The 144,179-nt window shown below is 37.5% G+C and overlaps 1 protein-coding gene across 2 annotated transcripts; it reads right to left on the reverse strand.

The window, feature by feature from the left end:
* Window positions 1–25,311: 25,311 nt before the first annotated feature.
* On the reverse strand, window positions 25,312–90,009 carry RB1CC1 (RB1 inducible coiled-coil 1). Of its 2 annotated transcripts, none has more exons than XM_053468434.1 (23): window positions 89,890–90,009; window positions 82,810–82,939; window positions 79,518–79,644; window positions 79,097–79,267; window positions 77,951–78,153; window positions 76,888–77,293; window positions 64,974–65,144; window positions 57,182–57,366; window positions 55,415–55,601; window positions 55,236–55,317; window positions 54,490–54,551; window positions 54,163–54,266; window positions 51,588–51,714; window positions 47,967–49,870; window positions 42,466–42,631; window positions 41,812–41,920; window positions 40,865–41,111; window positions 39,871–39,919; window positions 39,442–39,489; window positions 34,403–34,461; window positions 31,951–32,078; window positions 27,088–27,158; window positions 25,312–26,363 (listed from the first exon to the last, which is right to left on the reverse strand). In XM_053468434.1, exons 2-23 carry the CDS (start codon window positions 82,878–82,880, stop codon window positions 26,286–26,288), a joined length of 4,755 nt encoding a protein of 1,584 aa, XP_053324409.1. In that variant the 5' UTR covers window positions 82,881–82,939; window positions 89,890–90,009; the 3' UTR covers window positions 25,312–26,285. The 2 variants fall into 2 exon arrangements, with proteins under 2 accessions (XP_053324409.1, XP_053324408.1); XM_053468433.1 differs by having other exon boundaries at window positions 31,942–32,078.
* Window positions 90,010–144,179: the final 54,170 nt, after the last annotated feature.

The following is a 144,179-nucleotide window of genomic DNA, read 5'->3' on the forward strand; positions in this document are numbered from 1 at the left end:
CCCAAATATTGAGTTTAATAGAGCACACATGGCATGGCGATGCTTGCACATAAATAACAAAAAAAGTTTAAGAATATTCCCTATATTACATACATGCTGGAAATTAGCTCTTCCATAGATATAATCGTATTGCATTGCATCTGCACTACTTTCAGGTCTGTGGATTTAAACAACAGTAAAACAGACCATACCTTGTATGTCACTTTTAATTCAGAATTGCAAGCTGAAGTGTACAAAGCCCTCCACTTCATCTGTTTCCATGTATTTAAGTTGCTTAACTGTTTTATTGTTTAGCTTTCAGTCATGTGACTTGGACTTATGACTTCATCTTTGGGTTTTTCTACACATGTCATTTGTTACCATTTATATAACTTGGTTTCTGCATGTGAATTTTATTTTGGTGTATTTTTGAAATTCATGTAGGAAAATGTCAGTGGTCATAGATTGGTATTCTCAAATACCTACAGGCTTCTTGCCCTATTCCCTCAAATGTCAAAAATATTTGGTTCCAGTATCAATCAAGTAAATCTAAACAATGGAAAATAAAATCACACCAGGACCAGAGGTGTAAAAATAGAAAATTAAATTTAAAAAGAGAAGGATTAATGAAGGTAAAATTAAAAAAAAAAAAGTTAACAGATAATAGGTGTATAACAAAACACTTGGCATAAAAATATAAAAAGTGAACCTGATACCCATAGACCCCATTCTTCCTCCTAAATCCCTATCCAATTCCCAGAGAGATGGAGGGGGTTACAACTAAAATCATTGAGAATATAAGCCTGACTCTGCCCCCACCCCCTGCCAACTGGGGTGAGGGGGGTTTTAAAACCATTTGGAGAAGTATGGTATGCCTCTTACTCTACTGTAGGGTACAATGGCTTGGATAATGATTATAGTAAAAAAAAAAATAGTAATAATTCTTAGAAGCCCTAACTGCCCCCAACCTTTAGCGCCCAAGGAGAATGTAAGACTTCCATCCATGTATTAGGACCACTGGGGATTGAACCAGCAACTCTACTTTTTGTAGGTGCTATACCCAATTACTAGAGCAGTAGCTGGCTTTGGGGCTGCTGGTCTTTGCCTCCCTATTGACATTGACTTCCGCTTGTTATTTTGGATTTGACCCTTGGCATGGACTTTGACTCTGAACTAGCTTTGACCCTTTTTTGATTTTGATCACCTGGATTTTGACCTGTTTGACGTGTACTTTGACATCTCTTCATCCCCATGCTCCAGACCCCACCTGCAGTCTGCACTCTCTCCAGATGCCACCTACAGTCTGCACTCGCTGCAGACCCCACCTGCACTGCAGACCCCTTGGTGTCCCAAAGCCAGTGTCTACAGATGGTGCCAAAGAGAAAGCCAAAGTCTAAGGCAGACAGCCGTCTGCCACTGGACATAGCAACACCCATCTGTCTTGAGCACAGTCCCAAGGCCTATTCTGCACATAGACCCCCACCTGACCTGGCACCCGGGAACCTGACACCATACACACTTTGGAGAGTAAAAATTGTTGCTCAGGAGCATGTATAAATACTCTGGTCAACCAGTAGCCTCAAATGTTTGAAGGAAGTATTGTATACTCCTAGGACTTGAATGTGCACCATGTAAGTTTATGAACCCCGTGGGGCTCATTCAAGTCAAAGATGACTTATACTTCATTATATTAGATAAATATATGTGCTTTACCCAGTATTATTTCATTTTTGTATAAATTGTGAGGATTAATGGCTTCATAGATTATCCCTGGATGGACCATCAAAAGGTAAGGGGCAGGAGGACGTAAATGGGTTTGCATGGTAAGGGGGAGGCATTTTCTACATTTGCCTATTGGCGGTAGAGTTAAGCTAAATTGAGCCAAAATGTTGAAAGACATTAAGGCGTCGCATGTAATATTAGACCATATTTCCTTCTGTGTGAGCTATAGCACATATAATCTTCTGGATTTATCAAAATCCTTCAACGTTATCAAAAAAGTTTGTAGTTGTGCCAGAATGGTTTTATGAAAAAAAATAAAATTGTTGAGATTGCTCTAAGGTGGATTAATCTACTTAACATGCAAAACAAGAAGGTTAATTATTAACAAATGGAAGTCTTCTTTGATACCATCCTGGTATTTATCCATTTTTGTTTTTCCAATATCACAAAATCAGGTTTTTAGAACATTTTATAGGCTGGAGCCACATTCAGTCTCTGGGGCCGGTTATAAAATAAAACACTTTATCAAATAATACCGGGTCATGATATCAGAAACAGCACACAGACACGCTCCGTGACCCGGCTAAGCTGCACAGGAAGCTTCAATAAAGATCTCCACAACATTTTCACATAACAGAATACTTTGTATAAATTGCCCTCAGACAAACCGACCCAGAGTTTCACGAAAAATGTCTGCCTCTGCCCGGGGACAGGAGGTCCGGGGCAACTCCAGTTAACCTGGCCCTGTCACAGTTGCCCTGTCACACTAGCCACATTAATAACTTTAATTTGGTGGTTTCTATAACCTGTAGCATTGAGTGACTGTCTGTTTCTCCACCCCTTCCCTGTTCCATATGTATACATAAAGAACAAAAATACATAATGTTTTTAAATGACAAAAAAAGTACACTTTAGTTTGAAGGGGTGGTGTTAGAAGCATGACGATGGGAATGTTTTTAAAACTACTTTTTATGCTTTGTTGTAATCTAATGATGGTTGTTTACGAGTTTGTAAGAAGTATATTGTAATTTACTTAAATGATTTTATGCATTAACATGTTCTATGTTTGTTATATATCATAGTAAACTTTAGGGCTTTAGAACTCTGACACACTAATACCAACTAAACATTATTAACAGGGACTGTCTCTCCAAAAGAGAAACACTTGAGAGGTATGTATAAATGACCTTAACATTTGTCCTATTTTAACCCTCTGGCGACAATTGATGTCACGTCACGAAAAAAACAGTTAATGACAATTGATGTGCCTGGCAACACCAAACACTCACCCCAGGACACTCTGGAGAACAACCGCCACTGTGAGAGATTTTGCCACTCGCAAGATAGTCCTTTAAAAAAATAAACAAGTTTCCAAGAGGGTCTCTCCTGACCCTCATAGGAGCTCTGTGGCAGGATGACCACATGTCAAATTTACAATTTGAAAAATGCACACAAATGTGGCCTTTTAGCCCCCAAACAACCCAACAAACCCATGTATGTGTGGTATCACTGTAGTCTGTACAGTACATTGTACTGTACTGAAGATGTTGCTGAACACATATTGGGGTATTGTTTGACAGTGACATACAAAGAACTGTAAATTCATACCTACACTGTACCTACATTGTACAATAAGTACAATATGTGTGGGAAAAATACACACAAAAAATACTACTGCAAATTTCAACAAAGGCTGGTGGTAAAATGTGTGGATGGAAAGAGTTAAAATACCAGCTTTTGAAATGCCATGGGGTGTCTAGTTTTCAAGAATATGTTGTTTTATTAGGCATATTGAATTGGCCAGGCTAAAAGAAGTACCAAATAGGGCATGGGCACAGGATCACCAAATGTCAAAGTTCAACATTGAAAATGCACATGCTCCAAATGTGGCCCTTTTGACCCAAAATAGCCAGGTAAACCCATGAATGGGTGGTATCACTGTACTCAGGAGATGTTGCTGAACACATATTGAAGTGTTTGGCAGTGTCATATACCAGAAGCTGCAAATTCACATCTGAAGTAAAATGTGTATGGAACAAAAAAACGCAAAAAAAAATTACTACCACAAAGCTTGACAAAGACTAGGATACTACGATTTGAAATACCCTGGCGTGTCTAGTCTTCAAAAATAAATGATTTGATAGGGTAAATTGCATTGGCCGGCTTCAAAGATGTCCCAAATAGCAAATGGTTTTGAAATAGCAATGCTATTTGTATTTATTGCCCTGTAATGTGCAGAAAAAAACTAAAAACATAAAAAGATTGGGTATTTCTAAATTATTTTTTTTATAGTATTGATATGATACAATCAAAATAATGACAAGCTAAAGCAATTGACAAAATACAATCTAAAAAAAAGCCCTTTTTGTTGTCCTGAAAAAAACAATATATAACTTGTGTGGGTTCAGTAAACAGGAAAGAACAAGAGTACAGCTAAACATGAGCACTACAGAAATGTTAAAACAGCCATTGTCACGAAGGGTACAAAAAAATAAAATCAGCCATTGTCATTAAGGGGTTAATGATCAACAAAAAGGTTGTGCAAATACTCTGCAAAGACCATTCAATTTGTAAGACTGCAAAAAAGCTGGCTTCAAGAATGTTCGACTACTTGGTCTGACCCTTACAGAAACACAGTAGCCAGAAGTATTACATTTTTACTAAAAGAAAGAAAATATGAACCATGTTATCATATGATAATCACATGTCATGTAAACCACATGTTATTGTAATAGTTTAGTTCACTAAAACATTATATGGAACTTTCAAGCAGTTCAACTTAGATAGGTATCATTTAAAAATATTACAATTATATATCTTAAATATTTTTTAAAAAAACTATTATACATCCACATTTAGAAACACTTTCTTGAAGTGTTGTAAAATAATCATTAACCCTCTGCTAAAGCCAGTCGAGCCACCTGCTGCCATTTGAGTGCATATTTTTAACTTGGCATGTGGAGGGAACATACTTTAATGACAGAGGTTTCTCTCCCAGTGCTCCATATCCGACCATGAAATATATGCTTGAGAGGACTGGTGAATAAAGAGACAAAGATGGGGGATACCAATGAAAAATAAAGCTAAGGCGAGGGACAGAATAAAGCTGGAGAGAATGGTAAGGAGGACAAGGCAAATGCCATCTAGCTGAGGGATAAACAGTCATAGTTTGATATGCCATAGGTCAGCTGACCATTTTTTACATATACCAAGACAGGGCACTCTGGTCAATTACCATTGTCATTTGTCAGAGGAAGCTACATATAAATGCTTAAGTTAACATGTTTCTAGTATCTATGCCATTTTATTTAGCATGGCATAAAACAGACAGGTAGAAGCTCATAAAAAAATTCAGACAAGTTGCAAGAACCACCAATCATTCTGTATTTAGAGATTACCCAATCACATTCCAGTGGGGTACTGATCAAACCCCCTATTGGTGCTTTAGGATGACAGGATTAAAAAAACTAGAGGTTTGAGGTTTGTCAAAGACTCCAGAATCCCTGACCCTAGTTTGAAGGGTACATACACCATGCTAGAAGATGTTCATGTTACATAATGAATTACACTTTCAATGTTCATAAAAGGCAAGGACATACATGGTAAATCCTGGAAAGGTATGGTTTCCAAGCATTTTATATTATTCATATAAATGCGACTGTACAGAAACATTTTTATCATTTGATATTTAGAACATGATTTTTATAATTTATGGTTTTAATTACCGTATAAAATGTCTACAAGATGGTGGTTCCATTTAATCCAAATACACACAAAAGAAGAGGGCTGCATCAGTCTTGAAGCAGAAAGTTGATACCAGGACCAAAATAAAACAAAAATGGTGCTCCACTACAATAAATAAAATACAAAATTGTAGTGCGACTATTTCAAAATAGTGCTGACGTGATTTAGTTCTAAAGAACATTCTTAAAAAAAATGGACAGCACTACCATTAGTGTATACTAGCTAAGGCTGACTGAGTAGCAGGTCCAAGTAGGTTACGAGAGCATTGGTTGCAGAAGTAGGTCCTTGTGGGGTGGCTGTAGGTACTACCCTCTGTCAGGCCTAGGACGGCATCCAACCTTAAGTACAAAGGTATCTTTTCAGTAACATACTGTAGCTCTACTGCTATGTTTATATGATGAGTGGAATAAAAATGTCACAAACCTTGAAGCAAGAATCCTTTATAAAAGCAAGGCAATTCTAGTTGGTAATAGATGCTTAAACACACCTATATAGTAGCTCTATAGAGATAAAAAAAATAAAACAAAATCACGTCTGGAGGGCTGCATTTGAAATCGACTTGACTTTTGGTAACGTTTTTAATACATATACTGTAAATCCACCTTGGTTCACATTTTTTTTAAAAAAAGATTAGAGTAAATTCCTTCCATTTGGAAACGGTTACTATTTAATGACTTGACATTTCACAGGATCGTTGTATGTTTCTGATTAAGAAAATATTTCACTGCTAAATGATAAGAGCTGTTAACCCATATATGTTATAATAAAGGTAATTTGGGCATGCTTTCTATGTAAAACTATTAATAAATGGTCAAATATCCATGATCTCATTTGTACAATTACTTGCTCCATATCTTATTGTATATAAACGTATTAATAAATTGAACAGTGAGTCATAGGCGTGTTGCACTAAGATGAAACAAGTCACCAAGAAGTGCCAACTCTAGCAAATGTTAATGTATACTTTATTTGTAAAATTAACTATTTCAATACCCCAACATGACAACTTGTATAGCTTCACAATTATTATTTAAGGGGAAAACATTACAAATTGCTTACACCTGAATGAGGGGTTACATGTATATTTCCTAGTATATGACACACTGCATAACATTTTTAAAACTAATTTTGCCATGCAAAATGCAGTTTATTAAATTTTGCAAGTATGTGTACCCCTTGGTAATCATCAAGTTGGATTGTGTAATCAGGAAAATGATTTTTTTTTTAAAAAAAAAAAAAGTGTCCCTCTTTCACATTTTGAAATGTTGGAAGGTATGTATATGTGTGTATATACATACAAACTCATAAATATACATCCCGCCTGCCCCCGCTTACCTCCCTTTGCTCCTGCAGCTTCCTCTCCAGCTGCTCACACACTGTGATGTCACGTGACGTCACGTGACCCCAATACACTCCTGTTGCCCGGTGCTGGTTCAAAATAGTTTACAAAGGACCACACCGATTCAGGTCAGAAGGGCCCTTTCTAAACAATTTTGAAAAGGCAGGGAAAGACAGGAAGAAGGAGTCGCAGGGGTCACAGCAGTTTCACCAGTGATTTATACCTGGTTTCTAGATTACATGATTTTTGGCAAATCTATGTTATTAAATACGTACATTTTAATGTGGAATACCAAAAGGTGTGTACATTTAAAGTGAATATGAATTTAAACTTTCTAACAATCTTCTGAAACAAAAATATCTTTGATTACAATTATACATATTTAGCTATAATCTCAGCACATATTTGAACTTCATTTATCATGTGAGTATAGTATGTCAGGAATTTTTTTTGCAGAGCCTTCTTAAATACACCATGACAACGATTCCTCTGGAATTCTAAGAAGCTATTTTGATCTCTTTGAAATAAACGTATAGAGAAATTAACATGAAAAGCACATTATATAAGGCAGAGATGACACGCTTACTTGGGAGAAAATGTCAGATTGCGTTTGCAGACACCTACTGAGGACAGGATATTTTTCCAGATGAAAATAAAATGCATACAACGTACAGTATTATACACAACAGGGAGTAACTAGAAACCACAGTGCCTTGTGTGAAAATTGCCCTCCAATTTTACCAAGCAACATTTCCCACAATGCCACCTTTGCCCTAAACTGCTTGTGAGCGCCACCTATGCCCAAAACAACTTGAGAGTTCCTTTGCCCCAAACAGCTGTGCCACCATTGCCCTCAAATAGCTTTACTGTGCCATCATTGACCCCAAACAACTTGTCTATGCCTTTTTTGCCCTCCCTTTCAAAATACACTGTGGCACACACATAACACACTTACTCATACTCACTAACACACAAGTACACATTAATTCTAACGCATACTTCATCTCACCCCACATACACATCCATGCTCACACACAATTATACATCCATGCTTGCACACACGATTACAGATTTATGTTCAAACACACAATTACACATCCATGTTCACACACACAATTACACAGATGCTCACATAAGCACACATACAAACAAACATACATACCCCCTCCTTCTTGCTCCCGCCCCCTTTACCCTTCACTCAGGGGCGTAACTAGAAGCCTCAGGGCCCCGGTGCGAGAATCTGTTAAGGGCCCCCCAACCCAATCTACCCTCCTCTCACACCATCTATCCCCTCTCCCCCCCTTCTCAGGCTATCTACCCTATCCCTACCCCCTTCTATCTACATTTTTTTGTTTGTTTTTATTTCCTTTTATTCGCCAACCTGACCCCCCCAGTTATGCACATCTGCCCCAGGCTTGCCACTCTGCCCCCTGATATGCCTTTTAACCCCCTATATGCCTCTCTGCCTCCAGAAATGCCTTATACCCCTATCCGCCACTTTGGTTAAAAGGCATATAATGGGACAGAGTGGCATATAAGGGGGTATAAGGCATTTCTGGAAGCAGAGTGGCATATAGGGGGACACACTTACATACACACACGTGCCGATTTTTTTGTTTTTAACAAATACAAAAAAATATTATACAGTTTGTACAAAAAATACATTAGTTTACTGACCTTCTACTTCTCTTCACTTCCGTCCTCTGGTAGCTGCACACTGTTCTCTTCTCTATCCTGACAGGAGTGCGAGGGGGCGGAGCTTTCACCCTTCACGCTGCGGCCATCAGACTGCTGGGAATGTAATCTAAACAGCCGATGCGTGCTGATGCCGCCGGCCGGAGCTACTTTAACACTTTTTTTATGTAATATGGCAGCCTGGGGGGCAATTGTCCCCCTGCCCAGCCCGCCCCTGGCGCCGGAGGCGGCTTCCAATCCTGCTCCGCCGGCCGAATCTGCGGGCCCACCGGGAAATTTCCCGGTATCCCGGTGGGCCAGTCCGGCCCTGCTTGAGCCCCCTTGAGTGGCAAAACTCCAGGGCCCGGTCGCAGTCGCCACTGCTTTCACTGCTCCTGCAGCTTTCTGTACGGCTTTAAGCACACTGTCTCCCCATGCCGGTTCAAAATAGTTTAGAAAGGGCCCTTTCAACCTCTATAAAATTTTGAACTGGTAAGAGGAGACAGGAACAAGGATTTGCCCAGGGTCCTCCAAGACACGGGACCCCTGTAGTTACTCCATCGATACACAACATGCATACACTCTTGTAACTCACAGACGTATACTAACCCAAGCATTTCAAGGGCTCACAAACAGAACTTTCTGAGGCTGACCAGAGAAGGAGGTATAAAGAGCTGGATGCAGCCCTTGGGCCACATGTTTGACAACACTTATTTAAGGCAAAAATAAACTTAATCTTTCTGCTTCATTTGACATGGTTGACCACACCATTCTACATTTTCTTGGCATCTGTGCTCTGACTCACTCATGGTTTCTGTCCTCCTCTTTCCAACTTTCATGGCGTTCCATGTCATCATGAAAAATTGGCTGCAAAACCTATCATGTTGACATGGAACATCATAAAGAAAGTATCAGTCCGGGTTGCTGGGGACTTGCATGAATGGATGCCTCGTCTCTGATGTCATGCATGGGATCAGACATTATTGAACAGCCAGCCACTCCCCCACCTGCAAATAAAGTAAATAATATTTAGACACAAAAAATATACAAATAAAAAAATGCACTGCTCCCACATATTTTTTATATTTTTTGAGAAATGCCAGCCTTTTGCTTTCCTTGTGCACCCGGTTTTGTGGATTTCAACTCGCATCACCCTCAAACAAGCTGATGGTAAGGGTGATGGGAGTTTTGGCCCACAAAAACGAGTGCACAAGAAAAGCAAAAGACTGGCACACTTGTGAAAATATATGTTTTGTTATCTGTTATCTTTGTTATTTAAATAAAAATGCTTTTTTCTGCACGTTATGGAGCAATTGCCTAGTTGCCCCCCCCCCGGATACACCCATGACAGACCCCAAGGCCGGCAAAACCCCAGCTGCTGAGATGATGTGGTGGTTTCCTCCTACAACATTGTCTATTTTCTGTGGAAGTACAGACTTTTTTAACCAATTCTGTTTGAGGAGTGCTAGATCTAGTGGTTGCATGAGGATTGTCTGTTTGCATTTGCCCATGTTGATAGCATGTGAACAGCACCTTTCATAGCGCTTATCTCTTCCTCTAAACCGAGTGGTGAAAAGAATCTGGGTAGATACCACATGATTGGGCACAGGGCACAGGGGACAGGTAGAAAGCTGACCATCTCGTGTCCATACACATGCAAATACACATACATTCAGTAAGTGTGGCCACGGCTCGCGGTCACTATAGGGAGGAGTGGGCAAAGGGGTAGGGGCTTGTGGGGGTGGAGCCAGGGGACGGCAAAATTATGTTTTGCCTAGGGTGGCAAAAATCCATGCACCAGCCCTGGGTGTGGGTGAGGTGGTACATAGAAGGGAGTTGAAGGTGGAAAAAATGCATGTTTGTTTACCAAGAGAGAGTGTAGAGTTGTAGGAGCGTAGCCTAAATTTCTACTGAATAAAGTCTTCACTACATTTTGAATACCAATGTTGCTTTCTGCATTCTAAAGAAAGTCGGTGTTCTTAGTATGCCAATGTTGCAGGACAAGACAGGGTTAACATTGAAGGTAGGAATGAATTGTGCAGCATGGCTGGTCTTCACTGATGTGGGGACTGAAGATATGAAGGATTTCATCCCTGAAGCTGCTTAATGCGTCTGGCTTCAAGCAGTGCAGGGTTTCCAGCTGCAGAAAGCCACTGATGAGGGAGGGGTGCCACAACATACAATGTATGCGGCTGGCTGTAGAGATACACTTTGCCAGCTACAATTGCAGGAAGAAGTATGTTAACTCTCTGGAAATACCTGGATTTCTGCAAAAAAACTGTCATTAAATTTGATATGATTTTAAGCTATAGACACATAGTTTCAGCTGCTTCAAATTGTCTTTATTGAACATGCTGTGTAAACAGTCATAGTGCAGGGTGAACACTTGGATTTAACCTCAACAAAACCTTCCTGTAGATCAGATGCACACAACATGTACATTTTTGAAACATTCCTCTTTACGAAACAGTTTTGGTTCAGAAATAGTACTGGGATGTCTGGCGTGAATTGTTCTCTTGAGGTTATGCCACAACATCTCTATTGGGATGTGGTCAGGTAGTGACTGGGCCACTGCCAACTCCTTATTTTCTTCTGTTGAAACCATATTGTTGTTGAATTGTTCTGGTAGTTTGGGTTGCTGTCCTGTTTCATCATCCAAGTTCTGTTGAGCTTTAATTGGTAAACAAAAGGGCTTGTCTTTTATTCATTTTTGTAGGAGGCCTGCTTTTTTGCGAAAATAGTAACAGTGCTGAAATGTTTCCATTGATAAACAATTTTCTAATGAACATCAATGTTTTTAGATATACTTTTGTAAATCTCAGTGTTGTGCTTTGTGCAAGTCACTATTTGTTTTAGAGATCGCTTTAGAGAAAAAAATGTTTTTATAGGGCAGGACAGCTCTCACCAAAACTGCCAATTTCTTCTCATTGATTGAACTTTTGTAAAAGTCATTATGCTAGGGTTTCTCATTTTCCACCCTTCACTGTGAAAGTTTACTTGGTGTGTTCAACAAACAAAATAAAAATGTATAATTTTTGGTGTGTTAGTAATAGTTGAAGCAGACTGTGTGCCCATTGTTGTGACTTGAGTTGAAGATGCAATGAAATGTAATGATCAATATACACTATATGGACAAAAGTACTGAGACATACCTCTTAATTTTTTAATTCAGGTTTTAATCAGACCCATTATAACAGGTGTGTAAAAGCAAGCACCTAGCCATGCAGTCTGCATTTGCAAACATTTGTGAAAAAAATGGATTGTTCTGAAGAGCTCTGTGATTGGATGCCACCTTTGCAATAAGTCAGTTTGTGAAATTTCATCAATTTTCAGCAACTCACACCCGAAGCAGAAGACCACACACAGTCCTAGAGCAGGGTCACGAGTACTGAGGCACATAGTGCCTAAAGGTTTCCAACGCAATGATTCCATAGCCAAAGAGTTTCAAACTTCCACTGGCAATAAAATCAGCACAAAAACTGTTTGGAGGGAGCTTCATGGAATGGGTTTCCATGACCGAGCAGCTGCATGCAAACTTCACATCATTAAGTGGTGTAAAGCATGCCGCCACTGGACTCTGGAGCAGTGGAAGCATGTTCTGTGGATTGATGAATCATGTTTCTCTGTTTGGCAGTGTGACAGGCAGATGCCAGGAGAATGTTACCTGTTTGACTCTATTGTGCCAACTGTAAAGTTTGGTGGAGGAGGGATAATTGTATGGGGCTGTTTTTCAGGGTTAGGCTAGGCCCCTTACATCCGATGAAGGAAAATCTTAATGCTTCAGCATACCAAGACATTTTGGACAATGCTTTGCTTCCAACTTTGTGGGAACAGTTTTGAATGGGTCCTTTTCTATTCCAGCATCACTGTGCCCCAGTGCACAAAGCAAGACATGGTTGGATGAGTTTGGTCTGGAAGAACTTGACTCACTCACCCAGAGGGCTTACCTCAACCCCATCATACACCTTTGAGATGAACTGGAACAGAGATTGCAAGCCAAGAATTCTCGTCCACCATGGTGCTTTATTTTTTAGTACTTTTGCAGCTAAATGTAGCATTGAAAAACAGATCTGTTAGATTTTTTTTTTTTAACTAGAGAGAGAGACAGAGAGTAAAACTAGAGAGTAAAATCAATGTTTTGTATAATTGGAAGATTTCCTTTTAAGAGGAAACCTGGAAACCCTGCTATAGTACCTTTTGAGTGTCTCAAGCAGGAACACATGTGAAACCTATCTGTTAAAATACAGTAGTACATACTGTAAGGATGCATAAGTAAACATCCATGCTGACACACACACATGTACACATCCATGCTTGCATATATATATATAAACACATATAAATACATCCCACCTCACCGTTGCTGCAGCTTACTGTCCGGCTGCTCAAACACTGTGCGAGCAGCCTCTGTTTCACTGTGGTCACGTGACCTTGATATGCTCCTGTATGTCCGTGCAGGTTCAAAATAGTTTAGAAAGGGCCATTCTGACGTAAATTTTGAACAGGTACTAGGATACGGGAAGAAGGGTTCACAGGGGTCGCACCAGGCCGCCTAGAGGCGACCCCTGAAGTTACGCCAGTGTTATTGGCTATTATCAAGAGAACCATTCGATTTCGCACTGGAATCTTCCCTTTCTCACCCCAAGGAAGATAAATCAGCACTGGAGTTGATCGTGGCCACCACTGCAGCTGGTTCATTCTCTGGGTTCTTCATATATTTTATTCTCACAATCGCTGATTAACTAGATAAATCAGTTTTGCTGTTTATTTTGGAAGATGTGATTTCCCAGCAGTTCCCATGAACAAATGGTATATTTACAATCACATTATGCCTTGTAAATTAAGCTTTTCATGGAAGCACAATATTTTGAATATTTGTTTGACTCTGCTTCCAATGTGCATACTATGCTAGCACAACACTAATTGATTTGACAGTTTTGACAATATTTCTTTGTAAGATTTTAAATTATGTTTTAAAATAGTATTGTTTTTAAATATCAGAAGAAACTAGATATGGGGGTTGACTAGGGTCATTGAACTGAAAACAGAGTACAAAGAGTCTTCATTTCATGATTTTGCTCAAGAACTTGCGCATGCTTTGCATGAACAAAAGCAGCATTCTTTTATTTGCTTTTAGCTACTAATTTATCGTAACGCCATATATACTTATTAGCATTTTAGGAGAGTATTAATCCTAGAGTTTGTGGGAAATCTGGTTCACTTCACCTCTCCCCAATTTGCATTTGTATAATAGAGAGACAGTCTCCATGAGCTGAGCTCATGCTCCATCATATCTGGATAAGAGAGCCCAATGATGTTCAAGTAAACTCCTAATACATTATACAAGCAAGTTGCTTCTCTATTATACTATATAGTGAAAAGACAAAGAATTGAAATTATTAATATATGGAAAATAATAGGCAACTAGTGATCCGCACATGTTGAACAAATAATAGGGTGCAATGATATCACTAAAGTGTAATTTGCAACAACCATTATTAAAACAATGCAGTAAGAAATTCAATGACCTGACTAAACTCTATACAGCCATACGTGGGAACTTCTGGCCTCCGTCTAACATGAGCCTACCCTTGAGGGACATGGCCAGGACTGCCTACTGACGTCAGCGTGAAGTTCTGTGATTAATATACTTTAATTAACGATAACCCCCTCAAGACCAGTGGCATACCAGGTACGTCATGGTTATAAAATGCCATGCACAATCGTGGGAATAGCAGGGTTGCTGCTGCTGTCTGCCCAGACTGTTTCTTCAGTTAACATAGGAGTGTGGAAACCAGCCCCAACCTTCCCCTGTTGCCCGATTGCTCTCAGGGAGCATTAACCCCTTCAATGCCGAGATTGTGTCTATAATACAAATAAAGAGCACTGACCTGAAAGTCAAACGTGCTTCCAGGTCAAATGCTGTCAGTTAAGGTACTGCTGCAGTTCAAACACCTGCACAACCAATCAAGAGTGGACTGAGGATGATCATAACAATTTTTTTTCTGCCATTCAGGGACACAGTATGAAGCAGATGAGATGACACACATAGGTGTATATATATATATATATATATATATATATATATACATATACATACACTGATTCACCGTCACATACACATAAAATACATTGTATATATGTATCTCGCATACACCCTGATTCACATATACTATTATATAGTAATTAAGAAGCCTTGGGAGCCATGTTGATTTCAGATTTAATAATATACATACACTCATTAGACATGAGTAGATATAGAATGTTAACCCCTCTAATACCAGGCATGAGTACATTCAGAGTATTAACTCCTCTATTACCAGACATTACACACAGTCACACAAACAGACAAACACAGTGACAAACACAGTCACATAAACAGACAAACATGGTCACACAAACACTGTGACAGACTGACAAACACAGTCACACACGTAGAGTCAAACACACATACATGGTGCTGGCTGCAGCTTACTCTGAATTGGTGTGAAAGAGGGACTCAGCCTATCAGGAGAGGCTTCTGAACTCTCAGGCAATCAGGGTATTGTCCCGGATTGAGGCTGCCCGGCTGAGGCTGACTTAAAGTCCCATTGCGGGACTGTCCTGGGCAATCCAAGAAATGTGGTCACCCCACTGGATGACCCCTGCCCTAGAGAGAGAGAGAGAGGGGCCACACACAAATTATAAGTAAAAAAAATATATATATATATATTATTTTAACACATTATTACTTGTTATCTTGTTACCGTTTAACTCACATATGTCGTATCTACGTGCTCAAATTATTAAATAAAAAGTGTTAAAATATCCTTAATAGTCTGATGTAAATCTGATGGATTGTAATTTGCATTGGCATTTTTGATGGATGTAACCTTTTGTTGTATATTGCTCAAATGGGATTTGACGTCCCCTGTCAAAAATGTATGAATGCCCTTAGTAAAATACTTTGGGATATCAACTTTCAAAAAATCTACTGTATATACTTTTATATTTGGCATGAGAAAAATCCTGTAGTAGGATTGAAACATTGCCTTAGTTCAGGGGCGTCCAACTTGCGGCCCTCCAGCTGCTGCAGGACTACATCTCCCATAATGCTCTTTCAACTAAGGGGCTGGCTGAGGAGGATGGGAAATGTAGTCCTGCAGCAGCTGGAGGGCCACAGGTTGGATGCCCCTGCCTTAGTTGATGAAATAAATAAGCCACTATAACCGAGTCCAGAGTTTAATCATTATTTGTTTCGCATTGTGGTTGGATTAGGTGGACTCTACCTTTTTCTGATACTTTATTATGTTACCTGCTTACCTTTAGGTCCCTCTCTTCTGTTGTCACGGACAGAACAGTGCCTCAAACGCTATATCCTGCCTTGGGATTTTTACATTTTTCCAAGTGCATTATTTTACATTTAGCGATATTAAACTGCCACTGCAACATTCTTATCCATTCTTTTAATTTACCATTTGGATTGTTCCATCAGGAATGCCTACCCTGTTGCAGACTTTTGTATCGCCTACAAAAATTATCCCTCACCATCTTGCCTTCATCCCATCTGCCCTTGATGTATTTGAACCTTTTTCTAGGCTTTTATCGGTTATGGCTATGTGGACAGAATGTACAAGCAGTACTAGGAGTCTCCATTGTACATCAGGATATGTAAAGGGAACATAACATATAAATAAGAAAAGTATCACTCAGCTCATGACAACGTTCCTTAATTCTCAAAAAATATGTTAGAGGAAATGACATGGAAAGTCTAGAAAACATGGAGTCTGTAAGCATCATTGGCTAACTTAAGTGTATCATCTTTACAAAATTTGCACTAGCTCTCTGGTAAGGAGAGTGTGACTAAAGCTGATACTTCTTCACCGAGTTTAAGATGATTTCTGTTACATGTGCTATCAGTGGACTATTATTCTTTGTCAGATTATTGAGTTATGTAAAATTTTACATTTTCTACTCACTGCTCTTACTCTAACACATAAATGTTTTGTTAATACCGGTATATGTCCCCCATCTCATGTAATTCACATATTTTAACAACCTGCATCTCTCATAATGCCTCAGCAGAGACTAATGTGGATTTATTATAACGGATATGTTTTATATACGCTCAGCAATAATAACATTTTGTGAGGTTTACATTATATATGTAGTATCATGGGTGGCAGACAACAATGATAAAGTGAAGGAATAAATATGTTGTCAAAGACATAACGTACCTGTAGCCTTTTAAGATCAATTAAATCTTACATTGTTGCCTGATCTCAAGATCTATGTCTGACACTGAAATATATCATACTATATATACTTCACTGCATTGTTCAAAATGCTGTCTTGCGTGTACACTCATCACACTTACCATATGTTAACTGTTTTAGGTTCTGCATTACAGTAATATTAAATAGATACAGCATGTCTACTGTTATAGCAAAGTAAAAACTAAATGTTATAGCAAAATCGATACTTTCATGCCTATAGCCTGTAAGCTACCATTACCCTATTCCATTAAACTAATAATTAAGTGGAATTTCATTTTAGGACTATAGCCAATCTGTAGCTAAATTGAGAGCTGTTTGTTTGTTGTAACTATATTCTGTCATCAAAGATGCCTTTGTGTTATAAAATTGTTTAATTGATGGTATCCATAAATATCTAAGGTTTTAGTCTAAACTGGTTTGAATAAAAAGAAGAAAAAAAAGAAAACGTTAAATAACTTGTTAGAGTGATTCATTTGAACTAAAGGCCAGATCCAGCCAACTGTGTGTCTTGAGGGCTTCAGAATTTTTATTTTTATTTTTAAAATAATATGCAAAGTTGTGTTGCTAAAAGCATTTAAGAAAAATACTTATTAAACCGTTAAAACTCTGCCAGAATAGCGGCTGAATGTGAGAATCCTGTTTTAGAACAAACATTCAACATAATGGTAACAACATAACATAAGGCAATTTCAGGTCATAACAAAGAAGAACATTGTTCACTTAATCATATTAAGTCTTAAGTCTTAATCATATACATTCATGCCACCCCTATACATTTTCATACATAGTTAAGTATATCTCATGTATCTTTCTTAAACCTACAACATTTTAATTTTAAACATGACGTGCCCTGATAAGGTAGTCTAACAAGAAAGGTGGAACATCATATTTCTATTCAAGGTTTGGGAATTCTGAGCCATCAAACAAATATGTAAACCAAATTTTCTTTCAGTGACTTCATAGAGTCCTTACAGAACTTGTAATAGCTTTGTTTGACAGAATTTCCATTTTAAATATACAAAGGTTATAAAATGAATGTATGACAAGTGATCTAAAAAAGTTACTGTAGTGTGTTCATTCTAAAAGGATGAGTATAATCCTAGCAGTCTGGCATATTCTGTAACACATTTGTTATGGAAATTCTAAGCACTTGACTCCCCTTACTTTAAAATGCCATTTAAATAATACCACCCAGATATTGTGAAACATTTCATTCCATGTTTTTACAGTAGCAAAATTCAATGGTGTTTTTTAAGTTTAGAATTAAAATGAAATTATTTATCAAGAGCAGTGATTCTCAAACAAATTAGGCACGGAGTCTACTTTTGCTACAAGCTGTGGACATCATAATCACAATATAAAATGCATTTATGTATTTTTTGTTGGAGCTTAATATCACAGATGCACTACACTGTCCCTCTTGGATATGAACCTGTGACCTGGTAAGAATTATCTTGCATTCATACAGACGCATGGGGAGTTCTTTCCTTGAGTTTTCCCCTTCCTCATGTCCTCTAATTACACTATTATGGTCCATACCTGCTTCCAAACTTTTTTGTCTTAGGCAATAATGAAGGCCTATTAAACCCGAAGCATTCTCAGGCTCTTTATTTCTCAGTTCACAGTCCACTCAATGGGGTTTACACTAAAATGAGAATTGGCAGGATAGTTATTGGCACCTGCTCCCTGGTGCTCTGACGGTCATTTATGCATCTGTAACCATCATTAAGTCCTTCTGTTGCCAAATGGAAAGGTTTAAGCACAAGGGAAAAGTCGTAGGATTGAATAACCCCCTTAAATGGTGGAAGTGATCTGTCCAACTGCGTTGGGCCTCATACAAGACTACCTGTCTTCATCTTGGTCATTCTTTGCAAACCCTTCACACTGCTGTTGTGTCATCTCCACAAGATCTAGCGTATTTCCAGAACAACCTCCTTTTCTATTAGATTCCAGCTTCACCTCAGAACTATACTACACTAGAGAATCCTTCATACAAAACAACACCTTTTTTTCCAGTTAGTTATACAACAGATTAGATAAAGCAGGTAATGAGCAACACAAAAAGCAGAAACTGGGATATTTGGTATGCCAGGCAATGAACAATGCTGTAAGTCTCTGGAAAGCCAAAAGACAAGATGATTTCAAATTGCAGAAAATAAATTAAGGTCAATTGAATGTAATTATGTTTTTGAATTATTGCTGCCATTGCCACACTGCATCATAAGAAAATGTAATTTATTTAATCCTTAAATGTTCACCATTATCACTTTCGGTAGTTAAGGCATTGTTCTCAAACTGCATTTTCTAATGATGTTCCATAACTTACGCTGCAATGTCTGCCTCAGTTAGTTAATAATTGCCACTGGTGTTTGATCCTATATTCTATGTATTTATATATAAAGTTGTGTAAAAAAAAAGGAAAGCCTGTTTGGTTTCTCTCTGTCCCTTAGCAGGTCTAAAACTTGGGTAAACACAACCTCAGATGAACAACAACCATGTCATGATTTATTCAACACAATTAAAGGCAACACTGAGAAGTAATGTGTGAAAAACTAAGTACACCTTATGATTCAACAGTTGGTATAACCACCTTTAGCAGCAATAACTTGAAGTAATCGTTTTTTGTATGACCTTATCAGTCTCTCACATCGTTATGGAGGAATTTTGGCCCACTCTTCTTTACAATGTTACGTCAGTTCATTGATCTTTGGGGGCATTTATTTATGCACAGCTCTCTTAAGGTCCCGCCACTGCATTTCAATCGGGTTGAGGTCTGGACTTTGAAAACACCTTGACTGGACAATTGCAACTTTTCATTGCAACAATTTCAGCCAAGCTTTAGATGTCGGACAAATGGCCTCACATTTGACTCCAGAATACTTTGGTATACAAAGAAGTTCATTGTAGACTCAATGACTACAAGTCTCCCAGGTCCTGTAGCTGCAAACCAAGCCCAGATTATCATAGTTGTTATGAAGTGTTTGTGCTAATATGCTGTGTTTGGTTTTCGCCAAACGTGGCCCTGTGTGTTATGAGCATACATCTCTCCTTTGGTCTCGTCTGTCCAAAGGAAATTGTGCCAGAAGTCTTGTGGTTTGTTCAGATGCAACTTTGCAAACCTAAGACGTGCTGTTCTTTTTAGAGAGAAGACGCTTTCTCCTGGCAACCCTTCCAAACAAACCATGGTTGTTCAGTCTTTTTTTGTAACTCTACTGTCATGAACTTTAACATTTAACATGTTAACTGAGGCCTTTAGAGTCTGACATGTAACTCTAGGTGTTTTTTGCAATTTCTCTGAGCATTGCACGGTTTGGCCTTGGGGTGAATTTACTGGGATGTCCACTCCTGGGAATATTGGCATCTGTCTTGGAAGTTGCCAGTCAATCTTTCTCATTGTAGAATGATGGACTTTAAATTGTTTGGAAATGGATTTATAACCCTTCCCAGATTGATGGGCAGCAACAATTGCTTCTCTAAAATCATTGCTGGTGTAGATTCTCCTTGGTATTGTGTTAACAGACATACCTGAATGCTCCAGACCAGCAAACTGCTAACACCTCGCATTTCATAGAAGTGCTCACACTTGCTGATGATCAATTAATCAAGGACATTTGATTAGCAGCACGTCTGCTATTTAGCATCTTAATTCATACGGAAGCAGTAAGGGTATACTCAGTTTTTCACACATGGCTTTATGTTTGTTGAATAAATCATGACACCCTGTAATATGTCATATGTTGTTCATCTGAAGTTGTATTTACCATTTTTTGTAGACCTGCTAAGAAACATATGATTGTTATTATGTCATGATATGTAAAACCATAGAATTCCAAGAGGGTGTGCTTTTTTTTCCACATAAGTATATATACTGTATTTAGTCATGAAGAAGAGCTCAACGACTTTAAATGTGCCACTGTCATAGGATGCCATCTTTAGCATGGTTTATTACATTTCTGACCTGCCAGATGTGCCCTAGTCAACTGTAATTGACATTATTGTAAAGTGGAACCATCTAGGAGTTACTCACTGTAACTCGCTGTGGGATCACTCATTACAGAGTTACAAACTGCACACAAGCCATAGATCAATAGATACAATGCCAAGCACACCACCATTGCATTCTGCAGCAGGGGGAACGTGTTCTCTTGAGTGATAAATCATGCTTCAATATCTGGAAGTCTGATGGACAAATCTGGAGATGACTACCTATTGGAATGCATAGAGCCTACTGTAAAGTTTAGTTGGGGGGGGTATAATGGTGTAGGGTGGCTTTTCAGTTCCAGTGAAGGGTAATGTTAATGTTACAGTACATAAAGACACTTTAGACAATTGTATGCTTCCAACTTCCAACAGTTTGTGGAGGCACTTTCCTGGTTTAGCATGACTGCCAACCCCCCTCCCCCCCGGGGCAAAGCCATAAATACATGGTTTGTGATGTTTAATCCCTTAACCTAATTGAACACCTTTGGGGTGAATGAACGCTGGTCACAAGCCAGGCCTCATCCAACATTAGTGCCTGATCATACAAATGCTGTTTTGGCTGAATAGGCACACATTCCTAGAGACAAACTAAAAAATATTGTGGTGGTTGATATAGCTGCAAAGGAGGGTTTGCATACCCATATTAATGCCCTTGGGTTTGGAATGGGATGTCTAACATACTCATATAAATATGATGACCAACTTATACAAGTTAATTTCAAGTGTTCATATGCTTTTGGACATATTTTATATGTTTCACATGTAGTCCTGTAGCTGGAGAACAATTTTCTTATTCTACAATAATTCCCCTTATGTATATGTTTGTCATGAGGCATGTACATTACAATTTCCAAGAACTTATTTTCGGCAGAAAAAGGGTAGAAGATTTGAAAGTGATGACAAGAGGTTCAATTGTATTCAAATTGGGGTCAGGGATACAAAGGAAGAAGAACAAATCATGACAGCACCTTTTTTTTGGTGGAGTAGAAATGAAGACATAGGAAATTTAACATTAAATATGCACTTTTTTATATGTGATCCTCTTTTCCGTGCATATCACAACCGTATTCTCGTAAATAGAGCAGCAGAAAATTAGGCGATTACCCTTCTGATTTAAGAAAGTTTAAAAACACATTTTTTTTATTTAGGAAGCCAGTGGCAATTACAAATTTTCTTCACTGAAGAAGCTCTATTCAATACAGCTGTCTACACTCCACAGCCTAAGTTTGGGACTTTGGCATTCAGACGCGTTCAGTCCCATACAGGAAGCCGATCCAGTATAACAAAATTCAGCACATACATTGTGCAAAAAGTTTCTTCTTTTTGGAACAAATGTTCCCTCTCTCCCATTACTACCCTTCACATACCAATAGTAGCTTGTACTCTGCGAGCTGGGACCCCCTGAGGAAGCCTGATGGTGAAAGGCGTCAGGGTTCCTGTTGCGCACAAGGGCTCCACCCATTTGGTGTATTTGGTTATATACATTATATTTTAACACTGTCTTATATCTGTATTATTATATTAAATCACCCTTTTATTGCATCTACCTGCCTCTTTTGTATTATATTGTACTATAGCAGTATCATCATCTTTTCCTTTTAAGCGCTTTCACCAATAGTACTCCAGTGGTAAAGACAAAGCTGACATTATTCCATGGTATTACAAAAAAGCAAAAACAGAGCCTTCTACTAATGAAGAACAAACATGAGTTTTATGTTATTGAGAAATGCCAACATGCACAGGGACAAAGGATATAAAGATATTAAATGTTTTTCAATAATTTGATGAACACATAAAATTAATCCAATTCAGACATCATACGTTTCTTGAATTCATATGGAAGATACTTTTAGATTCATCGATACGTACAAAATCACTGAAACGAGGCCAGACCCTGCATACAAAGCAGATGAAAATGAAGAAAAATGCTTAGGATTTTCTGAAATTTGCGGGCCCCTTCACTCACACGCTGTCATTCTTGTTCACTCTCCCTAATGCTCTCTAAGTGTTTGCCTACTTTCTCTGCCTATGGTGAACTTCCTGATTGGAGGATGAGGGGGAGAGCATGTCAGCAGAAAATCCGCCATTTTAGCAGAAGTTTGCACTAGGTTATGTCCGCTGAGATGCAGACAAAGGTATAGCAGAGAAGATGAAAGAGAGAAAAGGGAAAATAAAGAACAGTAAGATGCAGGAAGTGGAAGGTAAGGAAACACTTGGAGTGAACCAGAATGAGCATGTAAAGAGTGTGAGTGAATGAGAGTAACTGTGGGCACCAGGCAACAAATTTAGTGTCCAAAAACAAATGATCCAAAAATGAACCGAAAAAATTGATGAATCGCTATTTATATTTTTCTTATTAATTATAACAATGATAGAAGGGGCCAGTTAATCAATTTGCACACTCATCTCAAGTACACATTTACATACCTATATAAATTGTAAAGTGCATATAATTATTACAATTTTAGATATAAAAGAGAATAATAAAGAATAATCTACGAACATACAAATTTTGGAAGAAATAGCACACGCACCAGTACTAATGCTAGATTCTGTTGGCTGTACATAATTCCGAAGATTTCAAATAGCTGGAGGACACTTTATTTTTAAGTGGTGTGTTTAGATTCTAGGCTTTATAAAAAGTCTCTACGTGTTGTTATGACCTACTGATGGTAGTTTTAAAGAATATTGTATCTTACTTATTCTTTATAATCCCCACCAAACATACTAGGTTGCTAGAAAAGAGGGACATCAGGAGAGGAAAGGGGGATTTAGTACCAAACGAAGGACTGGCCCACATGAAGAGGGACACTTGGGAGATATGAGTCCAGTTAGATCTGTTACACTTAAAAGTCCACTAAAAGGAGTTACAAGTTAAATAGAGATAGCATATTGTGACATCACTTACACTACAGAAGAATAATAATGCATATGTACTTAAGGCGGAAGACCAGACATGCCGGAATTTAGAAATATGAATAAAGATGGGATGTTACGATGCATACCAGAGTAAGTCTATGCATTGTCACAAATTTTCAGACATCTGCTGGGTGTATATCCCACCTAGATTGCGTTAACTTGATTGGGCGTACATAAAGCCTACTGCTGTTAAGGTAAAATGTTTAATCTAACCTCCCTTTATGGTTTAGTGAATAAACATCATAGTCAAGTAAGGTTGCAGAAACACCAGTGCTCTGTTAATGGATTTCTACAAATATACAAGCTTGGACGTCATTTAGTCTGTTTTATGTGGTTATTGTCTTTGGTCATATTGAACAAAATTGTAATAACATACAGTTGATACATAATTTGTTTTTCCTGCTTTACACGGAGCTTCATTGTTTTATTTTGAGACATACTCTTCTAATTTCATTCATCTGGTCAAATGTTGTTTATGCAATTAAAACATGTGCCATATACTCCCAGGCATATTCAACATTGAGATTGTATCATATTTTAGCTGGAAAAGTGGTCAGGACTATATATATGTGTACCCAAATAATTCAATTTTGAAGTTTATGATCATTTAAGATATACATTTTATTTATCGCAACAACACTTTGAGGTCTATTCACTACAGTTGAGATTTTGCACGAGAGTTTTGTTCCTTGACTTCACTACACCTTACGAAAGGCCAACCCCGGTGAGCTTTTGCTGCAGGAAGAGCTTCTTTGGCCCAGTATAATATATATTTAAATTAGTTACATGATGCATTATATGGGACCAGTTCAAACTGATCATATAATGAATAATCAAGTTAGGCCCATCAAACCATCATCAACTCCATAGTCAACACAAGCTAAATGGACTGTATTGATGTATATTATTACATTGACAGCCATTATATATTCTTTTGTTCTTAAAAAATGACATTTGTATACACGATTGATTCACATGTTTTACTTGATGAGTCACATCACAACTTATTAATTACTCATTGAAAGTAAAATGTAGATATATGTAGATGTAGATGATTCAAATCTCATTTATTTCCCAAATATTTGCATTAGGCCTACTATTTTTATTAAAGTTAAACTAAAATTTGGAGGCATTACAACTTTTGCACGCCAAACTCAATGACAATATCAGAGACATTACCTCCTTCATTTTCAGTTTTGCTAATTGGACCTGGAATGGTTCAACTAGTGTAGATTTGCTGCTGATATCACAATTGCAAATCTGTAGTGTACTGTCGAATTAAACAATTCGATAAAATAACTGCCTTTGAGTAACAAGACCAATATTTTGCTTTGACCTACCATTTATTATTTCACAAGGAGGAAGATGTCCAAGCTTGATAAATATTCAAACCAGGACTGAAAATGAACAAAAACTACAATATGCTAGTCTTGTGTGCTACTTAGGATATACTGCATTTAATGTATGACTAGTAATTATTCGCTATCTATTTTAGCAGCTATTTCTGGTTGCCCAGGTTACATTTGAAATATATTATATACAGCATATATATGCCAATTAAAATGTGACATGTGCAAACCCAAGATAGATTTGAGGGGTAGAGCTAGCCCCACACAACCTATACAGGGTGGAAATGGAAGTGGCCATGGCCAAATACCATTCGATTGTTTGTTGAAAGAAAAGGGAGAGATGCATGTATGATGTATAAAGTAAAATATGGACAATAAATTTGTTTTATTATATCTACAGATTACATGTATTTTTTCTTTAAAACACAGATTTTCCAACATTTACAGGTTTAAATCTTTATTGTTTTAAAATTCTACATGTCTTTTGCAATACAATAATTTGTTACTTAAATACGGTTATTGTACAATGCATTTTTTTTTGTTTTTTTGGATGAAACTCAACCATAAAATACAAGTTCATCAGTATGATTTGTATAACATAATAAAAGACCATTACATGTAGTCTGGTGCTCTATACATTCTTCCCTTCAGAATGTCCTAAATAAATCATTCAAAAGTGCATTGGAAATTTGCATTAAACAGCCAGTCAAATGAAATATATATTTTCCATTTTTGTAGTTTTTATTTTATTTTATACATCAAACAAGCCTTTTTAAATTAATGAGACAAGTTCCAATAGATATCTTAGTTCTTCAGTCTGGCAAACTCATATTTAAGAAATTATGGTTATCAGCATGCCATGAACACTCCCCTTCAAATAGTTGTCAAATTTATACATATTATAAAGGATGTGTTGAAGAGTGCAAGTACTTTTTAATGTTTCACAAAGAGACTAATGCTGGTAATAATGGCAGCTAACATTTAACATCTAAATACAAGCTAATTTATATTTAACAGGCATTATGCATGACAAAAAACCTAAAGCATTATGCACATCATATGTCTTTTGGAAAATGAACTCATCTTGTTCCACGTGTTAGAAGTTGGGGTTTTAAAAAAACAAAACGGGGCAGATATGCAGAATCCTTTGATTAAATTTACAGTCCTAAGACATAACCTTTAAAAAAAAGTAAATGTACAAGACCAGTGAGAACAGCTAATCAAGACGTGGTATAAAAAGATGTCCTGTTTTTCTTGAGCTATGAACAGGTATTGAAGAACAGGCCAAAAAATACATATGTCACAGGGTAAAATGAGGGCAAATTATACTTTTTTATTCCATGGCACTGCTTTCACTCGGTAGAACTTTGTACCCAGAGGAACTTTAAATCTGTTTTGTGCCTAAAGGAAAAGAATAAATTAACTTTAATTAGAAAGAGTTTCACAGCTACATAAATTAGAATCTAATAAGTAAACAAGTCTAAAAAATAATCTAGATACATACAATTATATAATTTTTTTATGCACTTAAATATACTGGTAATGATAAAAAGAGGTATTAATTAAAAATCTCATTTAACAGTTAAATAACCATTCAAGGAGAGAATTTTTGTGGGTACAGAAAATAAGAAGAATTTATATTTTCTAACCAACACCTTGTAAGACCATTAATTTTCAAAATATATTTCAAGGGACAGTTTAATCTATCTGGTGTCCCCATTAAGTACTGGGATTACATTAATATGATCTACTGTTTTATGTAGCACCATCATACATTGTAATATGGATTCTATAACACAAGGGGAAAAAAAGGAGCCTAACCTGACCTAGAGGTTGCAGCCCTGGTACCGCAGCTGCCCTCCACCTGCATGGTGTAGCTATACATGCCACTAATTGGCTGGTTCCAGCAGCCAATTAGTGTCAAGAAAGCATGCCTATTAAAATCAATGGCAGTGTTGTCACACACAATGGTCTGAGCAGACCTCGGCAAGCAGCATCTGCCATTGTCACGAAGGGGTTAAAGAATTTACTTTGTGCATGGCATACTCATCCCAAAAGGCAAAAACATGTTAAAGGGTAGGGGTTATATTGCTGAAGAGGACTGCATCATTATTTCATTATATACCTTTTTAGCTTGACAATATTCCTTTTCCATCACCTTTCCAAGGACCCACGGTCTTCTAGTTGTGCCAGAAGCTGCAGTTGCAACAAAAGAAACAAACGTTTAGAGTTGTGTGACTCCCTTTGACATTGCAAACACTTTTATTCTTTTTTCCCTTTTACAGGCTTTCTCCCCATTTAAGATTTCTAGTTAACAACTTAACAGATATTTTTTAATTCCCTAAACTATTGTAAAGAAGCACATTCCAAATCAATCTTTGATAATCAAGCGTTAAAAGTTATCCTTGTAACAGTAAATCATTACCTTATCAATTTTAATATATTTCACAGTAATCCTTATCTAATCTTTAACTATACAAACAACGTTAGGAAATACTAATCACATGCTGATCAATACATAGCCAAGGCTGGTAAATTACCAATATAGACCTAAATGAATACTTACGTTTAACATATGTCAGTTTTACATGCTTAATATGTTCCCTTCTGAAACGTGTGGTTCTGAAACTAGGGGGTGGGGGGGTTAAGCTTTCCAGTGTCATTCTATTGTGAAAGGTCAATGCTTGTGGGCTTCTACAAGAAGTACCGAGGTAGACAATATGATTTAACTATGCATTATGCAAGGCCAGCTTTAAAGGAGACACTCAATAGGGTTGGCCTTTTATAATTCACAGTAAAGTCAGGTAGTTGAAATGTTCAACTCTCCTTTATAGTTCCATTGGGGATAATGGGGATAAAGGAATTTCAATCTTTTTACTGGAAAAATGCAAATATAAATACACTCACTGGCCACTTTATTAGGTACTCCTTTCTAGTATCAAATTGGACCCCATTTTGCCTTCAGAACTGCCTTAATTTTTGTGACATACTTTCTACAAGGTGCTGGAAACATTCCTCAGAGATTTTGGTCCATATGGACATGATGGCATCACCCAGTGGCTGCAGATTTGTCAGCTGCACATCAATGATACAAATCTCCCATTCCAGCACATCCCAAAGGTGTTCTATTGGATTGAGATCAGGTGACTGTGGAGGCCAGTGGAGTACAGTGAACTCATGTACAAGAAACTAGTTTGAGATGATGTGAGCTTTGTGACATGGTGCATTATCCTGCTGGAAGTAGCCATCAGAAGAGGGGTACACTGTGGTCATAAAGGGATGGACATGGTCAGCAACAGTACTCAGTTACGCTGTCATGTTTAAATGATGCTCAATTGGTATTAAGGGGCCCAAAGTGTGCAAAGAAAATGTCCCCCACACCATTACACCACCACCAGCCTGAACCCTTGATACAAGGAAGGATAGAGTCATGCTTTCATATTGTTTATGCCAAACTCTTACTCTGCCATCTGAATGTCACAGCTGGAATCGAGACTCAACAGACCAGGCAATGTTCTTCCAGTCTTCCATTGTCCAATTCTGGTGAGCCTGTGAAAATTGTAGCCTCAGTTTCCTGTTCTTAGCTGACAGGAGCAGCACCCGGTGTGGTCTTCTACTGCTGTAGCCCATCTGCTTCAAGGTTCGACGTGTTGTGCGTTCAGAGATGATATTCTGCATACCTTAGTTGTAACAAGTGGTTATTTGAGTTACTGTTGCCTGTCATGTCGAACAAGTCTGCAAGTTCTCCTCTGACCTTTGACAACAAGACATTTTCGTCCACACAACTGCCGCTCACTGGATATTTCTTCCCCATTCTGATGCTTGGTTTGAACTTCAGCAAGTTGTCTTTACCATGTTTACATGCTTAAATGCATTGGGTTGCTGCCATGTGATTTGCTGGTTAGCTATTTGTGTTAACAAGCAATTGAACAGATGTACCTAATAAAGTGGCCAGTGAGTGTATATGTATAGTGATGTACAAAACGAAGATTGTGAACAAAATGCTGTAAAGTAAAAATGCTTTCAAAAATAGACATGTTAACAGCGTCCACTCCAGCATTTTGAAGTGTTTCTGTGGGAATCGTATGCCCATTCATCCAGTAGAGCATCTGTACAGTTTCCTATTTATTCCAAAGCTGTTTGATGGGGTTGAGGTCAGGGCCCTGTGCAGGCCAGTCAAGTTCTTGCAGAACAAACTTATCCAACCATGTCTTATGGACCTTGCTTTGTGCACTGGGTCACAATCATGCTGTAATAGAAAAGGGCCTTCTCCAAACTATTCCCAAGAAGTTGGAAGCGTAGTATTCGTATGTTGAAGCATTAAGATTTCCCTTCACTGGAAGTAAATGGATCAAACACTCAACCGTCTGTAACTTTACAGTCTTCCGCTCCCAGCCAGACCCAGCTAAGCCAAGCTCTGGAAACCTCCCCCAGACAACATACAAAGGTCCAGTCAGGTATTGCCTCAATTGGCTCAAGGATAGTCTTCTTCTGGGCCTCTGCTTGCCCTGGGAGCACAATAGAACTTCCTCTTTCCAGGCTCCAGGGGGGTTGAACAGACACATAATTTTATTTATATATATATATATATATATATATATATATATATATATATATATATATATATATATATATATATATATATACATACATACATACACATACACACACACACACACACACACACACATATATCATGCAAATTCAATTATAAATAAAACTTTTTTTATTAAAAACACAGCTCGTCTATGAAAAAGTTACAAACTGCTTTTTTAATAATCTTAAGTACCACGTTATTTTTTAATATACACTGTTAGCAGCATGAAATTGTTTTACAACTAACTAGTACAGCTTTGAAATAGATTCTATGTTGTTGCACCTATTTTCACAGTAGTTGCATTTGACAACATAGACCCAACTAACACATATCTCTATCCATAAAGTCCTATTATAGGGCAAATAAGGACATACAGTTGATTAAGTTTTACCTACAGGGCATTTACATTTTATCTGCTTGTATATCTTAAACCCCCTAAGATGCTGTATGTAAAATATCATAGGTGGTAACCCAGAAACTACGAGTTTGTATGACTCATAATCACCAAAAGTCAGAGAATTATGAGCATTAGCAATTGACCACACTAATTTTAAGCCAGCAGCATTTTTGTCTTGTGAAATGATACATCAATTTCAACTGAAAGTATTCTGTACAGTTCCAGTTTATTAACAAAAACAGATGAAGAAAATGGGTAGTGCAATTTACAACATGAAGAGATGTGAGCGTGAGAACAAGACTCCTCTTTCTTCACTGGTTTTCATTACCCATTACAAACTATATTCTGTATCTTTATGTAAGAAGAGAGGATCATTAGGTATATAACATACTGAGAATTGCAGGGTAAAACCCTAAATTCCAGACTGTTACCTTGTAAAAGTGCTCATCCATATGCCAGATCAATTACTTAAATTATTAGTTTGTGGAATTCCTACAAATTACTTTAGCGCTTTTTAGTTCAGTGTATATCATGTTGCAAGACATCTGCTGTTACACAATACGACTTTACTGGACTAAAAAATCTCGGAGTTTTCTATTATGATTGTTATGTAAAGTAATCATTTTAGCTAAAATAATGAATTCAATGATTTCTGTCCATGAAACAATGAAGCATGTTTTGATGATGTTTTGATGTTTTCACATAAAAAAACAGACAAATCCCCTACAGGAATATTCAAAATAATTTACTTCTGTAATTGCACAAAACGGAAATAAGTTCAAACAAAATATTGCTAAATTATTTAGTTGTGTATTATATTGTGTATGTATACACACAGTATATGCACACAGATCAGCCATTATGACCACTTGCCTAATATTGAGTAGGTCCCCCTGTTGCCACCCAAACAGTCCTGACCTGTCAAGACCTCTGAAGTTGTGCTGTGTTCCGAGACAGCACAGAGACGTTAGCACCAGATCCTTTAAGTTGTGAAGTGGGACCTCCATGGATAAATCACACTGCCACTGGACCCTGGAGCAGTGGAACTGCATTATCTGGAGTGATCAATCTCAGTTTAATATCTGGAAGTCTAACTCTGGGTTTGGCAGATTTCAGGAGGATGTAATCTTTTGGAATGCATAGAACCTACTGTAAAGTTTGGTGGAGGATAGACAATGGTCTAGGTTGTTTTTCAGGGTTTGGGCTAGGCCCCTTAGCTCTAATTAATAATAGAGCATACAAACGCACTATAGACAATCGTATGCTTAAATTCTGGGGCACCAGTTTGGAGAACGCCTGCACAAAGCAAGGTCCATAACGATATGATTTAACAAGTATGGTGTGGAGGAACTCACGTGGCCCGGCCTTAACGCAAAGTTTAGGTACTTTGACGTAGTGCCAGGCTAAGCAATATAAAGCTATATCGTATAACGGAATGCACAATACTTATGGCTTAGGTGTTTTTTTCAATGGTATTTACTGGGTATGCGCTGATTGCTTGCTTTGTTTTGTGAACATATCGGTCATTATTATTTAAGTAGAAACCCAGGAATAAATATATATTTATGTATATACCTTTTATGCTCTTTAGGCTTTGCTCCCCTTCTGTATAATTTTGTGTGTGCACATTTGCAGGTTCTGACAAAACCTTAGGGTTTAGGACCTTACCTTGTCTCACTAATGATGAACATAGCCATATAAAATTAAATAGAACTTAATTTCAGTGGCAGGCTAAGCAATATATGGCCAAATAGTGTGATGAAATCCCCAGTATTTTTGCATTAGATGGGTGGTTTTTGACAGTATTCACTGGGTATGTGCCAATTTCTTGCTCTGTGTTATGTAGATAGTATTGCCACCAGTTATATTGGTCTGTTGGACTTGCTGTAACTATTTTCTTTTTGACCATTGTAAATTTTGTTTAAGGCAGTAAAAAAACTCAGCCCACACAAAGGTAACACATTTGTTTTATGGCCGACACTTACCACACTCACCTGGTTTAAGATCCAGTGCAGAAAGTGACTCTGAATGCAGAAAATACAATGTTGGGCTGACTGTAAATAACACATAATTGTCATGGCGTTCATCCAAGATAATAAGAACCAAATCGCCAACCTGGAAGCTGAAAGGCAATGCATATATTCAAATCTTAAGACTGGCATCATAACTAAATGTATGTTCATATTTTCAAAAGCATTTAATATTGGTGCATTTCTTCTCTATAAAAAAAGTTTGTATTAAATTTAGCCCCTTTTTTGAAGGGGTGCAAGAGAGAAGATAGCGTAAATTGTACAGAAACCATACCAGATGTTACTTAATAGTCTCTATCAATCATACAATTGGAAGATAAAATGTAGATAAAATGGTAACATGTGTTAAACAGCCATGTTATAAGGTTCTTTTTTGAAGAAAAAATGGGCATAAAGAAAATAAATTGCTTGCACAGTAACAAAAAACTTTTTTTATTCTAATCTGGTAGAAAAAAGAAATTCCTTTAAATTTGGAAATACTATGGAATTTAATACAGTTAATACAGTTTGCTAAATTTCTCTTCTGCGTATAAATGATTTCATACTATTTCAAATCTAGACAACCTCAGATTTAAGACTCAACAATCTAAACCAGGTACACATATTTTATTGGTGTGTGATGGTTTCCGATACACAAGTAATGTATTATTCTAATAAAAACTTCAGGTCTTGTATGCAGTTTAATGGTTTATTTAGAATGTGCCACTGACGCAAAACTGTACACATTTGTTTTTAAAGCTCCATCGGCATGTTGTTACACAACATGCACTGGCACATTTCACTGCGTTAATCTATGAGCTAAAATTACTGTAGCAGAGCTATCAATTGACTATACATCTGTGTTTTATGCATTATGACATAGTTTAATGTTGGTAAAATCTTTAACCCATTTTTACAAAACTATGTAAAATTAAATTTATTTATTTTTTTAATGGAAAGAGAACTCTGATTATACCTCAATAGTTACTAGTATGAGTCTTTTAGGGTCAGGCTTTAACATTGATTTGTACAGATTTTTGTCTATTTGAAGTGTAAACATTTTGGGGTTTTGTTTGGGGTCCAGCAATAAACCATAGCCAAGGTCCGAATTTAGGACTAAACCAGGCATTAATCATGTGGTTGGGTGCGCAAGTAATTTTCTGGACTTAATCTCTTACTATGCTACACAATGCAGCTTTTTTTGCCTTAAAATAACAAACATATACTTTAATATATACTATACTGTCTGCATTCCACTATAAGTCTCTGCATTTCAATTAATTCACCTTGTAAAGAGTGCATACATGGACATTTTTATTTCTTTTGGCAATGGACTCTGGTCCCAGTACTGGAGCAGTATTAGGAAAAAAATACTAAGCACTACAAACTTGCTATGAAACACGGAAAAATGTTGAAAACTGGGTTTTCGAAATGCCCAGCATCTGCTTTGTTCAGAGTAATCGTATTCACCATTATCCAACCTGGCCATCGCGTATTTAGGGAGGGTGCCTTCATCTGGGCAATGTCTAGATGACCTGGGTAAACTACTGAATAATAAAGTACATGGTTCTAACAAAAATAATTAGTATTCTGTCTCATTGCTAATTTCTTATCAAAGCTCCTTCGTCTTAATGGTTGCTTTGTTGCAGAACCATGTAAGGTGCAACATAAACGCCTTTAACTTGTGGGTAATCTTCTTCAGGCATACAAACAATTTTGAATGCACATAAAGAACATTTTTTACATCAATTACATATTTTGCATCCTAAAGAGTCAAATGATTGATTATCAAAAAGGATTATAGAGTTTTATGACTGATACTTAATCAATTTTAATACCATCCTGAAATGCATTTGAAACTTTTTGGTTTAGTGACTACAAGTAAAAAATCTGATTTGAAAGGATTTAGTAGTAATGAAGAGAGTATATGCTACCATAAAGCAGACTGCCGGAAGACCTTGTGGTAAATACTTTTTGCTACTAAGTAGTCACTGCACGATCAAACAGTCTCATGACCAAGCGATCAGTCACAAAGGAGTTCAGGGCAAGGCTTCAGACATTAGAATACGTCATAAACAACTGCTATGTATAAAGATGCTAGAGGTGGTCTTTTACGTGGTGCATCAGAATACAAGATATCTTTATTTTTTAAAAATGCTTTAAACATTTACTAGCATCATCAAATATTGACTTCCTCTAAGGGAAGAGCCCCAGGGAAACTCTAGTGGGAAAAAACAGCTTTTATACCTCACATGCTTGCGATGTCATACCACAAAAAAACATTCCTGCTATGCTTGCATGCTTAATAGGCAGACCAAGAGGTTCATAGCGAGTCTGCAAGTGACAACCCCAAACTATGTATGGGTCCCTAGGTGCTGGCCTAGCCGTCTGGTAAAGGTCCTGTCAAATATGCACATGATTTTAAAGGAAAACTTACTCTCGGATTGCTATTTTTTCCGAATTTCGTGGAGAAACTGAAGACATACTTTGAGACATCTGAAACAAGAAACAAAAGTTTTCAGGATATTGTTATATATTGTTATACCGTATTTGCTCGAATATATTGGCATCTGCTTCATAAGGGTTTTTTTGCCTTCCTCTTGATCAACACAGTAGGGACACAATAGGTATATAGGTTGAACTTGATGGACTTTGGTCTTTTTTCAACCTTATGAACTATGTTACTATAAGACAAGGTTTTTTTCAGAGCAAATGCTCTCGTCTTATATTCGAAGTTGTCTTATAATCCAACTTCAAATAAAGGTCTAACTATAAGACTAAGATCTAGATCCCCTGCAGGGGACCTGGATCCTCCTCTTTGGCAGCTGGTAGACGTCTGTGTGATGTGTGACATGACCTCTGTTGCTCCATCACAGAAGCCCCAGCGGAAGTGCTGGATAGCAGCGGAGGTTGTCTCCACGCATCGCACATATGTTCAACGGCTGTCAGAGAGGAGGAATCCCCGCAGAGCTGCAAGGGACCTGGCAGATAACCTCCGCTTCTGCCCGGCACTTCTGCTGGGGCTTTTATGGCGGAGCACCGACATCACATGACCTTTCCAGTGCTCAGTCATAGAGGCCCTAGAGTAAGTGCTAGGCAGAAGTGGAGGTTATCTACGCAGGGGGGGGGGATGGTGTCAAGTCTGGGAATTCTTTGGTAAGTCTGGGGGGGCAGAGTGGCAAATAGGGGGCTATAGGACATTTCTGAGGGGCAGATGCATATCAGGGATGCAGAGTGGTACATATAGGGGGTATAAGGCTTATCTGGGAGGAGTGGCAAGTAAAAGGAGCTAAAAACAAAAAATGCATTTTTCTCAATCATAGTTTTTATTAAACATGAAAAAAGTTTTCATGTGAAAAATAATATACTAGTTAAACCGTTTTTCTATAAATAGTCATATATATTCAGGCCTCTTTTTCCTAAATTAATATTCAAATTTTGAGGGGTTGTCTTATAATCGAGCAAATACGGTATATTTTATGTTCACTTGCAACATTTACATTTTAGTGTCACACAGGTTATTCCTTGCAGAAGGTTTTTCTTGAAAGCATAAAAAAAAACTTGTGTTGACTATCTTAAATGATTACCTAGTAAAATGAAATTCTTAATACTGACACATTTTAACCAAACACACTTTAAGAACATAATACCTATTTGACATATGTGTAACATGTCTTACTGGCCATCATATCCCTTTTCTATCAAGATAAAAATGAATCATATGATTTGGCTAAAGTGTTATAGAAATATCCAATCTTAATGCCTAAACAGGCATACTGCTTCAGTCACTTAGCCCTATATATCTCAAATTTATATACAAGCTGATGGTTTAATGGTTGCAAAAACCCTTGAGTTTCTCCAGTGTTAGAGATTATGGATCTGGCATGTCAAAGGAAATGAATCATTTGCAGTCGTGTAGTTATGTTTAAGCTGGAATCAATGGAACCACAGGTTAGTATGTATAACAATTGTTGACTTGCTACCCAGCTGAGCATTATACACCAGCTATTTTTTAAGTACCCTAAGATTACTCAAAGATGTTTGGAAACTGTATGGCCAGCTATCAAAGACTGACTGCTGGTCACATAGCCGAAGACAACTAATCTGTCATGTTTTCAGAAAGTTCTGAGGTTAAGGCACACAGAACACATTTTTTCTACCCACTTGTCCTTGGTCTTATGAGAAGGATTCATAATCTTATTCAGATTAATACACCTTTTGCATCCAGTAATTTCCTTTGAGAGAAGCTGCAGCTTCCCACCCCTCTGTGCCCTCAAGTTTTGTGCCAATGATTGGGGTGTGGAAATATGCAATGGTCTTCTGATAAGAGATGGTATCACTCACAGGTTACCATGTGTATGTATAGATTTTTTAGAAGCGAACTGAATCATTTTTTTTTTTTATTATTTCTATAGTGCCATCATATTCCGCAGGGCTGTACAATGGGTAGACATAACATAACAATTTGACTTAAAGAAGCGAGAGGCAAGGAGGACTCTGCTAAAAACAGTTTACAAACTAAAAGTTGTTCAAGAGTTGTACAATCTAAAAGCTCTGTTTTGGAGAGATTGAGTTTTAGGAATCGTGCAGATATCCAATTAAAAACATACACAAGGAGGTTAGTGAAACAACGCGGTTAGTGACACAATGAGGTTAGTGAAACAAGCTTCCAGTCACTAGAATGGTTGAAGTATCTTTAGACAAACAATTTCTTGGACCATTCTTTCCCTTATATCGCTGTGACTCCCGAGTCCTAGTCACTAGTCATATACTCTTACATCTCTCCCTTGGACTCCCTTGTCCTAACCTCTAAAGATTAAAAGGAAAAAAAGACTGATGAAAATTGATGTCTCTAAAGCACAGTAAATGCAAAAAAGTATTATTAAAAGTATTTTTACAGTGCTGCAAAATTCTAAATTTTCAAAAAGAAAACTGAAACAACCTCTTCATTTCCATTCCCACCCAGCTATCATACAGTCCTGGTTCTTTTCAAGACATGCACCATATGATGGTTGTTACTGTCTTGAGCAATAAACTGTTCTGTCACTATTTTCTTGTTTATGTAATGTGAAATGGACATCTGCTCCCAAGGTGTCATCGCAGATAAACGGAACTAAACTTTTTGAAAGAAATATAACACCATACCACCCTTTACAGATCATATATAGACAAGAACAGACACGGTAATTTTAAATATTTTAAAATATGTTTTGAAAAAATATGAAATCCCAAAACCATTTTAAGACAAACTAAAATGTTAGCTCCTCACGGAGCTTTTTTAAGGATCAGTTTACAGATCATGGGACTTCCAAATAGTATTATTTAAGAAAGAATACATAAAAAAAAGCTTGTAGATCATCGTGCAGAATCTGTCAGAAGCAGATGTGCATATTGCTTTTGAAGGAAATTCAAGCGGGACTTATATAGGGTGGGGAAAGTTGAAGTATCTCGAGACCACTATTTGTTTAAAAACCACAGCATCATAAGATGTTGAAATGATTGTTCAGTAACATGACTAAATCAAAACAAACAATTTCTATGTAAGTAGTTGTGCTATCCACTAAATACATGGGTATCCTTTTATTTTAATTGCAATATATCACGCCTCTCAAATAACTCTTATTTTTGTTGATCTTGTTTATTGCCATCAAGATCTTAAGAATGTGTGATTTAACATAATAAAAAGTCATTATGTTTGTCCACCTATAAAAATGAGTGTTTAATAGAGAACATTTGCTACGAGGAAAGTTAAAGACCAGAAAGAAAACCAGCAGATTTTACAACTTAACAGGGCTCTAAAAGTCTCTCTTATTTCTTAAGGCTATAAACTCAGCAGTGGGTTTGACCTTTCTATGGTAATTTCACAGACTGTTTGCATCTTGACAGTAACCTTGTGCCGTGTGTAGCAAAGCAGTTCTTTGTAAAGTACATGCTACACAGGGCCAGTTGAGCTTTTTCCGCAAGATAATCGAACCTTGGTCAGCCTTGCATCACAACTAAGTTTACTGCACAAGATTAGTTATGTCTGTCACTTACATACATTTTTATTTTGTTCTCATTTTGGTATCAAATGATATGTGCAAACCTTGGAATTGCACTGCTTGCAAGGGGTCTATGGGTTACTACTATCTTTCTGTGTGCAGGGGGAGCGTTCTATAGCCATACCCACTCCCTGCCTAATTTCACTGCTATGCAATACTGTCTGGGGCTACCGCAACTACATGGTTGGCTAGGTGATTTCTATAAACTTTACAAATGTCTTCTGCATTTTCATCTGTTGCCCAGATCACTATGTGTTGTCTTAAGCACTTCTTCTCTGCATATTTAGAACACTGAACATGTTAAAATGATGGAATACCTTTTGCATTTTCATCCATCTTTTGGCACACTACCAATGGTACATAATTTAACCAAACTATCTTGCTGCATGTTTAAATAATGTACCCCATTTTAGGAAAGAGTGGAACACCAGAAGACGACCTTCATTTTGCCATAAGGTATGCTAGCAATAGAGATGCAATTTGGAAAGGTATAATATTTCTAGTAGACTTGGGTGCCGGCCAACTCTTCGTCTTTGGGGGGGAATCTTTGTATTCCATGAATATTCACCCGTTTCTGTGTTCGGTTTGGGCGAATATTCATGTACGTTTTTTTCCCCACTGGTCTCCCCGCTCCGATAGATTCACTTGTACGGACCTTTAACATCTGATGGCGAAACTCCGCCTCTCCCTCCTCCAGGAGTTAAAGGTCCATGCAAGCAACTCTATTGGTTGCGGGCAGGGAGCTCCTCTGGCATCAATCAATGAAGGCACTCCCTGCCTGCGAGTCGCTCATACAGACCTTTAACCCACAGTGGCGAAAATCCGCCTTGGGAGACCATTGGTCTCCCTGATCCAAGAGTTAATGGTCCGTATGAGCAACCAATAGAGTTTAAAAGTTGATGCCAGAGGAGGCCCCTGCAGGGGACCAATAGAGTCGCTTGCAGGGACCTTTAACTCTGTGTGCGATCCTACGGATTCCCGCTCCCATTAACCCCTGCTATGCTGCGTAGACAAGGTAGGCTAGAAAGGGAAGGAACCAGGAAGATTACTTAGGAGATACTAACGAAGACAAAGCTTTGCCGCCGCCATGTTCGTTTCTTATGAATGCACAAGTCTAATTTCTAGTACACATTATAGCTAACAGGACTGGTTTGTGGTTTTAAAATATTAATTTTATTTATAATGGTGCCAGACTGTATCTTTGAGTTTCTGGTGACATGAAATACATAGATTCATCATGTTGGTCTCACTGGCAGCTAAATAAAGATGAAGCAAATCTAAATGTGTGTGACATTTCTAATTGTGGGACTACTCATCTAAAAGTTATTTTGGCTGTTTGACAGATTTTATAATTTCAGAGGTTTTTTTATGTATGCATTACATGCTACATATCAAAGCTATATGATTATATTTCCAGCTTATTTTTCTTTCTTACCAGTCTCTGATTTAATCGTTTATTCTCTTCTTCCTTCAGTTGTAAAGTCTGAAACATAAAATATTTTTAATTTAGTCATATATTCTTTAATATTTACACATTTATTACAGGCTTATTTGCAGTGGGATCAGAAAATAAACCAGTAACTTTGATAGACAAACTGGCAAGGACTGCAAATTAAGGACCTATGTCTGTAGGTGTGACCCACCTACAGACATAGCCTAGGAACATCAGTGATTAAAAGGGCAGTAATACCCTGAATTTTGTCTCCAAGCAAGGTAAATGCCTTTTATTCACCCAAAGAGTAACATTAACTCACAAACGCTGCTCTCTATTTTTTCCAATGTCTGCTGTTTACGGACTGCCAGTGTTTTTTGTTGGGTTCAGGACTCAACACAAATGAGCTTGCTTAAAAAATAAAATACTCACTCTTTCAAGCAATATTATCTTCTGTTTTTCTTCTGATAGCATACCATCACTAAAATAGAAATAGTCAATATTTTCTTTTCTCACAAATCAGGTAAACAGCTTAAAACTAAATTATCACAGATATATATCTAATCAATATTTATTAATGAAAATATAAACTAAAGACTAAAGTAACTGTCTTTGTTTATAGTTTTTATATTGTCTGTGGGATAAAAAATAAAATAATCTGTGTGCTTTGAGAGACCATAAAGCTTTTTATGCACATCATGTGGCTTTAATTTAATCATCAACATAATAAGCACATGGATAAAAAACAGACATGTTGCATTAAATATATTTCTTCCACTGCACCATACTAAATAAGATCTTCATGTAGAAATGTTTGTTCTAGACTGTAATTTACATTTAAGTACTAGACTTTCAAAAAATAATACATGTAGTCATAGGAGACTTTAGCACTGGAGATATTTTTTTGGGTCTGTTTATTACAGTATGTAAATACAAACTACTTATATGATCTTATTGACAACTACTTTAGGGAATATGCTTATAATATGATGTGGATATTGTAATATTCTGTGTACTACATTCGTTATCTCATCATGTAGGGTACGGATAAGGGAGATTTAATTGTTCCCTCAATGAGATGGTATGGTGAAGGCTGTATGCAGTTAACTGCCCTCAGTATGTGTGTGCACCTATAAATAAGTGTATTTACACAAAACACGGGGGGTATATAATGTTTTATGACTCCTTGATGTATGAAATATTTTAGTTTAGTTTTTTTGCTTTTCATTTATCTGCTGTGTCATGTTCGGTGGTCGCTGTGGCATGCAATTTTCATCATGCACCATCATACTGACTGATGACATAGTAGCTGAAGACAAAGTGTTAACATCCCCAGAATACACTCAGTGTAAACACTGAAACACATTAACGTTTATAAAGCATTACAATTTAAAGTATCAGGCCCGTAACGACTGCTTGTACTTACTGAACAGCCATCATACTGGTTTCCAAATTAGTTTCAAGTCTGTCCTCGTCTACCACAGTACCATCATATACAGGTCTATCCAACTCAGAAGGGAGGTCAGGTGCAGAGGAGTCACAGAGTTCAGAAGCTGCAGCTACGTGAGTGGAACACACCACATTACTGTTGCGTAGCCTGGCAACTTCTTCTTCAAGCTTTTTCTTCTCTTCCAGTAAACAGGCTCTGTCTTCAGAGAGTGTTTCGATTAAATCTAGATATAAAAATTTAAAGCAGAAGCTTCGTTTATAAACAGGAAACAGACGCTGTTATAACCAGAGGATGCATCTCCTCACACATATGTTTGACACTTTGGTTGTTGAAGAAAATGCTGTCACAACTGATATAAAATAGGCATATACTGTTATTATGCCTATGAAATAACTATCAATTAATTTGTTTTAACCCTGCCAGCTGTCTAGATAGATATTCTCTATGGGTGCAATATTGACTCTTGACTTTTTTTTTAGTTAATCTTGGAGTGACCTCCGTATCTAAAAATAATCGATGAGGCATAGAGCCATCTAATGAGTTAATTGCGAGAGCATTCCGGCTTTATGTAAGTGTAGCATGTCCTCTATTCTTGGATTATAACATGGCTAACATGGAAGTTAAAACATGGCTTTACTAAGCCACTAATGTATACATTTATAGCCATACACTTTGTACTTTGTATTTGTTTAGTATGAATAAAATTTCCTGGAACGTGTGCAAATGCTAATCGCTCTTATGAGACATTTTTTTTTTAAACAGAGAATTATTTCACACAAATTTACCAAGAAAACACAAGACCAATCTGGGCACATGGGTTGATGTATTTGTGATTGTTTGGCTTAACCAATAATCTTATCACTGTATAAAAGAGGAGATGATGTGCAATTCTCTACATCATTGCTAAACAAAAGGACTCTCACCTTTATCTCTTTCCTGCTGTTGTGTAACAACCTTTAATTTCTCATTCAGCTCACTAATAATTGTTTCCTTCTTCACTCTTTCCCTTGTCAAAACTGTATTAAAATTAGTCTGTAAAAAAATAAAAGACAGATATGCAGGGCAGGGTTGTTTGATGGTAAAATTGTGTTGCAAACTCCCAAAACTAGACAACTGTTAACATTTTAGTATTTTGTGTAGGCATACTAAGTAAGAAAGACAAACTTTATTAGTACTGTAGTATAAAATAGCATTGGTCCTTAAAAGGTTAAACGATTAAGATGACATTTTTCCTAAGGGTATTAGAATGCAAAATAAAATGATAAAAAATGGGCTACAATGAAAAACACAAACTAAATAAGTGGGAATCAGATCTTATACATTCATTTAATCTATGTTCTTTAGACTGAAAATACATATTTTTACAGTACACATCACGCATGAGTATGGTAGACATCTTGCTAACACTAGTAGGGAGGTGACGTGCTAGGCCCAAGTACCTAAACAGCAGAAATGTCTCACGTAATGGCATTGTGCATATCACAAAGTCATACAATGAGGTGCACACACACCAAATAATAAAGAAAAACGGCAAAACGCTTTTATAATGTGTTGCACACAAGGCAATCATACATTACCTGTTGTTCTGCAATTAGTGATATCCTGAGGTTTTCAATCTCTTCACTCTTTCTTCTTTTATGCTCTTCGAGTTGCTCAGCGAGCATTAGTTTCTCTTTCTGAAGCTTTTCCTGAAGTTCACAGACCAAACTCTGTGTACTTTCTGATGCTGTATGCCCAATATGACTTATAAGGAGGAAATAAACACAAATGTTAGTACAGATCCCAATCATATATTTAACCTAAAAACAAATAACAAGTAAGTAAAAATATACCTTGAGAAATAACCATAGGTTAACATTTATAGCTGTTCTATACATTGACTTTTATGGCGGCAATAAGATATAGAATATTTGACTACTTCACCACTATTTAAGGCTTATTTGCACTGTTGAAAGTTTGAATTCCATTAAATTTTAATTGTGTGTGCTACTGAATTACAATTAATTTCAGATAAAAAAAAGTAGTTCATAAAAGTAATCTCTCTTCGTTTGTATCTATACCTGTGCAACTGCCTTTCATGGAAAGATATGTGTATAGCCTTATACACTGGCGAATTTCTATTACATTACATGATGGTAACTGGTGATAATAAATAAAAAAAACACACAGTAGTAACAGAAAATGTTTATGATAGGCCACCTAAGAACCAACCTCTCATAACACCATGTAAGCGAATGTTTGGCCGACTATTATCTTGGATTCTACATAACTTACAGCCAAAAAATAACACCTGTAAAAGCTGTTAAAAAATATCTAAACTTCAACTGAACACAATACTAGAACAGTGTAAAAAAAAAAAAAAAAAAAAAAAATACACTCTTGGTACAATGACACGTATATTACATGTTATAATACCCCTTACTTGTTCCTGTTCTTGGTAGCTTAGAATAATTCAGAATGACTAGATGAGCTTTCTTTAAACAGAGGACAGGTACAGAAAATGTATAGTGTGCCACAGTAAAACTGCTTCCATATATGATGCTTTTTGGTTTTGTCTGTAGCGCAAGGTTTTTGAAAGTTAACAAAATAAATTGGTTATTTGTTGGGGGGGTAATGTTACGTTATTTGGATGTAATAAGGAATGAGGGGTGATTTAGAGGTATTAGTTTTGGGCACAATAACAAACTCAAGAAAAAGCTTTGAAAAATAATACAATTTAATATAAATGTTTAAAAATATTTTTGTGCCAAGTAGCATTTGCCAATATGTTGCATAACGGAGACTAGAATTACACCACACATGCAATCCAGTAAAACAAATGGTTGCATGGGAACAAATATTTCCTTATAATTGCCAAGATTTCTGAAAATTCAGACGAGCATTTGCTAAGTCAGGGCAATGCAAATTTATGTTGAAGTTTTTATCCTCCCAGTTGCTTGATTTGGATACATATTGTTATATTGTCATATAAACAAGCAAAATTATGGCAGAACATGAAGCAAAGTTGCCAGAAAAACTCCCTTCCCTGGCATATGAAATGCTCTTGGCCTTGAAGGGGTCAGTAAGTGAATGTCAAGCAGTTTAATTTATGTCTGGGTTTGGATGTTAAAATAGTTGAACAGATAAGGCAATGAAAGGAGACAGAAGGTTGTAGTTTGCGGTGTAGGTTCAAAATATGTTATTGTTACTAGTGGGGTACCTTAGGGATCAGTATTTGGACCCAGTACTTTTTAATATTCTTATTAGAAATATTACAAAAGTTGCGCCTTTGCAGATGATAAAAACGCCAGCAACACGGGAGACATTCTTGGAAGAACCTACCAAATCACAAATTATTTAGAAGTAAATTAAAATAATAGTCAAGTGTGTGGCAGCTGCATTTGAATGTTGCACTTGAGACTAAAAGTCTAAAGTTCTGGAGACCATCTCCAAAAGGATATTGACATACCGTATTGGAGTTAAGACAAGAACTACTAAAGCAAGACTCGTCAAATCCCTGGCACCTAGGAGGTATGCTTGGTATTGGTATATCAGGCCTACTCAGGCTCCCCTGCTTACCTATAGGTGGGTGTTGAGGCAGGTATTGTGGGCGAGCGGCACCCACATTATGTGATCTTGAAGACAGATTGCACACAGTACAAACAGTTTTGAGGAAGTAAGAGAGAAAAGGGTAGGGGGTATGTATGTGGTGCTGTAGTGTTAGACTTAATGTGTATGTATATAGGCATGCCCCCCAACTGTCCAGGTTTACGTGGGACAGTCACGATATTGGGTCTCTGTCCTGCTGTCCCGCCTATCCCTTCCTGTCCCGCTTTGCAGGGCCAGGGAATGGGCGAGGCGAGAGCGATACTCACCTCAGGTGCAGCTGCGGGGGGGCATGTATGTGTGTGTAAGGGCAGTGTACGCGTATATGTGTGTGTGTAAGCGCAGTGAACGTGTATGTATATATGTGTGTGTAAGGACAGTGTGTGTGTGTGTGTGTGTGTAAGGGCAGTGTATGTGTATACATGTGTTTATGGGCAGGTGTGTGTGTAAGGGCAGTGTATGTGTGTGTGTGTAAAGGCAGTGTATGTGTATATGTATGTTTATGAGCAGGTGTGTGTAAGAGTCCTGGCAGGGAGGTTAACATTAGCCTTTTTTCATTTAAAAAATCTCTGCTGCGGTGGACTACTCTTCCAATGATGCTCAGCCAGCATTATGGTGGACACCTGGCTGGCTGAGAATCATGGGAATTTTTGTTCACAGCTAGTATCTGCAGCTTTGCTGTTGCTGCACTTCCCATGATGCTCAGCCAGCATCATGGAAGAAGTATGTCTGGCTGAGCCTCATGGGAATTCAATTCAATGTGTTGGTTATTTTTAATATGCATGACTGCTGACAAAAAACAAAGTGTGTTTTAAGTGGCGATGCAAGTGCGACATTGTAAAGTGCAATTGCTTGTTAAGGTGAGTTCCGCAAGATTTTACATTTTGAAATGTTGGGAGGTATGTATATAGGCAGTGTGTGTGTGTGTCTGTTGAATAGAGTGCGGTGTTAATGTGTATGAGCGTATGGATTAGTATTAACATATATTTGCCAAATATTTAATCCATTGATTAATACTAGGGAAGCACTGACATATAGGTGGCCGAAATATATCAGCAGAAAAGGGCATTATAATGCCGATATAAAAAAACGGCTGAAAATAATCGTCCGCAGGGTCTGAGTTGCTTACCTGTGTGTTGGCTGCCTTCTTCCACTGGGGGCTTGGCCAGAGAGGTTGTTGGAGAGGAGTGTGATTGTTAACAGCACACTAGATTCCAGCATGTATCTGGACAGTAGTGTGATTGCTGCTAACAATCATATGTAATATTGTTATTGAAATCACACTCCTATCATGCCCAGGTTCCACCATGTACTGGTTGCCTGGGCATGATAGCAGTGTGATTGCTGTTAACAATCATATATTAATATTGTTATTTCATTTCTTTGTCCCATTTTGGTGTGTTACTTACTTTTATTAAAAGTGTGGCTGGTTTTTTTTTTTTGTTTGTTTTTTTTTTTTTTAAGGAGGGAGGGTCATTTTCGGTTTCGGCCGAGTGAATCCTGAATTTTCGGTTTCAGTCCAGAATTTTCATTTCGGTTCATCCCTAATTAATCATTTATTTAACCTTTTTTGTATTACTTACATATATTTTGTGAGATCTTTACAATGAACCATCTTTAAAATTGGAGATTTTTTGGTTTAATTATGAAATATATACAGCCCCAGGGAGGTGTTTATTGTGGTTTTATGCACAGATCTTGTTAAATTATATGTATGGGTCCCTGAGGTAGAGCACTTGGAGAGCCAATGCTTCAACTCCATTAATGTAGCAGACTGGATGCCCAAGCTGGGTTTGCAGTATCCAGTCCAGGACTTTGATGAAGCCTACATCAGGCACAGGTGCTAGCATTAAAACCCCCAGGCATCTGACAATCACAGAGACCTTGGTGGGGACAGGATGAGAAATGACCTTGTGTGGCAAGTGTGGCATTACCTGCCTGGTTTCCAGACCCTGGCTTGGGTGGGTCTGGCAGGGAGATATAGTTAGTGGGTGTTTAGATTGGTCACTCAGGACCGGAAATTATAGCCAGAAAGGGATTCAAAGGGAGCTAGGCATTATTTTGTGTTAGGGATATTTTGTGTTTTGCACCAGTCAATAAATCAGTTTGCTGAGCCTTATTGTCCTAGAGGACTGTGCTTAATTTCACCAAAAGTGACATTTATGGCCCTCATGCTACAGGGTTTGTCACAATAAACAATCGTGTGAAAAAGAAAGTACTCCCTCCTTGAATTCTATGGTTTTGCATATCAGTACATAATAATGTGTGGCTTTTTTAAATAAATCAGGCCATGCAATAATGTGTGTGTTCATCTGAGGTGGTATTGGCCTAATTGTTAGACCAGCTATGGAAAAGATGCTTGTTGTTATGCCCGGATACGTGAAACCATAGAATTCAAAGAGGGTGTACTTTCTTTTTCACAGGTCTGTGTATATATATATATATGTTTTTTGTTCTGTCTCTACGTCTCTTATGATTAACAAGGTAAAGACTGATATGAAAAATGGAGAAAAAATATTTTTCTATTAGCTTCGAATTGATAGAGCCGTATTAACTGTGAATTTAACTTTATTTTAAGGAACATTGAAAATTAGGAGAATAACGTCATATAGTCATCATTGTAACTTTATAGAAGAATAATTTTCTGGAAGGACAATAATATTCAGAGATCTGTACCAGTATTCCATGACTTCCACAATTATTGCCACAACATGTATATTCTAGAAAATACGCTTAAAGCTTGCAGAATATTAATATTGAATTATAAAACATTACAATGACTTCAGCCTTCTTGAGAAACATGTAGAATATATTTTATATTGCATCATTCTTTTAATAGGATCCAGCTCATTGGCATAAAAACTTCAAAGATTTATGACCAGTCATGAAAATATTGGACTCCACTGCATCGTAGATACAGTAAATAGTCTCACGATGTTAACACTGCCGGGACATAATAATGTTAATTAGTTAACAATTAAGATAACATAAACTAAGTGAAAAGAGCACAATGTTAATGGAGAATTTCAAACTAAAAAAAAAGCACGTTGCTTGTTTTGATGCATATGGCAAAAAATATCTGTTATTTGTTAAGTGTCTGACAGATACCAGTTCAGTCTCTAATAGAAATATCTGAATACATAATCTAGCCAAAAAGATGGCTAATTGTTATAAAAATATAGAGAAAACATTTGTTATCTTGGCAACAATATCAAGGCAACATACCTCAGCTTTGTTCCTAAAGTATGCAGACAGTTTCATGTCAGATCCAAAATAATGAAGTGTTTAAGGTTAAAATAGGATGGGAATAATTTCATATTAGATCATTACTGTTTACTGTTCACTTTTACCCACACGCTTAGTTTTTATTTTAGTCTTACAAAATGTAACTTTTCATTGCAGGCAAATAAAAATAATTAATGTATAATTATAATTAATTAAATACATATTAACACATATTTGTAATCATACCACAGCCGGTCTGTATCCCTACCTCTGGTTTAACTGTTGCTCAAGATGTTGCACCTTTTCTAATAAGTCTTTTTCAACAGTTTGTCTTTGAACCTCAACATCCTTAAGAGCAAGATGAACAGCTTCTTCTCTTTCACATGCAAATGTTTGCAAAAGCAACTCCTTTTCTTGCTTTTGGGCAGACAAAATTTGTTCTTGCTCTTCTTCAAGCTGTTGGATATGCTTGTCATATTTAGTCTTCTGTTCATTTAAAGACAGTTCATGTTGCTCTGTTTGTTCCTCCAGAGTTTTCAAAGTATTGTCTAATTTGCTTCTTAAGTCAATTAACTCTTCACTTAGTCGGTACTCTGCTGCTACTGCCTGCTGATGTGCTGAAGTCAACTTATCCAAGTCAGCTCTCAGCAAATTGGTCTCTGCTTCATGCCTATACAAAAGTTCTGAAATACATTGGTTTTTCTCACTTGATAATAGAGTTCTAAGATCTGCTAGCCCCACTTCATTCTCTTCATTACGAACTTGTATTAAGTTATTTAACCTAGCGATCTCCATTTTTAAGACTTCAGTTTGCTCATCAACTTTGTATTTCAAATCATCCTGTTGCTGAGCCTTGCTTTGTTCCAATAACAGTTTAACTTCATCTATTTCTGCCTCTTTTAGCGCTAGTTCAACCTCCAGTTTACACTTTACATCAGAAAGATCAGAAACTTTAAGATTTAATTCTTGCCGTTGTCGCTCTTGCTCTTGAGCTGCAGCTGTACACGATTCTTGCAACTGTTTATTATCTAGAATGAGTTTTTCTAAACAACACTTATGGTCACTTTTTACTTTTTCAAGCTCCTGTGTATGCCTTAGTTTTAAATGATCTTCTAGTTCTTTTAAGTGTGTTTTCTCTAAATTCTGAAACTCTTCCTTAAGAATTCTGAGTTTCTCCTGGTTCTCAGCGTGAAGTTTTTTGAAATCTTCTAGTGCTGCTTCCCGTGATTGTTTCAGCTTTTGAATTTCACAAATTTGTTCCCTCGTGGCATTTTCTAATGTTATCATTTTCTGATCCTTTTCATCCTGTAAACATAAAATTTCTTCATTTTTATTTCTGATCAAAGCAAATTCATTATCTTTATTTTGCAGATCCTCATTAAGTCCTGCAAGGTCATGCTTCAACTTGGCTAGTTGTTGCTCTTTGTCATCAAATTCTTCTTTTGACAACTGAAGTCTTTTCTCATATGTTCTTTCTACTAATTGCAACTCTTCTAAATGTGCCTCCTTTAATGAGGCTTCAATGGAAGCTCTAACATGCTCAGATATATTCAGAATCTCAACAGAAACTGACTTAATAGCATTAGTAAAGTCATTTTTTTCCCTCTGTACAAGCATTTTTAAATGGCAAAGATCTTCCTTAAACTTCTTTAAATTGCCTTGGGATTCACGTGTAGCAGTTTTACATTTTTCTACAAAGGATTTTATTGTTGCACTTTCAACGCAGTCCTCTTTCACCTTATTTCTTGTATCTTGCATACGTCTGCTGTCGATTGCATTTATAACCGACGAGTATAAAGACTCCACCATCATTTCAGGACTTTGTGTATCACTGATGTTGGGCGACACAGGGTTTTCCTCAATAACAAATTCATTAACTGCAGATAAAAAATCTGATTCTGGACTATCTCCCAAGGAGTCTAAGTCTAAAGAACCCTGTTTAAGTGATTGTTCGATATTAGGATGGGGGATAGTCTCAAAATCAAAGGTATGAGCATCGATGCTGTCTGGAGACAATTCTTCTAAAGGCCCTGGAATGCCATCAGGAGGACAGATGGGACCATGAAGATTGAGGGATGAAAGAGTTTTGGTTGAGGTAGTAGTTGTAACTTCTGTTGTAGTTTCAATCCTTGGTGTAGTTACAGATTGTGGAGACAGCTGACCATTTGATGTCTACAAAAAGAAAATGAAATACAGAAATATGTTACCATAAGATTTTCCCACCAACTATGTAAATAGCATGCTCTAAGCCAACTGAAAGTTTCAGTCTCTGTACAACCCTATAAGTAACACTTTATTCAGTATATACCCCCCTTCTCATATACTTTCTGCAATATAAATAAAATCTTCCGCTAAATCTTGTTCTGCTAAAATTAACTTAATTCCATAGTAATTTGACAATGATGGAATTTGGACAAAAAGGCAACCACTTAACGCATTTCCTGCCTCAGACTATTTCACTGTACCCATAGCTGACAAGACTTTCTTTCCTTTGTTCAGATATCTAATTCCTCCCCAGCCTTCTTAACATACTGTTCCTTTTTCAGTTGTAGCTACTTTATTCCCAATACAGCCTTAACCTCGTGACAGATACCAATATTTGCATGGTTTACAGATATTTGTCTAAGTTGGGAATAAGATATACACATATACATGTTACCATGGAACATGATTTTGATAGAAATATAGATAATTTTCAATGTAATTTTTAATATACCGTATTTGCTCGATTATAAGACGAGGTTTTTTCCAGAGCAAATGCTCTGAAAAATACCCCTCGTCTTATAATCAGGGTCGTCTTATAATCAGACCTCAAATAGGTCTGATTATGAGACTAAGATCCAGATCCCCCGCAGCGATGCAGAGGACCTGGATCCTCCAGTGTTAACCCCCCCCCCAACTTACCGGTGCTTCTGAGTCCCCGGTGCTTAGTCCGGGCTGCGTGTAGAGCTCTACGCGATATAATCGCGTAGAGCTCTACACGATACAATCGCGTAGAGCTCTACACGCTGCCCGGACTAAGCACTGGGGACTCAGAAGCACCGGTAAGCTGGAGGAGGGGGGCATAACACAGGAGGATACAGGGGACCTGCATCCTCCTGTGTTATGCCCCCTCCAACTTACCGGTGCTTCTGAGTCCCCGGTGCTTAGTCCGGGCAGCGTGTAGAGCTCTACACGATTCGCCTGGAGCTCTACATGCTGTCCGGACTAAGCACCTGGGGCTCAGATGCAGGGGACCTGGACCCTCCCCCAAACTCAGAAGCACCGGTAAGTTTGGAGGAGGGAGGGGGAGTGTTAAATGGGGGGGGTGTAAGGCATTTCTGGAGGCAGAGTGCTCTGTGAAATGCCTTTTAACCCCTTTAATGCCACTCTGCCTCCTGAAATGCCTTAAACCTCCCTATATGCCACTCTTCCCCATAATATGCCTTTTAACCCTCTAAGTGCCAGAGTGGCATATAGGGTTCAAAGGCATATCATGGGGCACAGTGGCATATAGGGTTAAAAGGCATATCATGGGGCACTGTGGCATTTAGAGGGTTAAAAGGCATATCATGGGGCACAGTGGCATATAGGGGGTATAAGGCACTTCTGGGGCAGATGTGCATAACTGGGGGGCAGGTTGAAAAATAGAAGGAAATCAAAGAAAACCAAAATATTTTTCTCAAGCATACCTTTCATTAAAAAAAGTGTTTAAATGAATTAACATTTACTGGTAAAACTTTTTTCCTATAGGGTCGTCTTATATTCAGGCTTTTTCTTTTTTTCCTAAATTAATATTAAGATTTGGGGGGTCGTCTTATAATCAGGGTCGTCTTATAATCGAGCAAATACGGTACTAGAGTACATTTTTTTAATTTATAAAGATCCCAGGTAATCAATAAAACCATACCTTTTGTTCATTTAAAAGATCTGTAATGGTCTGTGACATTTCATCCAAACTTTGTGCTGCTTTTACTAGGTTGTGAAGAGCACGTACATGTTGATGCAGAGGCTCAAAATCACAAAGTAATGGAACCCTTAAGAAAATATTTAAGAATAAATGAATGTAAAGAAATAACTTGAATACTGATTGTATAATTTGTATATGGCGTGCAGATGGAAACAGGCTAACAAGTACAGTTTTTCCATGCAAATCAACGCAATTGGTTTGACCGACACAAGGTTCAAAATATTAAACTCTGGTATGCAAGATAACTTATGTAAAAGCAGATGTATAATTTATCTTTTTTTCTATTGTTATTAATCACATGTAATTACCTGTAGAAAATGGTATAATATATACATACAAAAATGTAGTGATTAAATGCACACATTTTGTTTTAGATCACTCCCAGATGATTTTTCTTGATGAAACTATTAAAGCTGAAATAGGGATTGCGGACACGCAAACTGTAAATCTTTTTTTCAGAAACGATATGAGAATAAACTTGTTTTGCACAATATTTCAAATGCCAGACGTCAAATGTGATGTTTTTGAATGTAACCCTAATTTAATAAGATTTATTTCTATCCAGGTCAGCACCTGCTTGGTCGGATGACTCACCTATACAGAGCCATGCATTGTCAATAAGGATATAAAGATGAAAAATGTATTTGAAAAGGAGCATTGAAACTGGAATTAACAGATCACAGAAATGCTTCATTTCTGTTATGTTTTCAGAATGTTTAAAAAAAAAAAAACTAAGATGGACAGAAATGGTTCAGGTGTGACGTTATCATCAATATCAGGACCAAGGAACAATCAAAGGCTTGCCATTGTTGTGCTAGGTGAGAACGGTTGTAAATAACCTATGTCATCATACTCATCGTACTTGTAGCATAATATAGTCCCGTCCAGCACAATATTTAATAGTGGAAGCTAATATTGCTGTTACGTGTATAATGTTGCATTTGATGGCAATTGAAATTGAACACAAACTTCAGATTTGTATTTCTTTGTATGCAACCATTGTGAAGCTAAATTTGCTTAGATCTGAATTGACTGCATTTTAAAACGTCCTTTTGTAACATATTTTACACACAGATTATATATTTTTTTCATTTACAGCTGTGGATCTGGCCTCTACTATATTTTAAAAACATGGCACACTCCAAAGATGATGAGCCTGCTATTGCAATTTATAAGGATAAAACAGAACAAATTCTGGGGATACAGCTTTAAAAATACTCTGTAAAAAGAATAAAAACCACAAATGGTGCAATAATGTTTAAAAGATTTAAAACAGCCCCCACTAGTTGTGCCACACTCACAAGATTGTAGTAGGAACTGCGCCTTTAAGATAGCCTGTATCTTAGGAATCCTGAAGATTTACTGGAACTTTTTAAAACCACCTCAAAGTTTTAAAAACCGGTCATCTGCTGGATACAAACGGATGATAGGCAGGCAGGGTATCTTCCAAAAGCTCTTTATTTAAAATAGCCCATTAAAAATGTCTAAGTCCAACGCGTTTCGTCATATGTTGACTTCATCAGGGACTAGTTATAATACTTAGTTTCTTAAAACATTAAGAATTTTTAATGGGCTATTTAAAATGAGCTTTTGGAAGATACCCTGCCTGCCTATCATCCGTTTGTATCCAGCAGATGACCGTTTTTTAAAACTTTGAGGTGGTTTTAAAAAGTTCCAGTAAATCTTCAGGATTCCTAAGATACAGGCTATCTTAAAGGCGCAGTTCCTACTACAATCTTGTGAGTGTGGCACAACTAGTGGGGGCTGTTTTAAACCTTTTAAACATTATTGCACCATTTGTGGTTTTTATTCTTTTTACAGAGTATTTTTAAAGCTGTATCCCCAGAATTTGTTCTGTTTTATCCATATACCTGTTATAAGGGGCTTTTTGAAGGAAGAGTCCTTGGGGAAGCTACCACATATGTGTTCCGAGGAATGAATAGAGGGTTAAAAAGCTAAGTACCCTGTTTTTATATTTTTTCATTCTTGTAGAACACAGTTACAACTGTATTGCAATTTATAAATAAGGTTTAGCAATAAGTTCTACCCTTAGCAAACTACATATTCCTTGAGGTGTTTTAAGGGCCATGCTGGGGATCAATGGTGATCAATAGTATGGAAAATGACTGGTACGGAAAATGCATTACTAGACTCTCATATGTGGACTAGATTTTAAATAGGTAGTTTTATCATACAATCATTACTAGGAAATTTAAATATAAAAATAGATTAAAATTACATAATACACATCACTTTGACAATGCATGTCATGGACGGCTAATCCTCAGTTTACGTGAGCTACCATGCAAATAAACATAAGCTCTTTGGATCGGAAATGCAATAGATAACTAATATAACTAATGTCCCATATGCCTTACACTTAATTATAAGTATTAATTGAAACATTTCATCTCATAGTAAATATTTCTTTAAAGATGCAAAATAAGGCCTATATAGGTCTATTTATTGCAGCAGTTCTGCGTTCATGATTTATTGCTTTGAAAATAAACGTTACCTGAGGAAAAGTTGTACTTCTGGAGGGCAGAGAGACTGCAAAAACTGAAGGTCATTTAAAGAGATATCAGGAAGCTCACTGTCAAATCTCCTTGGCTTTCTTGTCTATGTAAAATCAAACAAAAAAAGGAATATGTAGGTAGTATAAAATACTAAAAAAACCCCAAAAAACATTAACTAGTGCTTTTAACTCTTAAATGAAATGTGTGCGTAGAATTTTAGACATTCTAGCACCTCTAATATGTTATAGACAAAAATAAAAAGCGTATGTTTGGGTAAGTGGGGGACAATTATTTTTCATACAAATATCAGTAAAAATTAAACATACACAAAATGACGAAGGCCAAGACTCAAGTCCTCTGAAAAGGCGATTTCGTAAATATGATTTACCTGTAAAAAAAATACATTTAAATAAAAATATATTACAATAAAACCAATATCACTTTACAATTCAGTATGAGAGAGAAAAAGAGATGTTTTAACTACTGAGTGTCTTAGATGTTCTAATGCAGGGATCTCTAAATGTACATACAAGAGCTACTTAAAATCATGAGTGCTACTACAAAAAAATTACAGTTTCAGGGACTGATTATACAATTTTTTTTGTTTTTTTTGACATTTTTTTTAAGTTAGTTGATTCAAGGTACAGATACACACTATGGTCACTACTCAACAGTAGTCAGAAAACTGACCCTGTTCCGGTGACACGTGTCCTGTGATTACACGTTAAAGAAAATACACTACGCGCTCCAAATTAAAGATCTACCTGATTTATTAAAGAACACGCATGATAGACAAATTTTGCCCTTGTCCCTTTCTTAAAGCATCCATAATTGTTCTAGAACCGTTGCAGAAAACAGGATAAAAAAAACTATGTCATTTTAATGGCATATATGTTAAACTGAATTTTAAAATTTTAAGTAGTGTATGCTTTTTGGGATGACAATTGTCCTTTAAGATTTTCATGCGATAAAGGATAAGTACCTACATCATACATTAGGGCATCAATTCCTTTTATTCTTAAGTACATTTTTGTTAGGGTGTTGGGAAGCAGTAACATGGGATAATACTTACGAAACAATTTCCCAAAATAATCCCTTTTTGCCTTCTCGGTTTCGTATAAAGACTTTCCATCTTTCACTAATGCATTTGCCCACTGTGGTAGGGAAAGATAAAACACAATGGTTTTCTAACATAATCATATATAACATGGTCACTTAAATTGAGAATAACCACTGTGCCAACACCCTTACCTCTCTGTAGTGTTTTATAAACATCTTTCGTCTCACCACTTCAACTACTGCCAGGCAGTACATTTGAGGAACTGTACTAAGTGCCTCAACTATCTTGACTCGTTCCATAAGTTCTGTTAAAACCCTGAACAAAGCCTGTAGTTTTTCTCCATCTTGATCAGCATGAAGCATTACGAAGCAGCACCATCTGCAACGCAACATGACAAAATTAATGAATCTAAGCATTAGGAAATATGTAGTTTGCAGTCTGGATTGATTGATAAAATTTGGACAGCAAACAGTTTGCAAATATTTTCTAAAGTTTATTTAGCCATATTGGTGATGTATACACTACTTATTTAGACGTAAACTAACCAAATTAAATATTTAGCGAGGGTGAAATATTTTACCAAAGCTCTCAATCCACATGTATACACAAACGTAACCTTTAATATGATGTTGTACAAAGCTGTAGTATCAGGTTCCATTAAGATACATAATAGATAAATGCTATTTAAAAACTGAAAGAATGCCAACTTTGTTTAGTGCTAAAGATGTTTCTTGCCAGTTGAAACTCATTGACACCAAGGACTGACACCAATAAGGATGTACTGTGTATAGAATTGAGCCGGTTTTGTATAAGGCATCGTTAAACTCCTGCTTAAGTTAACTTCTATGTGCGAATCCAGGTCAGCCATCGGGGGGGGGGGTATGGGAGGCACCAAAGAAATATTAACACTAACCCATCCACTGGGTGCAGTATTTCTTGGGTGCCTCCCTGTAACTAAAACTAATACAAACTAACACGCAAACACTGAAGACTGACTACACATACTCCCTTGACATCAAAGTGTGCATAAAGGAGGATCATAAGACGGGGTGGTAGCTGGTGCATTGGTGGAGCAATTGTACAAACAATGGGATTGACATGGGTGCCCAGGCTTTCTGTCCTTTTCACATTCCCTAATAATCCTCAAACATTTTAAGTTGTTAATAGTAAATCTGCAGGAAATGTGGCTGTGTCTGTCTTTTTTCTTCCCTTGGCTGTGTCCAAGACTAAAACATTGTTTTCTTAGCACCATTCTTTGTTTTGAACCATTTTGTAACAGTTATAGCCACAAAACTCTCTCTAGTTCTCTAACGATGTCTGACATGCCTTTGTAGTGGTGTTGCTATTTAGTGAAAATCAAAGTCATCATTCGGATGGAATTATTTTGAAGATTCTCTGCAGAACTCAGAAATGAGTCCCATTTTCGCCCTCACTCTATATTTGACAAATCCATCGCATTTTTCTCAGGACCTTGCACCTTTTTGATCTTTGTAAGCTACACATTTTTGCTGTCATAGGAGATTACACATGTTTAAATGCTTTAAGCAAATTAAAGGTCTTGTGTGCCCATATTAGAAATCATCACTACTGCAGTTCTACCTTAGACTACACACAAACTAAGCAAGAACAGTTCTCAGCAGTGTGAAAAAAGTCCTCTCAACAGCGCTTGCAAGATTTATTGGTTTGTCTTTGTCTGTCCATTCTAGTTTTGTCGTACGATTTGAATGTACGTAAACAAGTGCTGAGTAAAATATTGGTGGTATATAAATAAAAGATAATAAAAGTCTATAATAATCAAAGACTACCCATTTAACTTTTGAAGTGAGTTTTAAGATTACTACATGAAAATGTTTTCGCCCCTCCTCTTCTGACATTAAACGCAGACAGGTTAATATTCATAATGTGTGAAAAGTATATATTCTGTAGAGCTAGTGTAGGTAAATAAGATATATACTTACTTTAATCGAACTTGTAAATTATTGGCGAGCTCCTGTTTGGCAGTGGTACATTTTTGTTTAATATCCAACAGTTTCCTATGGTTTGTTAACATGATCATCAGTTGATTTGCATGACTCAAACATAAATCGGGTAACACAGAGGGGTCCTTCAAGTTTTCAGCTCGCTTCTGATTGGCTAAAAATCCCTGTAAAAGAGTACATTCCTGAAGTCTCCTTGTATTTAGAAAGCAGCTGTCACATAATAGCTAGCTATGCTCTGAACATTGTTCAGCAGTACTCAAAGACATATAAATAGCATAAAGAGAGAGATAAGGAGAATGTCATGAAGAAGTGTTATATAGAAAAGCGGTGCTCGTGCTTTCGAAATGCACCCAAACACAAACATAATTGTTTTGTCACCAAAAGGCTCTGGAGCTTACCCTGATCACATGGGTATAGGAGAAACGGATATCAACTAAATATCGAGGATTGACTTGCCTCGAACCGTGTATATGTTTAATCATACTATCAAGTTACAGATATGAGCAGCAGATTTTATGTGCGACTTTTGTTTAAATCACATACTGATAGGAGTCTCATTATTAATTTCATTATCGATTAGCTGAATCGATTTTATCGAATATAAGATGTTTTTTTCCCAGAGCAAATGCTCTGAAAAATACCCCTCGTTTCAGATTGACTATAACACTAAGATCCAGATCCCCCGCAGCTCCACCATAGAAGCCCCGGCAGAAGTACTGGCCAACAGCAATGGAGGGTGTCTATGCGCAACTTTCGCCGGCGATCCTCCTCTCTGTCAGCCGGTGGGCGTCTGCATGGTGCGCGCAGACAACCTCTGCTACTGCCGGCACTTCCACTGGGGCTTCTATGATGGAGCACCGGCATCACATCACCTTCCAGTGCTCAGTCACAGAAGCTCCAGCGAAAGTGCCGGCCAGCAGCAGAGGTTGTCTTGCGTGCCCCCACTAGATACCAAGGAGTCTGGAGCACGGGGGGTAAGTCGGGGGGGGGAGGGGCATATCAGGGGCACAGTGGCATATATGGGGTTATAAGGCATATCAGGGGCACAGAGGCATATAGAGGGTTATAAGGCATATAAGGGGGTATAAGGCATATCAGGGGGCAGAGTGGCATATAGGGAGTTATAAAACATATCAGGGGGGCAAGAGTGGCATATCTTGGGTATAAGGCATATCAGAAGGCACGGTGGCATAAGGCATATCAGAGGGCACTGTGGCATATAGGCGGTATAAGGCATATCTTGGGGGGTAGAGGGGCATATAGGGCATATCTAGGGAGGGCGGAGTGGCATATCAGGGGGTATAAGGCATATATGGGAGGTAGTGTGGCAAGCCTGGGCTCAGATGTGCATAACTAGGGGGCAGGTTGGGAAATAAAAACAAGAAATGCGTTTTTCTCAACAAAAAAAAATAGTCTGCAGTTCGTTAATTAAATTATTTTAAATAAACAAAAAAATTACATTATTTTTTATCCGATTAATCGAAAAAATAAACTGCCAACTAATCGATTATGAAAATAATCGTTAGTTGCAGCCCTACAATAGTTTAAAAAAGAACTGATGACAATACACATATATTAGTGGTATGCATAACAGACAACTAAACAGATACAAGCAGCAACATGTTTATTGCACATACTTTTGCCAAAAACAAGCATTAGGTGGACAAATTTAGGACAACCCTATTAAAAACTGTAAGTTTAGAATATCCACTATGGGGTTGATTCACTAAAAGGAAAGTTCACAGGAGAGTTGTGCTTTCAACTTGACCACCATATATAATGAAGAGCTAACCCCAGTGAGCTTCTGCTGCATATGAAGCTTGGTTGGCACCACCTAACATACAGATGAATCAGTGAGATTTCTTCCGTTTCTGTACTCATTACGCAGGGCAAGCTTAATCCTTCTTCCTCTAGAAACCACAACTCTCTTACAAACTCCCCTGCTTATCTTTAGCTAAACACAAGGTAGTTATACGCCATCAGCAGGGTCTCTCCCAGGCAGAAATTCCAAGTCACACATGGGTTTCCATATGTGCTGTCTCAGCTCTTTTTAAGAAACACTAAGAGGTGGTTGACCAAAAGAAACTTGCAGCACACGATAGACACTTCATGCTTATTTTCCTTTGCAGTTGGAAGATGTCCAGCATTGACATTAGTGTAAAACAGTGGGACCCTAATTCACTCATCTACTGTACGGCGAAGTCTGGTCAGAAGTGGCCAAGAGACTTAACTATTCAGGAAAGCATAGGGATCAGGGTGCAAAAAAACAGCAGCGGGTGCTCTGGGCTGAAATATTTGGCTGTAGCAGAAGGTAGTTTGTTTGCCAAAGAGCTGGAGAGCGGTACAAGAATGAGTGTTTGCAGGCAACAGTGACACATGGTGGAAGTCCCTTGCGTGTTTGAGGCTGCATTTCTGCAAATGTAGTTGGGCATTTGGGCATAATTAATCCTGACAAGCACGGGCAGATAGTTATCTATTGTGGAATATCATCAAGGGGGCATCTGATAGACCCCAAATTTATTCTGCAAAGACTCCTGCAAGTGATAGTATGGACCCAGAAGAAAGGGGAGAGAGGGAAGAAGAAAAAGAGAAGGGAGTGGAAAGGAGGGATTATTACAATCCACTCATTTTTTCAAAGAATACTAAATGTGCAATGCATTCTGTGAATCTCAATTGAGTACCACTGCACATTTAGGTGACTATCACAATTTGTAAATTAAATGTTGCATCCTCTAGGTGACATGATAAACCACAAAAAAGGGAATTTTGGTTGAGTGATGCTTGCAGGCCAATAATCTGAGACTTTACGTTCTCAGTCTGGCACGTTTCATCCAGACAACAGGCTTATTTTAAGGACTGGTGCACATTATATATGCACCTGTATAATTGTGAATATAATATAGTGGCAGGCAGCAATGTAGCTCACAAAGCCTTATTCAGTAATACCACCATAGAATAAACATTACTAACCTTACAAACTATTCCTAGTTTATATGTATGACATTTAAGCCTAAAAGTTGTGACAGACTCAAATGTTTACATATATCAAGCATTTACTGTAAAAATGATCGTATTACTTCATCGTTGAAGGGAACATAATTAAAATATTTTCCACCTGTGATCTATCACCCAAGTTAATCCCAGATACCATGTACTAGCATTTCATTGTAAAAATGAGGTAGCTACGGCATGTTTTCATCCCTTGCCATATACAGTATCTCTGTTCCTACTCAGATAAAACAATAGATACAAGTTCTACATTATAATTCCAATGATTTTAGTAATCTTCCCCTATTTTATTCGGGGATTTTATGAAATCTACCACATTAATTATGTATTACACAGGACTAACAAACGTCTCGTAGGGGATGGTCCTTCACAATGCATAGTGAGGGAGCCGAATCTCCAACACCCATGCATACTCATCTATATGTTTCTGATTCAGTGACTAAACCAAATTGCAAGAGTAGTTCAGACATGCAGTGTATTTTGGTTACCAACTACCAGCCTGAGTGACCCTGCTCAGTTTAGTTCAAATTGAACTGAAAGCACATTACATGTCTCAATACAAAGATACATGTGTCAATCAGAACCATGCCACGAGAACAGGAATTGCCAAACAGAATAGAGAGCAGCTGCACAAGCCTTGTTCACCGATATAAGCCTCTGAATGAGATGTTAAAAGCCATTAATATGATTTCCAACTATTCAGAAAGACAGCAAGTGATAACACAGGGCCAGTTTCAATGCATTGCTTCAAAGAGGTATCCAACAAGGCAAACAGCTACTTTGGTTACTTCATATAGTGGTAGATGAGTAGTACAGTATTCCAGCAGAAGTGGTAGAGGTTAAAATAGGGAGAACATTTACATATGCATAAGATTATCCTAAAAACAGGATAAGAAGAGACTGAGAAGGTATTTCTTGCATATGAGACTGGTTTTGTAATGTACTATGTAATGTGAACCTTTAGGGTTAAGAATCTAGAGGTAGATACGGTATATTGTTTTCGTTCTCAAAGATTATGGGTTTCGTAATGGGAACATTAGGTGTTAGGTGACTTTTCTTGCAACATCTGGAACCCTATGAGTAAGTTATACCTTTTGCCTGGGGAAGCTATTGATTGTAGTATCTGTTCAGTTTTGGTACAAAGTTACATGATGGGGGAACTTTGTTTTTATAAATAGATGATGCTATTTCTTGATAAACGTCTGTCTTGCTTTCTGACTGAAATGTTGATAGTTCATCAACAATGGTTGTTTAATGAAAAAAAACATGCATAGCCCTTAGTTTCAGCATAATGAATAGATATAGCTCAAACAAGTGAAAAGGGAAAGAAACCAAAGACACTCCCAAATGGCAAAAAATAAACCTTCATCAGAGATTTTTCCCTTTTTGGCCGAAACATTTGGTAGACCCTTGTTCTCTTTCCCTAATCATAATATATATATATATATATATATATATATATATGTCTTTTTGGTAATATTTTGGCATGGTTTACACTTCAACAGGTAATGTTGTCCATTCCTTTGTGATTACATGCGTCTCTATATACTAAAATATAAAAAAATAATAATAAAAAAAGTCTACATAAATTTGCAATTATCCAATACGTGACACGCTATTTTATAGAAATGTGCGCTCCGGCCACTTTTTTGTTTGGTTGTTTGTTTACATATACACATATTGTGGATATAGGAACACAGCTGTGTGATTATGAGACATATGATTATGTACGCATTTATGGAAAGTGTTGTTTGCCCACTTGCGTTCATTATTTTATCACAGCTGATGGTGGTCCTGCTCAAACAAGCTTACAATCTAGTCCTATACTCTGAAATTAAGGTAATAATAGTTTTTTAAAAATGCTGCTTTTTACAGCACTGAAACACTTTACCATAAAACAAAAGCATGCTGATCGCGTGACAGTACAAATCTAAGGCTGTAGTTGAATGTGTGTGAAAAACTACTGCATTTAGCTTACAGAGAAACAAAATGATGAGATTCAAAGCATGTCTATTTTCAAATCTTATGCATATTTCATGGAACAGGAATACCCTAATAAAGAACAGCATACTTTTTTGTAATTTGTAATATGCCTTAGAAGCATTTACTATGCTCATCTGTTTCCATTATGAGACGGCAGGAGCAAAGAAAGAATAAACAAAGGTAAAACATTTAACGTCAATGAAAATAAAAAATGATTTCCAGTCCCAGGTTATGTGGATAACTGTGTGTTATATACAGAGCAATACTTTTAGAAATCAATGTGACTCATACATCATCATTTGACGTCAGTGCAAAAGACTTCGTGGATCATGAAATATTCTTCCTTCCTTACCACTGAACTACTAACTTCTTCGTTTATCTGGTATTCTGGCTTGTCTAGACAAACCATGCATTCTACTACAATATAAGATCGATATTTTACTGCATAATGTAGGTATGCATATTGAATATCCCCCTCTACAATTCCAGTGTTGTTATGACCTAGTATAAGCATTTAAATTAGTCACTTAGACTTCATATGGAAAATAAGGCAAGTCTCTTTGGTCAAGAAAACAACGCTTCAATACAAAAAAAAAACAAAAAAAAAAGTATACAACTAGAATATAATGTTTTAAGATAAGAATACTACCAAAAAAACCTTAAAAAGCTAAACCGGCTTTATGGGAGATGAAGAACGACTATGATAGAGATAAATTAATTGGAGAAACCAGGCGAACAATTTTCCATGAATCGATCAATAGTTGTTTTTTGTCCCATTTACGGTTTTAGAATCACAATAACAGAACACTTGAACAGTCAATGAGTATTCCAAGAAACATGCTTTTGTAATATGTTTTGAATATAAAATATGTAGCAAAACAATGTCATAAAAAGACTCCTGTGACAACATGAAGCTGCATGCTGAGCGTCCTTATTCTTCAGGGGTCATGATGAAGGGGCCTAAGTTTAAATTTATGCTAAGTTTGTATTATAGTTATAATTACCGTATATTCCGGCGTATAAGACGACTGGGCGTATAAGACGACCTCCAACTTTTCCAGTTCAAATATAGAGTTTGGACCATACTCGCCGTATAAGACTACCCCTCTACCCAGCGTACAACAACCAGCCAATCACGGCAAGCAATGTACCTTACCGGTGATTGGCTGGTTGTTATACAGACATATACATACATACATACACTGCCCTTACACACACACACACATATATATATATATATATATATATATATCTACACATACTAACATACACCTGTCAATACATACACATTTATACACTGCACTCACCACACACCCCTGCCTTTACACACACACACACACACGTATATACATATATATACATATATATATACATACATACACACACACACATGTATATATATATACACACACACACGTGTGTGTGTGTATATATATATATATATATATATATAATATATACACACACACACACATGTATATACCGTATATATACACACATGTATGTATATGTATATATATATGTATATGTATATATATATGTATATGTATATGTATATATATATATATATATATATATATATATATACACATATATATATATATATATATATACACATATATATATACACACCAGCTTACAAACACACTGACCATCTCACACCAACATACATGCACTGCACTCACACCCCTTTCTCCCCATCTCTTACCTTTCTCATCTTCTATCTTCTTTCGTCCATCCAGTCGTGGGAGCGCGAGGTCTGTCATGTCAGACCTCTGTTTACTGCTCCCTCATCACTACGCGCCGGCAATTGATGCCGTTGCCGGGACATGACGTCATCACCGTCAGTAGTGATTAGGGAGCAGGGAAGCCGAGGTCTGAAGTGCCAGACCTCGAGCTCCCTAATCTTGGTTTAGTTAGAGGGAGGTCGTGATCTCCCCAACCAGCCCTGCTGATCAGAGCTAGTTGGGGAGATCACGATCTTGCACCTACCTCGGCGCGGCCCTGAAGACCGGCCCAGGGGAGGCGGCTTCGCCACTCGCCCCTCCCCTAGAGATTTGTGGCTTTGTGGGACTCTCCGGCTGGGTAAGTATTCGGTACTCGGTTAGTACCCGGCGTATAAGACGACCCCCGACTTTTAAGAAGATTTTCTGGGGTTAAAAAGTCGTCTTATACGCCGGAATATACGGTATATATTTATTATATTTTGCTGTTGGTTTTAGATAGAAATATTGACTCAACTGACTTTATTAAAAGCAATATATAGTTTATTTGGGTACAATAAAAAAAGCGAAACTTCTGGATTAACAAGCATGCCAAAGATGCCAGAAAATCCCATTCCTGGTCTCCGGAGGATGTGGGAGACAAATATACTTGTCTTTTAAGCGGTTACTATACATATATTTGCCAATTTACATCGTTAGTACTAATCACACAATAATACACGGATGACAGTGGGTCTGTTCAAATATTCTTTTTTTTTAATTCAATGAAATCAGCATTTTAAAAGTAATGACAGTACATGCAGAATTTATTGATTAAGCCCTTCAGCTTGGTTTATTTGTAAACCGTGTAACAAAGTAACCCTACAGAGTACCTTAAGATGTCATATGCTTCGCACTTTAGGCAAAGGGAAACACAACTATATAATACCCACATTATTAAGATACAATGCAAGACAAGCGCACTGAAAGGGAATAAATTCAAAACAGCATTATCCTAAGAAATGACATAGTAACAATGAAACCGCACTTCCACAAAACATAAAGAATACACTTACCTGAGCAAGTTCTTTTTGTTCATTAACCAACCTACTGCAGCTAGCGATCATTTGATCCAGTGCATAAAGCCTGTCTTCAAGCCCTTTGATGGCTTTCATATTCTGATTATCCAGTTTGGCAACAGTTTGACGGCTTTCTGCCAAAAATTGCTGAATTATTCGTGGGTCAAGCTGGAAATTACAAAGAAAGAGATAAACATTATATACCATATATGCTCGGTTATAGTTCCCCCGTGGGAAGTGCTGACAGGGGAGGCTGTCTGAGCGTATCAGAGAGTAGGATGCAGGTCCCCTGCACCGCTGCGGGGGATCTGTATCCTAACCCTGCTGCCTGCCCGGCGCCCGGAACTGCATGTCCCGGGCGTCGGGCGATACGAATTGCGCATTCCTACGCTAGACCCTGAATATAGGCCGCACCCCCACTTTAAAGCATTAAAGTGGGGGGAAAAAGCGCGGCTTATATTCGAGCAAATAGGGTATAATGTATGGACAATATAACAAAGCAACTCCACATAAACATTTTCTTTCATTGTGTGTAAGCTCGATGACAGATTGCTCTCAATATTAAACATATATGCTCCAAATTCAAGACAAATACATTTTTTAAATAGCACTCTACAGAAGTTACAGGAATACATCCAAGGAACTTTCTTATGTATGGGGGACTTTAATTGTGTAACTGATCTAGAATGGGATAAATCGAGCAAAAATCAAAATAGAGTACCCTATCCAGAGCTTTTTGAGATACACTGGGAAAGTACGGACTATATGATGTATGGAGAACCATAAGACCTTTAGCTAAAGATTTCATGTTTTATTCACACAGACATCAATCATTCTTTAGGAAATATATTTTGACAAAAGCTGAATTCATGAAAGAGAGTAACAAAATTAAAATAGGAAACATGGCATGGTCTGATCATGACCCAGTATATCTCGAAGTTAATAGAAAGTATAATAAAGGAGAGTTGACTTGGAACTTAGGGAGACACTCCTGACAAGTAAAGGAAATGTTGAAGAATTATCCCGGATTTTATGTCAGACAGCAGGCTCCTGTTATGCTTTATACTTTCTTTACTACTCAAAGCAGCAAAAAGGTTAACAAACAGGTTAGGTAGAGAAGAAAAAATGACAACCAAACATGACAGGTACAATATGCGGGAGAATAATAATAATAATATGAATACACAGGTATAAGAAAGGTGTAATCAATTAGTCCCTCCTCTTTCTTTGCTGCTCCTTCAGAGAGTTAAGTATCTTGTCACCGTGCTCCTCAATATTACTCTTATTTTGCACATATATGATATATATATTTAATATATTTTATTTAAATTGTGTACTTAATTCATGGTTTATCCCCCTTATTCAATTCATACACCGTTTACACTGTTTACAGGAGGTAACTCCCTCCTCTGTTAGCCCTTCTGGCGACTTGCAGGGACCCCCCTTTTTCATATTTCCCCTTGCTCGTTATTCACACCATGCCGCTTCCACCCTTTGCAGTCGTTTTTGTTTTCACTCCCTCTCCTCTCCCCGGTCTGATCCTGCATTGTTTTAACACTGTGGTTAGACCACCATCTATTCTACCTTGCCCTGCATTCATATCTCTTGGTCTCTCTCTCCTTGCGGTGGCCATTTTTGCTTCTCCTTCCTAGGCTCCTCTGCATCACGTGACGTATGAGCCCTCCCCGCGAGATTACCTCAGTTGGTGCCCAGCTGACTCGCATTCCCGCCCACTCCCTCAGAGCTGCCAAGTTCTTCAGCTAAGTAACATACGTTGTTGCAGTTTGCTCAATCCTGTGAAACAATTTACACACAGTGTTTATTTACCTTAAATATTATCTACACTAATTTTACCATGGCTAACAAAGAGCTAAGAAATCTGTTTCTGAGGCTGTTAATACCATCACAGGTACTGTTATTTCTGAAGGCCCTTTCTCTAATACTGCTAACCAGTCTCTGAATACTACTGTGTCCAATGCCTTTATTACGTCTATGACTTCCATGCAAGATGTATTTTCTAAGTCCATGGAGTCAGCCCTCTCCATAGCCAGAGAGAGGCACAGAGAGCCTATTACCCCTGAGGTCTTTTGGTCAGCTGAGGAATCTTCCCGTGAGTTGGCCTAAGGGATTTCTAAATCGAAAAAGGCATCCCATAAGAGGAAACATCCTCATCCAGACAGAAATCTCAGATCTGATCAACAAAAATGGCATCATCCCAGTTCCCCACAACTCTATGGGTTTCCTCAGCAATCTTTTTCTTGTGAAAAAGAAAGATGGAGGTTACCAACCAGTCATAAATCTAAACAACTATGTCCACTATCAACATTTCAAAATGGAGGAAATACATTTCCTTCGGGACCTCTTGCTAAAAGACAATTGGATGATAAAAATAGACTTAAAAGACACCTATTTAACAGTCCCCATTCATTCGGACCATCAGAAATTCCTTTGGAAAGGCCAAAAATGGCAACTCACATGCCTTCCATTTGGCCTTTCTTCAGCACCTTGGTGCTTCACAAAGATTCTAAAACCTGTAATCGCACTCCTCAGGAGTCGGGGAGGCTTATCATCTACTTAGACGACATTCTAGTAATATCACAAAACCTCAATGCCATACATGTCCACATGACCTGGACTTTATCCATTCTGACAAATCTAGGTTTTATTATCAACGAACAGAAATGTATCCTCCTCCCTTCGCAATAAATAGAATTCTTAGGTTTTGTTATCAATTCCACGGAAGCTACTCTCATCCTTCCTTCAAAGAAATTAAAAATCATTCGCAACGAAATCAATTCTGTTCTCAACAGACAACTTATCTTTATTAGATCACTAGCACGCATAGTAGGCCTCTTATCCGCTTCTGTACAAGCCATATTCCCGAGCTCTTCAACATCTCAAGGCGAAACATTTGAGAGAAAGGCTAGGGTATTAAGACGAAATCCCCCTCAACTCAGATGCCAGAGAAGAACTTCTTTGGTGGCTTCATCAAGTACAATCCTAGAACGGGAGAGCGATTTTCGGATCCTTTCTCGACATCGTTATAGAATCAGACGCCAGCCTCCTTCTTGCTGAACTTCTTCAACTGGAGGGAAATGGTCTCTATGGAGTCCAACATGCATATCAACTATCTGGAATTGTTGGCAGGCTCCTTCACTCTGAAGAGTTTTGTCAAACACAAGACCAACTGCTGTGTCCTACTCAGGATGTAACAGCAGTTCAATACATCAACAAATTGGGAGGCACAAGATCAAAACCTTTAGCAGATTTAGCCGAACAATTTTGGCATTTCTGTCTAGACAACAATATTTCTCTGAAGGCAGAATACCTCCCTGGCTTATCCAATACTATCGCAGACTGGAATTCCCAATTCCTTGTCGATTACAGCGATTAGCAACTCCATCATCCAACATTCCAATAGATCATCTACCCGGAGGCTCTTGGAACAGATGCTTTCCTCCAGACATGTCTCCCAGGGACCAACTATGCATTCCCTCCATTCATGATGATATCCCAAGTTCTCCTCCAAGTCTCGGTTCAGAAACATCCCCTAGTTCTGATAACCCCATGGTGGCCAGCCCAACCATGGTTTCCACAACTCCAGAGCAGGATTGTAGACTTCCCGAGGATCCTCCCAAACTTCCAATCGATCCTATCCGACCCGCTAGGGCAGGGCTCGACAAATACCAGGCCATGGCGACAGAGAATTTTGTCCTGGCGCCTAGGTTTTGTCAGCCTCTTACATCCAGAAGAAATTGTGGATGTAAGAGGCTGAGTCACCACACGGGGGCGCTGCTGCTGCTGTCTGCCCAGGAGACTAGGCAGACAGCACAGCCACTCCGAGCCCGCCCCCGAGCCTGAGATCACTCCCACGGAGTGAGCATGTAGGCTGAAAACACGGTTGCTGCAAAACCAGCAATCGCGTTTTCAGCTGCCACAGGCAGCTTCAGGGAAGGGGACCCTGACACAACACCCCCCAGCTGCCTGATCGCTCCATGAGAGCGACAGTGCAGCGTTAACCCCTTCAATGTCGCGATCGCGGCATTTAGGGGTTAATTCCCGTTTTGTACGGGGCTCTGCTGCTGGTGGTCTGCCTGGAAGCCCAGGCAGACCAGCAACAGCAAAAACGAGCCCCCACAAGCCCTTTGATGATTCCTGTAGGCATGGAAGCCTACAGCAGTCATCAGAGAGACTCCCCCCTGCAATGGCTGGTCTATAGACCAGCAATTTAAGTCCCAGCTGCCAGAGGCACCGTCAGGGGAGAGGGTTCTTTGGTCTCCCCATGAGTGTGGAGAGCAGCCCCAACACCCCCCTGCTGCCTGAGAGCGACAGTGCAGCGTTAACCCCTTCAATGCCACAATTGTGTATGACACATTCGTGGCATTGCAGGGGTTAACATTTGTCCCCACAAGCTTGTGGGGAATAAATATCAGTCAATGCTGTGCTCCAATGGAACATCAGCATTGAAAGGGTTAAAAAAAAATTAAATAAAAAAAACAGCACTGACCTGAAAGTCCAGGGTGCTTCCAGGTCAAATGCTGTGAGTTTAGTAAGTGGGCTAAAAAATCCTGGCTCCTAACTTTTTTACCTGGCGCCTAGATTCACAACAAATTTGTCAAGCCCTGCGCTAGGGAACCCTCACCCTCTCATCCTATCCAACCAACTGACCCTTGTCATCTGGTTGATTTCAGGACATTTGAATCTAATCCAGAATTTTCGATCTCAACTCAAAGATTATTATCCGAGGCATGGGCTCCAGGTACCAGATCTAATTACAGATCAGCCTGGAAACTTTGGATTCATTGGTGCTTACAAAAGGATTTGGATCCCGTTCAAGCATCTATCTCCCACATACTAAATTTCCTTTCCCTCAAATTTGATGCAGGTAGAGCTTACCGTACCATCAACTTTTATCGTTCGGCTATCTCAGCGAACCACATTCCCATTGTCCACCTCCAAGTAGGCAAACATCCTCTCATATGCAAATTACTCAGGCGTATCAGACTTACCAGACCCCCTCTACCTAAATACACTGACACGTGGGACGTAAATTTGGTTTTTCAACTATTATCCAATTGGAATGATAACCCTGACTTATCCCTGAAAATGCTGTCTTGTAAACTATGCTACTGTGTCTTATTTCTTTTAAAAGAGTATCTGATGTGAAATCTCTAGATTTATCATTTATATCTTTTTCTCCAGATGAAGTTTCAGTTAACATTGTTAAACGTACCAAGACTAACCTTAGAACTATTTTCTATCCAAATTTCCCAGACCGTCCCAAATTATGTGTAGTTCGTTGTTTACAAACTTATGAACATAAGACGCTTCCATTTAGATCTCCTATATCCACTCAATTACTTATTTCATACTGTAAACCTCACCTTCCAGTATCCTCCGCCAACTTAGCCAGGTGGGTGAGGCATGTCATGTCCTCTGTAGGCATTGACATCTCCATATTTGGTGCACACTCTTCTAGATGCGCTATGTCTACCAAGGCTTTTCAGGCAGGAGGCTCTCTATTAGATGTTATTATAGCTGCCGATTGGTCATCGGAATTTACATTTAAATCCTTTTATTTAGACCCACTTCTCATGTTTCTAGGACCGTATTATGATTAGTACTTATGCTTTAAACTAGCATAATAGGAGCCTCCTGTCCGAGATAAAATTACAGATTGTCCTAGCCTAGGCGTCAGGATTTTATTAAAGACAGGAGGCGACTATTATCCCTCCCTTAACCCACCCTTTGCTCTCTCTTTCAGCCTAATCATTTATTCCGTTACACTGTTATGATTTCATCGTTCCTCTTCACGAATTCATAGTTCCAGTTCTTCGTTTCAGAATTTCTATGGTTATTTCCAGCACGAAAGAGGAGGGACTAATTGATTACACCTGTCTATTCATATTATTGGTTCTCAGCATATTGTACCTGTCATGTTTGGTTGTCATTTTTTATTCTCTACCTAACCTGTTTGTTAACCCTTTTGCTGCTGTGAGTAGTGAAGAAAGTATAAAGCATAACAGTCGCCTCCTGTCTTTAATAAAATCTTTATTTCCTGACACCTAGGCTAGGGAAATCTGTAAATACAACACAATTTTTTCAAGAAAATTTAACAGATGATATTAGTTTGGGAAGCGTATGGGGAGCATATAAATGTGTTCTGAGGGGTTATCTAATTAAGAAAGAGGCTCAAAATAGAAAAAAGGGAAGGAAGAAGATGGCTGATTTATATATTTCTTTGAGCAATTTAAAAAGAAAATGTGTTGACTCCCCAGACACCACCTCTGTTTCTAAAATGATCCAAATTAAAAAATAATTTGTAGAACAATCTGTTAGCAAGGCAAACAATATTATAATGAAGATGTGGGTAATAGGGCAGATAAAATGCTCACTAATCAATAAAAAAAAATGAAATTTAAAATCAAGAATAAATATAAAATAACAGATGGATCAAATCAATGTTATAGTCCAATAGAGATAGGAAAGGCGTTTGAAGTTTGAAGAGTTCTATTCTAAATTATATAACATTCCAGGACAATTTCACCATAGAGACCAGATTAAAAAATATTTATTAGAATCTAAACTTCCAAAAGTTTAAAGGATCTAGCTAATCAGTTCGACACCCCCATTTAATGAGAACGAAGCTATTAAGGCATTGCAAACAAATAAGGCTCCTGGAACAGACGGATTTACAGCAATATTCTATAAAAAAAAATAACGATGAAACAACTCTCATCACATCTAACTAACTCTTTTAACGAATGCTTGGGCAACTTTATTTCCAATCCCAAAACCGGGAAAGAATAATACAAAGGTATCTAATTTTAGACCTCCTTAATAAATATAGACATGAAGACCTATTCAGCTATACTAGCCGATAAATTAAAGCCTGCCTGTCCATTTTTAATTCACATGGACCAAACTGGTCAACCAATACAATTCCTTCATTATTCTTAGCCTTAGACACCGAAAAGGCTTTTGACAGAGTAGGATGGATCTTTCTTGAGGAAGTCCTACGTTGTTATGGTTTTGGTGATAATTTCACTGGCTCTGTGATGACCTTATATACTAAACCTAATGGTAGAGTAATAGGTCAAGGGATAAATTCTAATTGATTCAGGATAACTAACGGCAGGGGTGTCCTTTTAGATATTAAGGGAATTCGGATTGGTGATTTAAAAAGCAAGATCAGCCTATACGCCGATGATGTTTTGCTGTCCCTTTATGCCACAGAAAATTCCTTGGTTTCATTGATGGACAAAATTTTAAGTTATAGTAAATTCTCGAATTATAAATTAAAAAGACACAAGCCGCGATATTATTTATCCCGGATTCCGTGAAACATAAACTGGTGGAGAGCTATGACTTTACCTGGGAGACTAGCAAGATTGATTATCTAGGGATTGTCATCCCATTTAAGATTTCTCAAATTATTGAAATTAATTATTCAGGATTACGGCACGATAGGAGTAGACAAATCAGGGAATGGAAGGAGTTTTTTGTCTCGTGGTTAGGAAGAACGAATATTGTAAGAGCCTATAGCGTTCTTAAATGTAAACTGGATTAAATTATTCCAAAAAAATATTGAGAAATTCATATGGGCAGATAAAAAACCTTCGCCATAAATTTTATATGCCCACAAAGATAAGGGTGGGCTAAATGTGCTGTATTTGGGAAGATACATTCAAGCTAGTACATTATCCCATATGATGAAGATGCAATATAAACAAGCACGTATTGGCACGTCAAATCTAGAATGTATGTTATGGTTGCATTAAGATACATTGGATGCCTTAAAAAGTGAGATGACTATCTCTATTAAAAGTAGCCTGGACTTTTGGCTAGTATTTAAGAAACGTATAGGAATGAAAGATAAAATTCTAATACCATCACCCTTAGAAACACTATAGAAGAATATTCCCCAGTCGTGCCTTGAAATTGTAAGATAAAGGACATCTCGATTTCTGAAAAAATAAAATCCTTCACCCAACTCTCTAAAGCAGTGGTCCCCAACCTTTTTGGCAGCAGGAACCGGTTTTGTGGAAGACAAGTTTTTCACGGACCGCAGGCAGGGGGGTTTTGGGTTTTATTCAAGTGCATTACATTTATTGTGCAGTTTAATTCTATTATTATTAAATTTAATAGGTGCAGCCTATGATTGGGTGTGGCCTATATTCGAGCCAATATGGTATATATATATATAAATATATAATTTAAAAGTATCTTATAAATCAATAAGTGAAACAAGTATTTGTTCCACTTCAAAAAACATTACGGTTTAACAAATTATCTGCTTCTTGATTTAAATGCATGGTTTGCACAATCAAAAAATAACTCTGTTTTTAACAGGTATAGCTTTATCCCTATTATGTTATATGATATTACAAGAAATCAAACTGTATATGTCCATTAACAGAAATCCATTCAATAACATACGGTCCTTTTCTATTCAGCACTGTGAAAATAACTTTCTCCTGTTTTTTTCTGTGTTTGCTTTATCTGTCTTCTGGTGCAAAGACAGGCTTAACTTTTTTGGCATTGACAAAACTCATCAAGTGACAAATGAAATATAAATATATACACCACCATGTGCTACTTACTAAAAATGATACAAGTCATTAAAATGTTCTCAAATTCCAGCACAATCTGGCTTTGATCTACTTAACCCATGATTAAACCATTATGCCAGTCAAAATTTGCATTTGCTAAGGGTAAGTTGTTTACTTACAGTGGAAGACACACAAATTACAAAGTGTCTTTTTTCAGTCAAATAATGTAACATGAATACTTTTATGAATAAGACGTAACTATTTATGTACATGATGTATACGTCAACTGCCTAACATGTAAAAAATACAACACAGTCAAGTTCATCTTACCATGTTCTAATAAAGTCATGCAATTTATGGTTTTTCATTTTCTCCTGCCACAATGATCCATAGATAAAACCAAATGACACAATTTACTTATAAACCAACTTAATTTTTATAGGACCATTCATACAAGCTTTTATATGTCATTATTTAAAAAGATTTAATTAAAAATGCATATTGTTTATTTTAAAGAACCCACTAAAAAGGCATTTTGGCCCCTGAGTTCTCGTAATTATTCCTCCAATGCCCAGACAGTTAGTGTAGATGATATTAAGCTCACTGTTGTTTTGAAAATATGTGCCCATTGTTGCTCTGTAAAAGGTACAGTAAAGAAGGAAAACTATTATGACATATTTTTTTATAGTTACCGTATTTTCCGGCGTATAAGACGACTGGGCATATAAGAGGACCCCTAACTTTTCCAGTTAAAATATAGAGTTTGGGCTATACTCGCTGTATAAGACTACCCCTCTACCCAGTATACAACAACCAGCCATTCACGGCAAGTGATGTACCTTACCGGTCATTGGCTCGTTGTTGTATACAAAGCCTGCTTGGATTGGGTGGGTCAGCTCTCCCTAACATATGCCTGTCCACACACACACATGTATAGACATACACTGCCCTCACACAACCCTCCCTTTACACACATATACACGTACACACCAGCTTACAAACACACATATACACATACACTGCCTTTACACACACCTGTCCATACACAGACATATACACACACACACACATACACTGCCCTTACACACACACACACACACACACATCTACACATACTAACATACGCATGTCCATACATACACATTTATACACTGCCCTCACGACACACCCCTGCCTTATATATACACACACACACACACACACACACACACACAAATACCTACACTGCTCTTACACACTGACCATACACATATATACACATACACTGCACTTACACCCCTTTCTCCCCATCTCTTACCTGTCTCATCTTCTATCTTCCATCCAGTTGTGGGAGCGTGAGGTCTGTCATTTCAGACCTCTGCTTTACTGCTCCCTCATCACTACGCACCGGCAATTGATGCCGAGCGCCGGGATAGCGATTAGGGAGCACGGAAGCCGAGGTCTGAAGACCTCGCAGTCCCTAATGTTGGGCTAGTTAGAGGGAGGTCGTGATCTCCCCAACCAGCCCTTCTCATCGGGCACCCGCAGATTAGGGCTAGTTGGGGAGATCACGATCTTGCACCTACCTCGGCGCGGCCCTGAAGACCGGCCCAGGGGAGGCGGCTTCTCCGCTCGCCCCTCCCCTAGAGATACGTGGCTTCATGGGGAATCGTGATTCTCCGGCTCGGTAAGTACCCGGCGTATAAGACGACCCCCGACTTTTGAAAAGATTTTCATGGGTTAAAAAGTCGTCTTATACGCCGGAAAATACGGTATATATATGGGTCCATCATATCAAGCAATGTACGTCAATTAAAGATGTTTTTCGGTTTGTGTTGTTTCTGTGCACGAGTAACCAGATGAGGGCCACTCATTTGGCAGATCCAGTCTTTTAGCCCCATGAAGACCAAGGGTGTTACCTACCCAACAGTGCAGGGCTTAGACAATGAAGTAGGGCCTTCTTTTGAGACCACAGAAAAAAAATGTAGTAATTTGTGGAGCTAATATGCAAAAAAAAATCTATGCTAAAACAAATGGATGTTCAGAAACATCTGCTCATTATAATACCCAACATGAGATCTGTCGCTGTGGACCCAGCAATGCTACTTCAAAAAACAACAAACGTATTAATATTTGCTAAGGTGATCCTGACAACTTTTTTTGTGAATGCTAATGGGTTTATGTGCTGCCATGGGATTGATACTTGTGGCCATGTGCTGCACAAGCGTAAAAGTGTAGCATGAGGCCACATATTCAGGTGGCGGGCCACATATATGTAATTTATTGGCCGTTGGCCTTAAGGTGTCAAATCCAATTTAAATACCAAGTCTGGCTCCGTGAACTACATAACAGAAATTTGACCAACAATCAACGTAACACTGGCAGACTAGATGGGTCAAATGGTTCTTATATGACATCAAAGCCTATGTTTTAACCAAAAACACAACAGTAATGTTCGTCATCACAGCTGTATGACGCATAAGTACCACTTTCCATAGGATTCAAAAAGAGAAAGTATACTTCGGTTTAAAGTATGTTCTCAGTTTGGGGAAGGAAAATAAATAAAAAATAATATTATATGGATATTGTCTGTCAATGCTAAACTCAAAATATAACAAGATACAAAGATGTTTAAAAACTGACTAGACAACCAAGGATTACTCACTAAAATTGGAAAACTCAAGAGCACCCAAATATTTTGGCAATTGGTAATGCTTCAGAATCCTATAATGGTTTATTAAAATTGAAAAATTGCTTCTTTTTTAAAGTAAAGGTCAACAAGAATAATCATTATCATTAGTTCAGAATACATTGGAAAATTATTAGGAATAAATAAACCTATGTAGGTACCATTGCCATATACTTGGTCAAACTACACATCCTGAAAACTCTTTCATATATAATAAGTTTATTATGTATGGCTCCTATACAATCCCTTCCTTTTTAAAAAGGGATAATAATTTTTTTTTTTGTAACAAAAAAATATTGATAGAATATATATATGTGGGTGCTTGAACACTGAAAACTTGTAACGTGGTCTACACTATGGCATCTGAATAGCTGTTCAGTGTTAGCTGGAGAAAAGCTTTTCGATTTCCTAAATTAATTGTTTATATTTTTCTAATGCTAGTTTTATAGTAATTCACTGATCTAATTGGCTGATTACATCAGAAAGTGTATTGTTATTTCTATGTCCATACAATATTTTTCAAAACTTATCTTGAGAAGCTCAATATGAGAAATTGTATCATTTGTAATATCATAATCCTATCTGTACTGAAGTTTATTGTTGGACTACCATTAAAATGCTATATAAAATATAAGATACTAATTTACACACTCTGCAAACATCAAATTGTGGATTATTAAAATTTACTTACTCTGCTCATTGAATCAAAACATTTTCTAACCAACGACTCCACGTCATTTGGACGATCCTGTACATTAATCCAGTCCAACAAAGAAACGTTGAAGGAAGGGGGATCTTTTGAACAATCCCGATCCACATATTCCCTTTCCTGTGTGGGAGAATCAATGTTTTGTTCATTATCATTGTCCTCTACTTTCTGGGTTGGATGTTCTGTAGACTTAGAAAGTAAGGCAACCATGTCCATATTTTTCAGTTTAGTTTCATCATCACGCTGTATCATTTCTCCTTCATTTCCTGGTTCATCAGAATCTCCTTCCGTTGACGATATTAGCCTACCTAAACAGATCCTGTAGCTCTGTCGAGTCAGGCACTCTAGCAGCGGAATCTTGGCCATGATAGAGACAGCTGTCCCTAAACTTCAAAGTAAAGGAATCACAAAATATAGTTAGAGATATGTACGTCTTATCAGTTTTCGCAAATTTGGCACACAATTGGCATTTTAATATGGTATAAATGTTCTTTTTATGCGTTAAAAAATGATGATTATTCTAGAAATCACATTTCATGCTTGCATTTTTAAAATATAATTCATGTTGAGTAATCCATTATCAGATTTGTGCAGTTAATGGATGTGCTAATTTTATCAATGTGCCTAATAAACAAGTATTTTTATTTTTTTTGTCTAGTTTTCTTCATAGGGAAGGTCCCCCAGCTAGAGAAGAATGCCTATTAAAATACTTAATCAATTAAAAATAGGTATGTATATAAATTACTTTACATCTTATTTCTTTAGTAAAATCATGTGGTATGTGTGCTAATGTTAAAAACCCAGTTCCATGCCATGTTGTTATTTAATTGAAATATGATCTGCATACCAGATGTACACCCCAATAAAATCTTATTATTAGGCAAATACACAACATGATTCTATACAACAGAGGCACTGGTGAAATGACTCATATTTTGTATGAAGTTTAATTAACTCCCTAAAATGAAGTTTAAAAGTTATGAAATAAGTGCATGGGTGCCAAATATTCTTGTTTTGGCATAATCAGTGTGTTACACAAACTTACTTGGTTAGCTTGAGTTTTATGTCATCTATTGACTGTAGATATTTTGAATATGCATTCTCAAACTTTAAAAGAAGCTTTTGGTATGAATGCGTACAGTCTTCTAAGTTGGCCATAATAGCAGCCCAGCCTTGGTGCTGTAGGTGCTCATCATGCACCAGGCCTTCACAAAAGGAACACAGCTTCTTGGCAATCTCATACATTTCCTGTACAAAAGCATAACAGTACAAGTCACCATGCAAGACAAGTAGGAAAAGTCACAACATTTTGCCATGGCCTTCTCAATTGTGTCATGTGCAGAAGGGAAGATCCACGGTACACATTACTACTATCCTACTACAACAGCATATCCAGGAAGAATGGCTATAGAAGAAACAGTAAGTACAGTAATAATCTAACAAATGCAGGTATATGGAAAAGCAAAAGAAATATCTATTCTAATATTTTTTTAGTTTCACCTAAAATATTTGTGTTTTCTCTATAGTAGAATGTCTGTGCACATCAGAACTACTTTTACTCAACACTGAACTGCTCACCTCCTCTGGCAACACATTACTTTACAGATATAAAAGTTTAAAATGTGCAGAAATAATAACAACAAATATAAAAGATTACCATTAAGATTCTATATTAGTACTAATGTACCCAGCTTAAAAAATGCAGAGAAAAGGCTGATGTGTATTGCTACCATTGTTAAAGGAATCATTTACTTCCCTCGTGGCCCTTTTAAAAAATAATGCATATCAAAGTACTCTTTAGTGAAACACATCTCCTACACGGAAAGGCGCAAATGCATATGGGATATTCTTTAGAATACCTACATGCATTTGCAAAGGAGACACACACATCTACAATATGCATTAACGTGCATATGATGGCTGGAGCATCCCTTTAAATAACTGCATGAAGAATGAACACAGACTAGATGAATGCTTCCAAAAACACACAGGATGCTTTCCAATAATGAGATAAATTGCTCTATACTGACTTTTAATATTGTGTTTGTGGAAAAACACCAGCACATTGAGCAACAGACAAATCAGAATGTTTTTTCACAAAACAAGCCTGTGCTACCAAACAGTTGTGGATCTCCCACTGTGGATCTCAAAGCAAAAGGTCTATATTGTACAGAACTTCATGATATCCCACCACAGCAAGCTGCGTTCTTGAGGCCACTGTGTGAAATACAGCAGGCATCATAAGAGATTCCTCCACTTTCAACTCCATTTCATTTTCTGCTGTAAATGTTGTCCTAGGTATGATTGGAGGGCGCTCACAAAGGATCATCTCTTTATTAAAAAGGAAAATTGGATTGGTGTCCTATTGAAGAGAGAAAAATACACATTCATGAAGTAGAAAAGTTAGCACATTAACACGCAACCACAGAGTGACTCTGCTGTTTCAACATCATGGAATTCAAGTACAACTCATCATCTTTTTATTGTGTAACAAATAATCCGATAAAAGGCATATTTTACAGGATGTGATGACTGCCGTATTCCTAAAATTAAAGACGTGATGCATATCCTGACCTTGCCACCTAACCAAATACTAAGACAAGGATACTCACGGTACCAGCACTGTAACTACAGACCCTTCTGTCGGGTGCCATACATTCTCCTCCATTAACAACAAGGATTTGGTGGTGAACAGCAATCTTATATTTTGTCTGAATAGCATGTTTAAGATCAGTCACACTAGGTGAAAAAAAGAAATAGAAAAATAAAATATTCAGAATGCACACACTTAATAACATATTCAAAACTCCAGATACCCACACACATTCATATAAAAATCCATATTAAACAGTAATATAAGAAAATATGTAATATTTAAAATACTTAACCAAATCATAATCCTATTATTAAGCATACTTCAGCGATTACAAAAACAAGCAAAATTAACATTAATATTTGCTCCTCATCAAGGGATAAAATCTCAAAGTACCCATTTACGAATGTGACATTTACAAGGAAATCTCTGAGAAAATCATGTGCCCTTGAGATTTACCCTATAAAAATGACATAACGGACACCCACAAAATACTACCAAGTCCACAAGCATGATTATATAGCTTTTAAACTGTGCCTGAGCAATGCTCAAGAACAGAAAGGACAAATACGTCCAATATAACAACTAAGCTTTATCAAGAGCACATGACTACTGAAAACAAGCAAACGAGAAGAATTACAGAACTACTGTTATTTGCACAATAAACCTGCACGTTAGCGAGGACCTTGAATGTCTGCTAAAATAGCACTGACTAAAATTGGCTATGTTATAATAGTCTTCGGAAATATAAATAGGGCTAGAAGTGAATTTCGTTAACACCTTTAATGGTTCCACCAATCTGGGCGATGCTGTAATGCAATAGCAAATGCTGCAAAGCCCATTTCCACTGAAATCATAATTTAAATATACACAGCAAAATCAGCCTTCACCAGTTTATTATTATTATTATTGTTTTATTTATATAGCACCAACAATCTACGCAGCACTTAATGCAATACATATATCCAAGGGGTATGACAAGACGAGAATTGACAGACTAAGACAAACCGATACATTAGGTGGAGAGAGCCCTGCTCACACGCTTACAATCTTGAGGGAATGGTGTGACAAACATAGGGCACAGAGAAAGGGTGAGAGGTAGTGTGGTGGTTTTGTCAATGACAAGGAGTGAGCTTTGAGATGTTTCTTGAGTGTTGGGACGGTGAATGCTGAAGGTTCGGTGGAAGTAGGTTCCAGAGATATGAGGCAGCCGAGTGAAATCTTGTAGATGGGAAAAGGAAGAGGTGATAAGTGAGGAGGAGAGCCTTAGCCCATGGGAAGAACGTAAGGATAGAGTAGGAGAGTATTTGCTTATGAGGGCAGAAATGTATGGAGGAGCAGTTTTATGGAGGGCCTTATATGTTAGTCGCTCAGTGGAGACTGCAGTCTCTCAATCAGCCCATGGGGAAAGTTTTAATACGGTTACTAAATTCAGTGTACATCAGCTCTGTTCTAAAAAGTAATTCACATGGCTATGGGAGGATACATCAAGACAACAACAAGATGGAGACTCTCAAATACAGCACAATGGAAAATTCATAAAGGTAATTATTAACGGATATGTAAGTGTATTAAAAGATGAGAAATGTATTCTATAGAGATAGAAAGAAATCATAAAATTAATATCATTGGGTATTTATGAGTTAATTTTTCAATAATTGTTTAATAGCAGAGATCTGACAAACGTGTGTGTAAGTTTCCATGATAGGGATCAGGTCAAGGCGCCCACAAGTTAATACAAGTTACACAGTAAGTTTCAGTAAGCTTTGCTTAGGGGATTTTTTTTTTCTTTTCTTATAAAAAACTTTTTTTTTTATTACCATCACCACATAGCCTTAACAAATGCATTCCAATATTTTTTAAAAAAAATATTTGTAATCAACAGGAATGTTGTTTACAGAAACACCAGGGTGTGCATGTGAGATGAGCGGCTGTACAACTAAAAATATAACAGAAATTCCTCCTTTAGGCTACACCCCTTACCAACAACAGGAGGACTGTCCCAGAGAATGTGGAAACACTATATTCTGTTGCTATGTAATCACGTTTATAAAAAAAAAAAAAAGAACAAAATTACCAGAATATCCCACACAATTTTGAAAATAAAGAGTAAGTAATCAGCTTACTTACATATATTTCATTATTTATTTTTTAAAATGAACATGCCACTACTAATGGGATAGTAAAGTCAGCCCTCCATTCACTAGCATATGGCAAAATTGTCTATGTTTATTCTAATCTGCACCGGGCAAGGGTCTTAGCCATGTCCCATATTCCCAGGATGTATTAGTAAAATAGATACATGTTAGTCTGTTGCTGATGGCTTTCCTCTCTCTTTAAAGGTATTTTATTCTAAATATGCTACTGTTCACAAGTTTCAGATCACTTCTTGTTTGTGAAAGAAAAGCAAATATTAATGTTGTAGATGGCTGTAATAGCTGGAAATGGCTGATTTTTAATGGAATATCTTCATAGGCCTACAAAGGCTATTTATCAGCAACCATCACAACCAATGGCACGTCGTGCTCGCTAATCCCAGTTTTTCATTTTAAAAGCCTAATCGCTCGTTAAGAAACCCTTTTGCTATTATGTTAGTACAACTAGAAATGTCCTTGTTTTCCAAGAAAACAGCTAAGTGGTCCCAAATTTTTGCATGATATTGTAATTATATATGATATTTTAATGCACATGATAGCTGAGAGGTTCCTTTAAATTATTATGGAATGCTACAGAATTACCATGTGCCCCTTTCCCAATCCCTGCTATTTCCCATGCAGGAGATTGTGAGAAAAGCCACACAGAGGCCAGGAATCATATTGAAAGAGATTTGGTGGTTAGGAGTAAACTACTGAACCGTGTCAAGAGTTCAGAATAACACTGAGCTGTATGGGAGGGTAGAAAGAAGGAGACCATTCCTCAAAAAGTAACATCTAACAGAATGTTTGGCATTGGTCAGTTTTGTGGTCAAGAGAAGACTGAGAATGGAGAATGGATGGAGCAAAATACTGGAAAATAATGCAAGAAAACCTGCTTTAATCCACTAAGAAAGGGAAGCACAAATGAACACCAACATTAAAGTAGCTCAAGAACAAAACGGCGAATTGCTTAGAGTGGCCCAGTCAAATTCCTGATCTTCAATTGTGGAGAAGGGTAGCTATTCCAAATATTAATATGTGGGGGTTAAACACTAATGCAACCAACTTATTTTATTTTCTTTCTTTTCTACTAGTTGATCATCTTCTTCATTATATTAGCCTTAGTATAATGATGGAGGCTATAACCAGGATTTCATATATTAATATATTACTTACGTCTGAACTGCAAGCTCTGTGTCGAACGTAAGGGTGGTTCCAGTGTTCACCAGGAAAACATACAACTTCATGATGACAGCCTTAGGTTTCTGTGGTTCTTGTTTTAGACTTTGGTGTGCTCATTTAGACACTGTGAAGAAAGATTAAACATGTAAATGAACAGGCCTTGGAGAAAAAAATTTACATATTTAATAAGAATAGCAATAGCAAGTACACTGTAAAAAAAAACAAACAAAAGCAGTTGAGTGTACTGAGAATAAACATGCCAATTTGGAGCTTATTTACCCACAGATCATGAACAATTGAGACTAATCTATATGTAAGGGGATCTAAACAGTAATATAACCTGCAAAGGCCCTACCAATACTTTAGAGTTTAAGCAAGTTTTAGTCTACATAAGTGCTAATCTTGGGGGTAATTTGTGTCACAACCACTGGAACTGCAAGAGAGAGTTTGATGCTAAATCAAAATCAGGTTTTGCAAATTATTCTAAGGAGGAAAATCCATGGGAAATTCGCACTGCCCAAGTTACGATGAGGTTTCCTCAAACTATACAACTCTTTTAAAGCTTTTACATGAAATCCATTGGTCCTTGATGGAATAAGAAAAAATACTTTTCGGTTTATTAGTTAACTTTTGGAGCTAGGAGTGGTCACTTTTCTTGACAGGTTTCACCAGTGAGAATGGTCAAGATGGTGAAGTTAAAAGTATAAATAAAATGACCACACGATCAACAATGTACTCCTCTGTACAGTACAATTTCCAAATATAGCGAACGCTTTGCTAAGAAAGCAGAAGCACTGAAGAGTTACCCGATTAGGCTGTGAACCAAGACTAAGCCTTTAAAAGTATAAAAACAGAGTTATTACTTGCTAATTTCCAGATCGCCCCACTAAATCTATTAGGACATGCTTCACCAATTAAATATGAATAGTGGCTTAAAATGATCTGTGACAGAGATACTTCAAAAGATTTAACTACATTCTCAAAAAGCATGCCAGGTCAGATTCAATTGCAAACAGAGTAGTTTAAGTGAGAAAGAAATGGACATATATTGTTGCATTTGTACAGCATGAACCAAGTGCTAACATTAAATATTTTCCCATGAAATCATGCCTTTCACACAAGCCCCAAGATAATTGGTTTGCCGAACAGGGTAAAATGTAAAATTTTAGCTCTGTACTCAGAATTTAAATGTAACATGCAACAGGATGAATCATAAAACCACCAGAAAATGAATTTCATGTCCGCAAACACTTTTACAGTCATAAAAACACAGTATTATTGCTGGTCTCAATACAGAAAATTCTCAGTCCTGACTCTATAAACAGTTTTTATATTAAAACAAAAATGCTGCAAGCTAAAACACATTTGTTATTAATTTTTTTTCTGCTTTGGTACTAAAAAAAAAATGTGTGGTCTTGGCATATTGCTATACCCTAAACTACCGCACACATAAGCCTTCCTAAGCTGTGATATCTGTGCCACACTTGGTAATTAAGATCATGCTTCACTTTTGATCTGCCTACTCAGAAAATCCTTCGTCCCATTTTAGACAATTTCCCTATGCCTGATGAATTGACGAATAGCATCGCTTTTCTACTATTGTTTATTTCTTCTGGAATACTGCATTTCACAACCCATCTCTGTCCGACATCTGCTTTCCTCAAAAAGGAACATAAAGTATTACCAGATACAAGAAGATTATGCATTTGCATGCATACTAAAGAATACTAACATGCATTTACAAACTCTTTGAATATCTGTTGTAGGGATTGGCAACTTGTCACTTTTGAGTTGTAAAGAATGCCATTATCCTCTGTTGCATCAGCCATCAAGGGAGTCAAATTTTCCCCAATAACTAGAAAGGCGAGAGATGACATTCTGCTTGTGGTGAAGAGCCGTTATGAAATTTCACCAATTTTTGTATAACTAGTATCATATTTTTTTTTTTTTATTATTTTTTTAATACTGTGTTGTTTTTGCTCTTAAAGAGTTATTACTTAAACATAATATTATTATAGAAATCTGGTTATCTCAGCCAAGCCTTTTAAACTAATGCACTGGTTCCTTATCATTGTGGAGAATAATAGAATAGCTCAGTCTTAATCACCCAAGGGGACACGGAGTAAGTCTATGAATGAAAGCACTCCATTACCTAAACAAGGTTTGAGCAGGGAAGGTCACCCAAAACATCACATACAAAGCTTACTTACAGATCTGCAGATAAAGAAGGTTTACTAGAACAAAAGCAAATAAACCAACTTGTTATCAATGCTATAGAACATTATGTATAGAATAAAAAACATTTTTCCAGTGTATAAGCATAAACTAAAACCTCAAGGAAAACAAATCCCGGTATATTAAACTAACGGATAAATTCTCTGTTCAGTCTTTATATAATCACACCACACTTAAATAGAAACCAAAGAGTTTCATCATACAGAGATAACACAGTTTTCTTTATTGCTATAGACTGCTCAAACTAAAGTAGCTACCAATAGCAAGATTAAGGGCATCCCCATTCCACCAATTTAAAAAGTATCAATTTAGACAAGAAGCTAATTTCATTAAAGGATATAAAATAGCTTATATTTCTTAAACTGTCCCATGTCATACAACAATGGCAGTGGGCACTCTGCAAAACATTAAAACATATTGAGTATATGTTGTACCAACCAACACGCTAACAACTGTCTGATTGATTTTTTTTTTAAATCCTACTTTAATGTTTTGGCTGATATTTGTACATCACCGACATACACACAAAAGATATACAAATGCTTTCTGCGCTGCCATATAGTTCAATAATTGTGCGAGAGAACAAAGAACATCATGGGCACGGACAAAGCCCACTCGGAAACAAGTGGGTGTAAATCGCATCTACACATTGGGTAGCAATTTCATAGGCAGAAAGTACAGTGTAACAAACAATATACACTACCTACAGCAATCCAGATCATGCACAAGTCCACTGTGACATACAAATCAAAGAAATAATCAAACTATACCTATATACAGCTTCTACTAAAGATGTTAAAAGTAAAAACAGACTTCCAGGAAACAGTACATATTTCTTCATTACACATCAACATACCCAACAGATTTGAGGTTAGTATCTATGGAGAAGATTACAGGCCGTTATTAAGAGACACATGATTACATGAGAAAATGAAGAAGAATTTATGACTCGGTTACTTATTAGTATGTTAGAATACCAGAATACTGAAAGAAAAACAGCTAAGGATTTTTGAACTGAAATGAAAAAAGGGGGCAGAATTTTCATTTTCTAACTCCAGCAAGTAAGCCGTGCTTTCTAAAGTCGCCATACAGTATGGTGCATTTTAGCTCATACAAAATGGACTCTAACATGTACTAAAAAAAATAAACATAATTTTGGGGACTAGATTGTTCTTTTCTTTTATCAGAGGACAGGTAAGCCATATCAGGAATATATATATTGTTCTTTCTTTCTAGAAGTGCACTTTACAGACAGCTTACCACAGGGCTTGACAAATCCCAGATGCCAGGTCACCATGGCGACTGAGAATTTTGTCCTGGCGCCTAGGTCAGGGTCGTCCAATGTGCGGCCGCGCCAGACTGGCCCTGCTCACGGTGCAGCACTGTGTGTGCAAGCCAGCCGCCTAATAAAATTAAAGCGGCCGCGTGCACACACGGCAGTCTTACCACCTCACCTTGCGGCCGCACCATGTGAAAGTTGGACTGACGGCCCACGGACCGTCCCACCGGGTGGGCTGGCAGACCAACGTTCACGTAGTGCGGCTGTGAGGTAAGGTGGTAATTTTTTTAGGCGGCCAGCTTGCAAACACCGTGCTGCTGAGTGGCGGAGCTGTTGAGTGAGGCTCTTCGTCCCGCCCCTTTCAAGAGGTGTCGCTCAAGGGGGCGGGGCTTACAGAAGAGTTCCTCGTGATGGGGGAGAGGATTGTCATGTCCGAGGAGAGCGGGGGAAAAAAGAAAAGCGAGAATGTGTTTAAAAAAAATAGAGGTTCGAGAAAAGCGGACCTATATTTAAGGGAGAAGGGGGAATTCCATTGGACATCATTAAAACTTAAATAATACAAAAAGGGGATAGCTGGGTTTTAAAATTACAAAATCGATATAAACAAGGGTGTGTGTGGTGGGCCTAATTCACATGGCAGTGGGGGCATCACATTTACCACTATAAAAGGGGTGGGTGCCTCAATACACAAAGGAGCAGGGTTGGCTGGGGGCAACACATAAATTAATGCACATGGGTGTGGTGGCATAAATGCACAAAGGGGGCAATATACAAGGTTGTGGGGTGGAACACATTAATCAATACTAAAGTGGGCCTGGCTGGGGCATTAATACACAAGGGGCAAAAATATAAAAGGGGGTTAATGACAAAGCAGTGACAAATACAATGACAATGACAAATACAAGGCATGTTCATGGCCGCAAAAAGCCAAGTGAAAAACTATATAGAACATTTGGTGTGTCACATAAGAATATATTAAATTATCTGCATAACTTAAATGCCCATGATGTTTGGGTCTAGTCTTTTTTATGTGTAAATTTAAGATGTGTTATTTTTGTTGTTGAAAATAAAACCTTGTTAGTTTAAAAAGAATCCTGGCTCCTAACTTTTTTAGCTGGCTCCTAGATTCAAAACAAATTTGTCAAGCCCTGGCTTACCAGATCATTAAGAGAGCCGACATTTCACTTTTTCACTCTGAAAGCTTTTTGATTACTATTGCAACAAGTTAGCACTGCTTGCTTTTTGCGCCACATGACAACTACGTGGCCCAGCTAACAATTATGAATTATGCTAATTGGGGGGGGGGCAATTAAATGTTCTAAGAAGATTGTTTCCAATCAAGCATTTAGTTACAAAGCCAGCAAAGTAGATGGTTCACATTTCTATCTCTTTTTCCGTGTGATTACTTTATATTTTTGTAAGTGTGGCAAGGAGCATGGCAGCCGCTCTAGAAGCTGTAGCCATCTGGTTCAATTCTACAATATTTCCTTCAGACATGATCACAAATTAAGTTAATGTGATCCAGAGTTACAAAGTAGTAGACTGGAATATATTTTTTTCTTACAGGGGAAGGCTTTCACAACCATCTTAGTCTAATGGTTGATTCCACCAACTTTAGGAGACAATTTAACTATACATAATGACAATAAGTGAGCAATGTTTAGTCACAAGTGACTCCTGATAACTTAAAAAAAAAAAAAAAGAGCTCACATTTTTATTCCGTATGTGAAATGTTTATATTGTCTACAGAATACTTAGAAATGTGCGTTAGGTTTTTGTTACTTGAAGCAAAAGAGCATGGGTGTTTCACGGTTCCTGATTTTCCCAGTGTAATTTAGACGCGGTACATCCAATGTTTCATACAAGGCTAAACTGTGGAGGCTCACATCCACAGATATTTCTGATTGGAAACTATTAAAATTCAAAGAAGGGGAATGCTTATAGACAAATCACAGGGATATCATGTGTGGTGTCTACACTGAAGATTGTAATTACAGGGTGATTGAAATCATAAGAGATTTAAAATATTGGCCAGGAAACGATTTGTTAATTTATGGACTGACACCCAGGTAAACTTCCAACTACAAGACATGCTGTAATCATATTTGCTATTCTTTACACCTACGTGAACGTAAGATTTGGTGACACGTGTGGCATGAATTATCGGATTGGAATTTTGATGAATTATGATGCAGGCCTGTGATTAAGTATTATTGTGTGGAAGATGTCTGAATGTACTAAATATATGAACATGTTTATCTATGTAGAGTTGAGTGTACTGGAACACAAAATTTGCATATATTTATTGTCCAAGATTTGGAAAATATTTGGAGTTTAATGGCGTATGCTCTACAGCACAATAATTTTAGTATTTATTAATGTATCCCGACCCATTTCTGTTATAAGAAAAGGGCATAAGGTTACCCTAAATAATGAAATTAAATATATTCTATTGATCTGAAGACCGCTGTATCTCTGTAGTTGTTTCCTTGGCCTTGGGAAGACACACAGGTAGACCACCTCTGTTGATTTTATTTCTCACTTACAGAAATCAATCGAAGATTTCAGGGATATTTTAATAAAAATTTGTTAACTGCAAGTAGCCCAGTAGACCTTTCTATAACCCCACCTTCCATTATGTCATCTTAAAACACAGCTTTTAGTAAACTACATGGCTGATCATCAGGACATCTACGGTATGACTTCAAACACAGTATCCGTCTCCTATTGGCTTTCAATACAGTAACGCTGACACATAAGACAGCTAAACCAACAAGATACTTCCAAGAGGCCAGACGTTACAGCAGACCATTCTTCTACGAACAAACATATCATAATATCATAAAAATTAAAAAAGAAAACTACACATTTTGTAACTATATATAATTGCTAGGAAATATAGAAATAATGTTTGATCGTTACGGAAGTTTTATTTTACACGCAGCCACAAAGCACATTGTCATCTTGAAGAAACGTATGCTTAGGTGGCTTTTTTTAGTAATACTTTATATCTTTTATCATAACACTATCATAAGCGGAGAACATGAGATTAAAACAAATAAACTACTCAAGAAACATTACAATTCTACAATTATGTGTGTGTGTGTATATATATATATATTATAATTCTACAACAAGTATATCACATGTTTTTAGCAATGCTGCGAATGTACTATCAGGATACACAGTGAGGGTAATTAAGCTAATATGGCCCTAATTTACTAACAAATGATTTAATTCTATGAATATAGGTATAGTATATTGCCTGTGGTGATAAGGTTATGCCACTATAGGTTTGGACAGGCCTGGGGTGTTGGTCTGAGACATATGTTATAGGTTGGGGTATTTCACTAACCGAAGGGCAGGTGGCTACCGTATGCCTGCGTACCACGTTAAACTGTTGCCTGCTTCACTGTGATGCTAAATGCAGTAGCTGTCAAAGGGGCCCATAGGCTAGGGGAGGAGTGGACAGCCAGGGAGCTTGAAAGCCCAACAATCCGCTGCATCCGGTCGGGTAAATGTGTCCCCCTTCCCTCTATCCCACCAAGGTCCCGTCATACCCGGTCAGTGTCTGGCTGACAGTCAGGAAGATCCCCTTGTTATTGTTGTTGTTGACGACTCAGCATCGCACAGGCAGCTTATTTCCGGCGGCGGCTTTAGCATCGCGAGAACGAGAGGAAATCTCGCGGTGTTCAGGACATTGGAGCGACACGGAAACGGGTGATAAGGGAGGGTAAAGGAAACAGTAGACGGAGCGGCGTCATTGGCTTGGCACGTGACGGCTGCTTACTTACCTCGCTCTGTTGACATATGGTGTGCCGGACACCGCCACAGTGCTGCAGCGTAGACAGGGCTGGGCGACTGCGGTTATGCCGCTGTTCCTGGGTGACAACTCCCATCAGTATAGTTGCAGCTCAAGGTCAGCTGGTGACTGGCCACTATACGTTACACGTTCTTTATTGTTATTTTATGGTGCGCTTGTTGTGGTCACTTAAAAATCTATTCATAACGGTGGCAACGATTTAAGCAAATGATAGTGGAAAGCTATTCTTTGTTCTGTCAGTGCCGCTGCATAATAACATATGGTAGGCTGTGCATGCCCAGAGACCTAGGCATCCTGAATGTTGTGTGAGAAAACAAACTGAGGTTTATTCACTAAAGAAGGTCTAGTACTGGCAATTTCTCAAGACAACAAGAAGGTTTGAGCCGGCCCTGTAAAATGCATTATTTAATATGTAAGGGGCATACCTGGGAACTTCACTCCTTTAGGTAAAGTATTATGTTAGAGGTCTGGGATTTTTGTGTATGGGGGAGTGTATCTCCAGATATACAGTGGCCTCCACTTATATTGGCACCATTGGTAAATATGAGCAAAGAATGCTGCTTAAAATGTTAAATATGTGTGGCACAATTACTACTATTATTATTACTTAGTTAAAAGATTGTGCTACATCCCTTTCCCAAGATAACAATTCTGGTCTTCTCCTATAATGCCTGATGGGGTTGGAGAATACATTGCAAGGGATCTGGGATGATTCGTCCGTAAAAAAAATCTATCCAGATGCTTCAAATTTCAAGGTCGACACTGGTGGACTTCTTCTTCAGTGGACCTAGGGGTTTCAAGTCAGGGGACTGGGATGACCATGGTAGGACCTTGATTTCATGGTCAGTAAACTTTTTTGTGTTGATTTTGATGTATGTTTTGGATCGTTCTGCTAGAAGATCCAACCACGGCCCATATTACGCTTTCTGGAAGTCTGTCAGGTGTTTGTGTAACATCTGTTGAAATATGATAGAGTCCAAGATGACATGTATCGTAACAAAATGTCCAGGTCCTCTGGCAGAAAAACAGCCCCAAAACATTGAACAAACACCATATTTCACCATGAGCATGAGGTACTTTTCCATATGGCTCCCTATCTGTGTGCGCCAGACCCACCTCTGGTGTCTATTGCCAACAAGCTCTATTTTGTTTTCATCTGACTATAGAACCCAATCCTATTTGAAGTTCCAGTAGTGTCTAGCAAACCGAAAACTGAGTTTGTTTTTGGAGAGTAGATGCTTTTTTCTGGAAACCCTTCCAAACAACTTGTGGTGATGTAGGTGACGTCGGATTGCAGTTTTGGAGACACAACTAATTTTTGCAATTCTCCAGCTGTAAGATTTTTTGGCCACTCGAACTATTGTCCTCTTCCAGTTGACTGGACCTTTTTAGTAATGAAATTCTCAAACGGGGTAGTGGTTGCACGTCAACAATAAAAAATAGAAAAAAGAAAAGCAGCGCAATGGTGTAGTATGTTTGTACTCCAGGTATATATAAAAATAAGATAAAAATGTGGTACTCACAATTTTTTGTAGCTATCCTAGCTCCAAAATGCATGTATGGGCAATACAATCCTTGCCTAAGGATGAAATAGCAGCAATGGTATGGTACTCAGGTGTTGGTTAAAATCGTGGTTAAGAGCAATTTAAAGGTTGCCCTTTCCTATGATCCCCACCAAGGATATTGGAGCAGCAATTGTGCTCCTTGATAATAAAAGAAAATGATTCCAGCAGCAATGTAAAAAGGTTATTTATTTATACTTTACAGAATAAAAAGTATAAAATAATATAAAATAGCACATTACGTGTTTCACCTTTACAAAGGCTTTTTCACCCCAAGGTATTTTAAATCATTCCATGCACTATTTCTACCTCTACCATTTGTCAAACTATTTGTGGTAGTAATTTATTTAGTGTTTTTTTTTCATACAAATTGTACATCAGGTGTGAATTTATAGCTCCTGGTACATGTTATTTTAACACTACATCCCAATATGTGTTCAGCAACATCTCCCGAGTACAGCGTTACCACCCATGAATGGGTTTGGTAGGTAAAATGCCACATTTGGGAAGTGTGCATTTTCAACTTGGGACTTTAACATCAGGTCCTAGTGCACCATGTCCTATTTGGGACATCTTTGAAGCCAGTCAGTTTAATTAAAATTTACCCCATTAAATCATATCGTTTTGATAACTAGACACCCTAGGATATTTCAAATTGAGTATTTTAATCATTTCCATGCACTAATTTTACCACCAGCCTTTGTCAAAATTTTTATTTTTTGTGTGTCATGTTTCACACACATTGTACTTCAGGTATGAATTTATTGCTGTGTTATATGTTAATTATAGCCTCTTAACCTCTTAAGGACCGGCCCTTTTGACACATGCTTTTTTAATGCTTATACACTGTTTGTGTTTACCTGTAATTTTCTTCTTTCTCAGTCGTGTACCCGCACAAATTATATATTATTTTATTATAATGTTTTGGGGTTTTTTTGCAAGTTATAGGGCAATAAGTACAAGTAGCATACTGTATTGCCATTTCCTAATCTGGTGATCCTTGCTCCGATTTCCTACTTGGAACATCTTTGAAGCCTGCTGTTTTAATTTCCCCCTATCAAACCATATATTTGACACCCCAGGTAATTTCAAAAGCTGGTATTTTAAACATTTCTATGCACTAATTCTACCACTAGCATTTCTCAAATTTTGTGTTAGCCCCCTTTTTGTTTTTTTCATACACATTGTACTTCAGGTGTGAATTTACAGCTCTTGGTATATGTTACTTCTAAAGAACACCCTATTATGTGTTAAGCAACATCTCCAGAGTACAGTGCCATGCATAGGTTTGTCAGGTTCTTTGGGTGCTAAAAAGCCACATTTGGGAGGTGTGATTTTTTTTAATTTGGAATTTTGACATTTGGTCATCCTGCACGTATGGCATTATGACCATATATTTTTGAAAACTAGATACTCCAGAGCAGGCCCGGACTGGGACAAAAAATAGGCCCGGGCATTTAAGCCTGAGCAGCCCATATTTATTTATTTATTTATTTATTGTTACAGCCCACCCTTCATGTACCACCTTTGCATTTAATCATTCAGACAAATCATTAACACATTCATTAATGCAGTCTCACAAATCAAGCAATTCATCCTCACATAAATTCATTGTCATACGCATTCACACAACTCCTCCACACATTTATTCATTCATTCTCATTCGCATTCACACTACCCCCTCTCTTCATCTTATCTGCCCCTTCTCACTATGTAACCCCCTTCCCCACTTCTCAATATGTACCGCCTCTATCTATCCCCTCCCCCTTTCTCACTATCTAACCCCCCTCTGCCCCTTTTCACTGCACCCCCCTCCCTCACCCTACTTACCTTGTTGCCGGAGCAAGCAGCAACTGCGACCGCGCCTGTGCCAGGGCAGGATTGACTTAGGGGCTGATGGAGCTGCAGCTCCAGGCCCCCACCTTGAAATAGGCCCAGTCAGGACTGGACTGACTGGTCCTACATGGCCGCATTAACGCAGAGCCCCTTAAGCCCGCCGCAACTACCCCCTCCTAACTATCTACCCTCTCACTCTTTGAAGTTCACTTACCTTTCAGGAGTCCTGCGGTGGGGGTGCAAGGCCTCTGCTTCCCAGCTCTGCCACTGTATGGAACAGTATAGAGTGATGGGAGTTATGATGTACTTTTAGAGCATAATTATATAATGAAAAATACATTGGAAATGGTACAGCATAACACCCATCACTCTCACACACTTACCAATCCACACGCATACCAATCCACACGCATACACCAATCCACAAACACATACCAATCCACACACATACCAATCCACAAACACATACCAATCCACACACATATACCAATCCACACGTATACACCAATCCACACATATACACCAATCCACACACATATACCAATCCACACACATATACCAATCCACACACATATACCAATCCACACACATATACCAATCCACACACATATACCAATCCACACGTATACACCAATCCACACGTATACACCAATCCACACACACATACCAATCCACACGTATACACCAATCCACACACACATACCAATCCACACGTATACACCAATCCACACACACATACCAATCCACACACACATACCAATCCACACACATACACCAATCCACACACATACACCAATCCACACACATACACACCAATCCACACGTATATACCAATCCACACATATATACCAATCCACACACATATACCAATCCACACACATGTACCAATCCACACACATACACCAATCCACACACATACACCAATCCACACACATACACCAATCCACACGTATACACCAATCCACACACATACACCAATCCACACGTATACACCAATCCACACGTATACACCAATCCACACACATACAACAATCCACACACATACACCAATCCACACATATATACCAATCCACACATATATACCAATCCACACATATATACTGATCCACACACATATACCAATCCACTCTCACTTAATGCTTTCCTACCTTTCCTTTCTTCTTTCAGCTTCTTTTCCTCTTCTTCAGTTCTTCTGTCTTCTCTGTCTTCTTCCGGGTCAGAGGGCACGGACAGCGGTGGGCGCGGCTTCAGTGTTGTGCGCCGGGACCTGAAAACAAACCCCGGCGTACAACAGCTGTTGCCGCGCGGATCACAAGGGAGCGGTATCGGAGGTCTTTAACAGACCTCCGGCTCCCTTGAGTGATTTTAAGCCGGATTGAACCCGGCTTAAAATCACTCAAGGGAACCGGAGGTCTGTTAAAGACCTCCGATACCGTTCCCTTGCGAGCCTGCTCCTCCAGCGGCGGACATTACTGTGCCCCTGGAGTGTGGCGCCCTGTGCGCTCGCACACCCCAAAGGTCGGCCCTGCCCTAAGGGGCCGGGAAGCCCCCACCAGGGCCGTCCTTACGGGTCTGCGGCCGCACAGGGTTTAAATTAAAACATCGGGGTTTTTTTTTTCCAACTTTATTTAAAAGCCTCCATGTTAAATAAAGTAGAAAAAAAAACCCCGATGTTTTAATTTAAGCCCTGTGCGGCCGCAGACCCGTAAGGCCGGCCTTGGTGGGGACTTCCCGGCCCCTTAGAGTGGCGGACCCGGTCGCAGTTGGTAGGGTAGGGGCCTGGAGCTGCAGCTCCATCAGCCCCTATGTCAATGCGGCCCTGCCGTGGACCGGCCCACCGGGCAAATGCCCGGTGTGCCCGATGGCCGGTCCGGGCCTGCTCCAGAGTATTTCAAATGGTGGTATTTTAACACTTTACATGCTAGGATTTTTGAGAACATACAGTGCCAGTGTAGTTACTCATAGTGTGTTGCTCATAAAACAGGGCTTGACAAATGTTTTTAAATCTAGGAGCCAGCTAAAAAAGTTAGGAGCCAGGACTTTTTTATGCCCTACACTCACACTTTGCCCCAGTACTGCATACTTTTAATTCCCATTAATTAACTCTGTCCCCAGTTTCCATAGGCATCTTTGTCACTAAATAGCTTCCCATAGTCCCATGCTTAGTGACAAAGGTGCCTATGGGACACTGGGGTCAGAGTTTGCCTTTGCCCCCAGTCTCCCATAGGCATCTTTTTCACTAAACATGAGATTATGGGAAGCTATTTAGTGACAAAGATGTCTATGGGAAACTGGGGACATAGTTTGCCTTTGCCCCCAGTCTCCCATAGGCATCTTTGTCCCAGCCTCCCACTGCCAAGCATGCCCCCAGATACTTCCACTTACCTGACCCCGATGTGCACTCTGTTGGATTCATTCCTGCTGCTGCTGCCGGCGGCTCCACCCATCCTCCTCACTGAACGGGGCTGGCACCGCCCACAAAGCTCATTGAGTAGCGCTGGTGCCGCCCGCGAAAGTTATTGAGCGGCGCCGGCTGACTCACTTCTATTTTGAATCGACAGGGGTGGCGTTTTAAGAAGCCGTCCCTGTGGATCTGAAATAGAATTGAGTCAGCTGGTCAGCGCGACTCAGTGACCTTATAGGTTTGGCTCACAAACACCTAGGCGCCAGGACAAAATTATCAGTCGCCATGGCGACCTGGCGTCTGGGATTTGTCGAGCCCTGTCATAAAAAATCTTTTTTTTCTGGAAACGGAGTTGGGGATTTGGTCAGAATGAATGGTCTTCTTAATACTGAGACATACAGGCGGATACTTATCCATCATGTTATACCATCAGGAAGGCATTTGATTGACCCAAAATTTATTTTACAGCATGACAACAACCCCAAATACAGCCAAAGACATTAAGAACTATCTTCAGCATAAAGGAGGACAAGGAGTCCTGAAAGTGATGGTATACCCCACAGAGCCCTGACCTCAATATTATTAGTCTGTCTGGGATTACATTAACCGAAGCAACCAAGGCTGCCTAAATCCACAGAACACTGGCTAGGTTGTTCCAAACATCTTGAAGACCTATCTTCTTAGTTCCTTAAAAAAATGTGTGAATATAACCTAGAAGAATGTATGTTTTTTGAAGGCAAAGGGTGATCACATCAAGCATTGATGTAATTTAGATGTTTCTTCTATTCACACACTTTGCATTTTGTGAATTGATAAAAATTACCGTATTTGCTTGATTTTTTTCGCGAGGTTTTTTCCTGATGCAAATGCTCTGAAAAATACCCCTCGTCTTATAATCGGGGTCGTCTTATAATCAGACCTCAACTAGGTCTGACTATGAGACTAAGATCCGGATCCCCCGCAGCGATGCAGGAGACCTGGATCCTCCTGTCTCCTCCCCCACTTATCGGTACTTCTGAGTCCCCGGTGCTTGGTCCGGGCAGCGTGTAGAGCTCTACGTGATTCACATACACAACTTCCGCTGCAGCCGGGAGGAGGTGCGTTTAGCAGCGGGGGGCAGACCTTCCCCGCCTGTCAGAGATCAGAGTTTCCCGTGATCTCTGACAGCCGGGGAAGGTCTGCGCAGGGCTCAGAAGCTCCGGTAAGTTTGGAGGAGGGAGTGTTAAATGGGGGGCATAAGGCATTTCTGGAGGCAGAGTGCTCTGTGAAATGCCTTTTAACCCCCTTAATGCCACTCTGCCTCCAGAAATACCTTTTAACCCTCTATACGCCACTCTACCTCCTGAAATGCCTTATACCTCCCTATATGCCACTCTGCCCCATAATATGCCTTTTAACCCCCTAAATGCCAGAGTGGCATATAGGGGTATAAGGCAATTCTGGAGGCAGAGTGGCACATAGGGGGTCAAAAGGCATATCACAGGGCACAGTGGCATTTAGAGGGTTAAAAGGCATATCATGGGGCACAGTGGCATATAGGGGGTATAAGGCATTTCTGGGGCAGAGTGGCAAGCCAGGGGGCAGATATGCATAACTGGGGGGCAGGTTGAAAAAAAAGGAAATAAAAACAAAATATTTTCTCAAAATTGTTCACATAGTTTACATGAATTAGCATTTACTGGTAAAACTTTTTTCCTATAGGGTCGTCTTATATTCAGGTTTTTTGGGGGGTCGTCTTATAATCGAGCAAATACGGTAACTGCTAGCATCTATTTTTTAAAGCATTCTTACAGAATTTTTTCACAGCTTTGTGTATGTACTATATATATATATATATATATATATATATATATATATATATATATATATATATATATATAATCTATAATTTCCAGTAAATATGCTGTAAAAGTTAGGTAAAACTAAATTCCAAAGAACTCAATGGAATTTTGCAAGTGTGCTCTATTAATGCAAGTTAGATTAATAGAAGAGAATGTTTGCTTCTCATCCTGGTCAAAAAGAATGCCACTTTATTGAGCAACACAGGGGTAGACTTGGGAATAAAAAAAAGTCCCTAGTATTTTAAGGGTACTGGGTGCTAAATAACATTTCTGCACACTACACTGCGTGCATCACATGTATCTAACCAGTGGCCACATACTAAAGGACCCAAACAGATATAAAGGTATGTCTACAGCTTCATTAGCCACCTTGTAATTGCCAGGTTTGCCAGATGTCTAGTCCAGGTCTGAACACTCTTCTTTATTTCCCAAGAGACCAATTATTGGCCATAACCAGGCAGCAGCAGCATGTGTACTTCTGCCTGTGAATCAGAAGAGCCATTGTACACCCAATCCAGTCTTTTCTAGGTGATGAATATGCTACCATGCCAGATCATTTTGAGGCTCAGCTGCTCTCCAGGGTGTTTCACACAGACATACATGGAGACAGCAGGGACTTCACAATTTCAGAAAAAGGGACAGACATGGCAATATATTTTTTGGCATTACAGTTTTTAAAGGGGTTTTTAACTCAAATTGATATTATACAAAATAGCTCACTAAGTGATCAGGCACATGTGAAACAGTTACCAGACCTTTCTGCAAAGTATTGCTACTTAAGTCCTGCATTTTAGAGGAAGCATGTAATGATGGTTGCAGAAATACACAGGATAAATAAACATTAAGATATTTGAGACAGGAGATGAACTCTTGCTTCTTGGCATATTCAGTTAATTAGATTTCAAATCGCAATCACTGGCCGGAGAATTCTAAGAAGACATTAATGCCGATCTCTTGTCTGCTACAAAACAAACTTATGCAGATGATCATATACAAGCCCCATAACATTTATGTATGCATTTTTGTTGTATTCTATGTGTGATCGTCTCTAAGGAAAAGTTTTACCATCTCTTTAGTTTGAATTGTAGATATGTTTTTATGTAATGAACTTTAAAGAAGAATGCAGCATGAGATATATATATATATATATATATATATATATATTAGTCATTTATTTTGTTTCACAATTTTCTGTTGCTAAATGCTATACAGGTGACATATGATTCTATTATTCCTCTAATCTGAAGGATCAACACTTACCTCCTATTTGGGCTTATCAGGCTTTATTAGACTCGTCACATGTGGGCATTACACATCTTGACACAAAGCATTCAGCTTGGATCAGATGTGATTTAATGAAATCCTTTGGTCAATGAGAGTCAGGTATACAAAATGAGAAACCTCAATCAGGCAGTGACTGGTGCAATAACATGTAATGCATCAAAAACAGAATATAAGATGAAAAACAATAAATTATATGGTTTTACAAACTCCACGTTCAATACTACATGGACAGCTGCAGTAACCTGTTTCAGAAACGCATTACAAATTTGTTTTAAAAATTGTGGTGTGCAGTTTGTTTTGGAGCAAAACTTGGAAGCTCAAGGTATGTGGCATTCCATTGCTACTGTAATAGGGTATAAAATATAGTAAAAGTATACCAACTGAAACTACATACTATGTTAGTGTCATCTGACAGCAACACTGAAACAATAAGTAGTCATTTCCCACTTTAATTGTTATTAGTACCTGAAAAAGAAATCTGAGCATCTCTTTTCCATTTAAAAAAAAGTTTTTAAAAAATACGGTTAAGAAAAGTTTCACCATATTTAAACATGATGCATGTAACATTTATCAATATAAAAAACTTTCCTTTCCTTAGTGATGCCAACTAAAATCTGAATAGAAGCTAGTCAGCAGCGAAGTGGTTAAGATTGTACCAGTGCTCCCAGTGCACATTCCTGTCTACCTAGTAAAAATCAGTTAAAGGAAAACCAAGAAGAGCTTCATCAGAGAGCACAAAATCCTAAAAAAAAAGTGTAATCATCTCGGTTTATTAACTTAGCAATATCTCTACCTTAGTTAGGTGGGGCCCCTACTTAGCCTACATGATGTTGAACTTCCACATTTCATAAGCATATCTGGGAACACTTCAGGTTTGGCCCGTTGAACTTTAATAGAAGCAACGCTTTGATACCCGATTCCCTTGGGTCACAGGAGTGGAGTCTTGTCTTGCCCCACTCCCCGCCGATTTCTCCTCTTTTGGCTATGTCAGCGGGAACACCCACTGACGGCGGGAACACCCATCGACGTCAGTGGCCAGTCCTGGCTGCGTACCACAAGAGTAGGCTACAAATTCACAGGTATGTTCATAATGTTTGGAACTTTATAATAATCTTTCTATGAAAAGACACCTTATACCAGAGCAGTGGACATATGTCATTCTATCAATATTAATTTATTTAAACAGTAAAACAAAGTCACTCCGCAAACCATTTAAAACAAGTTTAGCCAAATAAAACTGCACAAGGCTGGAGCACACTGTGGGTACAAGATGGATTTAAGATGGCTGACACGCACTGGAGGCAGGGCCGGATTAAGAGCAAGGATTTTGCTAAGGATTTTGGTGGCCATTTTATGAAAACAAATAAAATAGACAATCTTAACTCCTTCGGCATCCATGTGTACTGGATAAAGATGATGACAGTGCTCGGCAGATAATACAAGATAGAATCTTATGTGATGGGATTGGGAGTAATCAATACACTAAAAAAGTCATCATACACAGGGCGCCTGAAGCCACAATTTAGTGCCACTGATCCATTTTAATAAAATATGCAGATTGACACAGAGTGAATAACACAAAACCTTTACTTTTCCTCTCACTGATTTCTGGACCTAGAAAGTTTTGTCCTCTGAAGTGACTACAAATTCAGGAGGGTATTTTATCTCCGGATAAGTAAAATTAAATAGTTCAATTTATTCCTTCAGAAAGTAAAGTGCCAGGAAACAGATGACCGAAAACATATCGGGACAGGCTCTGCCACACCAACACCCAAACACACACCAGGACAGGCTCTGCAACACCGAAACCCAAACACACACACCAGGACAGGCACTGCCACACACCGACACACACCAAGACAGGCTCTGCCACACCGACACCCAAACACACACACACCAGGACAGGCTCTGCCACACCGACACCCGAACACACACACCAGGACAGGCTCTGCTACAACGACACCCTAACACACACACACCAGGACAGGCTCTGCCATACTGATACCCAAACACACACACACCAGGACAGGCTCTGCCACGCTGACACACACACCAGGACAGGCTAAGCCACTACAAAGTATTAAATAATGTATTTTCTACACTGCTTTGCATTAACCCCCCTTTTATATTTTTGCCCCTTGTGTATTAATGCCCCAGTCAGGCCCTCCTTTAGTATTGATTAATGTGTTCCGCCCCACAACCTTGTATATTGCCCCCTTTGTGCATTTATGCCACCACACCCATGTGCATTGATTTATGTGTTGCCCCCAGCTAACCCTCCTCCCTTGTAAATTGATGCCCCCACCACTTTTAAAGTGGTTAAAGTGATGCCCCCCAGCCAGGCCCCCCTTTATTATTAATTTATGTGATGCCCAACCACTCTCTTGTCTATTGATGCCCCCACTGCCATGTGCTTTTTTTCCCTGCTCTCTTCCGACGTGACGATACTCTCCCTGTCACAAGGAACTCTTCTGTGAGCCCGCCTCTTGAGCGTCACATCTTGAAAGGGCGGGGCGAAGAGCCTCACTGAGGCACTGCCACTGAGCAGCACAGTGTGTGTGCAAGATGGCTGCCTAATAACATTACCGCTTTAAATTTATTAGGCATGCTGCACTGTGAGCAGGGCAAGTCCGGCCCTGCTCACCCGGGCCACACCTTCAAATCCGGCAGGACACACGTTGGACGCCCCTGCCTTATACCAAAGAAAATTAGAGAGGAACAAATGTGTGGGTTTAAATTAATATTGCATTTCCTGAAATTATGTTGCCCTGGGGTAGACATCAATATTGCTAATGGTGGACATTTACTGGGGTCTGTGGTAGACAATTTAATGATGTTATATGGACCTTCACAAACTTTACCACAGACACTGGAGTCCATGGGCAGACCCAGTTTCAAAAATTTTGAAAATTGCCACATATCAGCACAAAAATACCTGATACAAACAATGCATTTTAAGTAATAGCCATCATTACACAGCAATGAACCTTTTTTATGTATTTGTTCACCACAATTTTATGTATATATATATATATATATATATATATATATATATATATATATATATATATATATATATATATATATATATATATATATATACATAAAATTGTGGTGAACAAATACATAAAAAAGGTATATATATATAGTTTGTTCTCTGTATTTTTATATTTATCATTTAACAGTGTAATTGCTTCTACATCTGTGTAATTATGTGGTTGGGTTTTAATTAGATACCTCTGCAAAATAATTTCAAATTTTCAGGAAATGTATGATTACTTAGAGAGCACATTTATAATTCTTCCATAACTCTTTAAATTCATTATGTACTTACATCGTTATTGGTGTTGTTTAATTGGGTTCCTATAGGGATATTATGAAATATAACTATGACTAGGCCTTAAAATTGGAAGACATTTATTTCACCCGTGTAGCCCCAATTTTAATATTCTAATGGAGAAAAAGTAAGTTCTAACTAGTTTAAAAAAACAATGAATTTAAAAAAGTAGTGTGGCTCACATTTTAATTATCTTAACACAATGGACAATATAAATGATCAAGTTTAGGCACTGATGACTTTTTTAAATATTAGGCTTAATGGAATTGTATTTGGTAGCCTAGCTTGAGGGTACAGGGCAATGTTCCCTCTAATTTTTCTTGGGTGGTGTGCGCAGAAAATTTCTGTTGTGCAAAATTTTTCCCAGAGCTAAAATTTTGTGTGCACAATATGCTTCTCCAGTCCATATAAAGCGAATAAATAATATATAATATATACAAATACATAAAGGAAGCACTCACCTGAACTAGCATTAATTATAAGGGGGTGCTGCTGAAGACCAAAGTCATACACAATTTCTAAATCAGCGCCCACACACCAAATAGGTTATAAACTCTCATGATTGTACTTAAAGCTACTTAAAAACACCTTTCTAAGATGACAAAATTGGAGTTTTAGTCACATTATATGGCCATATTATGCTAAGCCCACCACTACGCCAAAGTACTCCAATGTAGGTATATATATATATGTGTGTTTGTGTGTATATATATATATAAATTATTTTTTTATTGGGAAAAACTGCATAGCTTCTGTCGTTATGCTGTACCCCTGTCAATGGTTGCCTAACACCTATCACTAAATACTAAGGCACACATTGACTGGGATACAGCATAACACCTATCAATATATACTTAGGCACACACTGACTGGTGTAGAGCATATAACACCTATCACTATATACTAAGGCACACATTGACTGGGGTACAGCATAACACCTATCACCTATATACTGAGGCAGATATTGACGGTGTTGCAGCATAACTGCTATCATTATATACTGAGGCAAATATTGACAGTGGTGCAGCATTACTGTTATTATATACTAAGGCACACATTGACTGGGGTACAGCATAACACCTATCACTATATACTGAGGCACGCACTGACGGTAGTACAGCATAACACCTATCACTATAGGTAGGCCTACAGCTTCAGTGTCTGGCTTAGTATATAGGGAATATGAAATGAAAATTCTGGACCGAAAATTCAGCATTCACTTGACCGAAACGGAAAATGACCCCCCCCCTTTAAAAAAAAAAAAAACCTACTTTATTAAAAATAACACACCAAAATTAGAAAAAAACCCCAACAACAATATTATATAATTGCTAACAGCAATCACACTCCTATCATGCCCAGGCAGCCAGTACATGCTGGAACCTGGGCATCATATTAATGTGATTACAGCCTCCCTATGCAATGCTACCCCCCCCACTTACACATCCATGCTATCATACACACACTCATTCACATTCAGCATAAACTACAGCATAACACCCATCACTCTCACACACTTAATAATCCACTCTCACTTAATGTTTTCCTACCTTTCCTCTGTTAGTTACTTTTCCTCCTCCTCTTCGTTCTTCCTCTTGCCTCTTCTTCTTCTGTGTCCTGTCCTTCCGGTGCAGTAAAGACGGTGAGCGTGGCTTCAGTGCGTTGCGCCGGGATATGATCTCAAATCCCGCCGCGCGCATCGCAAGGGAACCGGAATCGGAGGTCTGCATTAACAGACCTCCCGCTCCCTTGATTGGACATTACTGTCCGTCTCTGGAGGAGTGCCAGTGTCACCCTGGACGGACTGCCCACCCCCCAGCTCCCCGTTAGGTACTGTGCGCACAATTTTAGGACGTGTGCGCTCTCTCGAAAAGTTATGTACGCGCGCACAAGTGCACAGCTTAGAGGGAACACTGGGTACAGGGTTACAAAGCTCTATTTGTTCCACAGTATACCACAATAGTACTAGCCCATTAGCACCCCCATAATTATGCGTACAAAACATAAATTCTGAGTTAGGCATCTACCCTTTTCTATCTAAAATATATTAATAGCTGATATACAAATATATATATATATATATATATATATATAAATTTTTCCCTAGATGTAAATTTGGTGCATAATAATGAAAAAATACAAAAGGAATTTTATAGAAAATTCAGCAGACTGATCTAAAGTAATGCAATGCTTTTTCATCTTTTTGAATTGTGTCTTATGTCTTTAAAACTACAATTGAATGTCCAAGCAGTCCTAGAAATAAAATCTTTAGTCATGAAATCCGCTCCTATTGAATTTCTTAGGGAATACTTAATTGTCATATGACATCTGGACTAATTTTTCAGTTCGATTTTGGCCCATTCATTTTTGGGCAACGTATTACGTTTCCTGCCCATTCCATTCAGGTGAAAATTGAGGGGCATTTTTAATTCAGTGCCCACATTCGCTTTCATTTATTCTCATTCACTCTCTCACACTCTCCAAATGTTTCCCTACCTTCTGCTTCCACTTCCCTAATTGGAGGATCGGGAGAGAGGATGTCACCTAAAGTGGCGTCATCTCGCTCTAAGGTGAGCTTTGGCTAAAATCATGTTGTTTTCTGTTCAGGATCGGGGGAGAGGACATCACCATAAGTGCCACCATTTTGCAGGAAGTCCATGCCATGTTATGTCCCTGAAGATGTGGACGAAGGTAGAAGATAAAGAATAAGAACAGGCGGAAGTGGAAGCAGAAGGGACCAGCAGAGAAGGTAGGGAAACATTTAGCACCCCTGACTGCGCTGGTGGGAGCCTGAATCAGCACATACCTAGCTAATACTACTAAAAATATTAACCTCAAGTGTAAATATTGGGGATTCCATCACAGTATATGCCTTGGGAAGTCTGTCAGTCCTATCTACTCCTACCATGGCTGTACTGCTTATCATGGAGTTGAATGGACATGGTCAGCAACAATACTCAGGTAGGCTGTCATGTTTAAACAATGCTAGGCAGGATGGATCCCTGCTTTCGTGTGGTTAACACCAAAGTCTGACCCCGTCATCTGAATGTTGCAGCTGGAATCGAGACTCATCAGACCAGGCCACGTTATTCCAGTCTTCCATTGGCCAATTTTGCTGAGCCTGTGCAAATTGTAGCCTCAGTTTCCTGTTCTTTGCTGACAGGAGTGGCACCTGGTGTGGTCTTCTGCTGCTGTAGCCCATCTGCTTCATGGTTCGATGTCTTCACAGATGGTATTCTGCATACCTTGGTTGTAATGACTAGTTATTAGAGTAAGTGTTACCTTTCTGTCATCTCAAACCAGTCTGCCCATTCTCCTCTGACATCAACAAGGCATTTTCGTCCACACAACTGCCACTCACTTTTCCGGACCATTCTCTGTAAACCCTAGAGATGGTTGTGCATGAAAATCCAAGTAGATCAGCAGTTTCTGAAATACTCAGACCAGCCCGTCTGGCACCAACAACCATGCCACATTCAAAGTCACTTAAATCCCCTTTCTTCCCCATTCTGATGCTAGGTTTGAATTTCAGCAAGCTGTCTTGACCATGTCCACATGCTTAAATGCATTTAGTTGCTGCCATGTGATTGGCTGATTAGATATTTGTGTTAAGCAATTGAACAGGTGTACCTAATAAAGTGGCCAGTGGGTGTGTACATGTAGTTTAATACCTTATCATTTAATTTACATGCCTGTGCGCAAGCCAGGATATTCAAATGTGTTTGTTTGCGGCCTTGAAGGACTGGAGTTGTGAACCTCTGCTAAAATATCATGGTGTATATTTGCTAATAAACATGCAAAATCTTTAAATCAAAGAAGCCCAGGTTGTATGTATGCATGTGCTTCCCATTAAGTGCCAATGAAGTAAGCAGTGTTTAGGTATATACAGAGTGCATGAATATATTATTCCAAAGCAAGTTTATTTAAAAAGTATGTACGCATAAAGGACGCATGAGCAAAAAGCAAATCCGTCCCTGACATTTTAGCATTCTCAATGTCCCTTTTACCTGAGTTAGGGATAAGCTAGAGGCTTAAGCTATTTTTGCTGGAGGCAAGTGTTTAACCTATTAACAGATTGTGGACCAGGAGGCCACCCAGTAGTGTGTAATTTGGGGATTTCACTGTGTCCGTTCCATTGTGTCTTGGTTCAGTTGAAAATAATCATCTAATACTGTATATTAAAACTACAGTTTAAAAAAATAATTCTTGAATTTAAAGACCAACAGTGTAAATACTGACACTGCGAGGCAACATGTGAAATCCCCTTGTACAAAGGAGAGAAAAATGTCCATGTTATCATAAAATATGTGACTGTTTATATGCATGCTTTATAAAATATATTTGTCTGTATAAACAAAATATAGTTTATGAATTATGAAAAGTATTCACAAACTATGCGACAGAAATTGCCAGATTCTGCTCAAATGTTTTGACATAAACTTGTTGTACTCTGCCATCTAGTGGAAAGTTGTACAATACTATACTGTACATATTTTGTTTAGAATTTAGCATTTAATTTGTAAGTAGTTTATTATTCCATATTCCTTCTCAGGGCTGTGCAATAGGCAAACACAACGTAAAAGTAGCCTAAAAGATTTAGAGTTATGGTTAAGTAGTAAAACTTAAATAAACTTTCATCTGTCTGCTTTATTTATATGCAAATGATTTAGCTAAACAGACAGGAATGGAAAGTGGATCTCTTAAATATCGTCATTCCTTGCTAACAACTTAATTAGGTATTATATTTCAAATTTGCCCTGCTATTTTACAAACAAATTGATGATCTATAAAGGTACTTTGAAAGGTAGTAGAAGTTAATAAAGAAAGAGAATTTAGTCAGGCATAGGATAGGCATAAGGCTTTGCGTGCATAACCAAGGACCAAATAAGGTTTGAGATTTTTATAGTAGGAAAAACGAACAGGCTGACCAAATAGGACAAAGTACTTTTTAAAGCAAAATGACATGACTAAAGAAACACAGAGGAGACACTAGGGGGGCTACTGGGGCTGAAGCCCTGAATCTCAACTTTATAACACCCAGAATAAATACTCTGGGGCTAAAACATACATAAGCCCCAGAGTCTTCATTTGGGCCTATTGGTCAGCTTGAGAGGTCATAGGCCAAAAATGTATGCCGAGTACTGAGTTATGATTGTGTACACCGCTGCTCAGCACCAGTGGCATATGTGGGGGGCAGCCTACAATTGTTCCCCAGGCCAGTCCAAAAGTGTTCACAGAGGGTCGGACCAGCCCTTTGTGAATAATTTTGGACTGGCCCATTGAGACAGGTGGTCATGTGGCCCTGTGGCTAAAGTGAGATGTGTGAGCGTGTATGTGTGTGAGCATAGGGGTTTATGTGTAAGGGTGTGCGTGAGTATAGATATGTAAATGTTTTAAGTGTGAGTATACATGTGTAAGGGTATGTGAGCATGGATGTGTAAGGGTGGGTGAGCATGGATGTGTAAGGGTGTGTTAGCATGGATGTGTAGGTGTAAGTGCATTTTAGTATGTGAGCATGTGTGTTGGCATGAGTGTGTAAGTCTGCAAATGTGAGAGCGTGTATAAAAATGTGTTCCACTGCATATACAAGTTACCAGGGGAGAGGCAAAGGAAAAAAGGATGCCAACTATAATAATGAAGGAGGAAGAAAGGAAATAAAATATGAGATGGAAGAGAGATTGAGATGAAGATGAGAGAGATGAGGAGAAAGGAGAGAGCTGGGGGAAAGAGGAGAGATAAGTAGGAGGGATAATGAGAAGGGGAGAGATAATGAGAAGTGGGAAAGAAAGGGAAAAAAGATAATGTGAAATCAGAGCAGCCATAAAAGAAAATAGAACAGATAAATTAAAAGGTGATATATAAAGAGAAAGGGTGAGTCAGAAAGAGAAAGATGAAAAAGAGAGATAAAGAGAAGGGAGAGAAAAAGAGCATAAGAGAGAAAGAAAAAGGTGGGAACATAAGAGCACAAATAGAGATAACACGAAACTGGATGCAGTCTGGGCAAATCCTGTGGGTGCTGGAAAAAATATATGTGTGTGTGTAGAGTGTGCAGCGACCGCTCTCAAAGCGGACTCCACTGCTTTCAAATCTGTAAGTTCTAGCTCTGGATCTTTTGGAGACCTAGTAACACCCTTGCTCAAATGGTTTTATGGATGAGTCTTTTGTTTCCCTGAAATTGGTTATGGCCAGCTATAATGCTGCTTAGTCTTAATGCCTACCCTAATTTTCTGTTGGGAGTGCAGTGAAATGTTAGGCACTTGTTACAACCAGTATATGGAATTTCTTAATGTGTTCATATTGTCTCTGTTCAGCATCACTTAAAAGATCTTTCGTAGCTATTCTATAGCTACTTAGGTTAAATTAAACAGTACCATTCTGTGGTGGGATATATATGTATATATTAAATAAAAGAAATTATGTATCTCATATTATAACACGTTTATTGACATCATTGGTCCTGATATATAGTTGTAATGCTTTCAAAACTACTGAGTTTTTTTGGAAAAACACCTAGATGTGCCTAAACAAATCCAGTATGAGGCACAGTCCCAATTTTATGGGTGCCAAAGAGGCTAAAAGGAAAGAGATTTAACATTTTTAATTATGTGAATACCTTTTTGGGCATACTTCCTCCATTTTGAAGCTCACTTTTTATTATTATCTCAGAGGATTTAACCTGTTTTCTCAGAAAATACTAAGAAATACTGTTCAAGAAATGGTTAAAAAAAAAGCTTGTAGCAGGAGAGGTTAAATGCAATTTTCTTTGTTTATATGCACATATGTTGGATGTATTGTTTTCTCCATAAATAAGAGGATGTATAGTGTACTTTTGTATTATAATGCTCATATGGTACTGGTATCCAAATACTCAGGTCTTATTACTGATATTTTTATTAACGGTATGGAAGATGTGAAGTGTAAAAACGTGCAACGTAGCTCTGAATGTCCCTGATAACATTGTGCGCTCTATAAGAAAAAATGTATGGATGCTTTTCCCTATTTACTGCATAATATAACATTTTTATTTTTATATATATTTTTTATTGCAGTCCATATTGCACAACTAAATAAAAAAAAAATGTAATGTTTACAAAGAGTTTTTGGGGTGAAAAATGTTACTTTCATTTTCTTTAATATTATGCTGTTAGCACATGGAACCAGGTTGGTTTGGCACATTAAGTATATTTCTTTCTTTCAATAAATAAATGTAAAAAAAAAAAAAAACAACCAAAAATCTAAAGCAGTTATTTTTTTAACAAAACAAACATAAACGTGATATTTTTAAAATAATGGCTCAGGTTACCCATAGTAGTTTGGAGACGTGGCAAAATCTTTTTTCCTTATGAATAGAAACGTTGACATAAGGGAAGAGCATATAGAATTAAATTGGTCCAATATGTGAGAACATATATTTTCCTAGATTAAGGGGAGTTCGAGCAAAGGTATGCTTGTTCCAAAAAAAGAAAAAAAAACATAATTATACATCTGTGTACATTTGAAGCATTTTTCTATTTTAATATGGTCACGTAACTATATATTTTATAGTCATACATTATGTAGGCAACACAACTTTACCTGTGTATGTAATTGAATGTTACAAAATTGTATCTGATATGTTTCTATTTAGTTGTATTTCCCATGTATCTTAAAGTTGATGATTGTTGTTTACTGATGTTGTTTACTACATCTTTTCGTGTAACTCTATATTGCTAAATTATTTACAAAATATATAATTATCAAACATAAATAAAACAAAAGCTTTGATTTGCAGATGGCCATAACCAAACACATATTTACTGAATTTGCATCCCCCAAAATGGTACTGCTAATATATAATTGTAGTTCATATCTTTGCTAGTAATCAATCAGGTGGCAAACTGCCTCATGGTATAAAGTACAGACATGGCTGAATTTGTAAACACATCGATCTTAATGTAAGCTAAACCAGAGCTAATTACAGTAGTTTATTTTTTATGACACTTTTACATGTATTTGGGTAAAAAGATCCACACCAGAGTCAGCTGTGTAAGCAAAAATATTTCCATGAGTATAATATTTATTAGTTGTGTCTGTAGGTCATAATCTTTGCATTGACCTAAAAAGGTACTGTAGTGTACAAGACTTTTGAGGTAATGTCCACAAATATCTAATGTTTTAACCTGATGACAATTTACACTGTTAGAAAATAAATACAGGTTTTATATTATATGATATATATACATATAAATGCTCATGTATGTTGTTTGAGTTCCATAGTTACATATATAGTTACATAGTAAATAAGGTTGAAAAAAAGAGACCATCAAGTTCAACCCTTCTACCTAACCTTCCTATTCTTGATCCAAAAGAAGGCAAAAAAAACCCCAATTAAGCTACTTCGAATTCTGCCATCAGGGGAAAAAATTCCTTCTTGACTCCAAGAGGCAATCGGATTTCTCCTTGGATCAAGAAGCTCTAAAATATTAATGTTCTATTTATAGCCCCGTATGACATGCCTTTCTAAAAAATACCCAGACCCCTTTTGAAGGCATCTAGTGCATCTAGTGTCTCTTTTCCATTTATCACAGATATGTTTTTATATTTGCAATATACTTCTGTTTTTACATGGGGTTTGTTTTAGACTTGAAAAACAAAATTAGGTCTCCCTCTCTTTTATTCTCTTTTTCTCTCCCAAAAACTGGAAAATGAGTCCAGGGCCCCTCTCATTTTTGGAGATTCATTGGAATGCACAAATTAGGCAACATATTTTTGCAGGATACTGTTTCTCCAAAAGAATGTTTTTTGATTGAATCCAGTTGTTCATCGAAATCCTTTTGTCTTGAACAATTTCTTCCAAGCCTAACCATCTGTAATTATGGATATTATTCAACCAAAATTTTTAGAATTTTGAAAAAACTATTACAATCTGTTGGTTTAAAAATAGGATTTGGAATGAATCTTGTTATAATGGTGAAACAGTGTTACATCTAAAAAAAACATTTTGCTTCCTATCCACATTTGGTACAGATTTCAAACTAAATGTATAGATATTAATAGGTTCCAAAAATTTTAAATAACCCAGTCTCAGATCCACCACAAATAACCAATACATTATCTATATATCTATGCCAGAGAACCAAGTCTGCCCAAGGGGCTCCTAAAAACACTTAGAATAAGAAGACAAAAATTTTAGCATACCATGAGGTAAATTTAAGTCTCCATAATGGTCCCACATAACTGCAAATGATAATTTTCTTAAAAACCATAAAATATGCATATCATATATTATATTATTTAAATAAATATTAACAAAATTTGGATTCTTCGATATATATTCTGATCACTCTGTAACACCTTAAAACATGACCAATATCATCTATGTATAATGGGGTTGAAATTAATAAAAAAATGTTTTGCTATATATTTGATGTAAAAAAATTGTTTTTGTCAATCTTGTACAAAAAAAGACCCTTATCTAAACTTATTAATGCATTTATTAATTCTATAATACTTGATATTCCTTGGTTGGATCTTTTTTCTTATTCATTACTTCATTATTGATTTTTGATTCATTACTTAAAATCAGCTCCGTGAACCGACCCCTTGTCATATAACTATCCATTCAGTGAACCGAGCCTGGCTGTGTCTGACCATCTGTCCTGCATTAACCCCTGGCACAGTGTGTTACCTCCCTAGGAATTTCACCTGCAGTTTACCTATACAGGGGTATAGCTATTCTACTGAACTTCACTATCTACGCTCAAAGCCTATAATATACCTGCCTATACTGGAGCTTCCACGCTGTTGGGATTGTCCAAGTCCCTGTACACTCCCTTTGAGGCTCAACCCCTCACAAGGTGATTAAGGGCGAAGAATTTCTGCAGTGTGTGTGTTCCTGAGGTAAAGGCAATGTGACAATTACACCCGTGTTTATTCTTATGGGTTAAAGTATTTAAATCTTTTTAAACTAAATCTGCAAACACTTGAATATGTGGGCCTTGATCCCACACAATCACTCATTTCCTTTTGTCCCTTGGCTATGCAAGGAACTAATTTTTACTGTGGGTGTGCTATATTAACTTTTTTGATCCTGTTATTACTTTGCTATTTCCTGACTTAGTTTGCCTTATCCTTGATACTACATTTTTGTTCTAACTGATCCGATCCTAACATTGTATATTGACTACGTTTCCTACCTACCGTCTTGTACCTGAGCTTTTAAGACTCATCTTAAATGTAACCATGCCTATGGTTACACTTACTGCATGGTGGATCCAATCTATGTAACCTTAGATTTTTACCTTAGGAGGAAGATGAACACGACAAATCAAATGAAAAAGAAGACTTGTAGAAATCTCTGTAGCAGCCTCATATGATGTAGGGCTCAAGTGACAGAATACGTTGAAAAAAGTCATTATGCCTATAAGAGGCTTAATGAAATTGAATATCTGCAGCAGATGCTAAGCCCCTTTCTTAGGGAAATTAGTAGGACTACAATTTTACATTGACTTTTGCAGGGGTTACATTGTAGGGTATTTTTTGTTGTCACTCTCTTTCCATTTGTATGTGAAATAACAAAGTCTCTCAGTCTAGTGGATCTTTGTGGTTTTTTCCCAAATCCATTTTACCCCTGTTGTCAATTCACCATTGCTGATGTGATGAGACTAGTCTGGTGCCATTGATGACAATGATGGCCAGAATGTCCAGTAGACCCTGGTTCCCATTACACTGGTTGCAGAAGGATCTGGTCATAACCGCCCCCGGGGACAACAGATTAGTCTAAGTGTTTTTTTTTTTTTTACACATACATTTTAATATAATTTAGTGCATAAACAAACACTATTTTATGTTCAGCAACATATTTCAAGTTTTTAGCTGGCTTTCAATTCAAATTACCCTCATAAAACATTTTTTTCTAAGTAGTCAACCCAATGTATGGGGAGCCCTCTGATTCCTGTTTGCAACACCAATGTCATTGAGGCTATGGCACATATGCGCACACACTGATTAACCACATATTGTGCATTTCAATACATGTTGAATATAACAGCGCTCACTTTGAGCATTATCACATTCAATCTGACACCTTGGGGCCACAAACTTTGGCCCCAGCTGTCAAAGGGGAGACCACAAAGAATCGTACTCACGAGAAAACAATAACATCATTTAAAACATGTGCAAGCAACTTGTGACTCCTGGGGCATTTCAAATGTGTATAATATTATGGAAACATGTGTGATTAGATCTAAAACATATGTATTTGTAGAAGATGAAAAAGTGCTAAAACAAAAAGGTCAAAACTAAAAACAACAATATTGTTTGGAGAGATGCTGCAGCTATCGCATCAGATACAAAAGAAAAAGGAAATTTGTGAATGCAAGGAGCTGTTGGCTTTGCATTAAATAATTATATGCATTTTCATTGTGTCTCTTTTTTTGTCATAAATGTGCCACATATATTACATTGTTCAAAATTAAAGTTAATCATGTGCTTTAATTCCAATCTGTTACGTTTAGCATCTACAGTAGAACTATATATTGATTTGATGCAAATAAACCATATTGATTAAAATATTGATAGTATATGTATAAAATTGTACCTGTTCACCACCAAAGACGTACCAAGTACGTAGTAGTTTCTTTGCCAGAATTCACTCCCGCGTCGTGATGTATGTCAGAATTGTGGAGGGATGGCTGACATGTATTTTAGGGTATCTCAACAGAAATGCGTTATAAAGATTTGCTGTGGTATATTTGATTTATTTGTTACTATAGGATTTCATATGTTTCCTCAAAACATGCCCAACCTATGCATCAGCTCAGAGGATGTTAATGAACATAGATTGGTGTTTTAAGTTGCACATATCCTGCACAAGAAATGCAAAGCAACAACGCAATGTATGCATAAAAAGTGAAAAAAAGTTGAAGTCACCCTGGTTGAACACCTTGAGTTGTCCACTTTTCATAAATTTTTTTATATCAAAGTAATTGGAATGGGTGTGTAGGGGTCAGCTCATAAACTCTTCAAAATAGGATATGGGCCCAGACAGGGCCGGCCGAAGACTTAACGCCGCCTGGGGCGAAGTTTAAAACGTCGCCCCCCCCCGACGCCGGGGGGGGGGGCGGCGGCATTTTAAACTTCGCCGACGCCATAATCTACGATCCCCCCCCCCCCGCTAATTACCTTTAAACAGTCCTGCAGCGAGTCACCCTGCTCTGCCACGGTGCCGGCTTGTAATGCTGAGCGCCGGAAATTGACGTCACTTCCGGCGCTCTGCATTACAAGCCGGCACCGGGACCGAACAGGGAGACTCGCCGCAGAGGAGAGAGAGAGAGGGGCGCCGAGTGGGTAAGCGAAACCCACTCGGTGCCCCTCTCTCTCTCCTCCGCTTCAAAAAAAAAGCGCTTGGGGCGGCAAAGTGCCGCCCCTTCTAAAGTGCCGCCTGGGGCAATTGCCCCAGTCTGCCCCATTATAGGGCCGGCCCTGGGCCCAGCAAACTAATATCTGAAAATTCCACATTTTAACACTAAAATGTACATGTTCCAGTTTTGGCCCCATAGCTTCACTGAAATTTGCCTGACCTATTCATGTAAGGCATCACTGTACTCAAGGAGTGTTGGTGAACAGGAATTGTGTTCAAAGTTATTAAACTCCTCCCAACCTGCAGATTTAATACCTTCTCTTGCAGTTCCTTTTTTCCAGGCATAAATATGAAAACTTCTTGAAACGTCTTAATTTGTGTGTGTGAGAAAGTTATATGAGCTTAATTTCTAGTAGAGATGTTCAAAAACATTGTAGTCCTGATTTGTGGAAATGTCCTGTGGAAGTGGCATTTACAATAGTGCAGATGGTAGACCAAAATCAAATGCACAAATTTGGAAAGCAAAATCAAATAAGAAAAGGAATTGTTGCCAAGGGAAGTTAGTGGTCCTCTAAATTATATTTTCTTTGTTTCTAACACCATATGATCATCATAATCATATCAATAATTACTCACAAAGTAATTGTATATTTGTCAGGTAGGCAAAATCAGGGACGACTTCACTAAGCCTTGTGAGGTCACCTATCCACCATATATGACTAGGTTCCCACCTTCCTGTCATCTGAACGCCCACCCTTCCGTCCTGTTCTATTGCCAACAATGCACATTATCATGGAACCGTTATAGATGAGCAGGGAGGAAGGAAGGGAAGAGGCAAAACTCTGAGAAGCGCTCAGCAAAAAGTACACAATGCCATAAACATATTGCATGATTTCCATTTCTGCGAAAACAATAAATTGAAGCTTTCAAGCCCTGGGAAAATTTAGCAGCTTGTGATTAAGGAATGACAGTGAGCAGGATTGTGTCAGATGACATGATGATGTGTTCAAACTTCATTCAAATGAAATAATAAGCATATTTATTGCCAAAGGGCATCCATGAAAAATGTATTCATGATATTTTTTTAATACGCAAATACAAAAGCATATGAAAGGATTCATGTTTTCCACATATTTCTCTATACACATGCAAACCTAGAGCCACAGACACTAAACAATAACTTTGCTATACACTGCATGGATTGTGGAATAACGCCATATGACATCTAAAATCATATGCAAAATAATGATGCCCACGGGGTGGGCCAGCATGGGCTATAGTGGGCCTTGACTGTTGTGCGGAGGAGGGGTAGGCTTTTTGGTGGGAATTTCGGGGGTGGAGTTGGGGGAAGATTATATAAGTGGCTGCTTTCCCGGGCTCAGGAACCATTTTTTGTGGTTAGCTTACCTTATTGCGTGACCCACCTTCCCTCCCTTTTCTGTTGTTTATAGGTTTGTGTCGTTTGTCACAGTCTGTGGGGCGGCAGCTTGCCAGGTATCCAGGGGGTTAATGTGGTGGTAAGTGAATGGTTGGTAACATCTGGTGGGAGGTTCTTGGCTGTCAGTGCTGGAACCTCAGGTCAGGGTGGGGGCATCTCGGTATGTCCCTTCCTTAAGTGGTATTTGGTTATGGTACCTGGATTACTTGGCAAGCTTGGGTGTTTATTGTATGTATTTACATGTTGGTGTTTTGAGTCATTGTCCTTGTTAACGCACCTATGTTTATTGTTTCAGGTTTTGGCGTGACAATGACTCTAATAAATAAAATTGGCTGTGGCCTTTTCTCATCCATATTTATGGTGTGGTGTCATTATTGGGGGGTTTTTAATGGGGAGTTAAGCCTAGCCCGGAAAATCGAAGCTACAACAGTCAGGTCTTTCTACTCCACAAATATTCAGAACAAAATTTGGAAGGCTTTTTTTATTTGAAAGCAAAATTTGTTGCCCACAAACAAGTCTCTCTCTGTACCCCTATCTTCACCCTCAGTCCTGTCTTTTTCTAAGCTCCTGGTTTTAATTTATTAGCCTGCTCTACTGCAGTGAGATTAGCACACCATTCCCCCAAAATAACAAACAGTAGCTTGAAAAGAAAACTAATGTTGCTTCACTCAGCTGCCCAAAAATATAATATAATCCTCCCTTGAGAGGTTAAAGGATAGGACAAAGCCTTGATGATGGCCAAGGAGAAATGTGTTGGGCCTAATGGATTTGTAAGGCACCTGCCTTTGTTAACAAGGCTAACCCACCATCATCATCCTCCTCTGCCTGCTATCCGGAAGAGATCCATGTACAGAGGAGGATCACTTGCTCCCTGCATTGCACGTCCGCCCGCCCAGGTTTCATGTATATGAATATTAATTTTGCAGCATCGTTGCGGTGACACAGTTGTTGGCCCCCTCAGCCTATTTAAAGCCCCATTATACTCATGGCGGTGCTCAGCTCTACTGTGTATCCTGTGCATGTTGTACCTATTCAGCTCTTCCTCTGAGCCTTATTGTGAATACATGTTTCCTGATCATGACTGTTTTAGGTATCCGGACCCTGGCTGAGTGACCCTGGCTGAGGTTAATGCTTCTACTCTCCAATATCCTGAATCTGGCTGTGTCAAAATGAATGTTTCTGCTCTCCGGTATCCTGACCCCGGCTGTTTAAAGTTTAAAGCTGCTGCTCTCTGATATCCTGTCTCTGGCTGTGTAAAGATTAAAGCTTCTGCTCTTCCGTATCCTGACCTTGGCTCTGTAAAGTAAAGGTTAATGCTTCTGCTCTCCAGTAACCTGACAATCGACCCAATATTTGTGGACACCTGACTGCTTTCGAGACACTGAAATGTTTAACCATGGCTCTCATTCTTGGGATCATGGATGGGTACTTGTGTGTGTGTTTGATCATAGATGTGCACTGAATCTGAATGCACAAGTTTATTATACTACCACAAGGCAGTATGATAAGAAGGATGTTTGTCTAGTACATTGGGCCAGGACAATAGCGTTAAAACACATACAAAAGACAAATATGCATATGTCTAAAATGTTATATTAAGCATCTAGATCTAGTTGAATCTTAAAGTTTTCAAGCAGGAGACTTTAATATTTTTAAACTTAAAAAAAAAATCTCTGTATGCCAGTGGTCTGGACAAATATTTCCCTTGAGAGGCTGGGCATTTTCATTAATTTCTGCACACCTAAGTGTAACTGCTATTCTTTGGAAACATTTTCACCCACGGAAAACTATGTTGATCTCCCCAGCCAGCCCTGCTCATTGGACACCTCCTACCTAGACCTGGGCTCATGGTGCACTGCCCACGGGGGCGCCCGATGAGAAGGGCTGGTTGGGGAGATCACACTCCTGCCTCGGCATACCCCTGAAGACCGGCCCAGGGGAGGCGGCCTTTCCGCTCGCCCCCTCCCCTATAGATATGCTACTGGTTTTTATAGGCTTCGTGGTAAATCACTTTGCAGGCCCCGACCAGCCCTGCAGCTGCTGATCTGGCGGCTGTGCGCCCCCTTGCAACTGTGCCTGAGGCGGGTGCCTCTCTCGCCTCACTCTTCCTACAGCCCTGTGTATTAACCTCTACCACTTCTGCTGGGAGACTGTTCTATTTATCTACTACCCACTGAGTAAAGTAGAACTTCCTTAGTTACATGTAAGCATCTGACCCTCTAGTTTTAGACCTTGACCTCTTGTTCTAACATTGCCCCTCCTTTCAAAAATGCTTGCGTCCTGTACATTGTTAAATCAATTTAAGTATTTAAATGGTTTTATTGCATATTCTTTCCTCCAAGTTATATATATTAAGATCTTTTAATCTCTCCTGGTAATTTCTGTCCCTCAAACCACTTACCTATTTTGTAGCTCTCCTCTGAACCCTCTCTAATAAGTCAATATCCTTCTGGAGATGGGGGTCTCTAGAACTGTACGCAATAGGTGAGGCCTGACCAGAGATCTGTTAAGTGGCATAATCGCCTCCCTCTTCCTGCTACTAATGCCTCTCTCTCTATGCAACCCAGGTTCCTGCTTGCATTTTGAGATGCATTATTACATTGTCTGCTTACCTTTAAGTCATGAGAAATAATTACTCCTAAATCCCTCCTAAGTCCTTCCATTGCCACTCACAGAGGAGTACCACCAATGCTATCTTCTGCCTTGAGAGTTTTATGTCCCAAGTGCATTATTTTACATTTATCAATATTAAACCACAGCTGCCACACACTCGACCATTTTTCTTACTTCATTAAATCATTTGCCATTGGTAACTTGAGGCAAATTTTGCACTGTGGGACAAGGTATAAAGTTTTAAGTACGAAAAATCTGAAAAATACATAATATAATTTCTCAAATATGTACAGTATCTCACAAAAGTGAGGACACCCCTCACATTTTTGTAAATATTTTATTATATCTTTTTCATGTGACAACACTGAAGAAATGACACTCTGCTACAATGTAAAGCAGTGAGTGTACAGCCTGTATAACAGTGTAAATTTGTTGTCACCTCAAAAAAACTCAACACACAGTCATTAATGTCTAAACCTTGGCAACAAAAGTGAGTGGTCCATTAAAGTGCACGGAAGGATTCTGCAGAATCCCTCATATGTATCTGCCTATTTTCCTATACCACAGTGGAAATGTCCAAATTGTGCCCAATTAGCCATTTCCCCTCCCTGGTGTAATGTGACTTGTTATTGTTACAAGGTCTCATGTGTGTTATATTGCAGTATAACAACATGCCCCAAAGTGATTCGTGATTTGGAGGTGGCAGCGACCCCTAAACATCAAATTGACCCCTGCAAACTATAAATTGCTTGAAAGAACACTCATTGGAGATTTCAAAGATACCACAGTTACCTTTCTAAGTTGACCCACAGCAACCACAAATCTTCTAGAGGTGACGTCCTCCTCCCCTATTGGAAGATCAGGCTAGTGGACATCTCTGGGAGCACCGCCATTTTGGCAGAAGTTCACATCAGATTATGTCAGTGGAGAGAAGATAGAATATGAACTGGCTCCACTAACATATGCTTCTACCTTGGTAACAGCAGAAGGTAAGAGGGTGACAGATACATCAAATGTATTAAAAATAAACTTTAATTCTTTTCATGAAATGTAACCTTGCCTCCCCAAATGGACATCTAAATCAGACAAATAATTTAGTACTTTACTCAACTTATTTATCGATATTTCATGTGCTTACAAATAAGGTTAATGAAAAGCACACTTCTCAGGGCAGGAAGCATTTAATGTGTGCAGTTGTTGAGATCTCCCACATTCATAATTGATCAGGCTAGCACATAAATAAGGTGGAAATATGTCTTAAATTACAGAAAAGGGATATCAATGCCTTATGTTATACATTCTTGTGCTGGGAAACAGATTTATCATTGCAACAAGGTCATTAATAAAAATTGTCATGTCCCTTATTCTGAAAACAGCATCTTCTGAACATATAATATACTATAATACATTAATTCATATTTTGTGAGCTCTGCTCAATGCATATGATACAGAGAGCACAACACAGGCACATGCCTATCGTTGGGAAAGGATTGGCTGTGCAGGGCCCTAGCACTTCTTAGGAGGTCAAAACAAGACTCTTGTGCATAACTAAGATGGCTGTAGGGATCTAGAAGGAGATAGGAAAAACAAGGAATCCTGTCATGAACAGACGCTAAGATGGTTGAAGGCTAGAATGGGTTGTGGAACTTGAAGGTCTCCACAAAGACCCATTAGATTTACAGATAATTCTGCACATTTTAACGCATCCTGCTCACTTGTGCTGACTGGGCTAAAACTTTAGTTAAGAAAGAAAACTGTGAACTTTGTTATTTCTAGCAGTTTGGCTAGTACAATGTATGGACAAATTGGCTTATTGTTTCTCATTAAAAAGTGCCGCTTCTATTTTTATGACAAGTGCTTTCCATCTTCATGAATAATGTTGCAGGTAGTAGAAGTAGTACATACATTATACAATAAAAAAAACATCAGAAAAATTAATCCAGCATGGGGGAGCATTACTGGAGTATTATTGGAGCCGTGCTCAAAGAATTCACAGACAGCTCCCGAAAACTACAGGTGCTCACAAAATATGCAAAATAAGGGTGCATACACTGTAAAAAGCATAAAAGGCATACACATTTAGATTGTTGCTAGAATAATAATAAACATTAAGTACACAAAACAAAGCAAGAATTTAGACCATACCCAGCGAATACCATTAACCCCTTCGTGACAATTTTTTTGTACCCTTCGTGACAATTTAAGATTTCTGCCTTGCTCGTGGTTAGCTGTAATTTTCTCCTTTCCCGTTTTTTTTTTAGGACAAAAAGGGCTTTAATTAGATGTCATTATTTTGTTTGTATCATATAATTTACTATAAAAAAGCATAAAATATGTTTGTTTGTTCTTTTAGAAAAAAGTACTTTTTCTGACTTTTACTTGTAAAATATTTTACTCATCTATAAAAGCTAATGAAAAAAACTACTAAATAGATTCTACTATTTGTCCTGAGTTTAGAAATACCCAATGTATTTTTAGGGGGTGCGTGATGACGTAGGCACGTGACGTCCTGCGTCAGTGATGGTGTATTGGGAGGGGAGGGTTAGAGCAGGCTGAGGGTGCGGCTGGAGACCAGGGAAGCCGGGGAGCCGGAGGACCGGAGGACCGGAGGACCGGAGAACTGGCGAGCCGGTGAGCTGCAGGACCTGGTGAGCCGGAGGACCTGGTGAGCCGGTGAGCCGGAGGATTTGGCAAGCCGGTAAGCCGGAGGACCGGGCGTGCCGGAGGACCTGGCGTGCCGGAGGACCTGGCGTGCCAGGGGACCTGGCGTGCCAGGGGACCCGGCGAGTCGGAGAACCGGAAACCGGAGTGCCGGAGAGCCGGATAAATCTTGCCCCCAGTCAAAACAGAGCGGAGCAGAGCGAAGTAGAGCCGTAAGTGCCGATCGTACGGGCCAATACGGCATTTAAAACAACCTACCAGGGGTATATCGGCTGGGCTATTGCAGAGATCCGCATTACTGGAATGATCCAACGCAGTGAAAGAATTTCAAAAGTTAAGTAAAGACTTTCCTTTTTTTTTTTTTTTTTTTTTTTTTTTTTTTTTTTTTGCTTTAATGATCAACGTTGCTAAGAACATACTTGCCGTGTTGTGCTGACTAAAGCCTATCAACAAACAAACTTATAATATCTGAGGTATTTCGAGTCTTTGCAAACTATGCTGTTGCCAAAGAAAGGACTGATGCTTATGGAACCTCAGATTTTGCTGATATATATTAACATATGAGACCGACTACCACCTTTTTTTTTTTTTTTTTTTTTTTTTCTTCATTAAGCAACACTCACTGCTGGAACATCTCAAAGAGAGACGTATTAATCTCTCAATCGTCCTGCTAGCAATTAAGACTCTCTGCTCGCACATTTTTCACCACTCCGCCTAATACAAATATCTGATACACCCTCTGCTCATATACTGAATCTCTAAAACATCTATATTTAGTCCTTTAAACAAGTTATGTTTGGAGACCAGTTTTAGTCTTGATAACTATAAAACTTATTTGAAAGATCCACCTCTATGCTTAGTATCTATTAAATGTTCATTAAGAGGATGAAGAAATAGAAATATTAAACCGGTAGCTAAATCTTGCATATCTTTGGGTTTCTGAAGAACGTGGACAATATTTAAAATAAAGATGGCTCCCAAAAAAGATAAGAATCAGATAACAGAAAAATCCTCAGAAAAATTAAAATCAATCAATTCGTTCTACGCAGCCAAATCTCCTAGCACTACAAAAAAAAACTCAAATAATGACTCATTAACCATTTCAGAAGGAACTGTTATGGATGATACCTTAAGCGTCTCATTTGCTGATACTCCTCAGACATGTTCAGCCTTAAATACCACTCAATTATATGATAAATTAAGTAAAGAAATGAGAGAAAATACCATGATTTTAAAACAAGACATATTACAAATATCGGGCAATTTGGAAGTTCAATTTAATGTAATTAAACAACTTCAAGAACAACTACAAGTAATGGAAAAGGAGAACTTGGAGCTGAAAAGAAATTTGACTCTACTGGAAAAAAAAAATGTGGAAATAGAAGACAGATCAAGAAGGAAAAACATAAGACTCAGAGGAGTTCCCGAATCAGTGTCAAAACAAGATTTGGAACACTACTTGATAGAATTTGTTCAGCAATATATAAAACCAGAATATCTAAGAAGCTTCCCATTTGAGAGATTTCATAGAACATACAAGTCAAAAGACCCAAGATTCGTAGATGCCCCTAGAGATCTGCTAATTCGCTTTAACAATAACTATATAAAGGACTTATTTGTTAGAGAATATAAGAGAAGCCCACCTCAAGATGGGAAATATCAAAATCTTCAAATTCTTTCAGATGTCTCATTGGCTACAAGACAAAATAGGAGAAGATTTAATGACTGTATTATTCAATTAAAAGAAATGAATATTCAATTTAAATGGAGCTTTCCGACAAAATTAATAGTGACATATAAGGGAGATATTTTTTCTTTCTCAGACCCCAAGGACTTGCAGATGACAATAACTGAATGGAAGAATGTTTAAGATGTTTTTTTTTTTTTTTTTTTTTTCCTTATTATTTTATAATTTTTTTTTTTGTAATTTTTTTTTTTTTCTTTATATCTAATCTATTAGGAATTTACAGATTATAATTATTAACGATAATTTATTAATTTAAATTACTAATTTTACTTCACTTATTTATTTATTCATTAGAATTTACATTCATCTTTTTAAGAACACAATTTCAAACTTCAGTCTTCACTGACAGCCCACCGATTTAATTTTACACAATTTAACATTCACAACACAATTTAGCACATTTAGTCTAACAATAATATATCGATTCTTATAATTTTGACGAATCACAGATTCAATTTATGCTTTTTTTATTCATATATATATAATTTTTTCCTTTTTTTTTTTTTTTTCCCTCACATCACATTTTTAATTATATACACTTAGTTTTATAAGGATATACAGATTTCCTTCACAATCCACATTTCACTTCCTTTTTTTTTTTTTTTTTCTTTTTTTTTTTTCTCTCTTTTCTCCTTTCTACACTACAATTATAATAATATAATAATATACACTTAGTTTTACAACGAACACACAATTTATTTTTTCTTCACCAAGCACATTCACTGAAAGATTCTTTTTTTTTTTTTTTTTTTTTTCCTTCTTTCCTATTTTTTTATTACTATACTTATTAAATTATTCACACACTTAGCTATATCAACACATTATAAATATATATACTACAGATATCTTATAGAATTTTTTTTTCTTCTTTTTCCTTTCTTTTTTCATTTTTTTTTTTTTTCTTTCTCTCTCTATATGGAAGATTATGTGGTGAATTCATGTATTTATGGCATAGTTTAGACAATCTTATGTTATTGAGACTATTTAAAATGCCCTCTCCTCCCAATGCCTACACACAGATGCGTCTCATAAACAAAACATGAGACACAAACCGCATAAATTTAATTTATATGCGGATAGAATAATTGAGTTGAATGAATGTATAAATGTGCGATCACGAGGAGGAATTTTTACCTGGGGAGACTTTGGAGTGAGTGGAGAGAGAACAACAAACAGGAATGGCTATTAGGTTAGCCTCAATAAATGCTTGTGGTCTTAACTCTCCACATAAGCGGGGATTCCTATACGATTTATTAATAAAAGAAAAAATCGATATTTGCTTTATTCAAGAGACTCATTGGAATAAAGCATCAGTTAAATTTTGGAAATATAAAAAATATGCTTATCGATTTACTTCTTCTTTAGATACAGCAAAAAAAAGAGGCGTCGCTATTTTAGTGGGTGATGGGATAAAATCTGAATATCTTCATCACGAAGAAGATTATGAAGGCAGATATCTGATCGTTATTGGAAAACTTGACGATGTAATATATACTTTGGTGAATTTATATTTACCAAATATTTTGCCAGTTAAATACTTAAAGAAAGTTTGGCTTAAAATACAGAGACTTCAAAAGGGACATCTGATCATAGGGGGAGATATGAATTGTGTCCAAGATTATAGATTGGATAAAAGTATAAAGCCTGGAACTACAGTAGATTCTAGAACAAAATCATCGTCTGTTGCTTTTTCAAAATTTCTGCATGAGAACGATCTATATGACCCCTGGAGAGTACAAAATCCAAATGAAAAAGACTATACATTTTATTCCGTAGTACATCATTCGTACTCAAGAATAGATTCATTTCTAACAGATGGTAACACCTTAAAAATATGTAAAACTTCCCATATTGGTAATATAGTCTGGTCAGACCATGCACCAGTCTTTCTCTCTATTCGTAACGATCAAAACAATAAACCTAGAACAAAATGGCGGCTGAACGAATCCTTGTTGAGTTCAAAAGAAAATAAAATAGAACTAAACAAATTTGCTCAAAATTTTTTGAGTGAAAATGATACTAAGGATGTGTCAGATGCTATATTATGGTGTGCTATGAAAGCCACTTTACGAGGTTATCTGATTAAACTAGGATCCCAGATTAAAAACAAAAAAGGATTAGACCTAGTAGACCTCTACATAAAGCTTGCACAATTAGAAAAAATAAACCAAACAAATCCAATTGCCACTATAACAGATCAAATAAAAGAAATACAAATGTCTATTAAAGACAAATTAAGAGAAAAAAACAATAGAGCCCTAACAATACTTAAACAAAAGTGGTATTACGGAAATAACAGGGTAGGAATTAATTTAACTAATAGACTAAAACAAAAAAATCTTAAAACACGAATAAATAAAATTGTAATAAACAATAAAGCTTTTTTATCACCTTATGATATTAGTGAGGCTTTTAAGAACTATTATAGCTCACTTTATAATCTTCCAGAACCAACCAAAACTAAACCTGAAATGGGAGAATTTCTAGCCAGTTTAAATCTTCCAAAAATATCCAAGGAAGCATTAACTCGGTTAAATAAACCAGTAAATTTAATGGAAATTAAAGATACTATCCGAAATTTAAAAAAAGCAAAGGCCCCAGGTCCGGATGGATATTCAGCTATATTCTATCAAACATTGGAGCAGACGATTTCTCCTTTACTCTTGAGAGTATTTTCTGGTATAAACCAAAAAAATAAATTTCCATTAGAGATGCTTCAAGCGACAATATCACCCATACAAAAGCCCGGCAAAGACCCTACCAGCGTGAAAAATTATAGGCCAATTTCACTGATTAATCTAGATATAAAAATCTTCTCTAAAATACTTGCTGAAAGATTAAAGAAGGAGTTACCTGATCTTATCCATCCGGACCAAGCAGGCTTTATCACAGGAAGAAACGGAGAAGACAACACCCGAAAAATTTTCAATCTTATTCATGAGGTACGTTACAGATCAACCCCAACAATATTTTTGGCCTTAGATGCAGAGAAGGCTTTCGATCGGGTTAGCTGGTCGTTTTTAGAAGAATCTTTAAGAACTTTTGGCATAGTGGGTTCTTTCTTTAATAATACAATGGCTCTGTATAATTCCCCCCAAGCTAAAGTATCTGGAAGATATTTGGATTCTAAGTATTTTGACATAAAAAACGGAACTCGACAAGGATGCCCATTAGCACCATTATTGTACACATTAACAATGGAACCATTTGCCGCAATGGTGCGCATGTCTAAGGAGATTGAGGGAATAAAAGTAAATTTTCAAAACTATAAAGTCACACTGTACGCAGACGATGTCCTTTTAACCCTTACATCCCCACATATTTCAATTCCTACTTTGCTTAATATCATTATGGAATATGGTTCTTATTCAAATTATAAGATTAATATATCTAAAACACAGATAATAACTGTCAATCTTGAAGAGGACCAATTAAGGTGTCTAAAAGACAATTTAGCCTTTGATTGGGGGAAAAATTATATAGATTATCTTGGCATTAAACTTATGATAGATTTTGATAGAATTATAAATACTAATTATGAAAATTTAGCTAAAGATTTAAAAGAACAACTTACGGAATGGGCTAAAATAGAGTTATCATGGATGGGGAGGATAAATGTTCTGAAAGCCCATGTGCTACCAAAATTAATCTACCTATTCAGAACAATTCCCCTACAGATTCAAACTTCTATCATACGTAGATTTGATAAAATATTCTCAGAGTTCGTTTGGCATAACAAGAAATCTAGAATTTCGTTACAGATATTGAAGAGAAGGACAATTTATGATGGACTAAACTATCCAAATCTGTTAGAAATATACGAATCGTGTATGTTTTCCCACCTATATGTTTGGAAAACAAAAAAAGATAGAAACTTAGGTTGGTATAATTATGAGAAGTGGTCTTGCAACAATATAGAACCTTTGATGTTATACTGGGTATCTTCAGGGAAACTACAAAACTTAAATATTGTAAATCCTATCGTGATAGGGATTCTTAAAATATCTTCTAGAATTAGAAGGAAATTTATAGCAGATACTTCTATCTCTTCCTCTACTCCTTTGGAAATTCTACAGATAGAAATCAGCGATATAAATCTTAATCCTTGGCTGGAGGCGGGAATAAAAAAGATAATAGATATTAAGGCTTCAGAACACCTAATGAGATTTGAAGATCTTCAACTTAAATATGGGTTGTCGAGCAAAGAAAAGTTTACATATTCGAGGCTAAAAAGCTATTTGAAATCCAAACAAGTAGTCCCACCTATAGTTACAGATAGATTATTAGAAGCAAATTATAAGACTAAACTTCTCTCAAAAATCATAAATATGCTGGATAAAGAAAAAACGTTAGATAAGTCTAGTACTATAGTAAAATGGGAATCTGAACTAGGAAAGACTATAGATCAACAAATTTGGTTTACTGCTTGGTCTTCTACAAGAAAAGCAGTATATTGTATTAACCTTCAGGAATTATATTTTAAGATTCTTCACCGATGGTATCTAGTCCCTTCGAAGCTTCATAAAATGTATAAAACCACATCCGACCGTTGCTGGAGATGTTATAAAATGAAAGGAACTCTGTTACACATTTGGTGGGACTGTGAGAAACTTGGGACACTTAAACAAAAAACAGAAAACCTACTAAAAGAACTGTTTGGTCTTGAAATTGTACTCTCTCCTTTAACATTTCTTTTTCATTTAGAATTTCCCTATAAATTAAAAATCCAAAGAGATTTAAGTATTAACATTTTACTGGCAATTAAGATATGTTTAGCGAGGGAGTGGAAGCAACCAAATTATTTGATATGGAATAATATTATTACACAAATAAACTATCAGTGTAAAATGGAGAAATATTTCTTCACGATGTCAAATAATTTGACACTGTATGAGAAAATATGGGCTCCCTGGATATCTTTGCAAATAAACTAAACTAGATGTGGAGAGCGACTACAAATTCTGTCCTGTTATCCTCACACCAATGACCCCCTCGTTATGCTTAATAACATCTCATGTGTCGATCCCTTTTAGGCGAGACACATGATTGCAATAATCCCTCCTACCAATGACGTGATCAAAGAATATGATGTATGAATGATGAATGAATGGAAGTAGTCTCACAATAGGAATAACAATTTAGATTTGGATTATTGTAATATAAATCTGATGTAACCTGTTAATCTGCATGTTGGTTATATCACTGTTGTGACTTACTACTTAATTTGTTAATAAAAATTTGTTTAAAAAAAAAAAAAAAAAAGAAATACCCAATGTTTTTATGTTTTTTTTTTCTTTTTTTCTGCATGTTATGGGGCAATAAGTACAAGTAGCGTTTTGCTATTTCAAAACCATTTTTTCCAAATCTCGTAATTCTTCCCATGTGCCATTTCGGGTATCTTTGAAGCCGGCCAATGCAATTTACCCCATCAAACCATATAATTTTGAAGACAAGAGACCCCAGGGTATTTCAAATGCTAGTATTTTAATCTTTCCATGCACTAATTCTACCACCAGTCTTTGTGAAACTTTTTGCATTTTTTTCATACACATGTTACTCCAGGTCTCATGCCCTATTTGGTACATCTTTGAGCCTGCATTCTATGTGTCCAATTAAACCATATATTTTTGAAAACTAGACATTCCAGGGTATTTCAAATGCGGGTATTTTAACTCTTTGCATGCACACATTTTACCACCAGCCTTTGTCAAAATTTACAGAAGTAGTTTTTTTGTGGGTATGTTTCCCACACACGTTGTACTTTAGGTAAGAATTTACAGCTCCTGGTATATGTCACTGTCACACAACACCCCAATATGTGTTCAGCAACATCTCCTGTGTACAGTTTGTCGGGTTGTTTGGGGACTAAAAGGCCACATTTGGTACGTGTGCATTTTCCAAATTGGAAATTAGACACGTGGTCGTCCTTCCCCCTGTGTTAATTGGGACATTGTTGAACCCGGCCAATTCAATTTACCCCATCAAATCATACATTTTTTTAAACGTAGACAGCCCATGGGCATTATACATGCCAGTATTTTAACTGTTTTCATATGAGAATTGTTTGAAGATTAAGCACTAATTTTAGGACTTTCTCAAAAAAAATATTTTTTTATTTTTTGGGGGGCGTTTTTTTAAATATATTTTTTGGAACTGGAAGGTTCCCTGATGGTGATATCAGTGGGAAATTATATTTACATGTTACCATTTTATTATTATTATTATTTTTACATTTATTTTACTAATCACATTGTGATTAGAAAGCTGAGTTCCATTGACTTGCATGGTTGAATGCAGTACCTGTATTCAACCTGCAAGTGGAGCCAGAGTTCTTAGGAGGGTCTGGAGAGACCCTCTGTAAACCCTTTTCAACTCCTTTATTTTTTGAAAGGACGTCCTAGGGTGGGTGTTCTTTTCTGTTTTAAAACGGACTTTGACACCCCAGGGAGGGGTCAGACATGGCCCCTGATGCCGATCTTGGTGTTGCTGAATGCCTCGATATGACTAACTGGATGTTTGTGCATGACGTGCCTGGACCATCAATCGTCATCAAGGGTTAAAAAAACACCTATGTAAAGATAAATACTGGGGATTCCATCGCACTATATGGTCATATATTGCTTAGCCTGACACTACATCAAGGTACTCCAAGTTTGTCGAGTCCTATCTGAATGTCCTATCTGAACATGGTTGTATTGCTTTTAATGTAGCTGAATCAGTGGGATTTTGCATTTTAACCCAAAAGAGACTCTCAAGAACTTTGCAGCCTTCTGTGGAAACCATTAACAAGGCACCTGTATGGCTGGAGTTAGCAAGAGTGTGTAAGTGTGAGAGCATGTATGTAAGTTTGTATGTGTTAGGCATCTTCTTTAAATGGGCCAGAAGGTCCCAACCCTCCCCTGTGGCCTTTACGAAAAGCCACCAGGATATTTAGTTATGTAGTTATGTAGTTATTGGCATATTTATGTTTCTAAGCTCATTTGAGAAGTCCAGCTTGTTATTTCCTATTTATCCATTACCTCAGATAATAATAATAATAATAATAATAATAATAATAATAATAATAATAATAATAGCTGTTTATGTGTATTGTGTAATAATTTATTGCCCCCCTTTGGTAAACATAGCATGTCTATATCATATTTATATCTTGCTTGCCACCTAGTGGTCTTTCTTTATATTTCGGTTTTCTGAATTTTTTGGGGAGATAGGGGTTCAGATTTGTAATTTTTATCCACATCTTAGATAGCTTTTCTCTAGGTTGCTGAAAGTAGTTGATATTGTTTTTTTTCTTTAAAATTGTTTTATAGATATTTAGTTTAACCCTTCAAGGACAGAGCTTTTTTTTTTTTTGTACCTTTGGTATTTTTAATGCTGGTATGTTAACCCTTTCCATGCACTAATTGTATCACCTTTGTCAAAGTTTGTGGTGGTATTTTTTATGTGATTTTTTTTCATACACATACTTCAGGTAGGAATTAACAGCTACTGGTACAGTATATGTTACTGTCAAACAACAGACCAATTTAGTACTTAACAACTTCTCATGATTACAGTGATACCACCCATGGATAAGTTTGTTGGGTCGTCTGTGGGACTAAAAGGCTACATCTGGTCAGTCTGTGAGAATCTGTGAACCCAGCCCATTCGATTTAATTCATCAAATCATACATTTTTTTTTAAAACTAGACACCCCATGGGTATTTTGAATGCCAGTTTTTTTTAACTCTTTCCATGCAAGGATTTTTGTGAAGATACAGCTTGTGGAAATAAACTTATATACCCTGGGGTGGGTTTTGATTGTGGCTGAGTGTCTCGATATCATTGATCACCTCCTTACTTCTATAAAGCAGGCAGCTGGTGCCATATTTAATATGAGAGAAGAATGCAATCGTATTCGTCAATTGTCCCCAGTTACAGTGTAGCGTTAGTGATGTGGGTGATGATTGGTCATTGCTCGGGCAAACTGATCAATGATTACCTAAAGGGTCATTAATCAGTGGTCACATAGCATTTTATCAGGTTAAAAAATGTCAAGAATTAAAAATATATTATAATTTTGTTTTTAAAAAAATATCGCTGTCAGATCACTGATGACAAGTAATTGACAAGTTTAGACCACTGACATTGGTCACTGAGACTGATCAATAATCCGTGACCAAAAGTGATCAAGTAGTTATAAGTATGCATTAAAAATAATATGTGAGAATTGTCCCCTCAAACAAGTGGTAGATGAAATGTTACTGAAGTGGGGTCTGATAAATTGAGTTAAGGTTTGATTTGATTTCTTGGTGAATAGATCAAATTCATAAGGCATTTTTCATTAAAGCAGTGAGTGGTAAACCACTTATCGGTATGGCCACCTCTTTAAGCCATTCCAATAAAACATATTGCATAAAACGTAGGCATTTTCCAAAACATACATTAAACTACATACCTATGTCTTTTTTTCTTTTATTATATGTTACCATTTGTTGTGCTAAACATATTTGCTAATAATTAGCGCTAATAATAGAGCTAATATACAGTACTACTACACAATTACACACAACATTTCTCTGGCTACTTTGGGAATAATTACATCTCTCATATGCTTCTTGACTGCCACCTTGTGGGTTTTCTACTTATTTCTGTTTAAAGCAATCACATTTTAATATATTTTATACATGTGTTTTACTGCACAGAATTTTAAGGCAAGACAGGAGGCAACTATTTTGCATACCTCTCTTAACTCTCAGCAACAAATTAGCAACAAATTTGGAAACAACCAATAAGAACATGCATAACAGAGTATAAAACCCCAGCTCCCCTAGACCACTTCCTCTTTCTTTGCTGCTCACCGTGGCTGTATGTCATATTAATTTAATTTCTCTTATTTGGCTTATACAGTCTGGTTTTTTTTTCTTTTGGATTGTCTTCATATTTCTATTCATTGTTTCCCTTATTTAAGTTTTGTTCTTAATGACTATATTATTCTATCTGTTTTTTTTCCCTTTCATGCATTTATGACCTTTTCAGTTAAGCTTAGCCCCTTCTCGACCTTTATTTTGGGATTATGTCGTTTATTTTGTCCCTTAACTTTCCATAATGGTTGCTATATCTTCTTAATCCTGTCCCCTGATCTTCATTAGCTGGACTTTCATCTTGCTGGCTTCATTCTGCCCACTCTTCCGTCTCTTCTGTCGTCCATATACCTAAAAAGAACCTTTGCAGCCATTTTTGACGGTGATGAGCTCTCGTCTCACGAGACTTGGTCGCCATCTTGGTTGTTCATTGCAGTCTAACGTTTTCTCAGTGGAAGAGTCTTGTTTCTCTGCCATCTTGGTGTTCTTACGGCCACCATCTTGGATTATTATACACGTGCATGCTTAGGTTAATGCCATTTTGGTTGGGTTATGTTTTTTTTAAAAAAAACAAAAAGCATGTTTCCTTACAGAAAAATGTGTTTTTAGAGCTACAATGCTAGTTTGTATGTTCTCTATAGTTTTCAAGCAGGGTGAGCCCTTGTCTGCAATTGCTACTATATTTTTCTCTTTAGAAGTCATCCTCCAAAATACTGCTTCAGGGTGAGCCCCTGCCATTATTCCTTAAACCCGGCATAGCACGCTGCTGCATTGCTACTTTTACAGGGTGAGCTCCTGTCATCTGTTCCTGGTGGTGCTACTAAGTGACCCATAGTGCTTTCAATGGTTTTTCCCTATTTCGGCATTTCAGGGTGAGCCCCTGTATATTGAATAGTGTATGTTTCTGTTTTTTTCCTTATGCTTCCATAGTGAACCCTGATTGGAAACAACAAAATATCTCCGGACAATTGTCCTGGCTGGATGCAAAATTCTCTATCCTTGTGGAGTCTATCATATCCAAAGTTGTGGTCAGCATGTCTAACCTGCCAGCTACCCAACCTCCCGGATCACTTTTGCAAAAGAGGAGGAGAGGCTGCCCCCTGCGGAAGTACTCTGAGAGGCCAGAAAAATGCAGACAAGTGTGAACTAGAGGTGCAAAAATGCTTCTCTTTACCGTGAATCTGTCTTCAATATTCTGCTGTGAGAGTGGTTTGGTCTGCTCTTTTTCTCTCTCTCTAGCTGGTCTTCTCCCCCTCACTTTGGAAGCTGCTCCTTCCTAGGCACACAGTCCCCAACTGCGCAGAGACACGGTTTGCACAGGGTAGTTTATTTTCAACATTAGTCAATACCCCAGCTGTACAGACTACATTTCTCTTGACTGAAAATCATAAAAAGTCTGGTATGTGTTATGGGAATGTGAGTACTCAACAACTGGAGCGCCAAAGGTTACCTTTTGTTTTATAATTGATTGGTGCTGCAGCTGTTGAAGAATGCAGTTTTCATGATTGTCAGCAATACATTTGGTTGGCTGATCATAAAAAGTGTAATAACAGCACTTTGAGTTCCAAATACTTGCCGCAACTGCTGCAAAACTACCAGTATTCTATTTTGGTTCCATGCCTTTATGTCCCTTTTTACTATCCGCTAACTACCTTTTTGCTACAATATATCTTTAGTGTGCGCTTAGTTTTTGTAGTAACAAAAGTAAAAATAGTCAGCAATACACATTGTCAACTATAAAGCTAAATAAAAAGAGAGAGATAAGAGAAAAAGAGAAGAAACATAAAGAAGGAGAGAGAGGAACATATAAGGGCATAAATGTATCAAATTTGGTTATCAATTGATCATACAGTGATTAAGTGTGTTAATACAGTGACACAAAATTCCATTGCTTTGTTGCAGTTGGAGTTGGATACAAGGATTCCATATCTTTTTATAACTAGAAATAGTGGTTATAAGAGAGTGGTTGTAAGAGAGTAAACCTCAGATATTGAGGGGGCTTGCATTTATATCCAATGATGGGCAATGATATTTTTGGCTGCGATACAAACTATAAAAAAAAATTCTTCTCATGGGCTCGTAAATTTTGGTAGAATATTAAGGAGAGCCAAAAGTGGAGACACACAAATTTCTATGGCAAAGAGTTTTTTTCAGGGTTTCAAATATTATCATCCAAAACTTGTTAATGCAGGGACAGGGCCACCATACAAGTAGCATGGACCACATTATCTCCAACATAAGTTATTATTAACATACACAACCACTAGTCAGTTTTGTAGGAATTATATACCACCTTATGAGCATTTTAATTTCAGTTTCCATATGATTGAAACAATGGGTAGCACCCAAGGAATCTCTAACTGATGTTATATATTGTTCCCTAGAAATGGAAGTGGTAAGTTCTCTTTCCCAGCCAATCATATATGATATTTTATCTGTGGGGTGGGTGTGGCAATCGCTCCTAAGGGTGTGATGGCTGTAAGGGTCTTCCAATATAACCAGGGGATGGAGATATTTACAATGAAGAAAAAAATTAAAATGTGAATAATAACAGGAAAAATATAGCTCAATTGTAACAGCATTGGCAGTGTAATCCCCACCTGTGGATGTTCTTCATGTTTGCTGCTGCTGACTTTTTGTGTTCCTAAATGCTTTCCCTTTCCAATAATACCACTTGCAGTGGAACATCTAGCAGGGATGAAATTTCATGAACTGCCTTATTGTAAAGGCGGCATTCTATCACAGTACCATGCTTGAATTCACGGAGCTCTTCAGAAAGACCCATTTAAACTAGACTAGGTGCTGAGTTTGATTGTAACACCTAAATTCAATAATTAAGAGGTGTGTCTCAATACTTTTGTTCATATAGTGTATATGACTGCATGTGTGCATGTGTAAATATGTGTATATTCATTGCTCATTATAAAATGCTTTTATAACTGGATATTCCTAATTTACAGTCAAAACGCAAGACTTAATTGTAGATATTGACTCCACAGGGATCTATACTATTTCTTGAACTATGACTGTAACATAGCAACATATACAGTGAATAGGAAAAATTTTCCCATGGTGACAATGAACCAAAACTGTTCATATGCTGTGTTTATTAGTAAAGGATAGTTCTCCTTCAGTTATCAACAAATGCATTTTTTTATAATATAAAAACACTGAAAAATTGTTAAATTCTAAAGTTGATACAATATCAATCCTAACCTCACATTTTGACTTTCTTTTTTTGTTATTTTAATGCATTTGGAAAAAAATATTTTTTTAAATTGTAATATACAACAGGTATATTTTAGACTAGAATACACAAATGAGTTTCTGCATACATTGTCTAATCTGTCACACTGTCTCCGATTTTTCAAATTTTTCAATATATATATATATATATATATATATATTTTTTTTTTTAACATATACTGTCAATATATATATATATTATGTTGGATGGAATATCTCTTATATGGTTTATGATGGATGGGCTATCTCTGGGGCTTGCCATTCTATATAGCTGTTACCTTGGGTGTTGAGTATGATAGCAACAGAGAGATGATGTGATTAGCAGAATTAATGCACTTACAGTTCAGGAAAAATATTTTGGTCCCTGAAGTGCAGTGTAAGCTAGCTGGTCTATCTTACATCTTCAGAATACCTGCTGTTCTAAAAATCCTGTGCAGCGTTATTAAGGTTAGTAAGCACTAGCTCCGCTCACCTGTCCGTGCTAACTATCGAAGCAGGCTGAAGGGAAAGGGACATAAAAAAAACTTTACTGGATTTTATCTCTGGGTCAGAGAACAGAGTGCAACATTGTTAGAGAAAAAACTTTGCAATAAAGAAACATTTTTTATTACTGTTTAGAAGTAATTACAAACAGTAAAATAAGCGGTTATAAAACGCGGTGTTTGTTTAAGAACAATTCAAGATGTTGGATTAAAGTAGCTGTTTCTGGTTAATAGTTACAGGTTAACAGCCATCACAAGTTTCACACGTGTTAAAGCCGTGGTGACGAGGGCTGCTGGGCATGGGACGCCGGTGGTCACATCAGGGATAATGTTTTATCTGGTTTATAGTTAACTCGATTGTATCATGTATTTATCATGTTTTGACATAAAATTATTATCAGTAATATACAGTATACGTTATTTAAAGCGACATTGATATTCATGTCGCAATGCGGAAGGCAAAAGCAGACGGCGCTATGGCCAATAATTATCCATGGTTGACTTTATAAAGAATATATATTTTTTTTTTTAAAAAATGCATTCTGCTGTACGTGTTATTTGTGGGGGGACATGATGGACAACGACATTGATGTCATGTTTCCAGCAAAAATACTTGGTGCGCTCTTTTACTTTCTTATACTGCATATGGACATTAGTTTGAAGATGCTCCCAGGTATGGATCTATAATCTTTTTTTTTTTTTATAATTTATTTATTATTTTTTTGAATATAAAAAAGGGAAACATACAATAACACACAAATCATACAGAGTTTGGAAATATATGCAGTTTAAAAAAGCATACAGAAACGTACAAGATGTAAAAAATGTACCGAATCAAAATTTTCATCTCTTTGTATCTTAATTTGGTAATTGCACGGTAGAGTACCAGGTATTACGTTATACCAAACAAAACCATTCACTACACTGACGAGGACACATCTACACACGTGTGGCGGCAAACTGGAACAGCAGGACGTAAACATCCGTCACTATATATAGATAGATAAGTTTCAAGACACTATACCCATTGGGGTCTTTCCCAATAAACAGATAAATATGAGTCAATGTGTAAAAATCAAAAATCAAAAGAGATCAAATACAGCAATAATATAAATGTATAATACCAAAGGAGAAAATAATTGCTTGGATAAGAAGTCAAAAATTATCCAAACAAGACTTCTCCATGTACTTCAGCCATGGGGACCATACATGATTATATTTAGAGATCTTTTGGTTTTTTATAAAAAAATATTTTTCCATCTTTGCCTGATGATTTATTTGGTCGATTATTTCCTTCCAACTAGGAGGTTCAGCTCTCCTCCAAGCTCTCGCTATACATAATTTAATAGCCAATAGAATATTGACTGTTAATAATTTTTGTGCATTCTCTGAGAAGGGGAGGGACAAATGAAAAAGCCAAGTATATGAATGAATAACAAATTTACATCTGAATATATAAGAAAAAAGTTTCTCAACTTGGATCTTGGTATTTCCCAGCTTAGAACAGGCCCACCATATATGAAATTGAGTCCCCTCCTCATATCCACACCTCCAACATAAATTAGAATTTAAATTGGAGAACTTATTTAAGCGAGAAGGAACTAGGTACCAACGATGAAGAAGCTTAAAAAACATCTCTTGAATATTAATCGCGTGTACCGCGTTCCTGACTTGTGACCAAGCCTCGACCCATTTTTCGATAGAAAAATTAACATTACAATCGTTTTGCCATTTCCTTACTGAAAGGGGTAGTGCATCAGATTCTTGGGTATCTAAATATAATGATATCGAGGATATTAAATTTTTCTTATAATGCTTACTAATAAATATATCAAGTTCTGAAGGTGGGTAAACTGTCTGAGTATTCAGGAAGTGCATCAGTCTAATATACGTGAATAATTCATTCTCAGGAAGTTTAAATTTAAATTGAAGCTCAGAAAAACTAAGGAATGAATCATTTAATTTTAAATCACCAAGTGTACAAATATTACATAGAGTCCAATTATTAAAATTAATATTCTGAATATAATAATTGAGGACCTTTAAGGGTGTAAAAAGCGTAAAATGCACGTCTGGTTTTTCGGGCCTTCTAAATTTATAGCTTGTTTTTAAAGCATCCAATATAACTTGATTCGGAAAGTTTAATTTTTTCCAACTAGCTGGTCCAAGCCAAGACAGATTCATTAAATCTTGTTCATTAGTTTGATTCCGTTCACAGTATAACCAACCTAAGTTCAAATTCTTTTTGATGTTCCAATGTAATACATGTGTGAACATTACAATATCATGTAGTCTTCTAATATCTGGAAACCCCAAACCCAGATGTCTATAGCTTCTCTTAATTATTTTCTGGGTTATTCTAGCTCTACCCGCTTTCCAAATAAAAGATAAGAGCATTCTAGAAAAGTTGTCCAAAATATATGCCGGGACCCGAAGTGGTATTATCCTAAGAGGATATAATATTTTAGGAATTAAATAAGATTTAACCATGTTAACTCTTCCCAACCAGGAAAATTCTACTAATTTCAGCTTTTCTATTAAGTTAACAAGATTATTCGCTACAATCTCATAATTACAAGAAATTAATTTTTTCAAATTAAACATTAACTTAATTCCTAGATAATCCAAGGACTCCTTTGAACAATCTAGATGGTATTGTTCCTTAAGATAGGTCTTTTGGAAAGTAGATATGTATGCTGAGATAACCTGTGTTTTTTGAAAATTCAGTCTATAATTAGAATATAAGCTGAACTCTTGAATAGCTGACAGAGCTGCAGGGACTGATACCTCAGGACTAGTCAAAGTAAGTAAAATATCGTCTGCATATAATGTTATTTTAAAAGTTTGCTGATTAATGTTCACCCCTTCGATCTCTTGCATAGATCTAATTAAGATCGCCAGAGGTTCAATGGTTAACGCGTAGAGTAGGGGAGCTAGCGGACATCCCTGCCGAGTACCATTAGTGATAGTAAAAGATGTTGAATTCAGAGCGGGACCTGTAACCTTAGCAGTAGGTGTGCTATATAAAGCCATTGTACTTGTTTTAAAAAACCCCGAAATCCCTACTGCATCTAAAGTTGCACTCAGAAAGTTCCAACTTACCCTATCAAAAGCCTTCTCGGCATCTAAGGCCAAGAAGACTGAGGGAACACAAGTGCAATGTATCTGAGCAATTAGGTCTAATAATTTCCTGGTATTATCTTCCCCGTTTCTACCACTGATAAATCCTGATTGATCAGGGTGTATCAGATCTGATATTACTTTGCTTAATCTATTTGCTAAGATTTTAGAATAGATCTTTGCGTCAACATTTATCAGCGAAATCGGCCTATAATTAGAAATAAAACAAGAATCTTTCCCTGGCTTTGGGATAGGGCAAATAGACGCTTGAAGAAAATCTTTACTAGCAACACCCAATTCTCCAATCTTATTAAAAAATCTCAACAGAATAGGGGAAATCAAAGGGTCCAGAATCTTATAAAACATTGCTGTATAACCGTCTGGGCCAGGAGATTTCCCGTTCTTTAAGTTTAGAATGGCTTCTTTTATTTCACTTAGTAGAAAGGGTCTGTTGATCTCTTCTACTTTTTCTCTAGATAATCTTGGTAATGAAAGCTTACTAAAAAAAGACTTAATACGATTAAGTGAAACATCTCTTGATCTAAGATTGTATAAAGATTTATAATAATCTCTAAATGCTTCTGCAATTAGTGATGGATCCAAAATTACTTTCTTATTTACTATTAATTTTTTTATTTTATGTCTTGGAACTGCTGACTTAATTTTATTTGTTAACCACTTATTCGGGCGGTTACTTTCATAGTACCACCTCTGTTTGTTATTCATAATAGCTCGTTCTAATCTCTCATCCAATTTAAGTTTGATCTCCTTCTGGATTGATGTTATTTCATTAGAAAGATCCGAGGTGGGGTTTAATTTATTTTTACGTTCAACCTTTGCAAGTGCTATGTATAATTCAGCAATAGGTTTACCTTTCTGTTTATTAATAAAGGCATCAGTTTTAATTAAATATCCCCTTAGTGTACATTTAAATGCCTCCCATAAAGTAGTTTCTTGCACAGATCCGTTATCATTTATCTGAATAAATTGCTGCGCTTCTTTAAGAAGATTTTGTTTACATAAATCAGATTTTAAATTAAATTCATTTATTCTCCAACATGGTCTAATATTATGTTTAGTTTGATCCTCTAAAGAGAAAATAACAGGTGCATGATCAGACCAAGAGATGTTTGTAATCGAAGAAGATTTACAGTTTTTTAAAGATGATAAGTTAGTATAAACTGCATCGATCCTTGAGTATGATAAATGTCTTTTAGAAAAAAAAGTAAAATCTTTTTCAGAGGGATGTTGTATCCTCCATATATCAAATAAATTATAGTTTTCCATAAGTGTAGACAATCTCCGAGGTATGGTCCCTGCAGCTCTGTCATAAGATCTATTATCACTTGATCTCCTATCCAAATCAACATCAGGAACACAGTTCAAATCACCACCAAAAAATAAAGTGCCCCTTTTGAGTTCTTCAGTTCTTTTAATAAGTAATTTCAGAAATTTTACCGGGTAGTCATTTGGGGCATAAAAATTAACCAATGTATAGACCATGTTATTTAGTTTACATATTAGTATAACATATCTACCTAATGGGTCAGATTCATGAAAAATATATTCGAAATTAATCTCAACAGACAAAATTATCGCTGCACCCCTTTTCTTTTTAAGAGGTAGATTAGATGAGTAAACAATGGGATACTTTTTAAATTTCCAATAAGTATAACCCTTATGATCCCAATGAGTTTCCTGAGCAAAACAAATCGATATTTTTTCTCTGACTAACATTTCGTATAAATATGACCTTTTTTGAGGTGTATTTAAACCTTGAGTATTTAAGGTCACTAAGTTGATTTTTACCATTTCCTTTTAAACTTTGCCCCATAGTGTCTATTCAGAAACAAAAAATGACCATGGTCCATCCGTCTGCCGCCACACAAACTAACACATTTAACACTCATACCTAAAAGATACAGCAATCTATGCATCTCCAGCTCTGATACCAAAATAAAATCAGAGCACAATCAAGTGGAGGCGTAAGGGGGGAAAAAGGAGTGGCGCTAAGATAAATAAAAAAAAAAAAAAAAAAAAAAAAAAAAAAAAAAAAAAAAATATATACTCTCTATCATCCAAATTTTATGTAAACCAAAGTTGATAGAACCTAATATACTATCTACATTTCCAATATGAATGATATCGATTCTAAGTATATTGTATAAAGTGAAGTGCAGTCATCTAAACATCGTTTCATCAAATATGTTATAATCAATTAATATCGTAAGATCATAAGGTGCATAGTGCTCATAGATTAACAATTTTAATGCACTCTAGTATTTTATTAATACTCTCAGATGCTTTATTATCAAAAAAAACCATAAGTGTTTAAAGAAGTGCTTAATATTCGAGTATAAATAATCTCACTTGTAAAAGTGATATATACTTAACAGATATAATTCTTAAATTGTCAAGTGATTATGGTATCCATTTCTAAACGTACTATATGAGTAAATATATTCTAATGTAACCATATTTGTGGAATAATACATTAAGTCAAAAAACTATTTACTTAAAGCAAATACAAATAATAAAAGAATATTTGGAATATAGTGCCAAAATTATCATGTGTATGTGGTATCCTTTCTGAACGTACTCTAATTTAAACGTGTTCTATTAAAAAAAAAAAAAAAAAAAAAAAAAAAAAAAAAAAAAAAAAAAAAAAAAATTTATTAAACTAAATTGGGTCGTAGAGTAGTGAAAAGAGTTACGTATCCATTAATTAGATACCAACTCTATTATGATCAGTGCTATATATCAAAAGCGTTAATTAAATAATTAGGTGCCAACTCTATTGTAATCAATACTATATATCAAAAGCGTTTCATGTAAGTTAACTACCAAAACGCATATGATTTGGGAACAGAATCTCCGTTCTAAAGGAAAAAAAAAAAAAAAAAAAAAAAAAAAAAATTATCAGATAATTACGTAGGCTCCTCATTCTGTGAAATCAAGGCTCTCGCCTTATCTGGATCTTCGAAGATATATTGTTGTTGTTGGAAAGTGAAAGAAAGTCTAGTTGGAAAAAGCCATCTGTATGGGGTTCCCGATCTCCTCAATATAGTTGTTACTTCCGCAAATTTGCGTCTACTTATTCTTGTTGCCAAAGATAAGTCCGAGAACAATAACAGTTCTTTATATGGAACCGGAAAGTTTTTAGCTCTAGCCGCCTTCATCAATAGCTCTTTAATTTTCAAGTTGTTGCAGCAGATCATTACATCTCTCGGTTTCTCCAAATCTGTAAAATTCCTTGGTTTAGGCAGTCTGTGTATACGTTCAAATGGGAAATTCCCCAATTTCTCGTCATTAATTACTGATGAAGCCCATTTCCTACAGAATAACTCTAATTTATCATTAGCAATATCTTCAGGGATACCTCTTAGGCGTAGATTCCTCCTCCTTGACCGATCTTCCATTTCTGTTATCTTAAGCTCAAGTTTATTTAATTCCACTTTCAGATGGTTATTATATAGATGTAGTTGTTCTATTTCGTTTCTCAAAGATTGTGATTCAATCGCCAATTTACCGACATTCTCTGATAATGAGTGAATCTCCTGTTTAAGATCTGATATATTTTCTTTAAGATCCGCTTTAATTTGTATGCGGAGGGTTTCCAAAGCTTTTGTTAAAGTTTCGTTGAAAGTTAAATCCATGGAATCGTTAGGGCTTTCAAGGTTAGTTGAATCAGAAGTTGTCACAGGCACAGATAGAGATTTTCTTGAAGTGTTTGCAGCTTTAGGGGAATAATAACCGCTTATTGAGCTCATTGCCTTTATACTATGTAACTTTTCCTTGTCTCTCTCTTTATCCTTGTCCTTTTTAGGCGGCATTTGAGGGTATATATAAAGTAGCCAACAATTTAAATTTGATTGCAGTTGGTATGATATTCAACAGATGTTGTTCAAAAAATATAAATTAAATGCGGCTGATAAACTAAGAGAGTGAGTTCGATATACAAGAACACAGATATGCGCTGAAGCTGATATATTAGTCAGCAACCATATAGCTAAATTCCAATTAAGAGAGATTTAAAGAAATGTTATTCAGAAAGTATTGTTTCAATGCTCCAATTAACTAAGAGAGTAAATTCATTGTGTAAAGTCACGCTGAGGCCATTGTATTAATTCAGAAACAGTTTAGCTTGATTCATTGATTGCAATATAGTGTAGTATAATGTTAATTCCAATTGACATAGCGTTGAAAAAAAAAACAGACGTGTTTGCATGTATCTGAAGTCTGAGGTCTCTTCAAAGGTTGAAAATACTTATCAAAAAGGAAATAAAGCCCAACCTTTTCTTGCAATACCGTCTTTTCTGTTCTTTTTCTCCTTTTATCTTCCTTTACTTCTCCCTTTCCTTTCGTCTTCGTCTTCTCTCTTTTAACTCTTCCTTTAACTCATAAATTATTAAGTACTCTCTTTATTATACCAGAGGGATTCGGGAAGCCTTTTTCTCTTTTCCCTCTTTTTCCTTTATTTCTCTTCCTCTCCCGCTTCTTTTATTTTTCTTTTACTTTCGCTCCGCTGTCGTTCTTCTCCTCTCCACGGCAAATATTTGTAGAAATTTTGGAGAGAAGCTCCGTACCAACCGCACCGCCAATTACGCGAGGTATAACACCAGCCAGTTCAGACCTCGTGTGCGTCACGGAAACTCTAGGTGGCTGGATAGTTCGTTGACGCGTATTCCCGCGAGACTGCCTCCGCTATCGAGGAGTAGCATACAGCCAGTATAACCAGCCGATCGTTCGGTCAACTAGACACGATCCGTGCGCCCTTCTGTCAATAGGCAGGTGCGGGTCCAAGCGGAAAGGAGAAACCAGCAGCGGTCTCAAAGGAACGCCGGAGCCGACATTCACAGGGTTTTCGCGCCGCTCCACACCCCCATCGCTCAACCACGCCTCCCAAACGTGCGTCCTACATCATCCACCGCTCTCTGGATCTATAATCTTGAGACTGTGTGTAGGGTTATACATATACATACGTCAGAGTGTGTGGCTGTAAATGTGAAATCCTCATGGGGAGGCATTGACACCAGTGTTATAGAAGCAATGCATCAGGTGTTTGAGAATTACCAGAGGGAAGGAAGATGGAAAGAAATATCACAGGTGTTTTGCTAATGGTGACAAGGATAATGTATTAGAAAGCAGAGCAAAGGTTTTCTAATCATTGAAGGTCTGCTTACATCACAATAATCAGCTAAAGGTAAATCACTTTAAAATATAGTCTTTTACTGGTACCTTAGATTTATTTAAACCTTGGACACTGTATAGGA

Source organism: Spea bombifrons, chromosome 5 (assembly GCF_027358695.1).
Source record: "Spea bombifrons isolate aSpeBom1 chromosome 5, aSpeBom1.2.pri, whole genome shotgun sequence".
Taxonomy (NCBI): domain Eukaryota; kingdom Metazoa; phylum Chordata; class Amphibia; order Anura; family Pelobatidae; genus Spea; species Spea bombifrons.

Excerpts from the sequence above, each read along its gene's own strand:
- RB1CC1 (XM_053468433.1), bottom strand. The coding sequence starts at position 82,880 with ATGAAGTTGTATGTTTTCCTGGTGAACACTGGAACCACCCTTACGTTC. Across the intron at positions 57,367-64,973 it reads AACAAAAAGAACTTGCTCAG|GGATTTTTAGCCAATCAGAA; the intron begins GTAAGTGTATTC and ends ACTCTTTTACAG. Across the intron at positions 32,079-34,402 it reads GAAAAAATAGCAATCCGAGA|CTTCCAGGTTGGCGATTTGG; the intron begins GTAAGTTTTCCT and ends ATTGCCTTTCAG.